This window comes from Leptosomus discolor, chromosome 7 (genome assembly GCF_034619465.1).
Source record: "Leptosomus discolor isolate bLepDis1 chromosome 7, bLepDis1.hap2, whole genome shotgun sequence".
Taxonomy (NCBI): Eukaryota; Metazoa; Chordata; class Aves; order Leptosomiformes; family Leptosomidae; genus Leptosomus; species Leptosomus discolor.
In genome coordinates, this window is record NC_141397.1 from 52,797,236 (window position 1) to 52,941,414 (window position 144,179).

Here is a 144,179-nt window from a genome sequence, read left to right on the forward strand (position 1 = left end):
CTTGCTTTTTTTTAAATGTCCTTCTAGCTGGTGTGTTGTTGTATTGCTAGCAAACAGTATTCCTGTGGCTGCTGCCCAGTTTGAAGTGATGGCAATAAGCAGCACTAGTCGCACAGCTCATCACCCAGTGAGCTTGCCCTGGGGCTGAGGTACGAGTCCAGGGAAAAATACTGACCCTGATAGTATCTGGCTTACACTGTGTACTGGCAAAGGGGCTAAATTAGTATTATCTCTACTGTTTAAATTTTGATATTTCCTAAATTTTAAGTGTTGGGCTTTGCCACAGAATTGACATTTAAATCTATGGTTTTGGCATGCAATTTCTCAATGAAATGAATACAAGATGGGTAATATTGCCAATAACAAAATTGCCCAAACATTACCCTGCAAGCAATTAATAGTTTAGATGCTGATGGTTATTAACAACTGATTACCAAATGATAAAAAAAAAAAAAAAAAAAAAATAAGAGGCCTCCAAACACCACTGGCCAACCTAAAGGAGGAATCCTCTCTGCTGTCAGTTCCCAGCTGCAATGTGCTGAAAGGAGTCAGGCAAGGGCACAGCTCTCAAACTGTGAGATTTATCTGTAACCAATACGATAGAGCTGCATTGTAAATAACTGACCCCATCTAGTTGTGTAAAGTGATGCTCAACCCATCAGGTGTTTTGGCTTCTGGAGGGCTTCAAAGGGCTTCATCCAATACAGCCCACTTGCACTTTTTTTCACCCTGAGGGCTTGACAGGACTGAAACACCATCACTACAGCCATCTCAGATCGGATTCCTCCATTGGCACACCTCGCGGGTAGGATTGTAGACTGCATTTGCCTGTTGCTCCTGTGGTCCATACAGGAGGCACATCTGCCAGAGGGGAGTCCACAGCCTTGCTGCTGTCTGCTGGGGGGGGTCAGCACCCGAAACCCAGCTCCCTTGGTGCAGTGACACGTGTCTGTCCCGACATACAGCTGTAGCTCTGCCGCTGAGCCGCTGCGCTGCGTTTTTCTTTTCTGTGGTCTGGCCACTAGAGAGAGCCATGGTATAAAATGTGCTGCTCTAGAGCGTCCCTGGGCCCAGAACACAACACTCAAATTATCATTGGGGCAAAAAACCCCTCACTTAAAAGGAAAACAGAGCATTTTTCCACCTTTTTTTTTTTTTTTAAGAACACCCCATCCCCACCCCCCCAGATTATTATAATTTATCTTTATTATTCCAAGTTTATTTTCAAGCCTTTGTTCCTCTGTTTTTAATTTGCTTTTCATTTCTCAAGGGACAGCTGGGTTGGAAGGGGAAGATGTAGGTAAACTGACAAGCATTTCTCCCATTCATTGTTAAGGACAGTTGGGGGAAAAGATTTCTCACCAGAAGTGACTGGATTGCCCACCACAGCTGGCACCAAAACAGAGTTAAGTTCACTCATGTCAGGAATGTGAAGAAAGGTGGTAATACACCCAGTCAGCATGGGGTAGGGGTATCAAAACACTTCCATGGGAGTTGGGGCCCATTTTCACAGTGCAAAGGTATCCTTGTGAGCTGCAATGGAGTTTTATCCAAAAGCAAAAGCAGTTTAGCACAACAAGATATTTGAACATATTTGCCTTGCTGACAGGCCGGGCTGTGTTGCTTCAGCCCTGAGCCATGCTCAATGCAGCTGAGCCGCTTTGGGGACCAATTCAAAATCTGCACAGAGCAATGCTTTGCACACATTAAGGTCACAGGACGATCAACACTAATCTCAGTCTTTGTGCTGTGTGGTACTCAAGGAATCAGATTTAAGGAATAAGCCCCCTCTGACATTCCCCTTCTTGCTCAGGCTTGTACTGCTTTCATAAATATCCATATATCACACTAAAAAAGGTGATAATTTGTATTTAAATTATGTGTTGTTTTATTTCTGCAAGAACTTCCAGTCCTCTGATTTTCAGGTTTCATAGCTAATTTTGAGTAGTTTCTGTTCAAAATTCAGGTGGGTTGCACTGGGTCACAGTGTTTGGTAATCCAAATGGTGAAATCTTCTGTCATTCCTAGGGATTTTACCTTATTCTCTCCCAGGGAATACATGCTCTATTTGCACACCTGCAATTCAGCAAATTGGAATAATATTTAGAGAAAACAAACTTTTCAGCTGAGCAGAAACTGACTTCCAAATTACAGTGACTGGTCCTGGGGTCCTGTCAAGCAGTATGTCCTGATTTCAAGCAGACATCTTTCTAAGACCAGTTACCAGTGTCTCCCAAAGAGAAGGAAAGCCATCTCTTCTTGTCCTACCTGCTTCTGACGGGAGCCGTTGCCATCAGCCAGGACCCACGAGGGCACTAGCCTCTTCCCAGCTAAAACTGCAGAAGACCAAGAACAGCAGGGCTAGGAGGGATCAGCTTCGATCAGCAGTTTCAGCATCCTTGGGGATGAGGCAATCCAGCACTAACTTGCAATTTTGCACAGCTAAATTAACTCCTAGCATCAGCAGAGCTGCCTTAGGTTCCCAGAGAAGCAAGCACCAGGAGGACCTAGGCTTCTGCTGCTGGTGGGACACTACAGTTCTCCCTGGCAAACAGAGATCTGCCCATCCCAGCTTGTACTGCTGCTCTTGGTCCTTCTTATCCTGTGGGGATGTCAACAGGACACAGCTGCTGTCAGGTCTGCAGTCATGGCCATACTTGGAGCAGCTGTGGGTCTTCTCTGCCTCAGGTGCTGCAACGATGCATCCCCTTCTCCTGTGGGATGCCCTGCATCAACTCTCCCAGGCTCCTTCTGGCAACAGGGGCAGTCCTGTCTGTGCACAGGACTTGTTTCCTACAGTTGAGGACTTTTCCAGTAGGATGAGCTGGCTGGGTTTGCTAGCAGACTAGAAAATTCACTTAGAAACCCTTGTTCCTGATGCCTCTGTTAGCCTTTGGAGAGGAGACTGCAAGCAACCTCTTCCTCCAGATATGCCTGTACACTTTATGGTAGGGAAGTTCCTGGACATTAACATGCACCCTCAGGCTGGCTTTCAGCAGTTCATCAGTTGTGAGTAATTAACAAGTAAATAAAAATACACAAGTGAAGTGCTGGAGCGGGGTTTGTGTGTCCCTTGACAAGCTGAGCCTTCTTGGGACAGTGTGCAGTGTGGCAGCTAGCAACCAGTGGTGGGAATAAACCTAGTGCAGCTGGACATCTCCTCCTCTTCCCAAACACCACCTTCCCCTGGTAAACCTCCAACTGCTGTATCAGTAACTGTTAAAACCACAAATCAGTTCTTTTCCAGTCTCACTGGGACAAGGCTCATGCTCCCCAAGCATCCTCTGGCAACATGCATATGCATGCCTGTGTCATCGCCCTCTGGACACTGCCTGTACCTGGGGAGGATGAAGAGGGGAGGAAGGCAGCAGCATGGAGCACACTTTGGGTAAGCAAGTGCCCACTCCAGCTCCACGCTCAGCCTAGGGAGGGGAATGGTAGTATGCTTTTGCACCGCTCACCTGGGCGTAAACCCTGTTAGTGAGACATGCACGTGTTCCTCTGACTCATAATTAGGCGCTGCATATGTCAATCATGTTTTAATAAAAATGAGACACCATCCAAATCTAAAATAGCCAAGAAAAAATTGTCCTGTGATGCGGCATTACACTGTTTATACATAAATAGAAATCATGTGGTGAAACCAGCTAGGGGCCAGTTGTGCCCGTGTTTGAAGGGTGGCCTTGAAAGGACATGAGGTGAGTCACCGAGGTGGAGTTAGGATGTCCGTTTTGGGGGAAAAGGGCAGGACAGGGAAGCTATTACTAAGGCAAAAGCAGTGCTAGGGGAAAGGAGACTGTGAAAACTGAGGTGTCAGTATTCATAGCTGCTGCTTACCATCAACAACATGAAATAGGAGCAGGTTTTGGCATAGCCGCTTGGGTGCTTGTCTGGAGCACTCTGGGTCAGAGAAGCACAGACATTCAACAACTACCCAGCTGCCAGAGTCAAGTGCTGCACTTGATTTAAACTTAGTTTGCAGTCTGATCCTAGGTCTCATTTACTAACTCTGTTTTATCATTAACTGCCAGGAACTCTGGCCAGTGTGAAGCAGGATAAAACAGATGGACTCCAGGTGCTGTTCAAGGATCACTGTCTCTGAAAGAACAAATCATGGTGATGGACACACGTACCTCTGACCTGAGATAGCTGGTTGGTGCCAGGAGCTCCACTTCCATGCATGCTGTAACGCACCACGTCTCTGGGAAATGAACTGGGAATGGTACCTTGCCCTGGTTTTGCCTGGAATAAAGTTAATTTTCTTCCTAGTACCTGGTACAGTGCTGTGTTTTGGACTTAGGACGAGAATAATGTTGAATTTTTAGTTGTTGCTAAGCAGTGTTTATATTAATCAAAGACTTCTCAGCTTCTCATACTGCCCTGCCAGTGGAGGCTGGGAGTGCACAAGAAGCTGGGAGGGGACAACACAGCAAGGACAGCTGACCCAAACAAGCCAAAGAGCTATTCCATACCATATCACATCATGCCCAGTATATAAACTAGGTGGAGTCGGCCAGGGGACACCATGGTTCAGGGATTGGCTGGGCATCAGTCAGCAATTGTGCTGTACATTCTATTGTTATTATTATTGTTACTATTATTTTCCCCTTGCTTTTATGTCCTATTAAACCGTCTTTATCTCAACCCACGAGTTTTACTTTTTTTTTTTCCAATTCTCTCCCACATCCCATGGCAGGGGTGGGAGGGGGAGCAAGCAAGCAGCTGCGTGGTGCTTAATTGCCAGCTGGCGTTAAACCACAACAAACGTACATACCACATGTACTACACCAAGTCATTTGGATTTCAGATCCCCCCGCCTGTTTCAGCTTTGGGTTGCTCTGCAGCCATGGTTTGCCTTGTGAACAAGAGGAGCATCAGCTCCAGATAAAGAGATTCGCTCGCCAGCATCTGCTCCTAACGTAAAGCGTGAACTAGCACACAACACCTCAATTTAGCTCTGGCTGTCCACCTGGCCATGAAAAGCCATTTATCTGTTGTGTGTGAACACCTCCTGCCCTGCGGTTCCTACCACAGGCAGCCTGTAAGCAGGGCTCAGCCCTCCCAAGCCATAAGCAGCACACCCTGAAGTCCTTGTGGGCAAGAGCCCTCACTTACACAGCATGAACCAGGGTGGAAGATGAGCATCTGTACATGTGCACAGGTGGGAGATGGCAGCTGCCACCTGCAACTCCTACCTTGCAGTACAGGATGAGGCAGCTAGGCTGCTGGTAATCAGTGACCGTGACTTTAAGCAGTCTTCTCTGGTTTACCTTCTCTCACACGTGGAAGATAACTGAGGAACCTCGATCCCTCGCCAACGGCACAATAGATAGCCAAACACATCCATACAGTTTGAGCTCTGCATGTGACTTGGAAACCCAAAGATCAGCAATTCCTCCGATACAGTAAAAAAAGAAGAAAAAAAAATGCCCAGGGGATCTTCAGCGTCCCTTTTGTGGTTCCCACATACAGTCCTCTATGTGCACATCCCTGCAGCAGGTGAAAACTGCTGCTCAGGGCTCCAGCTGGCCCCCCTCCCACCACAGCCTAATGCTTCAACAAGTGCCAAGGCTGGCATGAAAGAAGCCTTTCAAAGAAAACAGACCAAGCCAGTCACTTCAGACAAGAGGCTGCAATAGGTTGTAAGTTGGCAGAGCTCTTGGCACTTCTGAGTGCACTGTTTTTACAACCAGGCTCTTTTACTGCTAGCCCTGTCCTAGTATTTTTAATTCTCTAACTGTTTTGCCGCTCCCTACCTCCACTCCCTGCTAATACCTAAGGGACCCCGAGACAGAGGTGGTAGGAGTCAAAAACAACATAAAGGCATTTGAAAGCACTGGGGTAGTGCTAATCAAGTGCCCAAACTGAGCTCAGTTGAGTCAGAGCACTCACTCCTGCACAGACCCAAGCTCCCAGGGAAGGAAAGCCCCTGGCCCACAGAAGGGCAGCCTGGTGCACCCTGCAGTGGGGTGTGAAGGGGCTCTCTGCTCCCCTATGCAATAGTTATACTTGGCAAGAAGAGGGAAATGAGTAAATAAACATTTAAGAAAGGTTTGGACTAAAGATCCAGAGTTTATAGTTAGTAACCTCCCTTTTATTTTAGCATGTTCAGTCACAAACTGAATTCGTGACATGGAAATGGCTTCGTGTCTGCTCATGTTTGAGCTGTATGTGGCTGCACCTTCAGCTGATGCCTTTGAAGACATCAGTCACAGGGCATTTGCCATGTTTCCTTCTTGCCTTCCATCCCACCACTGTAAGTGGGAGTTGTTCTTGGGAAGCTTCAAGCAGGCTTTCTGCAAACTGAAAAGCTCCGTTAACAAGAAAGAAAAAAAGGTATCTTACCCTCGCAATTAATTATACTGCTTTATTTTTCAGTATCACAGTCTCAGGAAATGAAACAGCCCAGATCCTTTCCAAGATATTACACAGCTTTTTTTTTTTTTCCATCTCTCTGACCACAAAATAATCAAATTAAATACAAATTTGTTGTTTTGCTACATCTATTATATTGGAAGAACATAATTATTGGTAGAAGCAGCTGAGCTTCAGGAGCCAAGGGTGAAACAGTGTTGTTTTCTCTTGCTCTTGTGTAACCCACTTCCGTGTTTCCAGAAAAGTACAGAGAGGGACAAAAGGATGTGGTGGATAACAAAACACAGCTGTTTATTGAACGAAATGAGGCAAGGCAATGTTCCCTTTACATTCAATGAGAATTCAGGAGTATGAAGCAAAACATGCTATACACACACGTGGACATGATACTTTGGTTAAATGTCATTCAGAAGTTCTATGCCAAACCTGGTAAAATTATAGAGTGAACAGTCAAAAATAAAAAAAATAGGCTTGCATAGACGGATTATTGTCAGTGCACAATTTATATTTAAGGATTAGCTGTTGCAACGCAGGGTACACTTGCAGCTCTCCAGAATTTAAGCCTTCTGACTAATCCATCTCATCGCATGGCTAATATTTAGATTCAACAGGCTGAAAGTTAATCCTGAAGAGCTAAATGAGACAACTGCAGTTATTTCTCTGAGGCAATCAACTGTATTGCAGTGCACAGATGCAGCTGCAGACACACTGTGGAGTCTACTTAGAGTGAACACTGATACAGTGGAACTCATTTACTGTGAAGTAGAAAATACTCATTTGTGTGCCACTGTCCTCTCTGGGATTCTCCTGGAAGAGCCCAAACTGCACCGCTAAGCCTTGCCCTGTGCTACTCATGGGGAGGAGGTAGCTGTTGATACCTCCAGCCCAGAAGCTGAGGGCAGTGCAGCTTCTCAACACAAAACCTGTGTCTGGCAGCCTGTCCTGGGCATAGCAGTCCAAGTGGGGCTTGTGTGCAGCCAGAGCCCCCACGGCAGTGCTGCACAGCCAGAAATGTGCTACAGCACACATTTTAAAGAGTACACTAAACTGGGATCTCTGTAGGTTTACTCCTGTCCTTCGCAACAAAAAAAAGATAAGGTGCCTGTGGTATACATCATGCAAGGGGCACGGCTGTGCCTCAGCGCTGTATCCCACATCCACCTCCAAAAGCAACTGCAAAACTAAGTGCTGAGCATCTTGACAAAGTGGGGCAAAATCGACTGTCCATCGGCTGGGGACGGATATAGGGAAGAGTAAACCTCAAAGCCACCCCCAGATGGGGATTCCTGCTGCAGCACCCTCCTGGCATCCCTGCCAGGAGCAGGACAGCAGAGAGCTCAGCCACCCATCAGTCCATAATATGAGCTGTGCTTCGTTTCCTACTGCATCTCACACAGCCTGGCAGTGTCAGTGCTGTCTGGAGGAACGGCAGGAGCAATCTGCTCGGGTTGACAGACACCCAGGAGATCATTCTATGCAAGAAGCCATGAGCTTCATGGACTGTCTGCGCTAGATTACAAGAGTGTAAACTAATTAGGGGAATCCTCACACTATCTCCAAGTGCTCCCCTTTATATATAAATTAGCAATCCACAGTTAGTTTGCATACAGATTAACATGAATTAAAATAAAAACCTTGATAATAAAAATATATAATATACACATTGATCAATAGCAATAAACTGAATGAAAAAACCAGACCGTAACAGTGGCTGTAATTTGGCACAAAATAAAAATGCACAAAGGTCTAGCACTGTAAAAATAAAAATCCTTTTTTTTTTCCCCCTAAGTAAGAGGAAGTTATTAATCCTGATTCAAATCCTGACAGGAGGGAATGCAGAGATATAAAAATACTGTACATACAAGATCCCTTACACTGAGTGGAACAGACTGCAGCAATTTGTAACTTCTGTCCTTCTTCCCCAAGAGGAGAAATTCAATGATGAGACTTCACCTATCCCCTAACAGCTGATATTTTCCCACCCACTAAGTTCAAAACCATGAAGTTCTTTAAAAAAGACGAGATTAACCTGTTGGATCTATCCATGTGACGACAACCACTTCTCACTGCAGGAAGCTGTACAGTCGACATTAAGACAGTGTTTCATAGCAAGGTGACTCAGATCAGCCTGCTGAAGACATCGAGTATCCCTGCATGTAAGGCACAATCACTGGGGTTCGCCCAACCTCTCTTCTGCAGTCCATTGTGCTTCGGACGGAGGCAAGGAGGTGGCTAGAGCTCTTGCTGGTGAGATGTGCCTACTATGGAGATTAGGAAGTGCCAGGATTTCATGGTGAGAAATCTTCCACATGCTGCCTGTTGCCTTGTTCATGTACAGAGTCAGAAAGGGATGTAAGACCTCAATGACCTGGGCAGGGGTCCCAGCAAGGGCTCCGACATGCTATTAAATCCAGAGCAAAACTACAGGCAAAGCTACTAAACCTTGGCAAGAGAAGACAAGGAAAAAAAAGTTACTTAAACGTTCTTCTGTCACAGAAAGGAAATATCACTCTGTTTCTTTTTTAAAAGTCAACTTCACTGTGCCTCTTTCCAGGAACACGCATGCAAGGTGCTGGTTTTGCATCTTGCCTAGACAAGCTGCATCTTCTTGATTCTCAGCAGAACCATGGCTGCTGAGCCTCAAGATGAACGGGCTCCTTGTTCATCCATTATCTTAACTCAACTCCTGTTGACTTCAGTGGGACCATGGAATCTCCTTCCAGAAGTGGTCACTAAACACGCAAGTCCAGCTGCAACCTTTGCCTCAGGAAATCTCTAACCTGCTAACTGCATGAGGCCCGCAAGGTATATTAGATGAACTATTGCTCTGTTTATGCCCCATTTACTAGATGCTTTCCTCAGCTACCATTCCTAGCTTTCCTCTTTCTAGTTCCTCTTTCTCTCGATAGGTGTCAGTCCCTTCTAACAAAACCTCAAGGTCCTCCTTTTCACAAGGGCTATGGAAAAATGAAACAGGAGAAACACTTAAAAGGGACAGCAGATGAATAAAGGTAGGAATTAAGAATAAAAAAGTAAGGACTAAGGGAGGACATAGAGCAAAGCAACCCATAAAGCATTCAGCACTCCCTGAAGGCATCCAAGGAAGCAGGAGATGCTCCTGGGATACTTCCCTTGGGCTCTCACCTCTTGGTGCCGTGGCTGGAGAGCTTGGCTGGCCTGAGGAGACCATTAAGGAGATCCTGCAGCTCCACAGAGCAGGCACTGAGGTGTTCACTTCACCCAGCTTCCAAACAAAATCACCCAGAGTTTTCTCTCATACCATTTCCACTCACTCCCACTGAAGTCAACAACTTGGATACTCCCAAGCATCCCTCCTGATAGGTTCTTCAAATGTCAGCAGGCTCAGGGCCTTCCTGACTTTTCTGACTAGAATAAGGCAGAAGTTACATCAGCACAAGAAAGTCCATCACAACCAGCCACAGAGGCTCAGGGAGCGCTGAATTCCTAGTTGGTGGTTTCTCCTTGCCTTGTGCAGAGGGTCACCATTTTTCCCCATGCACAGTGAGTACAAAGCACAACCACTTTCTGATTTAGCAGGATTTTTCGCCATCCAGTTTTCACAGGTGCACCAGATGATACAAGCAGCAGGGACTGGGCTGGGGTATTTGTAGAAGTATATGAAAATCCCACCAGGCATCCATTTCACCACAATAAATACACTCTGATGGCAATGGCAGGGGAAAAATCCACAAGAAAAAAATTCAGCAGTAGAAATTTTGACTGTTACATGAAATACAAAAATAATTTTTTATAAAATAAAATCATTGCAGATGAGGTTGCCACATGGGCCCAAGTTATCAAATAAAAAAAGAAAAAAAATACAGTCTATGTTGTTCTTTTTCCAGATCCTTTAAAACAACATTAACACTTCTGAATGGACAGAGATGGAACGACAACAGGGCACAAGGCAAGGACAGTAAAATCTAGCCACTGGCTGGGATATTTCCTGAGAAGCAGCAAGCAAGGAAGAGCTTGCGAGTCACATAAGGGCTCATGCAGGTGAGCAAGCTCGCAGTCTGGAAATAAAGCATATGCAGCTAACAGGATGCTGCCAATGCACAAGGTCCTATCTTACAAGATTTTTGGCTAGTGTATGCCTGGAGCAGAGGTCTATCAGGGGTTATCTGGTTCTCCACAGGTAGTGAACTGCTGCCAACATCCCAGTGGGGGTAGGAGATGGAAGTTTCTTGGCTTGTTAGTCAAGGCAAGACAAGGGCTTGTGCTGTGGTATTAAACGTGCCCTTGTAACTTTACAACAAAAGAAGTTGCCTTGTCTTCCTAGAGATATGTCTCAGTAACTATCCTGACCAAGGACAACAGCCAAGCTTAAAGCCTTACAGCTGTCTTGTGGCTTGAATGGTGGATGCAAGAGCAGAGAGCCATGATCTCTTCCAATTTCCTATCAGTGCCACCATGGGCTCTCCACAAAGCTCTACAGAGCTGTCAAGGCCCCCCTCCCAAACGGATCAGTGGTGAGGACAAGTACAGACATGGCTCTGCCTCCTCAGCAAAGCAAGCAGCAGAATTGCAGCTGCTAGCAGAAGACAAAGAGCATGGTAGGACAGATTCAGTGCTGGGCATTAAGGAAACTGGGCTGCAGGGGCAATGCGGCCAGGCCTGCTGCCATGAACTGGACTGGCAAATGAATAACTAGCCTGTACTGGCCGAATGGACTCCAAGCCAGCATCCAGATGCTCAGCTTTGTAGTTTAGAAATGCACCTGAAAAAAATGGAAAAAAAAAAAAGAAGATTAAAAAGACAAAAGAATTGAAATGAAAGCAGGCCAAGGGAAAAGGCTACTTGTTTGTGCAAGAGAAGAATGGTTTTCAGAGTGGAGGGAAAACAAGCCATCAAAAACAAACAAAAAAAAAGTATCAGTCACTGCATGGGCAATCTATACAGACAACTTACACTTGCAGACTCTGCTATGCCCTAGAGAGCAATAGTTGTATCCCAACTGAAGTCTGCCTGGGGTGCTGGATGGAGCAGTGTGGAAGGGAGGCAGTCAGCACAGACAGTATGTGGACTGTTCAACACTCAGTGTCTACCTCGAAGTTGCCTGTAACTGTAGATTTTGGATTCAATGCTCAATGCCCACAAGGCCCTCTAAGCCCCATGTCTCCAAGAGATATGCAGGTTCAGACACAAGTTACTGTACTCAAGTGCATCAGCAACGGAGCTAGGAGTTACAGTAGTTCCTACTTGGCTTCAGTGAAATTCCTTGGCTTCTACCACACCAAAGCTCAAAGCAGGTGACCACAGAGGTCCCTTCAGGCATTTAAATCTGTTTGTATGATTCTTCCCAATCCACAACTCACAGCTTCATCAGCTCCCTGGCACGTCTTAAAAGTCATGCACACAAGGTCTAATTTCAGCTGAAACTGTATTTCCTCTTAACTGTTCTAGCCTATATCCTGGAGCTAAATTCCTGGTTACACACTACCCAGATAGCTGGAAACCCTAGAAAGAAATACAGCAGTTCAGAAATTTTGTTCTATTGGCAATTTCTCCCTCACCAGTCCCAGGTTTTGGCTTTTGCTGGTGTATGTTATGAAGATCCTCTCTCCTTCCCGCAAGCTATCTTGACTGTCAGGTTGGCTCAGCTGTCCTATCCAGCACAGGAAGAAACACATTTCCTCTTATAACTCTCTCTGCTAAGTCATCCTAATATGGAAAGTACTTGTACTTCTGACATTCTGCTGCATTGACACAACCCAGCTCATATCTTGGATTTTCCTCTGTTGTACATGCATTTCTATTCGTCCTATTTGTCAAAGCTCCAGCCAAAGCTTAAAATAAAAATAAAAGGAAAGCTTCGAAAGAATACAAGAGGGAGCTGTTAAGACAGCTAGTTGGTTCACACAGCTCAGTGGCGGCTAGATTATACTGCACAGCTTAAGTCATCACATATGAGTAAGAAATTGAAACGAACAATGCTCCTTAATATGATGACACTTAAAGAGGAGATCCTGGGAGCGAAGGGTGGACCTCCCATTGGGTAAGGAATCGAGAAAGTTGCCTGGCAATTCCAGTAATGTTTGCTACAGAAGAGTCAGTACCAAAGCAAAGCCTAGCACAGCTTACTGCTTCCTACGGGAACCTGGAAAGCAAAACAGAAAGGAAAAAACTGTAAGAATAAATGCTGGTGAAGAAAATACTACCTGCAGCCATCTTTTACTTGTCCTGCCCTCCTGGATCTGTGTGACTTCCAGGGTACCAGTAAAATCAAATGTCAAAATGGGAACCGAATGTTACATTACTCAAACAAAAGGAAGGATAGATCCGCAAGATAGACAGAAATTCACATTTCTTCTAGGCTGTGGCTGCAGTGCCGTTCACATTACACAGTCTCACTACAGAAAATGGAACAAACACTGGGCTTACAGACTCTATAAAGTGCCATCAACTTTCCAGCTTGTTTGATGAAGACAGAATGCAAAAGTTAAAAGTGTCCACATTTAAGTCACAATCAGTGGAGCTGGAAGAAATCTGAGTGATTCCGTATAACTCTGGCTGCCGCCTTCCTCCCCAGAGACTCTACAGATAACACAGACAACTGGCATTCAGATTTAAAAACTGGGGGGATGACCCTAACCACACTGCTCTTGTGCCAAGTGATGTCAGGAAACAAGCCAACAAAGCAGTGCTGAGATGCTACAGGAATAAGCCTGTTCTCAGGACAAGCTTCTGTCTGATCATCCCATCTGCCTGCCAGACAGGTGATACTGTGAGGTTTTGTCTTGTATTGGATTGTTTGATACTAGTGAGTCACCTAAAACCCATCATGTCATTGTCTTCATGTTACTTCTCCTTCATTTGCTGCCTAGATTTAGTCATTCATCATTAAGAGATCACAGAGGACAAGCAGGGAGCAGTTTGACAAACCCAAGGCAAACCAATTCAGCTTTTTAGCCTCTCAGCCTGCAACGTGCTCAGCAAGTACAACTCAGACACTGACTGCTGGGGCAGTAATATCCATTCCTCTCTATTAGGACCTTTTTCAAACATCCTGCCCTGTAGGCTGCTTATTTGAGGAAAACAGCCCACAATAACCCAAGCGCTGGGGCAACCACAGGCTTGATCCTACCTTTCGGAGAGTGCTCAGGTTTGGGGATCTGGCGCAAGGGGCTGGGCTGGCTTGCGTAATACCGAGCGTGTTCAAAGTCATTGGGGAGAGGTTGTGACCTACCAAACACAGTGAAAAAGAATTGTTGGGAAAAAAAAAAACCTCAAAGGCATAATGGCATGGCAAAAGCAACATCTCAGCTGCCTGGTCTGTCCCTGTCAGTTTGATGGAAACTGTGTCTGGCCCAGACTTTCCACCTGCAGACCAGCTCTTCTGAGCACAGTCCATTACTGCTTCTGTGACAAGAAATGCACAGTATTTACTACTTCTCACGGACCGCTTTCGTTTAATAATTTTTTTCACGTTGTCAGGAAACTAAAAGATTTCCATTATGAAGTTTGATGCAAATCTCACTCAAAAGAGCAACATTTTAAAGTGTTTAATGCTTGTCCAGTTTTAACCTCAGAGTATTTTAATAAGATCTCTCTCCATATATGAATAAGTTCCTCCGCAGTCTCCACCTGCACACCTCATTTGTTGTTTCTTTTGCAAACTCAACAAGAATTTCTAGGCTCACATCTGGATTGGAAATCAAAGCCACCAGGGTCACTGCCATGGTTCAGTCCCTCAGAAAGAGAACCAGGCCAGGGTACTAAGTGATTCAGAAGCAGCACTGGGCTACAGCACGTTCCCATCAGCTCTGGGATGAGGTACCCCAAAGCATAACACACTTGCTTGCAGTGAGTGTCCACACGCAGCAGTGGAACAGTGTACAGGGCTTAACTGGGGAGCAGAGACCCAAGGGAGCAGCTGTGCAAATGCATCGTGATTACTTCTTCCTGCCCAGAGATGACATTTAGTTTCACATCCCCAGAAGCTATTTAACCCTCTCAATGTTTCCCTGCCATTTAACAAATGTCACTGCACAAGCTCATCAATCTCTGCCAGCACCAGGCAGGGAGACCGATACGGGCAAATGCCATGAGCACAGTGAGTGACGCATGTCACCGAACACCTCATGAGCTCTCTGCTCTCCATCTCTTTTCAGTGCTAAAACCTCTGCTCCCTACGAAGACCCCTGTGGGTGCATCAGGCTGGTTGCCCCACAACTCCTCACTAGGACTCAGCTGCTGAGCAGCTTCCTGACTGCATTTCCCCGTTTTTACCAGCCGGTTCAAGCTCACCTTGAAGGCCTGTCGCCTTTGTGTCGCTGAGTTTCAGGCCCTTCTTTTGACCTTGAGCGCGTGGACTCACTTGTATCATACTGCTGGGAAGAAGGGAAAGCAGCTCATTTATGTGCTTTGCAAGACACCAGTCAGCGCACTGAGGCTGCCACAGCTCCATGCAGTCATTTTGTGCTCAGTTTATACACACAGCTGACTACAGCCAGACATAAGTAAACAGCAGTATCAGGACTAGTCTCCAGTAAATGAAACTCAGCCTGGCTGAGCCAAACTATTTTTGCTCTGAATATGATACAGCACTGGCAGACCCAAAGCTGGGGTCGAATGCAGACAGTGTGTGATGACTGTGCACATGGCTGGGCTGAGCATGAGGGACCAGCTGCACACAGCTGCGCTCCTGCAACCACTCAAACACAGTAAGGAGGCTGAAAATAGAGCTACCTACAACTGGCTCCAATATTAACACAACACCCCTTTTAGCACCTTACCAGTGCGGACCATGAAATCAGTTTCCTATCACCTTCCACATCAGCTAGCCAAGCCTCTGTAGTATTACTCATACAAAACCCGAGGCTTGATACACTCAATACTTTCACTATAGAGACAATTTTATTACGAAGCACAGTGACAACTGGAGCAGCTGCATTGTCCTTATACCTGCAGTGCACAGACAGAACCAACTACTGCTTTTATACAGTCAGGATTTCAGCAGAGGGAAGACCCTGCACCAGGAGGACTGACAGACTGACAGTGCTCGAGGGAGGCCACAAGGTGCTGTGACATCCAGTGCCAACCTCTGAGGCCAGAGCCCAAGGCTTACCTTGCTCAAGGCTGAAGCCAAAAAACACCTCACCAAGGAGGTGGCTCCAAAAGCACCTGAAGCAGCTGAATAACAGGCAGGAAGACCCTTTGGATGCAAGAGTCTGCATCATTCCTTTGGCTCTCACCACACCCCCACAACTCCCTCTGGAAATGGGAATAACATTACAGCACTTCATTTGTGGCATCACTTGAAGCTTGACATACCTTCCAGTCTTGATCATGCCTCCTCTTTTCAAAGGAAGACTTTTCTCTTTCCTTCCCTTTCTTGAAAGCCTTTTTCTCCTCAGCCATCAAGAGTCGGGCAATTTCCTAGAAGGGAAAACACAGAGAACGTGTCAGATGGTTTTACTGCTCTCGTGGGTCTGAGTTATTTAAACCCTTTCCTACAGACAGCTGCTGAATGGGAAGGGTGCAAAGCCAGCACTCCACTCATTGTGTTCAGAATCAAGTGACAGAGCAGAATTAAGACTGACTACATGCACCATGCCCAGTGGATCCCTGATTCGCCAGCGCTGCATTTGTAGAGCCTTTCTGCCCTTTATTCCTTTTCCTTCAGTGTGACAGGGTTCATCTCACAGCATCTCTGACAGACTCCCTTGGGACTCAGTTACAAGACATGCTCTTACACAGCCATGGATTTCCTTCCTCTGCCATGGCTGCAGCAGGCAGCACAACACCTTGCTTGGCCAGCATTAGTGTATACACGAAAACCAGCTAGGAGCAAACCTGAGCTTCCCCTACAAGGACGGAAACGAACAACTAGGGGGTCAGAAGGGACAAGTGGGGTTTAGCAATTTCCACGAGTAAAGGAATACTGCAAACATTTGACTTATTGCTCACCTCATCTTGGGCTACTTGAGCTGCCTTCTGATCTGCCTCGTTAGCCTAAAAATACAAAAGAAAAAAAAAAGGAGGGGGGAGCAGGAGAAAAAGCAGAGACGCAAGAGTAACACCTCTGAATTATTCATACCTATTAACCTACTGGGTGGGGCAAGTAAGTGCCCGTACAAATACGCTGCCACGATCTCCAAAGATACTCAGCTAGCTCAATACTTACTTACCTCACAACCCAACACCAAACTGTCACTGAAGCTTTTCAGCTGAGTTTTGTCCTCGTCCATCTGCCAAGTCACACCACAACATATTGCCCACCCTGCTGCCCTCTCTTTCAAAGATGGGCAGTGGCCTGTCTCACTTCTGGGCTGATCACACTGACTACAGGCCATCTTCACCTCCCTGGAAACATTCATTTAATACCAGTCTGCTTCAATCGTTTAGTTTTTGGGTGTTTATTTCAGAAAATAGGGCTCTACTGGTTGGATGCCAGCTGTCACTCTGTCTCACAAACACACACAATACAAAGGTAATTATCAGAATGCACAGTAGCAAGACCTTAGGTCTTAAAGTCACTATCATATATAAGAGGTTTACAAATTAAATTTGTCATTGCTGGCTACCTTAGCTCCTTCGAGTTGACTAATGCATCCTCTCTACTTACCAGGAGCTCTTCCTCCTGCAGCTTCCGAGCAATCTCTGCATCAGACAACTCCTGTTCCCTTCGGGGTGTATCATACATGGCTTGCTGTGTGCCCCTCAACCTAATGCCTACAGAATTGTGAGAGAAAACCATCAATTCACCCGTTTCCCAAATGCTTTGGTAAGAAAATCCCCACCACCTTCTCAAAAGCCACCTGAAAAAGCCCCTACTCAAGGGAAGCAGAGACCACAACAGCATATCTGCCAGACACCTGCTTTGAGAGTACCTTTAGCTGAGCACACACCTTAGGGAGGTTTCTCTAAGCATATAGAAATATCTGATACACCACAACAAACAACTACATGGCAGAAGAGGCCATGGCCCTTGAATCAGTCTTTGCTGACACAGCAATGCTAGCAAAGGAATCATAATTTTTTCCGCACTCTGCATTGATACAGATACACTGGCAAAACTGGGCAGCAGAAAGCAGCCCAACATTTGTTACGGGCATGGCAGAGTCTGTAAACACACCTCTGGAGCAGCATGGGCTGCAAAAGCTGCCTGGGACAGACTCACATGAGCTTTCTGACAATTTCTTCCACAAGCTGACCCATGAATTTTAGAATTGCATAGCAAGAAAACAGCCAAGTAAACATTTTTGAAGTTCATACAAGGTTCAGTTCTTGTTTTGAGTATAAAGTTTTGTTTATCTGTGTTTATTTTAAAAGTTAAAACATGTCCAAGTGATTTACAATGTTACACTTTGAGAGACTCTCCATAGTCTATTTGTATCAGGCCATCAAAGAAGTCTCATCGTATTCCTGTTACAAAATGCATGACTTCACTCAATCTATGCCTTCTCCTTCTGTCTGCAGTCTGAACTGTATTGTTCAGGCTTCTCTAACATCTAAATGAGCTTTCTGCTTTCCAGATATGCATCTCTTTTCCACCCCAAACTCAGAAAATACATTTCACTCAAAACTTTCATGCCTCCAGCTAACAGCATTTGCACATTATAAATACCTGTTACACCTTACTGGGCTACCTATCAGTTTCCTTCCCATCAGGTAAGACAAAAGGGGAAAAAAAAAAAACAAGTAACCAACTGACCTTGAAAAAGTTTTCTGTGCATCTATTGACAAACTACTGTCACAGCACACCAAGCACCCTGAAGACTTCAAACTGCAGAGGGCCAGAGATCTCACGTGTCAACGCAGAACAAAACTGGAATAGGAAACTACCTCCTCTTCAGATATTAAAGGAGGTGTGTGTGGTTCTTTGCTTTTTGTTTTGTTTGAGTCAACTGAACAATGACCTTAAGCAATTAACATCCTTCTTACAAACTATCTTAGCATAAAAAGAGAAAACTTCAGCACTGGCATGTAATGGTTAAATGTATGACCTGGCCCTTCCCCGCACAGTGTGATCAACCCAAGCTGTGAAGAGCTGCAATCTCTGGCCAGCACAGAAACTCTGGCAAAAATCACCAGCTTGGTCACAGTTACATTATTCAGAGGGCTTCCAAGGTCAAGGTAAACACAGTTTTACCATGTTGGAATGAACAACAGAGTGGCTGACAAGCTCCCATAGACCATTGCCTCTATGAAGAATAAAAGTAAATTTCCAGCAATTGTTTGCTGCCCAGACGGGGGCTGATCTTTCTTCACACACTGATTGGTGCCAGGCTTCATTTGCTCAGAAGACAATAAACGTTACTTCCAAGTCACTTCTGCCTGCACTCAGGGGAGCACAAAGCCCACCATGACCACAGCCCACAGGAAGAGGATGTGAGCTTCTGGTATTTTGACTCAATGTGATGGGATACTGAGTCACTCAGACCCACACTGTATCAGGGCAAATCACAACCTACTGATTATATAAAGTCCTAGTTAACACCTTCCGCTTCCTCAAAGAAAACTTCTGCATGATGAAGACAATCATACAAATGAAGACAGGCACTATCATCCCCACCTTATCCAAGTGAAGACCAGTTATAGACAGCTTAAAGCACAAGCTTCCCATGCTGTGACAGACATAGATCCAAGTCTCTAACCTCCTACTTTTACTATGAGACAGGTCCCCCCCACTCCCAGTGTGGTTCTAAAAGCAGGAAGATGGATCTCTATCTTTAAAGCCCACTAGCCACAAGTACTACTGAACAACTACTACCGAACAACAAGAACTACACAGGTACACATTTCTTAGAAAAACTCACTTATACAGAATTTGACAAGAATCCCATCTTACAAATAGAGCCCAGCCAGACACCTAGTGCTACTACTGAACTTTGCCTGAAGTGAATCGATTATGTTGTCAGCAGGGTTTTCAACAGGGACTGGATGGAAATTGCTGGCTCGTTAGTGCTTAAGCAAACTGTCCTCGCTTACAGCCCTGCATCCCAAATCAACAAAACGTAAGTGTAACTGTAACCCCTGCTTTTTGGTGGTTTTGCTTTGTTTTTCTTTTCTTGTGCAAGTGGACCACAGCATGAAATTTATCATGAAAACAAAAGCTGGGGGGTGTGGTGTGGTGTGGGTTTTTTTTGTTTTGTTTTGTTTTTTTTTTTTAAACACATGGGATACCGAGAACACCATTTCCAACAATATCATCTTACTCATCCTCTCTGATAACATGGGACATGTCAGGAAATAAACAGAGCAAGAACACTAATTGATAAGAAGAATCTCCCTAAACAAGGGAGAAACCTAGGCACGATTCACTGTGTTTGCAGAGATACTGGAGATAAGCATCTTCAAAGAAACAACAGAGATTTCAGACACCAGGATGGGGCACGCAAAGGTCCATCCCCACATTTATGTACACCTTCCCCATCACTTGGTTACCTGAGTCTCGCTGGCAGCCTCCAACCTTTCCCTGGGTCACAGCATGTAGTGAGGGGGAAGGTCTCCTGTGTCCTGCCCTTTTGCAGTTTCTCTCTTCACCCCTCATATGATCATCTCTAAATTCAGCATCATGGAGCTTCTCATCATGCACTGTCCTGTGTGATGAGTGGCTCCAATGACGAGATTTGTGTTTTTCAGGGTGCACCAGCTGGCTGCCACCCCGATGCCAGGTCTCCTGCCCAGCCTCCAGTTCCACCTCAAGAAGAGGACAGTGTTTTTCTCTGTCTTGCCTTGTTGGCTTTCTGCCATGTCGTGCCTGGTCTGTGATTCCACGCTCTGATTCCAGGTCAAGACTGAGAGGTCTCCAAGCCTTCTCCCCGCTGGCTGCTCTCCTCTCCCGCAGCTCCCAGCTATTGCTGCGGTCACAGGCATCGCACTCAGCCTCTCTTTCCAGGTCAAGGCTGGGAGGTCTCCTGGACCTCCCCTCGCTGGCTGGTTTCCACTCCTGCTGATGGCCATTGCTGGCCTTGCTTGGTTGAGGAGACCTCTGATGATGCTCTGAGGGGGAACGCCTGCATTCGGAGGCACCATCGGACAAAGGCAAGGGCGCTTCTCGGTGCTCTCTCCGCCGGCGCGTGCGCCTGTCACCACTGCGTGCCCTCTGAGGCTCTGAAACCTGCTCTCTGGGATCACCCCAGGGGTGCTCTGAGCAACGGGGGGACAAATAAGGAGCAGGTTAGTGGTGCGGGGGTTAATGGTGGTTCAGCGAGGCCAGACTCACAGCATGCAGATGAGGGAGCCTGATGCAAGGAGAAGCTGGAAATGAGGGCAAAGCAGGACAGGACCAGAAAGAAGAACAACAGGGATATAATGTTTGCAGGATATAACAAGGAACAGAGCAAAACGGCAGCCTGGCTAGCAGCAGGGAAGCACGGGAGGCAACGGGGTTGGAACAGGAAGAACAGGTCCAGCCTGAAATCATGTCCCAGCACCCTGAAAGACAAGGACAAGCCAACATAGAGATGAAGGACTTCCAATCATGCCACTGGACTGAAAACCAGCCAGCAGAGCAGCTCATCTCCTGGTGACGTACCACTGCCACAGCATACTGAAACCACCAGGGAAACGCAAAGGAGGGTGCAAGGTACAGGTAAGGTCGGGAGGCAATGGTGACAGGGGAGTAAGGCCAGGAGAGGCCAAGCAGAGGGTCAGGTTGGATCCTGGTTTATGAGCACTGGTATCTTGCCCTGGCTTCAGGCACAAGGTTTTTCATCAGAAAAAACAGCCTCACCTAATGGGATAGGAAGACCCACATAAAGCAGAAGAGAAAGAGACAAGTGGGATGGGATTTTTTTTAAAAAAAGCAAGAACAAGATGGACAGCTGCGGCATCCAAGTGTCTTCCACCACAGACTGTCACAGATCTCTTGCAGACCCAGAAGTTTCAGGGCCTGCACATACTCATTGCCCAAATAGAAGTTTAGGCTCTGAGTACAGAGAGGGCTATGGAAATTTAAGGACAGGATAAGACTTCACAAAACCCAGGCTCCTGACCTCAGCAATGTAGCTGGGAAAGCCGCTTACTCAGCAGCTTGGCGGGGTTGTTTCCTCCGTACTTTCCAGAAAGCAGGTGGAAATTTTCTTTGCTTTTAGTTTCAGTAATAAAACTGACACAGCTCTGAGGATGCAGCAGTCTGCCTGTATACAAACTGCTGCTCAATTTATTTTCCAATCAACCTATTTGCTAAGAAAAATCATTTTACGAACTGAACTATTTTTTCTCTTCAGCAGTTTTTCAGAATGAAGGCATATTTCTGAAAAAAAAAAAAGAATTCCTTGAAGCAGAGGCTGATTTGAAGCAGAACTATGTATTAAAAAAACCCAGCAGCATAAGACTTCCCTCCTCCACTGCTGAGAGGTTTTTCTATAGTATTTTTTAAAAAATGTAAAATAGGTTTCACTGCACATGAACTGCATTCTGTTTTAATAAATAGTTCTGCCTTCCTTACAACCATCTAGATTTCAAAGGCGGGGGGAGGAGGGGGAAGACAACAAAACTGAATGTTCCCTTCAAGTCATTCTATTCAGAAAAAACTTTTCCAGAGCCAGCAAAAACACAGTCTACAGAAAATCCACCTTGAAAACAAATCTGTGTGACTTTTATCCAGAACAGGTATATTTTCAAAAGTGTAAGAACTGTAAGAGTAGCCACAGCAGTTCCTGTTAACTGGTTGGTTCTTCTGTTCAGCTCTAGATCATTCACAATTTACAGAAAACAAATATCCAATAAAACAACCTAAGTGACTTACTGAACAACAGAGACCAGAGCCTGAAAGCAAGAGTCAGTTTTTGAACAACACTAACAAGGGTCTAAGAATGAATTCAATTTTGTCATTAAGAAAAGATCAATAAACACAGAAGCAGAGAGCAGGAGAACACAAAAAAGCAGAGCACTGCCATGATGGGAAAGGATTGCTGCAGGTAACACAACAATGCCAGACAGCCTGAGCAGAGGATTTGCTTTTGGGGTATCTCAGGACTATTAACTCCTCAGCAGGCGCCAGTTCCTGCGGCACCTTCTGCAGGGGCAGTGTAAACACTCTAAGTCCTGGTGTTATTTTCTCAAGCAGCAAGTGACTGAGCAAATACAGAAATGTTTTTCATGGCACAGATACTCCTGGGAGGAACTCTGCCTTTTTTCCTATTTATTTTTCCACTTTTTAAGAGCTCAGATAGCTTTGCAGCAATAGCCCTAATCCACATTCTGCCTGGACGTGGATAAATTTTTATTCAGTCTCAAGACAGACTGAAACCCAAACAAAACAAGGGCCTTTTTTCATTTAAGTTCACAAGTAATGAGGATGATACAAACCAAGGATGCTGAAGCCTAATCAAATGGTGCCCAAGTATTTGAGAGGTTCCAGATCAATGGACTAGATGATCAAGGCATCAAAATCCACTCTAGTCTTTTCTAGCTTTTAAGAAGTGTGGATCAAGAGCAGCACTAATATGAATGGTCAGGCAAAACACCTTCCACGTGACTTCCGAGACTACACATTATTGCAGGAAGAAAAATTAGACGCACAAGATATCCTACTCTCCAAATCCACACCACAGTCTCACTTCAGAGAGTCACAAGCTTTTGTCAGCTGATTTCTGTTATGAAAATCCATCCTGTCCTACCATCTCTGCATGGCAACACTATTATCTATACGGTATTTTTTCAGGGACCTGTCGCATTTAGTTCTGAAAAACTGAAGTGTGGATTTGCCATAAGACTCCAAGATCAAAGACTTTCCCAGCTCCATACACATAGCAGGACTTGTGGTCATGAAGTTTCCACTTGGTTACTGTTTTGCACTTTGTGCTTTGTGTTTTGTTGGCCACCCTTGAACTTCTTCACAATTGAAACTAAAATACTTTGTGTAAGCTCAAATAAAAGACATTTAAAGTCACCAGTGGTATTGATGTTAAAATGAGAAATAAGAGGTTTGATCTTCATCTTCACAATCTGTTAATCAAAAGCAGTTTGTCTCTTCCCCACCATGTGGTTTGTTTGTTTGGTTGTTTTTTTTTGAAGAAAGAACAAGAACCACCACCAGTGCACAGCAAAGCCATCCCCAGATTGTTCCGTAATTAAACACACCCTGATTCTCTCCTCCCAATTTAAAGAAGATCTGCATTCAATCATAAAAGCCAACCAAGAGAAAGCAATACAGCACTGTGGGTCGTATCTTTTCCATAACGTGCAGTCCCAGATGATGATCACAGCAGAGACATTCTGTGGAGATGACCTTGTTATTCAGTAAGTCATTCAAAGCGGCTGTGCTAATTTTAATGCTTGGACACATACCTGCAAGAAGTTATTTTTGAAAGGCTATTCCATGAACCAGCATTTATTCCTTTATGCACGTAGCTGTGCCAGCATCACAGACAAGCACACAAAACTGTTTCTCTTCAAACGCAAGTGTGGAACCGTGTCTTCATTTCTCCCCCACATGCTTGTGGTGTTACACAGAAGTAACTGTGGCTTATCAGTACCATCAGCTGCTACTGTCGTTTTCCACAAGCCCTTTTCAAACATGCATGCATGAGTGTGCTTACACACACACACACACCACACACCTTATCCCTACCCTTTAGGGCATCTTCTAGGACACCAAAAATTCTAAAATTGTCTTCTCCGACGTTTTTTTTGTGTGTTTTTTTTTGTTTTGTTTTGTTTTTGTTTGTTTGTTTTTTGTTTGTTTGGGGGTTTTTTTGTTTTGTTTTGTTTTTGTTTTTTTCCTTTAAGTATTTCCTGATTTTAGAATAAAGTCTGATCCTGACCCTGGAAACTGATGCAATGCTACAGTGCTGAATGCAGGACTGTAGTATAAGGGAACTCTCCTAAACACAGCTGCGAGATCACCAAATTCACCAATACTGCCATGATCTTGATCCTTTAGCAGAAATATACCTCCATTTTCTGCATAATAGCTATCTTCATAGACTGTGTGTCCCTGGGATTCTGGGTAGTGCTTCTTGCGCTTTTTTTCTTCCTGCAGCTCTTTCTGTTGTAGGAGACGGGCAATGTCCTGCAGAGATGGAAGAAAACAGACATTACATTTTCCTCCTAAAAATATCTCCAGATTCCTTTATTCAAATTCTCTATTCAATTACAAAAACAGTTTTTCAGACATGGCAACAACATCTCAAATTCAACCCCTGGGCTGGATGGGGCTTCCAACTTAGTGGTTGCCAAAAAGGACCATCTCAGCAACCAGTATCCAACCTCACCCACCCTCACCACTGAGCTTCCAACCCTGTGGCAGACTTGCAGGTGGAACAGGAACAAGCCTGCAAATCCCTAATAGCCAAAGCACGGCAGAAGGGACTGCATGTGCAACCTCAGCCTTTCAGCAGGGATTTGGAAGTCACACAAGTGCACACCCGCTCACAGTGTGCTGAACCTGCCCCCTGGACTCCACCAGGAAAAGAAAAACACAGAGGCAAAGACTATCTCCAGCTGGATGCACTTCTGACTGGAAGGAGTTCTCAGAGCAAAGTCATGAACTCACTTCAAACTAGATGTAATTTACAGGGACTGTAGGACGCCAGGCAGGGAAATGCATCAATTTGACAGACAGAGGATGAAGGAAAAGAAAATCGAAAGGGACATTAGGAAGAGAGGACTAGACACAAGGCAGGAGCACTGCAGGGACCACAGCCGTTTATCTTCTGTTGCAATTTTGGTAGATACGCCATCAAAGAGAATAGCACTCCATTTTCCTAATTGGTTTTCCTTCGAGATAACTAATGGATCAACAAGGTCGAGCCACAGCAAACAGCTCCCTGGGGCTTACTCACTTGCGGCCCAGAAGCTTGTGAGTCAGTGGAGCTAGTCTGAAGCTACGAAGAGAAGCTGGAAGATACCAGTAGGGCATGCTAGCTCTTTGGATGCTATTCATTTAAGCCTCCCTAATCCTCAGGAACTTTTATAGAGCCATGCATATAAAGTCTACATTGCAGGCAAGAAAGGCATCTCTGAAATGCAAACCAAGAGCCAACACCCTCCAGAGCAAAGCTAGCACTGGACGACATTGGATAGGTGTTTAAGCACAAACTATTATTTCAGGATTCAGATCAGATCTGCTCAGTAACCAGCTTTATGGAGGACATGGAGACGCCACAGGCTCCTCAGCAAAAAAAAAAAAAAATTAAAAAAAAATTATATTCCTTCCCCTGACAAGGTTAACCTCTTCTAGCAAGTACAGTAAGTCTATAAATATATGGGCTTAAGAACGTTATCTCCAGGACTGAGACAGCTTAGGACTTGCAAATCCACACAAAGCATTTATTACAAACTGGACTTGTAAGCAGGTAGGCTTAGCACTTCATTTCAAATCCCTGTGCAGCAGATGGGACCTGCCTCAAGCAGGGCACTGGCTTAACACAGCTGGCCACTGCTGATAACAGAGAGCGATCACATACGCTGGGCTGCTACTATACCCTCTCACATATGTCAAACACAAGACTAGCCCAGCATGTGGCCAGCACCAGTGTAATACAGAACGCATGTCCTGCAGGGTACATGTACAGATGCTGTGCCAAGGGCTACAGAAAGGGCTTAGATGTTTGTCACTCTGCCAGTCGACAAACTGCTGGGGTACTGCGCAGCTGGACTTGCATTGCTCAGGCTCTGCATCAGCACAGGAGTCCGCCCAAAAGAAATAGCACTGGGGGGAACCCTGGAAGGGAAGCAGGACCAATTCAAGCTCTCCAGAACTCCTCTTGAAAGGATGGGTGGTAGTGCCACACCCTGGTACCCAGTGGCAGCCTAATTCAGTCCACAGTTAACACTTCAGCCACACTTGGGAATCTCCCATGTACCAGCAGGAAAAGAAAGAGTATTTATGACTTCTCCTTATTGCTCTGAGCCACTTTCATTTGAAGATTGCTCCCAACAGCACAAGATGGTCAGCACGCTTGTTTGACAGGTTGCAGAGAGCTGTTGACAGACTGCTGACATCCCAGCAGCTCTCTACATAAAGCAGGAAGGAAAGGAGCAATTCCCACAGCAAACACAAGTAGTATTGCATCCCCTTCACCTTCCTGATAAAATTGAGACAGATGGCCACATTTATAGCACAAATCCTTTAGCCAGAGTGTTCCTCCCACCCTCACTGCCACAAGCTACTGTTGGAAGCCCTTCCACATCTGCCTGGGCAGCCTTTCAGTACTTGCTTGGACTTAATGGTATAAGAAGAAAATGAAGTCTTGCACAAGCAAATTGATGCATCTGTCAGATAAGGACATATCCTCATTTCAGGCTCTTCCAGGAAAAACAGCCTTGTGTTCAAGCTCTTCTCAGAGATAATGCCACCAGGTGCCTCTTGACTATCTTAAGATTACTCAGACTTCTCAGGAAACAAAAATGGGGCCACCTCCAGGATGAAGGGAGGTAAAGGAGAAGCCAAAGATGGATGGCTAGGCTGTGGCTCCTGCTGAAGTCCTTCCATCAATGACCAAGAAATCATGACCCAGGATTCTCCCCAAACTAGTACCAGTCTTCTTGCACTTGAGAAAGAAAGATCTCAAACCACATAAACCATTATACTTTCCTACACCAGGGCAATGAACACCTCAACAAGACCCACCTACTACTTGCCCTCTTCATTAGCAAGGGCACCGGCATCAACAACCCTTGTGACCCTTGAGCATGAGGACTGTGAATGTATCTTATTCCCGTAAAAGGACTCCCCAAAATCTCTGTGCATACCAAGATCTGTGAGGACCTGGACTGGCACCATGCAAGCCAACTCCTGTGGCTAATGACCAAGAAATGTCTGTACTGAAAGGGCTGCTACAAATAGCCTTGCTATCCCTGCAGCTTTAAAGGTTACCTCGTCTTTTTCCTCTTGCCTGCGGCGCTGCTCCGCTTCAAATACCAGCTTCACTTGGATTTCCTGAGCGATTTCACAGTCCTGTCGTTCTCTAGAAGGTAAGGAGACAAGGATTATAGGAAGCTAAAGTCACAGGCATCAGTCAGCCTGGAGAAAGGGATAAAGTACCATCTGATTTACACAGAAGAATTATTATTCAGTATTAGTGCAGAGCCTATGAATCCTCACTAGGGACCAGGACTCCCTGTACTTACTGCCAGCCAGCTTTAGAAAATAGGTCCCAAAACATTCACAATTAAGAGTATAAAGCAAGAGAAAACAGATTTATAGGCAGTTTGCTAAGAAAGAAGATAGGTAGCACAGGATAGGGCAGGCCAAGGTAGCACATAGGAGTCTCTGTACAGTCTAATTCTGCTGAGGTGTTTTTGTACATGTGGCGTCCAATCCAGGGTTTAGGTTAATGCAGGCATTTCTGGGAAGTGGTTTTCACGTGAAAGACAAGGAGAAAGTACAGAAATGCTGATAGCAAAATGCGGCAGGTAGGCCAAGTGGAAGCTGGAGGTGGCAGTTCAGTAATGAATGAGAAATGCCACTGAGGTGGGATGAGACACAGAAAAAGCAGAACCGGTGCCAGGAGATAAGAAAGTGACATGCATCGAAACGAGGGGTGAGGGAGCAATAGTCCATTGCGGATGCAGAAGCAACACAATATTGCATTAACTGGGGACAGAAAAAGAGATAGCAGAGTAACTGAGACATGAAATGAGAGTTTTGTCTGTGCGGACAGACCAGGAAGGCCATATTTCAGGGACGTCATACAGAAAGCATCTGCAAGAATTGTGCCACACTCAGCCACAGGCTCTGATGCCTGGCAAACAGGCTGGAACAATGGCCATGGGTTCCTTAGGGCAACCAAGAAATGGACTGGAGGATTTGAGAACAAAGATTAAGAGCTCTCTCTTTCAGCACTGTTGAAATTGAGCCAAAGACTAGCTCTAAACAGGTCAGGGAAAATAAATAAATAAATCAATCAATCAAAATCAATCTAAGCTATCTCTGAGACTGCTGAAAGGTAAGGCATAGAAGGAGATGAGAATAGGAACAGCAATAGGCAGAGCTTGCTATTAGACTACAGTCTTTTGAAGAATACACTGATAACGATCAGATAGGTAATGGGAGTATTACCAAGAGCATATTATGGAAGCCAAGCAAACAGTTCAAGAGAAGCAGGTTCGGCTATGTCAAAGTTGTGCTGTGCGGGCTGGAACAACCAGTTCTAGGCTTGAGCACAAAGGACCCCGCAAACTTGGAGGCAAGCGACAGGAAGGAAGTCTAGGACATGAGCAGAGAAAATCAAAATAGGAAATGCAGACAAGCACTTCTGGTAGCAAACCAGAAAAGTGGCATGTCTGGAGCAGTCAGTGGCACCACAGTGCCTTTTTTTTATAGAAAGTAGAGAAGAATAAGAGAAGCAGAAAGAGTGGATATGTGGCTTAGGGTGGGGAGGAAGGACACTGCAACAAGAGGGTTTAGAGGACAAATGCCACTAAGAAACAACTAATCTGCCACAAGGAAGGAAAAGGAATATGCAGCAGGTTGGAAAAGAAGCTTCTTTATTTCTGTCAACTGCTCCTTGGAAGCATACCTGCAATTGCATACTGCATGTTATTTGTATCCCCTTCCCCAAACACACATGAACCCCAAGTCTGTATCACAACATGACATTTCCTTCCCTTTCCCAGACCACCACACTCGCAAACACTTGTACATATCCATAAACTGACCCACGTCTAGAGACATCCAAGAAGGCACTCATGAATTTCAGTGTTTGTAGGGCTGGAGTTATCAATAGGTCAAACATCTTCAGACACCAGGTAATAAAACCTGGCATTTTGTGTGTTTGCCCCTGTGCATTTCACTTAACTCCAGGGAGAGACCTGTTGAAAGGCACAAGAGCTCACACAGCAGCAAATCTAGTTCTTGAACTGCCATATAAAAAGGGACCTTGGCAAACCTGGCATCAGCAGGGAACCACAGTCCCCAGCAAAACAATAGCTGAATACGCAAATCCTGGGGAGCAGGCTGTCAGTGGGCCTAAGACAGCCGATCCCTTATGACTCCAGTCTCAGAGGACATGAATCCAGGTAGAAAATAAGTTGAAAGGTCAGACATATCAAGGCATTGCATGTCTCCAGTTCCCCCAGCACCTGTGAATAGAGCTAAGGTGCCAAGTTCATCCACACCAACTGACTTGCTAAATGCTTAAAATACATGTTATTGCAGACCAAGAGAAGACAAACAGCTAATCGTCTTTCAGAGCCAAGGCAACAAGGTCACTGCCTCTCCATTCGCAGCAAAGAACTAGAAGTAATGCAAAAGCAGAAGCATTTTCTTGTTCCTGATGACATGCATCTTGAATACACCATTATCAATCTCTAAGAACCGCTGAACAGCAACAGAAGATTAGATTTTGCATTTTATTGCTCAGTAGTAATTAAATACTGAGACACGATTAGTTAATCAATACAAACTAGTGTTTCAATTTGACTGAGCATAAGAAAACAGGTTAAAGAACTTTGACAGCTCTTCTTGTCTGTCAGTTTCTTTAGTGTGAGTTCAAGTGCTCATCAGTCCCCAGAAATCAGCCAAAGCAACATAAACGTCCCCATCCCTGAACATCACACCTAAGTGTCCTTCGTGCCTGGGCAGCCAGGAGTGTTAAGACAGTTTAGGAAAAAAGAGGGGAAAGAAAAAAAAAAAAAAAAAGAGTTAGTGTGATCTGAAAGCTCCCATTCACATTGGCTCTAGCAACTAATTGTTGCCAGATGAGGAGAAAAAAAAAATAATAATGAAAGGGTATAAGAGAACCATTCAAAGGAACTGTTCACATTAGTGTAACAGAACCATCACAGCACTGGGAGCAAAATGAGGAAAGAGCATATTTTCACAGTGTTTCCAACAGTTATTTTAGCAACCTTGCTACTATGCTTGGCAGCGTGCAGGCTGCTCAGCTAGATGTGAGAGATGCTTTTAAAGCAGCATGAAAACAAGGTTTGATGCTCCCTTGAATTCTTAAAAGGAGAAGAAAAGTTATTTCTATTCTCTCATTTATCTTCACAAAGTCTTTCAGAGACAATCTGGGATTTGAAAGACAGAAAAAAGCCCACAAATGTGAAGAGCTTTATGTTGCCTGTTCCTAAAGACTACCCAGCTCTGCCCATTTACTCCTCCCATCACCCTGCAGTGTCAAACTGTCCTAGACAATAAAGAAAGCAACAACAGCGAGGATCACTGTTGCCAGAACATGTTGATCTTGCACACAGAGACAGCAGGAACACACAAAGAATTAAGGAAGAAAAAGATCCAATTACAACAGGATGCCCCCAACTTTTTTTACTATTCTTGCAGAAGAGCTCATGCTTTCAGAAGCAGAACTGCTGCTGACACAACATTTTGCATCATCAGTTCTGCCTGTAACTTGGCTCACAAAGTTTGTAAACCCCATTTTACAGAGTCCTACAACAAGAAAATTGTTTGCAGTTCCCAGCAAGTAACAAAAAGGAATTATCTCTGCCATACAAAATTAATTTTTTATGTTGTCATTTACACACTCACATCTCTAATTGGTAACAAAGACAAAACTATTGAAAGAAAGCACAGACTTCAGAGATACACATGTAACCACGCAGTGCTGCCTGAGTATTCTGGGAACATTGAAAACAGTGGCTGATTTGTCATGCCCCAGCTTCAAAGCTTTTATGAGCAGCTCCTTTGAAGCTGGTCCCGTATCTGACACATCTGCAACACAGAGCTCTTCTGCTCCATCTCTGTCTCTGCCAGATGAGCCACCCAGGGTCTGTGATCCACCACCAACTGTACCTGGTGAGTGGCACCACAGAGCATGACACAAGCCAGGAGGCAGCACAGCTGCTGGGAGACGCATCCTGCCTTGCAGACCCTGCATTGGCAGGGAGACCCATCCTGCCATCTCTCATCATTGTGATCTGACTGAGCCCTGTCACATCTCATGCATTGCAAGAGACTAAGCAGAGGAACAAAACACAAAAAACACCAGCAAAAAAGAAAAGTACCTATGTCAACTCTGGATTGGAAAGCACAGTTTGTTTTGCTCTGCACTGCCACGTTGCATTTCTACACCAGTTCCACAGCCTAAGAGCCACGGCACACAGAAAGCCAAATCACAGGCCACAGGATTTGATCTGGTGTGTGTAGCCTCAGCAAACCTGCAGAGCAAACTGGATCACTCATTAAACATCCTCCCACAGCTGCTGCAGAAGTGAGTGACTGCAAGAGAAGGCCTGTCCTCCAACACTCATCTCTACCAATTGATTCTGGGGCAGCAGCTCCTCTTCCCAGGTCACTTCACACTGGAATATCTGCAAGCGCAAGCAGGGGCTTTCAGGTATTCAGTGCAGCAGGACACCAAAAAGCATTGTGCCCAGCTCCTCAAAAGCACTCACTCATCAACACACAACAAACATGCTAATATCTGCAATTTCCACAAGAGAGAATTCACTGTAACACTCTGTATTTCTGCGTATTCCTCAGACTTTAGCCAGGGACAAGGCCAACGCAAGTGGCCAAGTTATCCTACTTTGGCAACAGGCAGCAGAACACGAAGGCTCCTTCCTATGGCCAGACAACAGAATCTGAGCCAGGATGGGCCCCAGGACCACCTGCTCCTGCCCTGTTCTCATTACTCTGTGCCAGAGCCTAATATCAATACTTTTACAGCAATGGATAGCCAAAGAAAAAAGGAAACAAAAGCAAAAGGCTGATCAATCTGAACCCAACATACTGTCAATCAACTCAAACCAAAGCAGCTGACTTCAGTGCTCTGACCAAACAGACCAAGCATTTCAACAGCTCCATCCCAAACTCACAAGTCTTTCCGGTGCTTTTGGATTTGAGCACGTGCTTTCAGATCCTCCTCTTCTTGCAGTTGCTTGGCCACCTGCAAGTCATGTTGCACCAGACGATTACGCTGAACATTTGTTGCCAAGTGATGCTCAACTGGAAATAAACACAGACAAGAACCCCCAAATTAGCCTGAGGAACTTCACGGTGTGAACAAGACAAAGCAAGTGGGAGGGAGATTCCAGGCCAGAAAGGAAGACAGCTCTTGACAGAGAAATATCATGTAATATCTCTAAAGGTGGGGAAGTCCTGAATTGAAATTACACTAGCAGCTTGAGATTGCCTTGTTTCAGCACTGAGGGGGCTGTATATTGTCTGCTACCAAAACAAGATCTGCATATCTTAATTGCATGCAGGTTTATAGGAAATGTTTCTTTGGCTTTGAATTCCATTTTTCTGGCCATAGGAAATTACCCTAGATTAATAAAGTGGGCCTGGAAGGGACCACCAGAAGCCAGTGAGGATGAGCTGAACCTAAACCACTTCTGATGGATGCTTCCCTAATTTGTTCTCAAGAACCTCTAGAGGAGAAAACTTCTCTTGCTCTCAACATAATCAGTTCCAGAATCTCACTTTCTTTATATTTAGCAACAGAGCAACTGAATATCAGAATACCACAGCAAGCCCTTCACCATACATGGATACTGTCTGCAAGAAAAGATGGCTACATGAGCTGCAGCTGAGATCCATCTTTAATTCAGTGGTCTCAGGTTCCAGCAGCAAGGGCACAACTTCAGTGCAAGCTGCACACTTGGCAGAGTAGCTGGAATGGTATTAGCACCTAGTACTGGTAGATACCGATGGTCTTGGCACCCAGCAAAGCAGATTAGAAGGGCCACCACACCTGAAACTGCAATGCAAACATACTCAAAGTAACAGATAAGCATGTAAAAGAAGAAAAAAAAAAAAATCACCAGTCACTTTGAAGTTCCTGGCTGTGCCTTTTTCCCCCCCTCCTTTTCAAACCCTTGTACAGCTGCTTTACCTCAAAATGCCTTAAAAGGAAACCTCCTTTTATAAGGTAGGCACTAGCAATTCTGAAATAAGCAAACAAACAGAACTCTTCTGGTTGCACCTCAGGTCAGCCTACAAAACGTGAAGTTCCCAAAATTGCTAGTCATTTCTAAAAACCTTGCAGAGCAACAAAATCTCAAGTGCACTCCTACATGCTATTTTGTCATAAACAGCATAAGCAAACTCAACTCTAAAGGAGAGCACAAAATTGAAACATGAAATGAAACTATCTCTAGGGTACAATGTGAGCTGGGGCAGAATGCAGAGCAGTGTTACAGGACAGTGAAGACAGTAATAATAATCCATATTCCATTAAAAAGAATAAAAATTAAATAACAACTTGGCAAAAGATTAGACAGATTTGGGACACTTGTTGATACAAGTTTGCTTCAGTTTGTTCCAAAGATCATGGCTACTTACTCTCTTGCTCCTGTAAGTTATGGGCCAAGGTATGATCTTCCAGAACAGCAAAGTCTCGACACACTGGACAAGGAAACAAAGCCAAGAGAATTAGCATCAGGAGCAAAAAACCAAAAGAATCAAGAGAGCTATGGGCATTGGGGGAGCACACATACACAGAGACTTCCGACACACTTTCTACTAGCCAAGGTCTGGACTTGTGGGTTTTTTCCCCCTCCTGCACTTGCGGCTACTTTTGCACGCACTTACTTCTTCATCCCTGTTTGCATAAGAAGCCTTCTCCACTCTCCACCTCCAGTTCTTTAGTTTAAGACTAGAATTGCCCACACCACCATGGGATCAGACCTTGTGTACAGACCTCTGTATTCCACCCAGATTCATACCAATTCCCACACTAACTGTGTTTAGCTAAACCCAAGGGCAGGCATTTGTGCTTACTATGACTTTCTTTGCCAGATTAAAGAGTCTGAAAATAGTATTTTCTCTGCACAAAGGCACATGCACCCTGTCACCTCTGTGGAGCTGAGCAGACTGAGCTCCATGGCTTTCGCTGCAAGGCATTCCTATCAGCTCAGACATCATTTTAAAGCTGTCTCTTGTAAGCTTCATTGACTTTTTCAAGTGCAGATGCTGGATTTGTACCTAGAACCCAAATATGGGATCAACCACAGTGTTACTGGCAGGGTAAGTACAGCTGCTTAAAAAGATGCTGAAAACAACATGGACACAAGCTAAACAGGAAGGGCACAAGCTCCCTTTGGCACCAGTCTGAAAGCAGTAGATTTTTGCCAATGCCTATCACTTTCACACTTGAACTTTCAAAGGAATGCTCTAGCCACACTGTAGAAAAACACCAGTGTTTATTTTTAACTTGCTATGATAGGCAGCAGGGCAACAAAACACAAATCATACGTATTGGGACAGGGACACGCACACAGCATCTGGTTCAGCCTTTTGGTGGTAGGTACACATCAGCTTCTCAGAGAACCAAGGACAAACTGTGACCTGTGCCCCCAAGCTGCCTGATGGGGACCTGCTCTGCATACCTGCCATACACAGGGTTCCCATCTCCTTCAAGGGGAGTTTAAGGCAGGGGCACTGAAAAATTTACACCGGAGCAGTCTGTCACTTGTTTTTCCCCTCAATGTCACAAGCTAAGCAGCTTAACAGGACCCAAGGGGGGAGTACCTCCCATTTGAAACGCATGGCACAAAGCAGAGAACTACAGGGTGCTTCTGAAGCTGCAGAGGGAGGTATGAACCATTGTCACTGTGTTCCACAGGCAAAACCTCTGGGGAATACCAAGGTTTCTCTTTAGCAAAGCACAGCAACAGCCTAGAAGAGAAAGTGAAAATAGCCCCAAAACCCCCAGAACGTACAAAAACTACAAGGGGAATTTATGAGGAACCCATTAATGAAAGCATTCAGAGTCAGAGAAAGCAAAACATTTCTATCACCGCAAAGGGTGGAAAATACAAGGCAATAAGAAGGTAGCCGCATCTTCCCAAGCCACAGTCCCACAAGCCTCCCCTATTCTCGCACTGACATACACAGTCTGCTAGAGAAGCATCAAGATACTCCTCTGCACCCAGGTATCTTCACAAAATACCTAGAAGAGTTTATAGTTGTGTGTACTAAGAGGTCAGATAAATGCTTTATCCTTTATCATATTCAACAGAATTTTTGTTCTGAGTCTTTCTGCACTGGAGGGTGTTTTACAGATGACAAAAAGCTCCTAACAGCTACACATAAGGAAGCGACAAGCAGCAGGGTGGAGATGAGGACAAAGATTAAGGTTATATGATCCCATAGTGACTCACTTTAAGCATGTACAATTCCGGATGGTGCAATTAAGGGTTTTTTTGGGGTTTCTTTTATTGCAACTTCTTTTAAAAAAGGAAAACACATACAAAACACTAAGTAGCACTGAAACACTTCCAGTGGGCATTTGTGTATAAATGAAGAAACACTGCCTTCAGCCACAGGTCTGAAAAAGCCACAGCTGAGTTTCAGGCAGCAATGCTATTCACAGGTGACATGCTCAGGGTGATCGGTGGTCATGAACACATGTTTTTATGGGACAGGGCAAGGGGATCTTGCCCATAGAGACTCGATTTCTGTGGTCCCTAATACTACTGCAGCTTCATAGCACGATTGTGGAATGACCACTTTCTGCTTACAGCATCATGGGGCCTGCTGGAAGGGCACATCCAACTCAGGGGGTTGAGACCTACTATTAGTTCAGTGCTAAGTAAAGACACCCCAATACAGAGTCACTGACAGTCTCCCCAAATCTAGGGCTGTGTTTTTACCACCGCATAGCAGCACTTGCTCCTGAGTTCAAAAAAAAAAAAGTCACCACACAAAAAAGGAGGGAGTGGTGGGGGAAGTGTTATTTTTAACTGCAATAGGTCTCTGACCAAGTCCACTGCACAGCTGCCTGAACAGCTGTACTAGCAAGACAAAACAGGCAGCACAGAAACAAGGATGAACATTTCAGAGCTGCATATTTTTTGCATAAAGATCGCTGCTCTAAGAAATGCTTGTGAAACTGCATCCCAACCCTTCTCAACTCATTCTGCACAGGCTTATACACTGCTCTCATCCCTGCGGTATTCAAGAGCTCTGCCTTGTCAAGTCATGATGCTGTCGGTGCTGGCAGACCTTTGCTCCACCCTCCCCAGGGAGGCACACATGCAGAGGAGGGCTTTAGGTGTTGGGTTTTTTTACTCCATTTCTACCCACACCCAGACATAATTCTCTATTTGTTTGGGAAAAAACATGTTGACAGAAACATGCTTGGCATACAGGCAAGAAAGTGGGAGGACCATGGTAGAACACTGCTGCCCTTGACAGTCTTGCACCAACACCATAAAAAGTCTCATCTCCTCCAGTGAGTTTCATTCCTACAATATAGCAATGATTGCTTAACCCTTCTGGATTGATGGGCCACTAAAAACTTTCTAAAGGAAGCATAGACTCAAAATAAAAAGGCCAAGTGCATATACTCTTGTGTTGTATAGACGGGCCTGCTTCTTCAAGCTGCTCCTCCAGACATCTGTTGGAAGTAGTCCACAGGTCTCCAAAGTTAAATAAACAGCAAAACCAAAGAAAACAAAACCTGCTCCTCTGGTCCTCACTTCCTATGGGCCACAGCTGAAAGCAGAGACGTAAAGCAGGGACCAAGGCTCCTGTCTGGGTTGTTCTGGCTCTTCAGGACAGGTCTGTGCCACTTGGAGCTCAGTGCCTGGGCCAGGAAGTACACACGGCCCACGGTACCACCACATGCACTTCTCAGCTCGTGACCTGAAGCAGTCTAGCTCAGATCCAGTGCCATCCCTAACATGGCCATGCAGCACCTATACCTGAGGCTGTGCCCTGCCACTGCCTGCCCTGTCTCTGCACACAGGGACAAAGCCCTGGGATGAGCCACAGGGTTGCAGGGCCTAGATGTGAATACAGGGTCTGGGTCTTAAAACAGTGATGATTATCCCATCAAGATCCAGTACACAAAGAGGGAAGCTGGATGGTTATCAAAGATATGCACACTGGAAGGTCGCAAGCATCTGAGATCCATGGTGCCTCCATCTCACAGAGGACACAGCACAGAGCAGGCTGGTGGGGCAGCATCAAGCCTTGGGCTTGCTCACACATTTGGATGCATTTGTGCACTGCTCGAGCACACAGCCTTTGCTTTGTGCTGCTGAAGCTGCTGGCAGGGCAGACAGTTCAAGACGACCTTGCGTCACTGTCAGAAATTTGGCCGGGCTGGCTGCCTCCATCTCATCTGAGCACATTATTCCCAAGACCCAGCAGCCTGAGAACAACGTGCAAAGGATGAGGAAAACATCCCATTACAAACACAGCGAAGCACTGGCAGCCAGCCAGGTGGCAAGAGATAGGGACACCTGCAACTTCCTAGCAAGTTTGAGGGCGATGGCAAGTGCAGAGCTTTCTCTGAAGACCAGAGCCAGCACCCATGGCACTGAGTTGAATATGACCGCAGCTGCAAATGAGACCAAGGAAGACAATCCTTTGTCCTTGAAGACATGCATCCAACAATGAGGCAACTATAAAATAACTGGAGATGTGGACTAGCCAGGCATGGTCTGAAATGAAGCTTCATTGGTGCTAGTCCTCATCCCTTACCCAGTCTCAGCGCAGTCCCAGCACACTCATTACTAGGTCCAGAGGGACATGGACAAGCTTGAGAGGTAGGCCTGTGTGAACTCATGAGGTTCAACAAGGCCAAGCGCAAGGTCCTGCACCTGCGTTGGGACAATCCCTGATATCAATACAGGCTGAGGGAGGATGAAGGGATTGAGAACAGCCCTGAGGAGAAGGATTTGGGGATACTGGTGTATGAAAAATCTGACATGACCCAGCAATGTGCGCTTGCAGCCCTGAACACCAACCGTATCCTGGGCTGCATCAAAAGAAATGTGGCCGGCACGTTGAGGGAGGCGATTCTGCCCCTCTACTCTCCTCTCCTGAGACCCCATCTGCAGCATTGAATTCAGCTCTAGAGCCCTCAGCACAAGGAAGACATGAGCCTGTTGAAGCAAGTCCAGAGGAGGGCCACAAAAATGATGAGGGGGCTGGAGCCCCTCCCCATGAGGACAGGCTGGGAGAGCTGGGATTGTTCAGCCTGGAGAAGAGAAAGCTCTGGGGGAGACCTTATTGTGGCCTTTCAGCACTTAAAGGGAGCCTATAAGAAAGATGGGGACAGACTTTTTAGCAGAGCCTGTTGCAATAGGACAAGGAACAATTGTTTTAAACTAAAAGAGGGCAGATTTAGACTAGACACAAGGAAGAAAATTTATTACAATGAAGGTGGTGAAACACTGGAACAGGTTGCCCAGAGAGGTGGTAGAAGCCCCATCCCTGGAAACATTGAAGGCCAGGTTGGACTGGGCTCTGAGCAACCTGATCTAGCTAAAGATGTCCCAGCCTATGGCAGGGGTCTGGACTAGGTGACCTTTAAAGGTCCATTCCAACCCAAACTATTCTATAATTCTATTACGTGCACTCAGTTTGTGCTAAGAAATAGGATGGCCCCAATGACAATGCATAGACTCACAGTTCCTGCTGTCCAAGAGGCTTCATATTTAAGGGGAAAGAAATCTATTTCCTTATTCTCTAACTGTATGCCTGAAAAATGAAAGGTAAGATTAATGTTACATTCATTGTTGTGAATTAACTTGACTTCCCATCCCCAGGCCCTGGCTGTGAGCCATCAGACAGTCAAACAAGCAGCAGGGGTACAATCAGAGCAGCTACAATTGGCAAGTCCAGTGAAGCATGAAATATTAACAACAACTTTACCATACCCTGATTAAGCCAATCTGCCTTGGCCAGCGGGGCGGAGGCCTGGGATATATGCTTCTGGCACAGCTGTCAATGCAAGAAATGCCAACCCAGAATCCCAGCCGATGCCACAGCCAGCAAAGGTACCAGCAGGGGAGGATGAGGGCAGAAGCATGGCTAGAAGCATCGTCCCTTGCAGCAGTGGTGGGCTGCAAAATTCATGAAGTGGCATGAAAGAGGGAGCTCACTTGCTCGAGGGATTCTGAAGAGTCTCTCTGCAAGCTCTAAGAACAGGTCTCCTCCGTGGGTAAGAGTTCACCCTGAAAATATGCCTTACTAAGCATCACTCAATCCAAGGCTCTTGCAAGCGTGGCTGTAAGCCCTGCCTTTATCATAGAGATAAGAACATTCCTCGGTACAACAACTTGGCAAAATTTCACAAAACCACCTTTTCCTTTTTATATTCTGCCACTTGCCTCACTAGCTTTCTCCAGCATTATCTCTGCTCCATAGCTCAGCATTTCCAACACCAAACTGTTTCAGAGTGGGGCAACCACAACAGAGGAGCGAGGCAGCCTTAGATGTTGCTAGCGACACTCAGATGCGCAACATAAAGGTAGGTAACATCCAGGATTATGCTGCATGAACATGCACTGTCTCTACAAGAGGTCAAACAGCACTGGCTTCTCAAGCAAGGCTTAGAGCAAAACACCCCTGACACGCTTCTGCTTGAAGTCTGGGACTGTGTTTTGACATCCACTGAAGGGCCCAAGGGCCCCCTTGGTTTACATGGCCCATATGCTGTGCTCTGGGACACCAGCCAGTTCAATGACCCAGGGACTACACAAGCATGCTCCAAGCATTTCCTTTTGGGTCTTAAAAAAAAAAAATTTAAAAAAAATCTTGCTCCCCACCCCCTCCACTCCCAACATTTTCCCATCAGCATCATGTGCTGGATAATTCACAAAATAAACTAGAAGGTGTGAGTCATGCTTAGTTTCAAGCATCTGCAGGTTTTGAATCCCAAACTGAAGGACAGGAGGTAGAGGAAAGACAAGTGACACAGGAAAAAACCAGTTTCATCAGCTAAAAATCACTTTTTAGGGCCTACAGAGCTGACAAATTAAGTGGCAAGCAGCAAGTACAGCCTGTTACAAGCCAGCAGTCTCAGGAAGATGCTGAGTTACGAAGATCCCTGCACAATAAAAAGTAGGCTGGGACCTCACAGAGATTCTTACCAGCAGGGACTGGCCAGGCCACTCCAAGCCAGGCAAGCCCTCCAAAATCTGCAGATTGTTTCCTTGAAACAAAGCCAACGTGACCAAGCAGCCACCGAACTGGAGGTGAGAGGCTACCCAGAGGGCAGTTTGCAGAGGAAACATGCAACTGGGACATTTCCTTCTCACCCCCAGCAAAGCTGCTCTGCTCGATACATGGCCCAACCTCCGCGTTTCTCGTTTCTGCTCTGCCTCTCCCATCACACCAGGAGATTCCTGAGCTCCTGCTCCCACGCACGAGTGCCAACGGAGGCTGGCCAGGACACGCCTCGGCTGCTGCAGCTACACGGAAAGCATTCCTAGGGCCTTGTTCACCAGGCGCTGGCAGTGCCAAAGACATCAGAAAACTCACGCAAGGAGAAGGTGGCTCTCAGGCAGAGAGTGGGGCTAGGCAGCCTTGGGAAGTGAAGGATTTCTGCCTTTCAGCCACAGCATCAGAGCATCTCAGGCAGCCAGGAGCTACAGGGCAGCACAAGGAGACTGCGCAGCCCCATGGGGAACCAAACTGAGGGATCCCAGTCTAACTCTTAAAACTGTAAAGATGCAAAGTAAAAAAATATTGCCACAGAACTATGGGGTTTTTTTTAATCGGCAGTCTTGGCCTGGAAGCTAAGAACAGCTTGGGATTTGGGAAGGAGGTTACCCTCTCTGCTCTAAGCTAACACCTTGAAGTCGAGGCCATGAGAGGTTTGTGCTCTGTCTGCACTATCCTCCAACAATAAGCTCTCACCTACCCAACAAAGCTTTAAAAAGGAAGATTATATATATATTTTGGAACTAAATCCTCAGCGTGTAAGGCTATTTTTTAACCTGCCTTGAAACAAAAATCAGCAGCATTCACAAAATGCCTTCTCTGAGGCTACTAATTTGGCATTCTCACCTCTGTAGACCCCTTCAAACTGTACTGAAGCTGAGAGAGCATCTGCTGAACACCCCAAAGCAGAAGGTTATGTGCTTGTACAGTATAAACAGGAAGCTGGAGATACCCAAGATTGAAAATAAAAAAAAACAAACCAAAAAAACCAGCATCACAAGTAACCTCAGAAAAATATCATCCTACAGCATGCCCCGACCACAAAATTTGATAAAATTTATCATTCTACCGTTATTACAGAAAGCTTCCATCTTTTTCATCATTGGATAATTGCATCCTACAACACTCCATCTGTAATCTTCCTAAATAAGAGCAGCTCTTATTTCCCCAAGCTTAAAACACAACCCACAGCTCAAGAATGTTAAAGACCCATGTCTTTGACTTCCAGAAGAAAAATGTTCAGTTGAAGCACTTCAAGCTTGGACATACAGACGTACGTGAAAATGGCACTGAACCTTAAGGAGTACTAGCATCCATGCTTTCCAAATTCAGCCTTTTCTGCCAGGTCCAACTGGGTCCCCAAATATGAAGTATTCTGAGGCACAAAAACTTTCCAAAACCCCTCAGTCCTATACCAAACATTGCTGCTACAGCTGCTGCCTCCTATTCCAGAAATGTCTGTGCATTGAGGGGCTGAATACATACATCATTTTGCCACTTTAAAGCAGAGAGCAGATATATAAGCCACGATACATTTATGTCTGCAAGCCATTATCTGCCAGGCTCAGAACACCTCAACTACTGTGTGCAGTTTTGGGCCCCTCAGTATAAGGAGGACACTGAGGTGTTGGAGTGTGTCCAGAGAAGGGCAGCAAAGCTGCTGAGGGGTCTAGAGAACGGGTCTTATGAGGAACGGCTGAGGGAACTGGGGTTGTTTAGTCTGGATAAGAGGAGGCTGAGGGGAGACCTTACTGCTCTCTACAGCTACCTGAGAGGAGGTTGTAGGGTCAGTCTCTTCTCCAAAGTAAGAAGTGATAGGACAAGAGGAAATGGCTTCAAGTTGCACCAGAGGAGGTTTAGACTGGACACTATGAAAAATTTCTTTACTGAAAGAGTAGTCAAACATTGGAACAGGCTGCCCAGGGAAGTGGTGGAGTCACCATCCCTGGAGGTGTTCAAAAAGCATGTACATGTGACACTTCAGGACATGGTTTAGTGGCCATGGTGGTATTAGGTCAACAGTTGGACTTTATGATCTCAAAGGTCTATTCCAACCTAATGATTCTATGATCTCCGTAGTTCTTTCTTGGGCACCCCAGTGTCCATCAGCCTGTAGAGGAGCGCCTAGACACAAAAGATCACCAGTGAGCTCAGCCATCGCTCTGTAGACCCATCAGTAACATCCAAGTAGATGGGTATAAAAACCTCAAGGTAAGATATATTGGTCAGGGGTGGTTTGGCTAGTTTGACACCACAGCCAAGCAGTAGACCCCAGGCAGCCAAACACACACTCACTGACAATATCTGAGGCATAACTGGGTCTGTGCGTGGAGGAAGTTAGTCTTAATCACCAATGAGAACAAAAGTTGCTTCTGCAGTCATCCTCCCCAGCATCTGACACAGCTTCAGTTGACCCACCTAACACCACGTGCAAAATGAACAATCAACAATAAAGACAGGGAGAAGTTTTCCTCGGAGTCAACTTTCACCACTGGCTCCCAACCACGGATCACAGCAAAACAAACAATACTGCCTCCAACAGCTGTGTTTCACCCTTGCTTTGCCCAAGGGCAAACCACCACACATGTCAGTGGAGAGCAGGGCAAGAATTACCTTCTGCTAGGAGAGGTTAAAATCCCTGACTCACACAGATGTCCCCATGAGCACTACTGCTGAAGACAGGTTTTACAGTTACAGTGTCCCATGGATCATATGACACTACCCTTTCCTGGAGGCTTTTTTGCTTCTTTTACAGACAGGATGTCATGGCAGATTTAGTTTTAAGCCAAACACCACTCATTTGAACTGGTGTAAGGGAGGGAGAAAAGAAAAACAATCTCCTTTCATGCACAACTCACAGCCACCCACTCAGAAAACTTCTCAGGCATGGAGCCTGCATCTCAAGAGATTTGCACTATATATGCTCCCTTTCCCCAGACCCATCTCAATGGTGATCACCGTATTTTGCTTTGATCTGTTTATTTCAACATTTTAGGCAATTTTATACTACACAAAACTCTTGGAAGGACATGCTGAATTTCCCAGATAGGCAGAACTTCTGTTCGCTGCTAAATGCAAGTCTAAATCCCTTGCTCAGCTCAGTAGTTCCTCTGCAGAGAGCTGGCAGGTCCACTTTGTGGTTCAGGGTGCCTTTCAGGAACCATGGCATCCTGCATCTCAGATGCTTCACTAGCATTTCTAAGCCCTCAGTTTCAGGCTGTGGTGAATAAGCTCACGCAGCAACTCCAGAGAGGCAGGCAGGCAGGCAGCTGGGAGCAGAGATAATTCAACATGTCATCTCTCCCAGGCTTCTCCTCCAGCTTAATCCTAAAACATAATGCAGCAAAATACAAGGGACAGAGGATTCAGAAAGAGAGCTCTGAATGCCCCTCTGGTCCAAGTTCATGCACTAACTCAGTTTGGTGACTGTTTACGCAAGGCTGACTTCTGAAAGCCTGACGCCCACACAGAAGGTGCCAAGTACCAAAAAAAGGTTCCAGTTCTTCTTAAAACACCACGTGTGGTTTTACACCACAGGGACGTGCAGTCATTTGGAGGAACAAGCATCTCTGGAGATAACAAGCAGAAGACTCCCTCAGAGATGCCACTTTCTTTTCAGCATTTGGGTGACTAGAGCCAAGTCTTAGACTGTCCTGAGGCTTGTCGCTAAACCAGAGCTCCAGCTGGAAGGACAGACCACAGCATCAGCACACATGCAAACAAGCCGGGTTTTATTCATCCAGCTCATACACCAAAAGGAGGAAAACTCCAGCAGAATGGGCCTCAGGGCAGCCTCCCAGGCTTGCTGGAAACCTGGCCAGCTGCTGTATTCAAAGCTGGAGGTGTCTGAACTGATCCTGCAATTGGCTCAGATTCTTGCACAGATTCTTATCAGCTTCCTTTTTCCTAGAAAGGTGGTTGGTAGGCTGCAAGGACTCCTGTCTGCCACCGGTTCAGCTGCTGCCAGCCCTGCAAATATGCTTCAAGAACTAACTCTACCTAACCAACCAAGGATGCTCTGCTTTGCTTCAAAACCCCTTTGCTCCAGCAGCTCCTTACGGGTGCTCTCTCCTCTCCCGTCTCACTTCCCACGTTTAAGTTCTCCAGGTTTATTAGTCAGCTCTGAAGAACACACAGTACCAAAGCTGGCCCCAGATCAGTCAAACCTTCACATCCATCTACAAAAGAGTCACAAATCACGTTGCAGCACTAACAACACACATTCCCCTTCCTGTCACAGCCCTGTTGGCATGCTGCCCTTAGAGCGAGTACACATTTAAAACAGTGGTATAAGGGGGCAAGAAGCATCAAGCACCATAAGTGAAGCTGGAGGCAAACCTGCCTTTTCCACCTCATATCAGGGATGTGAGGAATGCAGAAAGGGCTGGGCAGCCGCAGCCAAGGACCCATTCTCTCCAGTGCTGCAAGTAAGCAGCAGAGCCCATCCTCTTCCCAACACCAACTTCCTTCGGAAACCTGGCGCCGACCAAATCGCCTGCAGGAGAGCACAGCCCTATGAACAGCAGAGCTCTCTGTGTGCCACAGAAACAGCCAACACCCTGGCAGCTTATAAAGTTCCCAGGTCTTTTTCCCTGCTGTGCTCCACTGCTTCACCTCGGCCCCCCAGCAGCACCAACAAAGGCTCCAGGAGGTGCTGGTGAATTTAGGACATAAATCCTCTTCCCATCCCATTAGCTGGCACCCCAATAATAAAACTAACTTCAGAACAGAAGAAGAAAAAATTTCTTCCCAGCAGGATCCCACAAGTAATGTTTGCCATATCCATAACAGACATATATGATAAGTTCAGGTGCTTTTATAGTGCAAAGATGTTCTGCCATGCAGAGGGGGAAAAGCTTTCCATCCATTCAAGGGAAGGCTGTGCTAAGCCAGGACGGTGCTTCCCCAACCCACAGGCCAGGTCGGTGGGGACAGTCCCTCTGCGAGGAACTTTCCCTGTTGGTGCATGCTGCAGCTTCTTGTCCCATCTGGCTATAAAGGGCCAAAGCTGTATGCACCATGTCTTTTGGAGAGGCTTCTGCAGAAAGAAAAAAAAAACAAACAGCAAACCACAAAAAACCCACCACCTCTCGCTGCCAGGAAATATTCCTGTTTGCATAAACTTCCTTCCTCCTTTTTGTGCCATTACTTCTGGGGTCAACCCTGTCAGCATCCTTAAGGTATGCCTGTCTCTCAGTGCTCTTCAAGTATTTGCTCATTTATGTCCCCTTCCCCTTTGTCATCACTTACTGAATACCACATATTGAGCCAACATAATGTTTCCTCTTAAGCAGATTCCTCCAGCCGCCAAGTCCTGGTTAAGCAGAAGGGCTGGGAAAAGAACAAACCATACCCATAGGCACACAGGAATTCAAAGTCTTACTGCACGCACCTTTTTACACCTCCTTTGAAAAGAGAAGTGAAGAAGAGTGACTCACTTTGCAAACCCTCTTCAACTTTCTGTCCTGAACAGCACTCACCGCAGACAGGGCTGTCGAGAGTGCAGACCAAATCCCTACCAACCCAGGCCTGAGTCAGAGATCTCACTATTTTTATTCGTCTGACAGAGCATCATGGTGGCACTGTGGGTTGGTGTGCAATTAAAATAATCATCAGTTGAGCTTCCAGAGCCTGACACAAAATCCTCAGGCAGGGGCAGAAGGGCTGTGCCAGGCTTCTGAGCAGGCTTTCATCCACACCTTTCTCCCCAAGGAAAGTAACACTTCTGGCAAGCTTAATTCACAAGGTGCCCAGGGTTAGAGGGTAGATTTTATGAGGTGCTTTCAACTAGTCTCCTTTGCTTAATGCGAGGTTCACAACAGCTCTGTCTTGCATCTCTTACACATACACTGTGATGCTGCACTCTCCTGCTTCTTTCCAGCCCTCCTAAAAGTCTCTCCTTGCTGCCATATAGTGCCAAGGCCATATAGCACTCACTCAAGCTGTGTAGTATCTTTTCATGTACTGAGGAAAAAAAACAGTGGGAAGGCTCCAATTTCTATTTTTAAAACAGAAGTATAAATGAAGTATCAAGGGACTTCCCCAAGGTCCTACTATGTGTCCCATAGAAAAGCCAGCACTGTAAGGTGACCACAGAGCATCCCTGACACACAGCAGTCTCCAGGGAGATGGCAGCCCTGCTTTCCCAATGGAAAAGCCCAGCAAATGCCCTTTGTTCCAGCAAAGAGTGACAAATATCTTTATCGCCTTTTTGGAGAAAGACAAAAGGACAAGACAGCAGCAAGTGCCACACCAGAAACCACATCTAAGCTTCTTGAGTCTTAAGGCAGTTTTACCAACAGATCGGCCTCCTTCCTCAGTCCTTCAGCCTTCAAACCAGGCTATGCAGAGAGCACCAGCGAGCGAGGGGGAAGCCGGCCAGCTGGGGACACTCTGGGAAAGGGACGAGGAAGCAAGGAGAGAACGTGTTGCTTCATCCTATAAATCACCACATTCATGTGAACTGGATGTCTCTGAGCAAGGAGAAGAAAGCTTATTCCAGCAAAACAGAGAAGTTCCACACAGCCCCATGGCACGTCACACTGCTTCTCCAAGCAGGTTTTCCTTGTGCCCAGAGGGAGCACAACTGGCCTCTCCTGCTCCTTGCAGCAGCCATCTCCAACTCCGGCCTGGCACGCACACACCCTCTGACGTTGCTCACGGCCACAGGAAATTAAAGATTAAACAAAGGCCCGTGGTCACAGCAAACACAATGCTGTCTGCAACACACCACTCAGATGGGATCATTACTTGGACAGCAACGATGGGTGATGGCCAATGTCCTAGTACTGCAAATAGAAGAAGGCTCCCCCCGCTCCACCTCCCTGCATCCCCAGGAATCAGGGCAAAACAGACTCTGCCCCCTCTTATCCCAGTCCAAAAACTCGTCAGTAACTACAGCAACATCTCTGCAGAAGGCATCAACGTGAGTCTGGAAGCTCCTCTCTGCCAAACATAGGTTTTTGAGCAATTTTTTTTGCCTTGGTACAACCTCCATGGCAGCTCGCAGAGGACAAGTGCTAGGGATTTAAGGGATGGGAGGAGGCAGACCTGCTTGCTCAGTTGCATTTTGGAGCCAAGAGCATGAAATATGCTAATCCTGCCCATCTCCTCTGCCAAACACTGCAGACCCAGAACAACTGAATGCATAATAAAACTTTCACCCAGCTATAACCAGAAGTTAAATGAGTACCACAGCCTCAGCTACTGAATTCATGCACGCTGGAAAAACAGACCTCCTATTACTCAGGAGTGCTGGACACGAACCAGTGACCTAGAAATAAAAGCCTGCGTCGATGTCCCATCACTCTCCACCTCCTCATTGTCCTCGAGCCATCCAGCTTGCCTGAATTTTTCAGAGCCCTCTGAGGAAGTCACAAAGCAGAAAACCATGACACTGCACATCATGCTGCAAGGAAAAATCTCAGCTGGAGCCAAAGGGCATGGGACAGGTGGCTTCACAGTGACCTGGCTGACCGTCAGCTGCTCTCAAAATTGTCGCCCTCATTATACTAATCCATTTAAAGACCAGCTCTTCCTTCACTTGAGTACAGCTAACACCTCATCCCTCAACGCCAGACCCCTGAAAAATCCCAAAGCAGAATCCCTCACCAGACACCATGCCAGTCATCAACAGTTTGTGAACCCACTTCCACCTTTGACAGACATCAAGTTTCTCTTGTCTACTGTCCTGTTGCTGAGCACATACAGGCACCAAAAGCCCTGACAGAAGTCAATAACATCAGTCTGCTCCATGGGAACCTGAGATACTTCACCTCAGAGCTGACCCCCCCACTCCAGTCACTTGGAAAGTCAGCAGTCAGGAGGTTTTTAGTGCAGGAGTCTCAGTGAAGGTCACGTTAAGCTGCAAAGGTCAGAGGGAAGGTGCTGTGGTTGGGAGGAAGACTGATGTCTACAGCAAACTTTTACTGAATTTAAGTTAAGGCAAAAGAGAGCCAGCCAGGCTGCCTGCCCCAGAGAACACCTTGCCAAGAGGGAAAATAAAGGTTCAAGCCCTTCCTGTTTCCGCAAGGCCGCAGCGTTGCGTCTTTTACTACCATGTTTGGGAAATTGGCCTCTCTGGCAGCAAACTACAACTAGCAGCATTTGAATGAATAGCTCAGGAGCTTCAGAAAGTCAAATCAGATGCTTAATGAAGACTAGAAGCCATAGTGCGAGCATTGTTGCTGCGTCTCTCCAAGCATGGGTGGCACAATCAGCCTTTGTCAACACTGAAGCTCAAGAGACAGCAGTGTGGCAGGGTTGGTTCTAAAGGTTGGCACAGATGTACTGCACTTATAGTACTACTAAAAATAAAATTAAACAAAAACATTTAAGCTACTGTAGTTTTCCACAGTTCCAAAGAGCCACGCACTCCTGGGGCCGAGTTCAGGGTCCCTCTCTTCCCCACCACCTCTCCTTTCCTCTCCTCACAGAGGATTCAAACTGGCAGGAAGATCTGGAGCCCCTGGCAAGGAAGCCTGTACCTGGGTTTTACCTGCCACAGCTAACACCTGATGGCTCTCAGAGACTGCACTGGGTGAGGGACGGAGCCTCAGTCTTAGCAGACAAGGCATCCCCTTAGCAAAGCCATTGCCACAGACTTCAGCCATCTGGCAAAGGTAGCAACAGCGGACAGGACCACAGGTACATACTCCAGAGAGGGGCAAGGTCTGCACAGCTCCAAAATATCTCCCCAGGAACACCCTCTGTGTAGCTCTGCCTGCCTGCAGGCAGGTATGTCTCCCAGATCCAAGAGACAACGCACGGCACTTTGAGATGGCATGGGGAGATGCACCAAAGAGCTCCTCTAAAACAGGCAGCCAAAGAGAAGGTGTGACCCTTCCCAATTTTAGCTGCTAGTAACACATCAGATCACAAGAGATGAGAGACAAACAGCTGGAGATCAAGCAGAGCCCAAGTCAGTTTCTTATATTTGCTTTATAAGTAACTGATTACAATAATATTTCCAGGATGCTTTTGTCTCCAGGCGGCTCACAAATGAGACCTCTGGTAAAGATCTACACAGAGAGCTGAGCAATCCCCTGGGGTGGGTCAAAAGAGCACAAAGCAAAAGCTGCTTTGTGAAAAGATAAAATGTCACAGACACTTGAGAGGCAAACAGAAAATACAGGCAGAGAAACTTAGCCCACAGATTGCAACTAACACCAAAACCTTCAGCAAATGACTTACAAGAGCTTTACTGACCACAGTGGTCAGAACATCCACTTTACTGCCCATGGAAAAATGGCTCTGTAACATTAGGCTGCAGCACCAAGGTCTAGTTTATACCAGAAAAAGAATGTTTTAAGGGTGTATTTTACACCAGTAAACCCCTGCCCACAAAATAAACTGGACCGGCTGAAGCAGTTTTCACTAGCAAAATGCCATTTCTATCAGGCCTTCAGCTAATATAAATGCTTTTAAAGATAAAAAAGAAATTAAACGCAAGAAGCAAGGCTTCCTGCAGTACCTAGCCACAGTTATCAGATTGTCACCTGCACAGATATCATTGCACAGAAGTGACCTTCGCTTGTAGAACAGTTTTTGACACCACACAAGGAGGATGACACTGTCTTACAGCATTCCCAGCTACCTGCAGCCTGGGAGAACCTGGACACAGCCTGAAGGAGGGCTGGTAAAGAACAAAGTACTCAAACCAAAACAATGTTCTTCATTGTTAATGAATTACTAAACTGACCTTTACCCGAAACAAAGAAAGGGAATATTTTTCCAGGAGGATCAACAGTGATTTCAGTATCAGGAATAATAAATATTTCCCTCAGTGTGGAAGGCAATGCATTTCTTTCCTTGGTTGGCATTAACACTGAGCACAAAAAGATCTAATCCAAAGCATAGCTCAGTTTCAACACTTTCCACAATAAAAACAAATGATGTCACTAAACGAAAAGCGTGAAACTTGCCTGAGGCTTTGCAGAACATGGCTCAGGCCTCATCTACTTTGCACACCGGAGCTGCTCTGGGATGCTACTTTAATCCAATTGCTATCAGGTAACAACAGATCCTTGTACCAGTCTTGAAACTTAATCCACGCTAACCATAGGCGCAAATTTACCAAGGACTGGTTGAGCTGCACTGTAACCTGTAAACATACTTTCATTCAGCACGCGAGCAACCTTAACTCAGTCCAGTTAGTTCACTTCAAAAATGGATCAAGCTAAATCAAACCAAGGCTACTTAAACTCTGAATAAGAGCATCTACACAGGGATTTAATTCACTTTAATCAACCCACTGGAAAGGTTAATTGGATTCATTTTCTTGAGTAACCATGTGTGGACAGACTCTAAGGATGAGATCTTGACCACACTAAAGTGATCAACAATTTTGCTAATGACTTAATAGGGCCAACGTTAACGCCTAAAACTTCAGCACATAGATACTACTTTTCTTCCAGTAGCAATACAATAAGAAGTGAAGCATTAAAGGATGAAAAGAGGTCAAAAGGAACCTGCAGCTCCTTGCACAGACATACACCTTCTACCCTTGACTAGCTGAATTATCAAACTCGCACTTGCAAAATATTTTGTAAGAACTGAAATTTAAAAAAAAAAAAAAAAAAAAAAGAAAGAAACGGCCAGTGGCAAGGAAAACAAGCCTAAGGAATTTTGGTTATACTTAGGCATACAGTGCTCTTCATTACTACAGTGTAAATCTAAAACAATTTGATTTTGGCAGGACTTCTAGAGATTTATAACACTGTCAGAACATACTCAACCTCTTACAAAGCTCTTTAAACCCAAAGCAGCTCCAGGGCACCTTTATTTAAGCTTAAAGGCACACATGTGAAGCAGATACTCTGCTAGCAAACAGGGAAGCTGAGGCCAACCCGACCCAACTGAAGGCGAATTCGCGTACTGAGCCCAGGCTGAACCGGCAGCCACACGCTGCAGCGGGACCCCCAGAAAGCGAGCGGGGCCGCTGACAGCCCACCCTACCCCTGCACTCTTGGGGTGCACAGGGATTTTGCAGGGCGGCGGAGGCTGCTCGGTGCTCCAAAGCTCAACGCAGAGCACAGCCTTCACAAAAAAAAGCCCGTAGGCTCAACTATTTTTTTTTAACTGGGACCTCAACATCATCAGTCCCCCTCAAATCACCAAATTTTTGGATATTCACACTGCTCCCCTTTTCCAACGCCCCGAGCGGAGCCTCCAAATCCAGCCGAGCCATAACTGCGAGGAACACATTTGCACGCCAACACGCCCAAGGGTCCGTCCCCCCCCGGCTGTTTCACAGCAGGGTTGCCTCCCGCGGGAGCGCGCCCCGGCCGCGCTCGCAGCCCTGCCCCGGCCCCCGGCCCCCAGCCCCACCGGCCGGGCGCGGCGGGGGGGGAGCGAGGCAGAAGCGCCGGCGGCGGCCTCAGCCCCGGCGGAGACAAAGGGCTGGCCCCCTCCCCCAGCGCCGCTCCTCGCCTTCTCCCCGGCAGAAGCGGCACTTCCCCGCCCCAGGGAGGGGAGCCGGGCTGCTCCGAGGGCGGCCGTGGCTCTCCGGCAAGCTAACGCCGCTTCTCCCCCGCCGGCCCTCCGCTTTCCCTTCCTTCCCTCCGACCCGCACAACCGCCCAAGACAACGCACGGCAGAGCGGGACGGGCCCCGCAAGCCGCGAAGGGCCCCACGCAGCCCGCCCGCCCCGCACCTCCGCGTCGCGGCCGGAGCACGGAGCCCCCTCCCGCCTCCCCGCTGACCCGGGAGCGCCGCGAACCGCCCCGCCGCGGCCAGAAAATATCAAATAATTCCTTTTTTTTTTTTTTAAAAAAAAAAAAAAGGAATTTCCCCCTTCCTTCCCCCAATTCCCCACAAACCGCCCCGTCCCGTCCAGCTCCCCCCGGCCGGTGCCGCGTTCCGCACCCCCCCGCCCAAGGCGGTCTGCCCCCCGCCCGGGTGACCCCTACCTTCTTTGACTCCGGGCAGCTTGGAGTGGTCGATGCCGATCCCAGCCATGGCGGGGTAGGCTCGCCGGCCCAGGGCCGGGAGGGGTCGGCCCTCGCCCCCCGGGTGAGGGCAGAGCCGCGGCGGCGCCGCCCGCGCCCCGCACTCCAAAGTTGCCAGCGGATGGAGTCGGTGCGCCCGGCCGTACGGCGCGGGAGAGGGGACAGAAAGCGCCGGGGCGGGGCGGGGCTGCCGCTCGCCGCCCCTCTCCCCCGGGAGGTGGGCGGGGGGTCCCGGGCTTCCCCCCCCCCACCCCCTTCCGCGGCTGTACTCGAGCAGGAGCTCGGCGGGACGGGCAGCCTCCGAGGGCGTTTATTTATAGTTAATTTAACTTTTTCCTCTTTTTTTTTTTTTTTTTTTTTTTTTTGAGGGGTGTGTGTGGAGAGCACTACTAACGCCGGAGCGGCTCTTCAAACCGCTCGGACAGCTCGGCTTTCCCATGCCGGGTCCGGGTGCTTCTGTCCCCGCTCTCCCTTTCCGAGCCATCCGACCCCTGTGCCTCCATGTGTCCCGCCGGCCTGGGGAGTGAAAACGTCTCCAGGTCGAGCCTCAAACGAGCCAACTGCTCACGGCTCCCACAGCCACTGCGCGGAGCACCTTGTCCTTCAGGGAGGGGGAAGTACGGGGGCTGTGATGGGTTTGTCTGTTGGGAGGGGCACATCTCGAGCAGGGCAGTGCAGGCGAGGGTTTTCTGGCCAAGGAGCACCTTGAGAGGCCTTTGAACCCCAGCAGCACTCTGCCAGGCACGGGTTAGCACCAGCCTTGAGCAGGGTCAGGGAGGACTTAGAGCTGCAGCCCGCCTTTTTTTTCCTGGAGCAACGAAACAGCATGAGACGATGTCCTCTGGGCAAAGGGGAGGAGAAAAGGGGAAGAGGATTTGGGGTTTAGGGATGTCTGAGCTTCTCTAGGCTGTGCTCAGCAAAACCACTCACTCGTATCAACTGTTTAGTGTTTTGATCATAAATAAGTGCATATCTCAGGAGCAAGCAAGCAGCAGATGAAATCAATATCGCCATATTTGAAATGAGCGACCTCCAGCTTCTATTCCAATGTCCCGTGGCCCCTGCACCACTGGCGAGTACAGGGATGCTGGAGTGAAAGGAGGGGCTAAGCCCATCTCCTGCTCCCCCTCTCCAACAGGCTCTGGGGAGCTCCAGGACCTGGGCAACTGTCATGGGAGCTGAGAGGGAGACATAGTGGGATGTCAGATCTCGGGAAAAATGGCAAAGGGAATAATACCCCAATTTTATTAAAAAGTAAAAACATTCTATAAACTGACTGAGAACAAAAAAAAAAATGAATCAATTTCCAGGTTAGCCCTGCTCTACTCGAGAATATTCCAGTCCTGTTCTCTGAAACTCAGAAACTGTCTGTCCTTAATTCTGCCCCTTTTGAATGATGCTTCATCATCCTCAAAGCAGGTATGCATAGACTTTGTCTTTAATCTGCCTTTACTTTTACTTCAACCGCTCAGCTTTCTCCACAGAAAAAAATCACTGAATTGTCTATATTTATGATCCCTTTTCACTTACCTGCATCTAGCACACCTCTCCTGTGTGCTGACATACACTGAGAGCTGGTAAGCCTTCTGCCTAGAACACCACTGTACCCATTTACTGAGATGCAGGTACTCTATATGATCATACAGATGGGGATTAGTCACAGGGTCTTGTCCCTCCGAGGGGCAGCTCATGCAGATTATCTTCTGTCACAGTCCCAGCTCTGCCCAGCTCCTCCCTGTAATCTCCCTGCCATTCACACAAGCGGTACAAGTAGACTGCTCACAAATAACCCCTGGTGGTTACAGCCAGCTCCATGCTGAGGAAGGACCTGAACATCTGTTTTCAGCTTCTCCTATGAGTTTTCCTGAAGTTGGTATATTCCTCTGGACATCCATCACCGTTTATTAATCAAGCTTTTTGATCACTGAATAAGCATTTATCATCGGACAGAAGTGAGGACAAAAGAAGAAGCCAAGCAATCAGGAAGATACAGGAGAAGTGGCACAGTACATACCGATCAGACTTTCTAAACCCAGAATATGGTTTTCTCCTGCCCTTCTCTCAGTATAAGCTATTCAATACAAAGCTGCAGAAGTTGAGAGCCTGAAGCACGCACATTTACACAGCAGCTTTAATGCAACAGAGCCACCTTTATAACACAACTTTTAATCTGTCCATCGCAGTGATCCTGCAGTCTACTCCATGCACACAGCTTTTTGCTCCAGTCTTCAGTAATGACTTTGTGTCATACTACATTGTCTCGCTAGGGCCCAATCCAGCCACATAAATTAGTCACAGTCTGCACAGCACTCAAGAGATACAATGTTGGACTGACATGACTTTGGCTGCTGTTAAGAGAGCGCTGTGCTCCTGGCTACGTGTAGCTTCACTAAAGCAAGATCTGGTACCTCATGCTCAGGGTTATAGCAAAGCAGTTCGTGAGGTTCCTGGGTTCAGGTTTCTGCTACACAAATTACGTGGCTCCTCATGCTTTCCTGTGGCTCCCTTAATCATGCAAATTTATTTGTTCTTGCAAGATCTGCAGAAGCTCAGTGATAGCAGTTGGGTGGTGAACTCTGCTAGGACTCAAGGAAACTACAGGGAGACAACATAAGTGACATTGTTTTCTTGGTGCTGGAAATGTCAGAGCACAGAAAGGCTGGAAGAAGCTCCTGGGAAGGGTAACACAAGCAAAATCAGTAACAGCATTTGTCAAAAGCAGGATCCTACACTCCAAAGCACTTCCTTTGCATTCTTGACATTGGTCTTCCCTCTCATCTTAGCTTGATTTTTGAGATGTATTCAAATGAAATCTCTGCAATTGGAAGATGGCATGAATCACTTGAAGAGTACAGAAGGTTTCAAAGACAGCTACAGAAAAAAAATGACCACAGGGGGACTGAGGATGAGAGGGAATTAAACAGGATCCAGGGAACGAGTTACTGATTTAGTGCTAGAACGGCAGCAGCATTGCATCTTATGCTGCTAAAGGGCTCCTCATTGTGATGGATATCAAATCACCCTCCCAACTCTCACCTATGTCTAAAGCTGCTGCTTCTAGGCAAAAAGCTGGGAAGGCATTTGTCTGTTCTGCTGGACTGACATCAGCTTTTCCTGTGCAAATTGTACAGCATTTAGCTTGACAAATGGTATATGTTGCAGTGGGTAGACAAATCCCAATAAAGCTGGGAAGACTAACCACTATCTTTTATTTAAGATAAGACAACGACACTTCAATTTTTATAAAAGCAAGTACTTAATCTCACAGGAGCTTCTGTTGGAACACAAGTCCATCTCATTTTCCAGTACAAAAGCAACTGGGAAGCTGATGCAGAATTTGAGCTGAAGTGCATGGCACACACCTTTAACTCCTCTCATGGAGTAACTTCACTCAGGAAGGAATTTGCAGGGCTCTAGTCCAACCCCCTGCTTAAAGCAGGACTGGCTTCAAAATCTGATGAGGTTGCTCTGTGCCTTGCCCAGAGGAGTTTTAAAAAACTCCAAAGCTAGAGATCACACCATTTCTCTGAGCTCCTGTTCCATTCTTTGCTCATTGTGATTTTTCTCCTTTTATCCAGGTCGACTTTTCCTTGCTGCAACTTGTGACTCTGGACCCTTGTCCTTGCATTGTACACCTTGTTTGGCTCTGCTTTCCAGCAGCATCCCATGGCAGACTCCATGATTAGTGAGGAGTGTGCTCCAGTAGACAGCTGTAGGTAGAGGCTCAGAGATGCCACCGCACAAGTCTTAAACCTCAGGGAGCCCCAGAACTGAGCGCTTTCTCTATCTGCACCCAAACGTCTGATCCTGCCCCCAAACACATATCATTCCTGTGGTGTACTCAGATTGTTATGGTGGTGCACCACACAACGCTTTGCCAGCTCTCACAGCACTGAAAATGCTCCTGAGGGGATGTGCAAAGCAGAGACTGGAACAAAAAACAGATAAAAGCAACACGATCTGGATTGGCCCTCAGAAAAACTACAGTGAGCTTTTAGGGGCAGGAGAAGCCAGGCAGAGCATTGGAACCAGGAGCTAGGAGTGCCTTATGCTGCTAAGCTCTTTCTGCAGGCAGGGAGAGATAATTTTGTGCTTGCTTCTTAAATAAACTGGGCACCTCTCCAAGTGTCCTGCTGTCATTTTAGGTCGACAGGATAACAACAACTGTGAAATAAATTAGGTCTCATCAAGATGTTCACTTTCAACAGAACAGTCTTTGTTAAAACTTCCTTAACGATGGCAAGGCTAACTTCCAACTGATGATGCTGCTGTGGGAATAGACACAGAGGATAATGATCCTGCAGACAGGAATACGTGCATCAGTTAATGGTCAGTGCAAAGGGATGGGACAAAATGGTTCTAGGTGTCTCATGATATCAGGTACCACACAAACCCATGTCCAAAACCTGTGGTCAGTGGTGACTGATGCCAGGGGACTGACCTTCCTTCTCACCTGAGCTGGGGACACACACTTTTGTTTTTCTTGTCTTTAGCCCACTTCAGTCATTAACCTCCTTGCATTTCTAAGCTAAGACACTTTGAGAGAGGTTCGAAGCCCTGTGCCAGAAACAGGCCGATGAGAGGAAGCAAATATTACAGCATTGGCAAGGAACACCAAGAAGCAGGTGTGCAATTTCCGTAGGTAGCTGAACAGTGCCTATGGGAATCCAGGCTCCCTGAAGAACAAGGAGAGCAGGAGCCTGCAAGGATTAAGGTATTCTAAAGCACACTGGGGTAATGAATGGGGTGATTGCAAAGAACGAACACTGAGGAAACTAAACTTGTGCTTAAATGTAACATATTGAGGGGCACTACAGACATTGTGAGCTGTACATTTACAGAACAAGGTCTTTTTTTGACTTTCAAGTTGGAGAGAGAACCCGTGCAATCTGAAGTCAGGTATGATGCCGCTCACAGGTCAGTTATGTGCACAGATCAGATGTTTGTATAGGCTACCCTGGAAACTGCAAGGTGCAAATTAACTCTGCATCTCTGCCCGCAATTTTACATGTACATTTGCAAGGGTGGTAGTTTTGGTGATTCTTTTTTTCCAAGTGAAACAGTGTTAAGTTTCACATCAGCAAAAGAGACCAAATGCCTTCCAAAATATCTCCTTTACCAATGAAAGTGAGAATACTGAAAGTGGTACATTTGGTACTTTCTTCTTCCCTCATCCACTGTGCAGCTTTCCTTAGTCTAATAAGTCAGAAGAACAGAACCCACCACAACAGTGTGTTATTGACTTAATGCGCCGCAAGGAGCTGCCTGCAAGCCTGCACAATAGAGGCATAAGAAGCCTAATAAATGTGACAGGTAGTGGTGAAGCACCTTGGCCAGTTCTTGACTATTCATAGTCACTACTGCCTGGATGAAACTTCAACACACTGATGTTGTCAGAGGGAGTTAGGTGGGGGCTGAAGTCAGTGCAGTTCTTGCCTAGCAGCAAGTTTGCTATATTCCACTCAGAAACATTTCTAGATCTACATAAAAATCACCTCTTTTTATTTCCACCTGCCTATTCTTTTCTGGATTAAAAAAAAAAAAAATCCTGTGTTATCACCTCTGCTAGCCTTGTTTCCCAAGCTGCAGGGTGGCAAGCAGGCCAAAAGATGAGGGATGAGTAGGTCCTACAGTCTCAGTTGTACCCCTCATTTCAAGTCATGATTTTGTATATGCAAGTTTACATCCACACAGTATTGATGTTCACTTAACAAAACACTATTTTGCATGTGCAGAAGCTATCAGCATCTCAGCAGCCCTGGATGCAAATGAAAAGCTAAGTAAGAAGACAAGCTCTCCAAAATGCAAGAACTATGGTTGTCTGTGCAAGTTTTCTCAAAGCAAAACAGATCTGCGTACCCTCTAAGACCTCTCTTGGGTGACCTGTGAGTGTTTTCCAAAAAACGGGTAACGTTTCTCAATAAACTAGATGGCAAGAAATGAGAGGAAGAGTGACAAAAGGGAACGACAGTGTGAAAGTTGGCACTGTTAGCAGACAGGGTTGACCTCCACAACCTTAAAAGTGCTCCAACTAGCATTTTTAGCAGGAAATCACCCAGCTGTGTCTATATGGCCACGTTACCCAAAGTAGTACATGTACAAGCTACATTCAATTTATACTTACTGAGAGTGGCCAACTGAAGTACAAGGAAGCGTGCAAAATTCAGGGGAAACATTCAGAGACAGATGGCTACACACATTCATTCCCATTTGATGGTTGCTGACCACACCAAAGGATACTTGCAGAGGTCCTTGATGCAGGTAACGTTAAGCATCTTCAGCCCAACATCTGCAAAAAGAAAAATCAAGAGGCAGCGCATTCCTCTGTGGTCACACTGGGAGCCACCAAGTCCATGTCAGCCTGTACAGTGGCCATTGAATTTTAGCAGCTGGTGACTGCAGCATGGTCTGGAGGATGCAGTGCCTCACCAATGGCAGTCTTGAAACTGTCAAAGGACTAGAGCTTTCTGAACATTTAACTCCAGGGAAGCAGGCAGTACCCTGTGTGCTGGCTCTGCAGAAGCTGTCCCAGAACCAGCCCAGCTACCCTGGCAATTCACCCAGAAGCCAGGCCAATTAGCTCGTCCTAAGTGCCACACTAATATGCATATACGTTTTTTTGGTGGCCAAGCTAGGGCCTCCAAATCAGTGGGGAGATACATCAGTTCCCTGGGGACAAGCTCAGGCAGCCTAGCACAGCCTGCACCTACTCAGTAGAGATAAGACACCTCATGCGTGGTTCCCCTTACTTTCTCCCTCCATCCAGGTAGTGGCAAGCTCCACCAGAAGCCACATGCCAGACCATCACTGGCTTTGCACGTTCACAGGGTAAGTGATAATGACCACCGATATTCATCTTCTAGAAAGAATAAATGAGCTGAGGTCTGCAACTATTGGCAGGATGATGGGCTTTAACTGCGTTTCCGGAGGGCAAGCCCCAGCTGTAGAAGTCACCTCTTGTAGGCCATGTACTGCTTTATTACCTCACTTGCCATTTCCACAAGTGGCTGTTCGCTAATATCCTATAAATGATAGAAAGGGAAGTGGTTCTTCAGAAAACCAGGCAGGATCCTGCTCCAAATCACTCTCAGCCTTCCTACTTCCACTGCTTTTACTGGGGGGACTAGCTTCTGTGTGTGACACTACTCCTGCAAAGACACCTCACAGCATCACTTACTCAGTGCTCTGTGTCCCTGTCAAGTTCAGGGGCATTACTCACACTCATCATCCAGGATGGTCTCTGGGCTTGCAGAAGGTGAGTCAGAACAGACTGGGATCAAGCTCAGGGTAAATCTGGTGGTATAACCAGGTCATTCCAGATCATGCCTCTTCAGGACACTGTCCTGGCACAGAGGTCAGATTAGTCCCAGCACAGACACACCAATGTTTACCATTCAGGAGCATCACTGGAAATTACTTTGAGACCAGCAGGTCACAGCACATTTCAAAGCAGAAAATGTTTCTATATTGCCTTCACCAAGAACCTCGGCCAAGTAACCCCAGTCAGTAGGGATGGGAGACTGAGTCCGGAGGAGGTGTTCCAGCTCAGGATTAAGAGGCAGAGGTGAGAAGGGTACCATGACCACCTCTGCTCCCTGCTTTCTCTCCATGGGCTGCCTCCTCCCATATCCAATGCTTTCACATTCCTGCATTACTCTTTCAACCCCTCAGTCCAGGAGGATACTTTGGAGCTGACTTGTTCTCTGAGAAGTGTAATGGTTTCCCAACAGCCCCCAGAGTGGATGTGAAAGCCAGGCAGGCAGCCCAGCTGCACTTCTTGCCTTCTGCTGCCTTAACCACAAGGAACTGCTTCTTTTTAGTACAATGCCCATCTGATGGGAACTGTTGATGCTTACCTCTGCGTACTCCCTTAGTTGCTTGCAGTGAGGTGGCCACTTGAACTGCTTTACGCTCTGCCTTTGACCTTTCCCTTTTCTTTCTCTAAGTAAGGATGCAGTTAAACCATAGGATCTAATTTTACAGCAGGCCAAGCAATAGCTGAGTCCCAAAGACAAGCATGTAGAAGGAGCAACAAATTGCATGAGTCAGACTAAAAGCTTCATAAATATTGACTGGTTTTAACAGTCCCCCAAGGAACAGAGAATCTCATGTTATAACTACATCTCTCTCCACATCATGCACTCCCTCTTCTCAGGGAGCTGCAAGGGGGGGCTGCTCTCCTGGCTTATGTGCACAATATTTTAGTTCCTTTCTGCAGTCAAACTGTTCTGTCGGGGACTTGGCACCACACATCAGCAGAGTATCTGAGCGCCTTCCAGTGGTGCTTTAAATAATGGGACTGGAGAGGGTCTTGTTCTCTCAAGTTTGCCCCAGAGTAGGAGTGACAAAAGCAGAGGAGAAATCAGATATTAAATGTGCAAACAGTGAAGGCTGAAGAGGACAGGGTGGTTTTCAGTACCTTCTACTCTGATTCCTAGCAGGTGAAGCACAGTTGGAGACACAGAGGAGCAGACAGATGCAATAGGAACGTAGACAGGAGAGACAAGTGGTGTCAGGTCTACAATGAGGATACAGGCAAGAAAGGCAGACACTGTGGAAGGACTTGGCTACAGCAAATGGAAATAGTCTTTTGGGCATGCGAGTAGACAGAGGTGATAGAGGCACATGGTGGGACAGGGCAGGTATACTGTAAGTCACTGCCCAGGATGGGAAGCAAGATGACTTCTGCCTTTCTGACATTAGGTATGAAGCTCACTTCACCCCTTCTGTGAGGGTAGCACCCCTTTCTTGCCTGCTAAAAAGCTCACCAACTTCTCCCTGCTTTGTTGGGGCTGTCAAGCCCCAACCCTGCCTTTCCCTTTGCAAGGCATGTCCCCTCCTCATTTCCAAATTTGTCATTCCCCACCCTCATCTTATTCTTAAAAACACTCTAGGCAAGAAAACAGTGTTACAAGAGTCTCTCCAGATGCATTGCACAGCATAAAATCCTGTCTCTACCAGCTGAGACTACCTGGTTGCAGCCAAGTTTGCAGGGGTGCAGAAGCTGCAGGACAGTTCATGTTCGCTTTCTCTCAAACTTAAGCAAAGGCTCTTCACTAACAGGTCCTCCTACAGCAGGTTTTTTGCTTTGAGACCAAGCAAACCATAATTAAATGGAGACCATAAGACCACGGAAAAGCCCATGGGTGCTATTGAGGCTCACCTGAAATACGTGATGTGATATTTTCATGTGTTCTCAGGAAGCTCTGAAAAAGAAAAGAACATCCTCGCTCTCTCCAAACCCCAAATGTACAGCATACAAAGTGGTCTGGAAACCTGCCACTCCAAGCTGGATCTGGAAAGGATCCCTTTCATGTTCTCCAGCTTTCAGCAGCTCAACACTGCCTCCTGCATCTTACAAGTCACTCAAAACCCACACTGAATTCCCCTTGTCTGAGGCTTACTCTGAAACAGTAAGGGTTACTACTTTGGGGTTAAACTAAGGTTAGGTTATTTGGGGACTGTATCTCTTCTAGAGGCAGTCCCATCTTCATTAGCCCTAGCTAACAGCAAAGCCCAAAGTGGCTTCAGAGAAACTAGGACTTTGTATAACGTACCTGAAAGCCTTCACCACTCCAAGATCTACTAGTCTACCTGGCAGAGGAGTCCATGCACAGAAAGGAGCTGAACATTTTGAGGAAGATGATGTCCAAGAGCAACAAGAGCCAGTCACTCCCTAGGGAACAGTGAGCCAAGTGCAGTGAAGCTGCCAGCAGGACAGAGACCCATCACAACGTGTGCAAGCAGGACAGTCCCAGAGACAGCAGCCAGATTCAGTCAAGACTCCCAACGATCAGGGAAGCCCGTGACAATGAGGCAGACCCAGGTTCAAGCTGGAAATCAATCCACTAGTCTGAATCAGGCCTGATGATAGCAGCCAGGGTCAAACATAGCCCAGTGAACACCAGATAGGTCCACACTGATGGAACACGTCTGAGGTCAAGCAGGGAAGTCAACCTGTCTGGGTCCAGAACAGTAGGTCCCATGGGCAGGCAAAATTCTGGTCTGCTGAACTGCAGACCAGAATTCCCCCAATATAGATCAGGCAAAAACAGAAGCAGCCCAGGGCTGAGCTTTAATAGGGCTTCTCAGCCTGTGGGCAGAGAGGGTGGTGGAGGCCCCAGCTGAGGCTGCTTAGGACTGTTATGACACATGTATTCCTCTCACACTCAGAAATGGCGCCTGGCCCAGCTGCTTGGCCCAAGCCTTCTCCATTACTGCCCTCTGGACTGGTTGGCTTTGTCCACCCTTGTCAATTTTTCAGTTTGATTGTGTCTGATTACTTGAAGTCTGCACAGCTTTATGAAAAGAGGAACTTCTACATGAAGAGGCTTAGACAGACTAGGACCATGGGAGGTAGAGATGGAGCACGCATCTTCGTGTTGTCACTATCTTTAAGCTCTAGACGCAAGTGCTCAGTGGATGATGTTTACCACTCAATGAAGTAATAGGGACTATGTTGTTTACCTATTGAGAATAAAATATGTAAGAACAATAAAATGTAATAGTGTTTCCAGCACCTGGACAAATGGGCTAAAAGCAAAGGAATTTTTCAGGGGGGAGTCTTACAAAAGCCAAACACTGCAAATCAACCATCTCATAACTGCAACAAATGCAAAAAGTCCACTAGTGTCTGGCAGTGGCTGTCAGGCATCTATCCACTGGCTGAGAGTATCCGCCTCTCACAGCATCTGCTAATCTCCCTTGTAGTACATAAATGTAGAATGGCAGTCTCTCACCTTCACCAGGACACTCACTTGAAAGGACTGGCACACTCTATATGTGAGTTGCTTTGGGGACTGAGCAGTTGCAGTGACCCAAGTCCATCTGCAGTGAACGAGGAAATCCCATGGAATAGCTTATCTCCCTGAAAAAGCCTGCTAATAGCCCGTGATATCTTATAGCCAAGAGTAGGAAAAACCAGTTAGAGTTCTGCAATTTCTGCATAAACTTAGATGAGGTGGGGAAAACCCACCTTGTATATCAAGGCGAAGTCAATTTCACAGCAAATCTCAAGACAGACTGGTAGCAAGCTGAAAAGCCATTTAATATCAAGTAAAAATGGACCTGACCTTCCCTTAAGAATATAGTTTTGAGTCAGAGCTACTATTGTTCACCATGAACTCTGCAAAGTGGTGCTCATCAAATTATGGCCTCTGCTTCATGGGGGCTGGTCACCTCAACCAATTTGATAGAGGCAGCTTAGGGAGACAGAGGTGGCTGAAAAAGTGCTCCCAGTAGGACATAGGTGTCCTTCAGTCCAAACAGAACTTTATGAAGAAGGAGAGTACTTCAGCTGGTTGATCACTGTTTCACAAGACAGAGGGAAAAGTTTGGTTTATTTGTACATATTGTATCTGCAGGAAAAATTTGGGGATATTTCCTCAGTAGAGAAGTGCTCCTTAATGGAAGTATTACATTCATTTTCATAGGCATTTCTTGCAAAAAATCTGAGCCTTTCCCCCTCCATTTTTTAGTAAAAAGTAAATATTAAAAGGGAAACTATTGAAAGGCTAGTCATTTTATAACTATCCAAGGTGCACACCAAGTTGTAGGGAGAGCTGGGGACCAGAAGACAAAAGCCCAAACATGGAAATGGTATTGTCTGTTAGCTAAGATGAAGTGCACGTACCATCAGGCGAAGATATATTAGGTAATCTGGCATGATGTGGTGTCAAAAAAGTACACAAAGTGAGTCACTAGGAGTATATGTACAAGTCAGAGCTTGGCCAAAGAGTAGTACAGATGATTCAGTTCTGCAGAGGAAGCAGAAGAACAAAGTTTAGCACTGTTACTATTACAACATTTTTCTTGGTGAGGTTGTAATATGAAACTAGTAGCAGGTCCCTGATCAATAGTGATGGACAGGCAACAAGCAGAAGCCAAACAAAGATGTAGTCATGACCTGAGAAGACAAGGAATATGTGCAATGTGCCTCAATACTTTGCTCTAAACTAATAAAATATGGCTGTGCATCCAGAACCAGCATCTGACCTTCCACTTTTTTTTTTTTTCCAAGAAAAAGCTGAAGACAGTTGCCCATCTTTGATGTATTCCATATCTGCTGCCAAATCTGCACTCCCCCACTCAAACATAATCCCAAAATAGGGTGTGATGCCTTTCGCATTGAAAAAGCCATAAGTCACAGTGAGTGAGACACACTCAACATCCTCCAACGAATTAGATGAAAAGAGCTCTCCCCCTCTGTGTCCCACCACTTCAGCACTCATTATATCTCACATTAATTAATATAGGCACTAGGAAGTGAGATGATAAATTACAAAACCCCATTAACCTGATTCTGTCCAAACTGGTGACATACGGCAACTTGTACGTTAGACGAATCTTCCTTGCTAATGTGGGAGTCTTCATGCCTGAACTCCATTAAAGCAGCAGCCCTGAAAAAATATTTTTAATGTATGTACGTATGGAATATATATCAATGTGCGTGGACAGTGCATGCCTGTGGGAACATCAGAATTCATTAGATCAGTCTGATATGAGATATATTGAACAGGTTCCATCTGACGTCTGTTACTGGGTTGTTCTGTCCACTCCCAAAGGAGTGAATCATATTGACAGGTTGAATTATATCTCAAGAGATATTTTTCTCCCCTCCTCCAAAGGCCATTTGCAATCACGGCACATCCACTGCCTCTTAAAAGTGAGCTCATCTGGCACTGGGTTGCATTGGAGTCCTCCACCGTGCCTGAAGGAAGAATGCTTTTGGGTGGTGGGAATGTGGAGAAGATGTGGTCTGTCCAGCTGTTCCTTGGAGTGCTAACTATCTTGACCATGACTGTATATGTCCCATCTACACATGGAGAGCCTTTTTTACTACAAGGTAAGCTGGAATACAGACTAGATGACACAGGTAGGTGGTTATCTTTTTGCTTTGCTTTGCTGCTTGTCATGGCCAATGCAACACTCGCTTATCTGTGAAAGAAAATGAAATGATCCTTGAGCTATTCTAAACAATCAATTAACATGGGTGCTACCCAGAGACTTGTTCATATTAGCATGAGCTAAAGCTGTCCTTCTGGTCTGCAACTGGTCGTATGACACATTCTGCTAATCAGTAAAAATATCAGATCTGGTGAAATCTGGTAAGGGTAGTTCTTTCTTTCCACAAAGAAAATTTCCAAAGAAAAACATTAAAATAACAGAGAGTAGCAATTCCAATATGTAGCATATGAGATCTGACAGCTCATAAATGTCAGTAGTAGGGTGCTGCTGAACTTTTTTTATTCACAAACCTTCTTTTTTTATGTTCTTCTCCCATAATTTAAATTAATCTTAGCTTGAACTTATTCCGCAGGGAAATGTCAATCATTAATCTTCTTTCTTGAAGAGACTTGGCAGTGGGGAAAAAAAGAGCAGCTAAATATAGGCTTGAAAATAACATTGCTTTTCAAATGATTTTTCCTCTTATATCACCTATTTATTTTTGTAATGACAACCAAAACATTCCTGAGGCCACTCTATCTAAATACTGCTTCTGTTTGGTTTTTACTAGAGTGTTTATAGGTTTTTTTTTTTCTGTAGCAAATCCCCCAAATGACTAAAAGTAGCTATTTTAAAATCATAACTGTCTTTCAGACTTAGGAATGAGGTTTATAGCAATCCACTCTAACTACAAGCTTTACACAGTGTGTAGCTCCGCTAAGTCCCTGGGGTTTATTTCCAGAGATCACGATCAGGAGCAGCGGCTTCAGCCGCAGCGTGAGGCAGGGTTGAGTCTGGCCGAATACTGGGAGTATCACTATGGCCAGGGCTCCTCTGCAGATTTATGTGACTTTAGCTAATGGAGCTGATTCCCACATACTCTTGAGCATCCTTAAGGCTCACCTGGTACAATGATTTGTCTCACGTGTATCAAAAATAATTCCATTCATCCCATCACAGCTATATAGGGCTGATAGCTATACAAGACCATTTCCTCCTTCTCACCTCCTTGAAGGAAGTGAGCAGAAGTCTTAAAGATCCTGAAGAAGAGAAAATAAGGCTTTCTGTATAATTTCTTAGTATTTTCCATGAATTCTGTAGGCATCTTCTAGGACTTTGTAGGGTGTAGATGTGGGGCAGGGATGTTCAGACCAAAGAGTTTGGAGAAGGGTGATTCTCCCTGTTAAGTCTGGCTCCTGTTCTGTCATTCTCAAAAATGAATGCAACATTCAAGTTTCAGATGATTCTGGAAGTCTGTTCAGCAGAGCTGGGAGGGTGTCAGAGCCTTTCAGGGCTCTGATCTGTCCCATCCCATGTGTCCATTGGTTTCTTCTGAACCCTTGACCTTCACAACCATTCATTTGAGGGCATAGCCACAACCACTAAAGCAAAACCACTGAGAAAGGTCTCTAAAGGGACCTCATAGAGAGGTCCAAATTGCTTTAGGACAGCAGCTTGGGGTGGTTTTTCTTGGAAAACAGAAAAATTCTACGTGGCTTACAGCTACTGTAAGAGGCTTCCTCAGGGATAAAGAGAGGCTTTCTTTAAACTCTTCCACACTTTGGCTCTGTTCAGGAGGAATCCTTTAATACCACTGTCAATCAGATAGAGCAGCCCCAAGGCTGATTGAGTGCAAGAATAGACTGCGGGGCTGCAGGGCTTTTCAGCTGTGGTACTCACACATCAGCCCTCATGAGGAGTGAGCTCCCACCTCCATCAGCCCTGGGAAGGTGGATGGTGTGAGTGGGGGGAACACCTGCAGATTTGAGAAGAAAGGATCTGATGAGTTGCTATCTGGCTTTGCAGAGGCACCCGCTACATCCACCTTGCAGAAGAGGTCGGGACTTCCTAAATCAAGGTGATGTCTCTGGCTCTCTGCAGCCAGCCATGCTGATGAGGCTGCAGTGAGACTGGCCAGCAGCCCAGAGCTGGCAGGGATGGCTCCTCCATCCCACACCCTTTCACTGCATAGCCCTCACTGCCTGAACATTTTGTTCTGTGCTCACACACCTTCCTCTTCCCCCAAGCTCTTTCCACCCTGACAAAATGCTGACAGGAGATATTTTCCCTCCGCTTCTTAGCCATCTTAATTTTTCTGTTAATGTTGGGGACTGGAGGGTCCATTATTTTTGTCATTAGAGATCGAGAAAGGTGTGTTTTATGTGCTGCAGAGAACCGAGTGCTTCCCGAGAGAGAAGACACAAATCACGAGGACACACTGCTGACTCTGCTTCTTAATAAGAAACTCGCATGGCGGAGACCGGAAAATATTGGTAAGTGAAGGAGATGGGAGATCTCAGCTCCTTGAATCTGCGTTTTCATGAACACAAAGAACCTGGTCCTCAGGTTCCTCAGAAATACTAGCTGCTCAGAAAGTGGAAGCACCCAGTATGGTGCCTACACATGATTAATGTCAAGTGTTCTCCATCACGGGACTACTAGACTTGCTTTTGCAATGTGATGTAAAGCTGCCCAAAAAACACGCACCCTAGATCCTCGGACACTCAACACTGAGCTGGCAAAGGAGCATGTGTGTGTATATAAGTGATAACAACAAAAGATGCTGCTGAGTCCCTGTGCCTCTGCTAATCTGAGACGTTGTGTACTATGCCTGGGGCATGGGCCAGCCTTGGGAGTCACCTCTCCGTCCACATCCCATAGAGCCCCATGTGGTTTTGAGAGACAGCTCAGTGTCTTGCTGGCACGCTAAAACCAGTAGCATGTTGTAAGCACATGGGGCAGAGGAGCGGCATCAAGATTTTGCAGAGAGCATATGGCTGTGATCCCTTGGAGTCAGGTGTAGGTTGGGACAAGGACAGTGGGAGCTCATATCTAGGCCTAAGCCCCTGCTACAGCAGGAAGAGTTTGAGACAACAGGCTTTTCCCACATCCCAAAGATGGGCCACGTGGAGGCTTTTCCTGTCTGTGCTCTGTGATCAGACACCAAATTTAAAGCCACCAGCATGCAGCTAAACTCAGACTGACTGAAAAGAAACTTGGGCTTTCCATGATACTATGCACAGTGATCACAAGCACCATATGGATTACAGGGGTCAGCTGTTCCCACGGCCACTGCAGCCAGGGGAGGGTTTGGACTGTATGTGGTGGTCTCAGAGTAGGAAGATGCCTTACTCTGTGAAAACAGCCGAGAACGTGGTCCAGCAAAAATTCTGTTATGAAAATCTATTCATCAAAATCACTCAGTGCTCTTCCTCAGACCCTTGTTAATGCAGTGAGGCAGTGGTTAAACAATCTTGGGACAAATAAATAAACACAAATAAATCAAGTCCTTATACTAACAAAGGCATTCTTCTTGCAAAGGGGATGCATTCAAGAAATAACATTTTTATGATTGGTTTATGGATTATTGCACTTATTATTCCTAGAGGAAAGGCTGCATTTTATGCCAGACAATTGAATATAATGAATCTCTGAGCAGAGCACAGACAGAGGATTTACAGCAGGCAGTTTCTCAAGGCTTCATCCATAAATTAACTTCCTTCTTCCTGCCTGAGATAATCTGTTCCAAATTTCGACCGCTGTTCATTTTCTATTCATAGCAGTCATTGGCCAAGCTTATGGTTTGCAGAAAGTGGAGCTGAAATAGGCACTCAAAACTCTGAAAGAGGTAAAACCGTGTAGTAGAATAATAATAAAAAATTATTATTGTTGATAATAATAATAATAATAATAATAATAATAATAAAATCTCTTAAGTGGCACTTTTGACTTGCAGATACAAAGGCCTGGCTGTCTCTACCTTATGGATATGTAAAGACATGCTTAAAGGAATCTGCCTGAGGTCATTGCTGGCAGTGCCAGCAACAGAGCCCCCACTTCCTGACTCCCAGCCCATACCCATTCCCATTCTGTCTCTCAAACTGAGCCCTAATGTACTGGATTTGCTTAGGAACTGCTACTTTTTCTGTTGGTGAATATCTGTCAGAAAATATTCAGAATTTTTCAAGTGAATTGTTTCCTTCTCGAAGGAGAAACTGAGAAAGCAGTCAGCTCTTTCTTGGCACCCTCCTGCTCAGTTTCAAACGTTTAAAAAAAAAAGCCCAAGTCTGGCAATGTGTCTATGTGCTGAAGTCTTATCTGAAATCAGGGGGAATTATGTCTTAAATCCCCTTGGAGATGCAGACCAATGCCTGCTGCCATGTTAGGAGCACAAAAAGGAGGCAGCTCCAGGGCTGGTTTTTGGCTTTCTTGTGGGGCCCAGCAGAGACATTCTTTATCTCTTTCCTGGCTCTTCTGCTTATTTTAGTGCATTTTTTCCCAAACTGGCACTTAAAAGCACCTGATCACTTTGCATTCCCCTCCCAGGAGAACTGCTGCAGTCCAGTCATTCAGCTCTGACCGAGCTCATTTTGTTGTGGTGCTTTCCATTGTTTCATCTATCTTACTAAAAATATTAACTGTTTTGGCGTCTCCTCAAGATGAGTGAGACTGAAATCCCCCATCCCTTCCTGCAGCTTTCTCTACTGCTAGTCCAGGCCCTTCCCTGTTCAGCTGGAGGTTTTAGATCCCATTCATAGCCACCTAACTCACCCCTTGTCCTGGATGGGTTATCTTAGGGCAGTTCATTCATCCATCTGCACAAGTTTTTGGTAGTCTAGTGCAGTACTGCTCAGCTTTGAGATCTCTAAGTCTGATCTATGAAGCTGGTCCCCAGGTCTCTGTGCTGCCCTAACATTCAGAAGTGAGGAATCCGTGCACTCACTGCTATGTTACTTTTCCTGTTGCTCCACTCTGCAGATACTGATGTTTGCTGACTTACAAAGCAATAAGTTTTGCTAGGCTAAATCTGTGTGTTCTGAATTCTGCCTGCATGGGTGATGTGAAGATAAACAAGTCTTAAAGGAAGCAATGGGAGTTCATATAAAAGACCTGTGACAGAAAAGCCAGCATTAGAGATTTGCTGCTACCAGGATGAAAATAAAAAAGCAGTAAAGATGTTCACCTGAGTTGGTATCACACAGTACGTGACCTTGCTGGGCCAATTCACATAAGCCTGGTGAATGATAAAGAAGCCTCCTTCGTAATGGAGAACTGGGGTAAAGTCCCATAGAATTCAGCAGAGAAAGCCTACTTTTATGTCACTATTTCTGCTACTATAGATTTGGAGATTACTAACAGGAATTAAATGACAACTACGTCTTTTCTTGTCAACACTTGAAGAAGTTAAATGAAGAAATTGTTTTTGATTTGAGCTTTAGGAAGCAATGCAGATACTGATGTTATTCTCTCCTTTCTGGCAGACTGGGAGCTGGCAAAGAAATTTGAAGAGCTTGAACAGGTAAGAGGAGCAAATGCACAGACACATATATGCATACTGTTGTATGAATAGCTAAACAACTGTGCATACTGTCTATGCCCTATTCTTCTGCCTTTGAATCCTGCTACTCTTCATTCTGCTGCTATAACGTAAGCATACATTGCATAGAGAGAAAAGCAGAACCCAGGCTAAACAGCTGCACAAGCTGGAAGAGATAAAGAGAGAGCAAGACTATACATTAGTGCAACAAAAGCTGAGGCAGCTCTTGCCTCTGCTACCAGTGAAAGGCCAGTGGAAACCAAGCCAGGAAAAAACTAAACACCAAAGGAAATCTCCATTGAAGAAAAGGGAGGGAGAAGAGGAGGTCATGCTGCCTTCCTCAGCATTGTATCAGCCGGCTGCATTAGATAACAGTTGAAGTTAGAGGGATAGCCACTCCCCAACTAATCCAGGATGATTTATGTTTGGGCACTTCACTAGCAAGGGAGGCCTTATCCAGGGCCAGAGCCCTGCTGTGCTGAGCAGAGTGCGCGCACACACACACACACACAGAGACAGCAAGAGGAAGCCCCATCCCACACCCAATGCCCACTAACAAGGAAAGTCGTGCAGCAACCTTGACATGGCTCCCACTCTGCCCCAAACCCTGCAAGCAGTAGAAGCCCTTTTTCCTCTTTCTCAGGCCAGATCCAGCTGTTTGTGTGGATCCTGGAGGTCCTGCTGGTTTCCACTTGGCAATTTTCACTTCAGACTGAAAATCACAGTGCGGCATGCCAGACGGGACCTGACAGCTCCTACCTTAGCCCCTCACTCCAGTGCTGAGGGACATTAACCTCTGGCTTCCTGGGAGCAACACTGCCAGAGCAGAAGTCTAGATGATAGCCATAGTTGTTCCCAGTCTACTAGAGAAGAGTAGCTACAGATGGAGAAGAAATACTGTGGATGTCCCACATTATAACCAAGTGAAGTTAGCAAGAACTAGGGGGAAGGAAGGGGAGGGACAATGCAGAGCAATGGAGAAGCAATGTTCTCTGCTTCAGTGGGTAGATGCCTGGAGACCTCCTGCCCCAGCACTGACTCACGTCTTACTGGAGCAATGTCCTTCTACACAGCCTCTTCTCCACAGGTGTTTGCACCCTGGAGTAGGGGGAAGAGCAGAGAGTGCCTACATTGCTGCCACGAAACAAGCAGCTTAATGGAGGAGGACATGAGGAGGAGTTAGTGCTCCAAAGGCAGATCCTCCTGGAACGGTCCTGCCCCCAGGGGAGAGCCTGCCCTCCCCAGTAATGCTGTCAGCCAGGCTGCCTGTCCCTCCTGCCTCTGAGCTGCCCTGCACTTGCCAGCATGCTGTGGAGCTCCTCATGACGGGCCATTTGTTTACTGCTGTGTTTGTTTTTAAACAGCTGGAGAAGTTGAAGGATCAGCTCTCAACTGAGGAAGGGTCAGAGGTGGCCTATGCCTTGGAAAGTCTCTCAGCATCCCAGCCCAAAAAACGCGGTAGGTTTTAGGTTAGAGCCCTGTCCAGCTTTATTCACCAGGTCTTCCTTTTTGCAACAGACAGTGACAGTAAACATGCCCCAAATATGCTGAAAAACAGGTTGACAGGTTTTCTAGCAGTCCTGGCCCTCTCTTGTTAATAGCTGGCTGGTTTAGCAGCTGGTGAGAAGGACTGTGCGCCCAACCCTGTCTGCTGTCGGGGCAGATACACTGGGTCTGCACATCCAGGACCTCGCTGGAGGCAGTTAGTGTTGCAGCCTTTTTACAGAGGAACATGGGGTTATATGAGCAACGAGTGCCTGCCTGGGAGTGGGTGAGTTCTGTGTGAACATGTGCCCTCAGTGCACCCGTCGCTTTGCTCTGGGCACAAAGCTGATGCTGAAGGCATAATGAGGCATGTGGACTGCACGCATTCCCCTCTACCAAGGTCACTGCCTCCCTACAGAGTAAAAACGGGTACTTGTTTGTGCTGCTGAAAAGCAGTTAAAAAGGATATGGAAATCAACCGAGAGTGGAGGGAACTAAGATCTGGCAGGTCCCCCAGCTGGTGTCCAAGCTTTATCCAGTCTGTATCCAGTGACTCAGGAGCGTACTGCACCAGTGCTTCTGCAAGGCTGCCCCTGACAAGCACATGGACAATGCCGTTCGCACTGGCTTTCAGTGGATTCCTCCACAAAGTAGTGACAGGTGTGAACCAGAAGTCAGTGATGACAGATCTGGCTAAAAACAAAAGAGGTAGTTCTGCCCTTACCCACGTGTTCTGTCGAAGCACAAGCTGACAACCTGCCAAACAGCCAAGAGAAAATCCCTTTGTGCAAGGCTTGCTTAAGTGCTTAGGTGATCCTTAGACAATCTGCAATTTATAAGCAACCCTGGAGGCTGTCATTAATTTGGCTAATCTAATTCATGCCCCCCCCAGTCTGGAAGGTTCAAATGTAGATAAAACTACTTCCCCCTGCCAGGTTTAAATCAGATTCTGCCAGAAATTAAAGCAAAGAATCTTTGCCTTCATCTAAAGTCCTTTCAGTCTGGCAGGAGCTCGTGCCTCAGCATGAACACTGCTGATTAAGTAGAAGCTTTCTCCTAAGATCCTGCTTTCAAAAACCAGGTAGAAATCTCCTCTCATACTTGACAATAGAAGACGCACAATAGGATTCAAAGAACAGGGCATGCTGGTGATACAGCTATTTTTTATAACACCAAAATGTGCATCCTTCCCTAACCTAGTCTTAGAAGATCCCACAGAGATCGATGTTGTTTGGAGGACAGTTAAGAGAAGGGTGGTAGGGTGACTGGCTCTTAAGAAAGGATTGTAAGGGCCAGATCTGGTCTCTCCAAGTCAGTATCCTGCTCTTCCCATCAGCCAGAGGCAAAAAACCCTGAACACACCTCTGAGACAGCAAAACTGCTGGCCAGTAGACAGGAAAGAAAAAGCTGATTCCTGATGTTGCTGAAGTAGAGCAAAAGGAAAAGAAAACCTTCATAAATCAAACAACACGGAAACAACTTTTAGATCCCTTATTTACGTTATAAGCAGCTAAAAGAAACACTTTCCAAAAGTGTTATATGAAGTCAAAGCTGGTTATTGAGATGTGCCCAGAAACCACAACGTTGGCTTCACACCCCGACTCTCTTAAGACAGTTGAGCATTTGAAATCCACTCCAGGGCTAGAGCAGGAAGCTGGAAAAAGTCCCTTGGATGCTAACATCCTTCTCTTGTATCCCTTTCCAGCCTGCTTTTGGAAATACTGCATCTGAAGGCTTGCCAGGACGGGAGGATGAAGATGAGCCCTTCCCCAAACTGCCCTGCTGGGTATTAATGTGTTAAGAGTTTGTTCTGTTCTCTCATCATGCTGCTAACTCGGATGCCATGACCACACCACAGCCAAGTCTAACAGGGACTGTGACAGGGGCTGGTAGCCCACTGCCACTCTTCACTGTTCCTTCCTTCCAGGTTTAACCTACCACGATCCGCTGTGTGCCGTTCGGTCTGCTGCCACTGCACGCTCTTCCCCTTCTCACCAGGTCCCCTGAGGCACCAAACACTAACACAGTTCCCCTGAGCTTGGGCCTCTGCCCACATCTGCAGACGTTGCTCACGGTGGTGTCTGGGTTTCCCGTCACCTCCTATGAGCAGGTCTGTGATGACCTCACACCCGCTGTTGGGACAGGAAGGCAAGCTGGGTGTGACGTGAAGGGCTCAGGGCTGCGTGCCTCAGCTTGCGGAGCCAGAGCTGTTCCTCATCGTGTCCCGTCAGCATACACCGTAGGTTTGGGGGAGGACAGGCACAGAAGTCTCAATCCTTTGGATATCATTCCAATAAAGATTTTCTGTTCCACAGAAGCACGTGCAGTTTTCTTTCTTGCCTCCTGGAGAAGACCACAGGGCAGCACATTTCCCTTGATGTAGGCTCTTGTTGCCTTAATGGTACATATGAAGTTTACAATGGAAAAATTGTTCCCATAAAACACCTAGGTATAGCACCTTGTTTTAATATGCCTGAGGAGGAGGTCCTCCCTTTTAACCAGAATTAGGAATGAGAGTTGGGTCTTCCTCACTGATATGTATGGGCTGCTATCCTCATAGGACTGGGCCAAGCCCACTGATTTCTACCTACTCAACCCAAAGAGATGTTTTGAGCAGAGATTTTTGGCTTATCTGGCTGGTCAGTGCAGATGTTAGCTGGCTTTTTCTACTGCAGAATTATGTTTACCCCTGTCCAAAAGGAGAGACCACAATCCATCAGTGGTTCTTACATATATCCATCTTAAGTCATCTTAAGTTTTTATTTGCAAAAACAAAGTACCATGTTCCCAAAGGTGTAAATTCAGAATAAATCCTGATGTTAACTTTGAGCTTTCCAACAGTGTAAATGAGAGCAGAATCTGGTAGCCACTGTAAATGTGTGGACTGATTTTGTCTAGAATTGAACTCTCTCCAGCCCTGTCGAGCCATGCTAATTAACTGCAGCTTGTATACTGCATATTCTTCAAAACTTTACCTCTCCCAAAACTGTAATTACCATGCTACATTAATTGCCTTGGGCTCTGGCAAGAAGCACATGCTTGCCACACCAGTACCTTGTATGTACTTCATTAACAGGAGATCTGTTCATCCTGTTACAGGCCAAAGCTGGCATCTATGGAATAAAACCAGCTTAATTATATCAGTGAGATCTAATGACATGCAAAACACAGTTTGCTGTTAACATAATTCTTTGTTATTTCCTTGGGAGTGATTCAGAACACATTTCCCATTTTCTGTTGCTTTTGTGCAAGTGAAATATATATGGGAGCACACCCTCACAACAGCATCAAAACCAGGAAAAAATTATAGCCTATTGCCAAGAGAAGGGCCTCTCTTAAAGAGTTTGGTGCTCCAGTTGTAAGGCAGGTGTATCACAAGAGCTGCACTGAGCGCCCCAAGCTGGTATTTAGCTCAGATGCTTTCAGCTTGCAAGAAATCCTGGTACAACGAAAGACCAGAGCAGCAGGCTCCATCTGGTACCTGCTAGCTGTAGCCATGCCTTCCTGACCCTGTGTGACAACTCATCAGCAAGTCAGGAAAAGGAATACAGTGTCTGTGACTATTTAGCAGCTTGCTCTGATTCTAGACATAGGAATTCCCTGGAGTGCCATGCACCATGCTGCTTAGTAGTGATTTTTAGCCCATGTGGTGTGCTGCAGCCTATCAGCATAGTTATTTAAGAGCTCATGGTACTCCAACTACCCCACTATTTCCTCAGGCACTATATGCTGCTGTGTTCTGCTGGAGTGATGAGTAAGTGTTGAATGCAATTCATTTACTAATTCGAAGCAAAGGCAGTGATGCTCTCCCTAGACTCACCCTCAACATGTCACTGTGAGGGTCGTGTCCTTTCTCCTAAACACGCAGAACAGAAACTCTTCTCTTCCTCAGATGTCACCTCCACATCGTGGCTGCTCACACCTTACCCGTGGGCAGTCACTCTTGCTAAAATTAATGACCCACAGGCAATAATTAAAAGGATTTCCCTTAGACATTCTAGTAGGCCATGTTGATTTATTAGCAGAAAATCCTCTCAGGCATCTGAATGGATTGGCAAACAGGCAGCACAGGGCAAATCTAATGTGCAACGGATGCTGCAGTATATCCTCACTTCACATTTGTTGACCTCCATGCTATGCACAATGACTGAAGCTATCCAATATCGTCTACAAAAACAAATCGTGGTGTTCAGCCTTTCAGATATCATCATATTTTAAACAGCACCTGACAATTTACAGATTTTAAAGAGCGCTTTTTGAGCCACAGGAGGTCACAGCATGCTCTGTGGAGGATGGAGCAGAGGAATAGAATGGCTGTTGCTTTCTCACAAGTAATCCATGCAGTGAAGTGGGAGCCAAGAGCAGGACTGAAGCTTCCAGCTCCCAGTTCCAAGCAACACCACCACAGACACCTCTTTCACATCAGCCTTCAGATGGAGGGCATTTCTGCACAGAACTTACAGGCTTTAAAACCTCTCTTTATTAGGAAGCCCAGGCTAATACCTGTGAACTGTTAAATACTTTTATGATCCAGCAGTGTCTTTGCAAAGCCATTGTGTTAGCATTGGATTCCTCTGATCTGAGTGTCCCAAAATATGTCATGCAATGACTCTGTCCACGCTGCTTTTGACAGACAGCTGTATGAGTGGGCAGGCCATCAATTCCATAACCTGCCCATGCCCCATACATATGGCTACTTTACAAGTAGATTATCTGCAGACTGTCTGGATGAGCTCAGTGCAAGAAGATAACTTTACTAAACCGCAGGGCAGGCTCAGGACAGGCGATGGCAGTGCACTGCAGAGGGCGGGGTCTAGGCTTCTCTGTGAATGCATTTACATGCTTGCTTCTAGCAGGGACAGAAAATCTTGTCTCAAGTCAGCCCATCTACAGGCTGACTCAATCCAGATATCAGAGCCTTCACCTGCAAGCTTAAAGGCAGAAAATGAGCAGTGGACCAGGGGAAAAGCAGGGAGCAAAACCCTAAGATGACCACGTATGGACTTACAGCCCTTCTTTCTTTCTATGACTTTCAAGAGCTTGGTCTGGAAAGCATCTGTGGTGGTTCACCTCACACACAAGTACCAACAACTTACCCATTGAAGGAGGAATGATAACTTAACTCAGCTAGAGCGTGATCTTCTTGATGGGAAAGAGGGGGCACCTCCTGATGTGATTCACTGGTTCGTGCAGGTGCTTTCAGCGGCATTAGCCTACATTGGAGATGTCAAGAAAAGCAGTTTCTCGCAAATTTTGTGTGGCTGGCCCAGTCCTGGTCTTAGGGCAGGGCTGTAAGCAAAAAGGAAAATGGGAAAGGCCCTGCTCTTGCTGAGCACTGCCCCCTCTCAGACACCAGTTGGATGAGGGGGAGCTTTTTTCCCCACCATGGCCTAAACCAGGACAGTTGCCCCAAAGTCCCAATCCTCACAATAGCTTTAACTTCAAAGACCTCTGACTTCCCAACTCCTTTTCTGTAGCTGACTGAGAAGCTGACTATATTTCTCCCCATTTCGCTAGCTGATGGCCAGATGCTTTGTACCTCGTATAAGATTAGGAAATTAACAATTCCTATCTCCAGCCTTACTCTCTGCTTAACACAGGGTGTTTGGCATGAGTATTTTGGCATGAGTATTTTTTTTTCTTAGTCCTGCATAACCCCTTCCTCAATGGATCTCCCTTTGCAATGCTAAGGACGATTTATACCCAAGAATAGCAATACAAGGAATTTATCTGACATGGACAAAAGTCCAAAAAGAAGCGTGTGAGATTTAGAAAACATCAGCTAGGAATCTGAGCACTGAGATGTCAGCAAACTGCTCTTTTCAGCTATGTTTTATAATCTGGAAAGAAGTGAAAAGCATGAAACAGGATTTAAGATAACCTGCTTTACTCTGAAATGAAGTGGAGAGGACATGTTTACATTTTACCAGAGTGAGAAATACTTGAACTTTTGGAGTTGGGTGTCTGATTATGCTCTGTGCACACATCAAGAGGCTAAAATAAGGCATATGATGCAGATGGCCTAGGAAGCAGATGACTTCATATTTGGACGCTATCCTATTTTATGCATAGGGAGGAGTGAAATGTATTCATCAGCTTAGAGAAGGAAACTAGAAGTCTAATCACATTTCAGGATCTGCCATAGAATGAAAACATGTCTAAATATGGTGCAGAGATAAGAGAAAGACTGCTAAAAACATCAGGACAAGTACTAAGGTATTGTTACAGTTCTTAGTCAGGCTAACTCCTAGTGAAGTCAGTAGACATCTTCTGAACAGCAGTTCAAATAAATTCTAGGTTTGTCCCATAACTGTTAAATCCCCCCCTCATCTACAAACAAACACCCTCTTGAAAGAAATGTGCAAAGCCAACTGTCTGCTTTTCAAGGACTGCTGTTGGCATCTCTGGCAGTTTTATTTTCAATCCAAAAAATCTAACAGCCCTTGCTAGGATAATGAACTTCTGCGTTTAAGAAATAAATGCCATGCAATTAAACTATATACATATTTTCTGTTTCCTCCTATCAGTGGTGCCATGCACATCTGTGAGAGCATTCTGACCTGATGAATTGAATTTTTTATTATTTGCAAATGCAACATTTGTAAAATGCAATGTGAAACAAATTTTGCAGGTCAGTCCCTTGGATGTTGTATCATTAGTCAATGACAAGACATCCTGTGGATGCATCTTCCATATTTCTGTAATGTTTCCAATACAGTATCAGTCCTTCAGAACAGGAGCACCTGCAGGCAGAAAGGCAGTAAACATTACCTTTTCCTATGTCAGAAATGCAAGGCTTGGACAAACACATTGTAAGGTGGTCTACAGGAGATGAAAATGTTGGGAATACTTGTTTTCTTGTGGGGAGGTACTAAGTTGTAATTTAGGGCATTCAAGCTAAATTGGCAGTCACATGTTATAAGAAGCCATGATTCCCTGAGCCACTCTTTCCCAGCCTGTTGGCATGATTTCAGTACCTCCATGTAACTGAGAACAGGTGGGGTTCTCCGAGCCTGCCCACACCCAGAGTACTTTGGCTTACTTGCAGGAACTGCTAACCCTTGGTGTTGCCGAGACGGCTCACTCCAATTCGGTCAAGAGGAACGCCAAACCTTCTCTTAGGCAGCTCAACCACTTTCCTGCATAGAGAAGGAGAAAAAGCAAAGAAGTAGAGAAAGAATTGGGGAAAGACATCATAGGAATAATCAAAATGTAACTGCATCTTTGATTCCTCCATTCATCCCATGAACAGCTCCTTGTTCAGACAGAACAGCTGTGCAGGAGCAGCCAAAGATGTGAGTGTTTAAAAATAAGATGCTTCACTTGTCTTACAAAAGAATAGGCAGGAGTTGCACATGTTTTAGACTGGCTGACATCACTATCCCTGTTTTTATTTGGCAGCAAACAAGTAACCTCACAGGTTAACTGCTATTCGTAAAAGTAAGGAGATACACATCCGTGTATAAAGGGGAACTGTTTCATGCATAGTATCATACACTTCAGGTGACCATTAGCCTGGGTCTTTGAAACCTCCAGAGCCAACTGGGGCTAAGACATGCGAGGAAGTACAAAGTATCGCACAGTAACAGAGAGGACATGTCAGAAGAGCCCCAGGAGGATTTTCCTGTAGTGTCTCCTTAAATGCACTGTTCTCAAAATTGTATAGTAGATGAGAAGGAAAATGGGAGGGTTTTGTTATGCTTTTTACCTCCATGTGGTGCATTTCTTGATGATTAGGTGAATGAGGGCATGAGGAAAGCATGAAAGAAGTTCTATCCAGGAATACTTTTCATGATTTTTTAATATGAAAAAGAAGTTTACCCATCTTAATTCAGCATATTTAAGCATTTTTTTTCCACGAGCAGATGTTTTATTTTAATCAATTGTGGAAATGGTGAGATTTTCTCCAGCTGAGAATAACTTCAACTTTTGCCCTTGGAAATGCTTGCCAGTGAAATGCAGGTCCAAGAGAATCCCTGGAAGATGAACTCTTTTCTCTATCTGTCCTTGTCAAGGAACATAAATAAAAAGAAATTTTGTTCTGTGAGGTGGCAAATGCAAAGTGACTAGCAGGAGAGTATGCTATGGTGCACTTGAGTCTAACTCTCCGTGCTAGCACTGCCATGCTCACTCAGCCTGTGGCTTTGGGGGCTCTGCAACACCCCACACAGGACTATGTGTCTAATCCATGGTCTCATCTGAGCACTCTCCTTTCCCCACACCTCTCAGGCATGGGCTGAAGTCCAGAGGCATCGTTCCAGCACCAGTAGCCCATTTCACACTGCTTCTTTCCTAGCTACTTTTCAGATCAGGTCAGGAAATGGGAATTGACAGTGCCACATATGTAGGGAGCACCACTTCGGTCACACTGGAGCAGCTACAGAACTTCACAAATGACAAGGAGCCGTTTGAATAGCCCTCACCACCCCTTCCTCAAACACCTACGTATCCAGCATTGTTGCACTAAGCCACAGGGAAAGCAGAGGGAAAGCCAGCCAAGGGCTGACCCTCAGCCTGTTGCCTCAAGGGCAGCACTCTTTTGCCCCCAGGAGCAGGCACAAGCTGGTGGGGGCCCGTGAGAGACTTGTCTGCTGGATTCAGGCTGAGCCTGACTTGATAAAGAGGAGAATTAATTTCCCACATTGGATTACGGGTGTTCTGCATCACTAGTTATAACACCATCATGCTCTGTAATTAAACAGAGAAGGAAATTGTAAGGTCATGCCCACGGGAAGGCAGGGCAGGCAGGCAGGCGGGCAGGCAGGCAGGCGGGCAGGCAGGCAGGCGGGCAGGCAGGCTGGCTGTGTAGGCAGGCTGGCTGTGTAGGCAGGCTGGAGTGCAAGCACGGCAGCTTCCCCTCTTGTGGCCATCCCAAGCCACAACAGGCCAGCCACCGCTCCCTCCCCAGCCTCCTACACCGTTTCCATCTCCCAAACCAGACTGTTCCTCTTTCAGCACTTACTAGGGACAAAGTGATGTCTTCTGTTTAAAGCAGTCTTTTTTTTAAGATTCCCGGAGTCTCTTTCTCTCCATCTGTCTATGGATCTTTCTATCTCTTCTAAAGACTCATATCTTCTTTCATGCTTTTCTCATGCTTTCAAAGCCTTGTAAATTAATGTCAATGAGCAAGATTAGGATCTGGGGCTTCCTGTAACTGGTGGGTGCCACAACAATCTGTTAAGTGGACTTATATATTTGATTTGCTCTTTTCCAAAAGTTTCTGTTGTGTTGCTTTCACACTTCAAAAGTCATTATCTGGTCTCTAAAGGTAACCATCTCAGCTGGTATAGGAACGGTCCATTTTTCTACTGTGTGCATGACGGTGACTGGGTGCTCAGTCCTCCTTACTCCTAAATGTACAGCCTTACTACTGTTTCCGTAGCACTCATCTGATCTGCAGTCCATGCTGATGGTAGTATCTAACTATCAATGCAGCGATCAAGGCAGCTCAGATGGTTCTAATGAATGAGTCAACCCCAAACTTAAAAGCTAATCAGCTCCTCCAAAGTAATAATCTCAATGCAAAACTGCAAACTGTGCTGATGATGCTGGGAAAGGAGGAATTTTGTGCAGTGTGCCACTCATTTGCATGAGCTCATTATTCAGAGACAAGCTGTTAGAAAACTTGGACAATATTCACTGCAATTTCCCTCTTTTATGTTTTTTTTTTTCTTTCTCCTGCACGTAGAATGAAACAAGATTTCCACCCAAAAAGTATGAGGCATTGGGAATACCATGTACTTTTGAAAAAAAGGCACTGCAGCTTCAAAAATCGTCTTGTATTTCTTCCCCTGGAAAGGGAAAACATGTTAAAAAGCAAACAAAGAATGAGCTGATTTTGATCTCTTGAAGAGATATACAGAACAGAATAGTTCTACTCAAGGTTTTAAGAATTTTATATTTTATCACTTTTGGCTGCAGTCAAAAAGTCCTAGTAGCAGACTGGGTGGATAAATGGAAAAACAACACGAAAATATTGCAAAACTCTGTTTGAAAAAAATACTTGTAATGTTGACTGGCTCTTGTGAATACTTTCCACTTCCAGATTAAGCTTTAAGCATGTTATTAAATACTTTGTGGCATTGGGGATTCCATCCAAAAGAAGACAGTTACCAGAAAGGAACAAGACAGTTAAGCTCTTTCAGATACAGCGAACAGCCCCTTGAGCTTTGCCCCAAACTCACTGGCTCTTCCCAGTCACATCAAGCATCATTGCTTAACCCTGTTATAAACATGCATATCGTCAAACATGTACTGTGAAGGTATTGCTGTACTGCTGTATTGATTAAACCCTGGCTTATAAGTTGATTGAGGTCTCAAAGCTTATTCTACTAACTGTCTGCCCATTTTCACGATGTGTTCTTCATCTTGCTATTCAAGATGTGCACACCACCCTACCTTCTTTTCACCTCAGCTTTGGGAACACCTAGCCCTGCCCCTCTGCTTTTGAACCTCAGTCATATTTTTGCTTTAAATAATCTCATGATCAAAAAGACAGTTTTAAACTGAATATTATTTCACATTAGTGGAAAGAAGTGTGCTAAAAAAATGCATATGCTTGAACATTCTATGTTAGCTGTATGGCACTGCAGGGGTAAATCAGCTAGTGCATGTATTTATCATCACAGGTGAACAATTACACACCATGCAAGCATAATAGTTTCTGAAGAGATTCTGGTACCCTGATCAGAGGCACCTCACAACCGACCAGTAAACCTGCTGGTGGCTAAAGCTAACTCATCTGAATTCAGGACACCTACCAACAACCTTCTTCCAATTTGATCACTGGTAGGACCATCTGAGAATTTACCTCTGTTTGCTTTTAGTGGCCACAGATGTCGAAGAAATTCTGTCAATTGGGGAGCCAAATCCTGGGAAACTTCTTTTCTTCTTGGTCTCAGACACCTCATTCTCCAGAGACACCAGCTCATCAAGAAGGAACTGTTTGGCTGCCAGGTTGGTGGCTGACTTCTCTTCACTAGCAATGGGATGTGCTCCCATGCCCAGAGCAGCAGAAGGCTCCAAAGGCTGCAAAAGAAAGCGGGGATGTTTGCCTGCTGCTCAGGTTCCAGAAAAACTACTTCAACCAGTGTCACAGCAGCAGTTCTATAAATACATAATCACTAGGATGCTGAATCTTGGACAATGTTTTAAAACAAAGTTTCTTCAGTGAAAGGTGGCTGTTTTCCACCTATGGGAGTTTGCCATAAAAGGTTGGGATTATTTTTTTTTAGTAGAATTGAACTTGCCTTCATTATTATTGCAAGAATTATGAAAATTTATTACTTCACAAAGCCTGTTTTTGTAGGCCAGCCCACTATTCCTATCTCAGCAGTGTGATTAGTATCACTTAGAGCCTGAGCTGAGTAATTTAATCCTTTCAAAAAATGCAATAACCATTACCAGACTCCAATATCCATCCTCATCTTTTTCAGGAAACCGATTTTCATTTTTGTAAATGAATGTTAATAAATAGTAATGAAAACTTATACAGAATTTACTACCCAAAGTTAGTTAATTAATTGCTATGCAAAAAATATCCCAAGATAAACTTGCTCAGCACTGACATTGAAAGAATTTATGCAGTAACACTACATAGGGAGGAGGAAAGGAAAGAACAGTATGCTGAATCAGCACAGCATTTTGAACCTTAGTTATGACATTAGGCTTAACACCTTTTCAAAACCGAACTCTATTTTGCTACCCAGAATAGCTGAGAATATTGGGGTCTATCAAGAAAGAAGTGAAACAAACTGAAGTGAAATAGTGCTTTGCAAATAAAAGAAAAATATAGGGCAGCAGCTAGTCGATGAAAGCAGGTGTTGAGCTCAAATCATTCTCTCTACAGATGAAATGTTTGCCTTCTTGCTCCACTTGATCTTCATGGAATTAGATAAAAATTTCTAACCAAAAACTTTTATTATATGCCTTGAAGCAGGTTTTCCTCTATCTTCAGAAGCACACCACTATCTTTCTTATTCTTACACAGTGGGTTTAGTACATGTAAAGGAAGCCATCACATGGATGATGCAATATGCTTGTCTGCTGTGGTCCACACCATAGCTGTGGTGGTGATGTTTTCCACTACTGATGGGTGGCATAACGGGTGATGGAGTGTATAAAGCTCTGATTTTTATATAAGGAGTAGCACACAACCACAATGATCACACAAATGACGTAGCATCATTAATACTTTTGTAAAGGATCTCATGCTGTCCTCTGACTAGTTCTTTGAGCCTCAAGTGAACTGAGCAATCCTTTCTGTTGCCTTTCAGGGTTCTAAAACTTTCATAGAGGTTTGCAACAAAATTATGCATTTAAAAAAAGACTGAACTCTCCCCTCTGGTTACTGAGGATAAATATCTACAATAATGCTTGAAACTAGAACGTCAAAAGTAGCCTCTGCTCTTGAGTAGTTTGGGCAGTTCCACTTACTTTAAAGATAAGTATATATAAAAAGATATAACAGAATTGTAAGAAGTAAAAAGACAGCTAAAATGATAAACAGGAGTAAACAGAATTTTTCCTATGTGAACCACTGAACAAAGTACAACTTCACAGACAAGTGGAGATAAGCGTGGGGTACAGGGGGTACAGTGGAGAGTTTCTAAACTTATGAACAGCAAAGAGGTGGATGAAGACTAGTAATCTTTTTCCCTTAAGAAAAATAGCTCCTCAGTCCACCTAATGAAGTCACCAGATGGTGGATTCAAAATATACCTAAGGATCTACATTTTAAACACAGCACATAGACGAATTGAACTGCATTGCCAAAGGGTGTCATGGATACCAAGATATTAAACTCTTTCAAAACCAAATTCAGGTCCATCAGCAGCCTAAAACATGCCCTGGTCCAGTGCATGTCTCTGGATCAGGAAGTCCCTGAAGATGTTCTGTTCTCATATTTTTTTCACAAAAATCTGTCACTGATAGAGACAGGATACCCGGTCTCTGTGGCATCAGAACAGCAGCTGCTGCAGCACTAATGTGGGGAGTGGTTCCCCAAAGCCCTATATATATATATAAAATATATATATTTTATATAACAAATAGTATTTTGTATAGTCAGGTCATGCTTATTTGAAGACAGAGTGCACAATAAAAGGATCCATCAGTATTCTTCAGTATGCATCTAACTTCTAAGCTGATCTTTAAAACCAATGTAAAGACCCTACAGCCAAACAGTGCTACTTTGATTAAACTTTTAGATCCTTGATTTTTTTGTGGCATGAATCCATTATATAAATGCCTTTCTGGCTAAATCTGTTTTATGTTCAGATGGCATAAAAGAAGAGAATACAGTAGAAGTATTTTCAGGTGCAACCCCTGCATATCATCCTGGATGAAACACGAGACAATTCCACTATTCCACCCACTGCTTTCCTTCACAAGCTTAATCAAGTTACTTTGCTCCTTCCCTCTGCTGGTCTATTTTGTCTCCTTTAATTTGTAACTTTTGTGCAGATGCTCTTCTCTCAGGGATTTCCTTATGGCTTCTGAAAGCTGCACACTTTGCATGCTATTATTTGTCTTTAAGAAGAAGCATTAAACCTTCCCTTCAATGATAGAGGAATTTGTTCCCCCCCCCATCACCTCCTTCCCCTCTTCAGGAAGTTCTCTATCCAAAGTCACTGGACAATGTTTTAACACACAGAAAATTCCACCGTGTTTCAGGAGAGGTTGCATGAATCTGGGTGAGACTTCATTCTGTCTGTCTTCCCAGAACCACGCAATTTGCATCACTCTTCTTCATTTTCCTTTGCCCTTGCAGAGTCAATACTGATCATTCACCTTCCAACATCGTTTGGATACCGTGGTGTCTTCCATACTCTGTGGCCAAGAATAGCCTGAGGAAGAGCAGGGTTACGCGAGAACCACCAGAAACATTCACCTACCTCCGGAGCTGCCTCCGCAAGAAGCACTGAGCTACAGTGCCACTGGAGCAGGGTAATCACAAGGGCCAAATGCACCACAACAAGGTGGAACTGGAGCATCTGCAAAGGAGAACAATCTGTTAATGACTTCATAGCTGCGTTCCCAGAGCAACCTTGCTCCAAAGGTCTTAATGAAGTGAAAGCATATTCCTATGGCTGTTAATATGTTATCTTACAGATAAAACCCAGTGACCAAACAGTACCAGCTGAATGCTCTTCACCTTGGGGTGCAGAATCTGCTCCCTCCTCTTTGGTCCTTTACAGCCCTGCAAATCTGTTAATTCCTTTCTGCACAATAGCCCAATCCTTGCAGTGGCAGCAGTAATGAATGCAAACTTATGTTAAAACCAGATGAAATAGACACTCACTTGTAAGCAGAGAGACTTTGGCTCATAGCCACCCAGGTTGACTCTGACATCTCCACATGCTGGATAGGGGCTTAAAGCTGGTAAAGAAATCACACACTTCTCCAGCAGCATTTTGAAAGCAAGGTTGCATTCCACCAGCCCTCAACGTGAGTTAATGTAAGCCACAACTTCCAGGATCTTCTTGGGATCCTGAAATAAAGTTGTCTAGCTCCCACACCTGGGAAAAGCTTACATGGAAATACACTGCTCAGACTGGTGGTGTTCTGACCATGTGCCACAGCTGCAGAACTGCAGATGCCTACAGAGCCTTTAAATAATATCAAGAGGGTCAAGTTCTAGGAGGTTCAGGATCAGGAAGCGGCTCGCTGCAGGGGTTATCTCTGGCCATGGGTTTAGGCTACATTGTTTAAGCCCTTGTTTGGATCTAGCTCTTAAAACCTATGTGCCCCTAACTCACCCAGGTGGCAATATTTCAGCTGATGTTAATAAGAACTAAGCTAGGGCCTCTGGTGCCAAAGGTAGCTGCTAATTTGCTGAATATTCTGTCTCCAGGTCATGTCCCAGAGTATAATTCAAGCCTGATTCTGCCATTCATTGCTGAATCTCTGCTTAGCAAAAGCGGAAATAGAAAGGACGTATAAATATATTTCTGTGATGTAGGAGAGTTGTTTTACCTGCTGCGTAGAAAATTTCCCATTAAAGCAGGTAGAAAACATAGTAAAAAACTTTTGGTTTTGTACTTTTTCCTCACACTGTAAAGGAGAAAAGCCACAAAAGTCTTTGGAGTACCGTTTTAAAAAGCAAAGATGTAACTTCTGTAGTGTTGTTTCTTGAAACTCTGTTTCTTGCTTGGCTTTTTCAATATATTTTACATGTGCTTGTGTTATCTGCTATTTGGTTACCCCATTTTTTATTTTTTTTTAATATTGTCCGTGACAGATCAGTAGTGAGGAAGACAGAAGGAGTGAAGCAGACTTAGTTCACTGGAATGAAAAGGCAAAGTCAAAGCAGTAAGCCAGGTGGGTACCACTATCTCTCAGTCTGATGGCAAGAGCCATTAAAGTCAGACAAGGGTCTGCTTGGGTGTTTTTAAAGCTGTAACCCTCTACAATGTATATTTTTGTATGTGGGTGTGCATTGAAATTTGAAGTAGTAGACTACTACCTTCACAGTTAACCACATCCTGATTATTTGGATACAGAGACATAAAAATAAATGGCAAGGTTAAAAACACACGTTTATTATGGTTTAAGGTCTGTGCTGGTATTCATTCAACCCAAAGAGCTAAAAATAGCAACTGGTACACTAATCAAAATAAACATTAAGGCACCTGCAACACAAAAGACATTTGATTAACTGGTCAGAACTCAACAGCAGTGAAATTAGAAGCAGAGGAAATTGTAAGGACTTAAAGCTTGGCTCTACTTCCCATGGAAATGAGCAGCTAAGAAGAATGTCACTGGTTTACAGGGGAGGAAAACTCAAGTCCAGCAAGATCTGTTGTACTGATTTTCACGTGGTGATGGGATCAAGGTAGGAGGAAGAAGCAGAGTTGTCCTACTGGAGCAGTTTAGCTCTAGAAAACCATTTACAAAACTAAGGGTGGAATGATGACTATGTAAACATAGTTAAAATCACACTGTCTTCTGCCAGTCTGGGACTTAGCTCTCCACCTTCAGCCATATTTTAGTTGTTAAAAGCAGTTGTTGCTTCTTCTTCTTGAGCTCGTCTGTTGTAACTGGCTAAGAAGATCCCTCCCACCAAAAGAGGCTTTCCCAGCCACACACTGATTATTGCTTCATCCATATTTTGCCTTGACCCATTCCAAGACAGGCCTAAAGTGAAGCTTGACAGTATTTGTTGCTGAAGGCGAATAAACAAAGCTCTGACAACCACATGGGCTTTTGCAAGATGCAGCCTTACCACTTGTATCGAATTTCCATCCTTTTTCTGGAAAACTCTTCACCATCAGTTTCAGAAAGACAAGTCAAGGGATTGAGGTATAATTCCATGTCTTTAGTATCTCAGGGTCTGGTCTGGTGTTATCTGACATAAAATATGGTTTACCCTTCACTAAACATAATTGCAAGTCTGAAATTCAGACATATTTATGTGTTTTAGTGATATTTTAGCCTGAAACGTGTCAAAACTAAAATTCCTTATACAACTAGGTATCTTTGTTGCAGGTCCAATTAAAATAAAATTAAAGATAAAAGAGAGAACATTATTCTACCTTATCAAAGCAGGATAAACATTCAAAACTTTTTCTTAGGAATCTGTGCGGAGCCATTTTCCAAGAAAAGATCACAAGCAAGCAAAATTCTAACAGAAACTGTTAAGTCTCCAACATCAAACCAAAGGACTTAAAAGATGTTTTTCTTTTAAAGAAAAAAAAAATGACATCCTGAAGATAAGTGGGCTGAGCAAACCCCAGACAGCATGCAATTCATCACCAGGCTCCAAACCCATTGCCTGTCAAAAACAGTAACAGCTGTCATTGTTCTTACCCATTTGAACTATCATATTTCACATTACTGTGGAGATTACTCTGCAAGTATATATCACAAGAGCTTTATTTTTCTTGCTGGCCTGTTAGCAAGAGAACTGAGGCAAGACACCATGCCTTGCACTGTAATCTTTCACTGCAGCTGCTACTATATATTGATGACTATGCTCTACTTGTTGTTGCAACACCAACACAGGACATGCCCAAGCTCACTAGCAAATGAGGACCTTGCTCTTGCAATGAGCACTGTGCTGTATGCTCCCAAGGTGACCTGATGCAGAGCCAGGGCATGACTGTCCCATAGGCACTGGGAAGCTACTGGCAGTGCCCATTAGTACTTCAGTCCTTCTGCTATGTGAGCATTGGGATGGTACCAATGAGCCTCCATCATCTGTCAGCCATGAGGATCTCTTATACCAGGCAGATTCCAAACGGCTGGGGGAAATCACAGCTGTGTCTGTGGTTGCTGAGGTATTTTGTTGCTGCTCCAGTGCCACAAAATAGAATATTAACTGCTGTTACCTATCTTAATTAAATGTACCATTGAGTCCTAACATTAGCTTCACTAGCCTTGGATTGGACACCTGATGGGAATCTACCTTGGCCAAAAAAATTACAATGGATGAGTATCTTACCAAAAGAAGAACTTATAAACTGCTTGTGTGAAGCTCTGAGAATACATCTGCTCCCACTGAAACAAGTTTGCCCTACTTTTAAAACTTGTAAGATGGATCCTCTGAGCATAATCATCACCAAAAGCCAAAAATATGCCCATACCAGCAGTCCTAGTGATTTCAGAAACTCCTGAGGGACTGTGTACATCTCAAGTGCAATTTTCTAGTCGTGTAAATATCAAAGAAAAAGGAGAAAAATCAAAACAAATCCCACCCTCAGAAAAAAAAAAAAAGCAGAGTCCAAACCCTGGTTAGAGTGGTGGTTTTGTTCTCATCCCACAGATGAGATATGGAGCACTTCTTATATACTTTCTAAAACCGTACTGAAGTAAGACGCTGAAGCATGGGATTTTGTGGCAAACTGAAATGTAAGCAGTGTCAGGCACTTCATGTTATTAATAATGTGCTTCCTGGAGTAGGTGTAGATTTTTAAACAATGTCATATATTTTATTAGATATATAGTGCAGACATTGTCAGCTTCTGCAACGTACGTTTCTCTCTATTTTCAGTTTTCCAACTACGTAGATAAATAAATGCAGGCAGGTTTCAACTGATATAACCAGAGAGAACTTAAAATTCACGAACTTATGCAAGAGGAGTACGACTAGTGATTTTGAGATAATGCCTAGGTATTTCTGTGTCCCAAACAAAACATTTTGTCAGACAGTATTTCAAGGCCAAGGATGTTCCTTCTGAATGTGAAAATGAAGTTCCTTAAAGGTTTCTCAAGAAGCCTCTTCAGATTAGTCATTGATTTTCAAAATCTTCATTTCAATAATTGCATCACTGCGACAATCTGATTTTTGGTGTCTGGTCCTGATGTGTTTTCTGTCACCATGATAGTCATCTTTGCCTGTATTTTACTGATGTATCTATTGTAAATGCTGACTCAGCCATTGATAGCTGCACTTTTGGGAGACAGAGATGTGGTCAGAGGATGCTCAAGTACACAACCATTCCTACCATCTGTACTCAGATAAAACAAATTCAGCAACGGCTTAGCTTAGTCCCTGCAGGGCTTGACTAGACTCTGCACTGACCCTGCCCACAGAAGACACAATGTCTGTGGGAGCAGCACACGATTTGCATGGCTCATATGAAGAAAGGCTGAAACTGTGGCCCTCTAGTTCCCATGTGGAGTTTGGCAAGTGTACAAATGAACACAACCTTGCTGGGGTACATTTGCTCAACAGACACAAGCGCAAATGAGGAAAAATTAACTCACAAAGGTGGACAAACAGGTGTGGAAGACCAGTTCAGCCATGGTCCTCATCTCTTCATCTGAATAAAGAGCATGAAACCAAATGGCCATGTAGAAAAAATAAGGACACTTTTCCTTAGAATGGGCAGGAAGGAGACAAGTTGGATATCTTGCAAAACTGACTACACCGTGTAATAAATCCACTTTTAGCAAAAGATTTCAGGAATTACATACCCCAGACTCACATCAATACCATAAAAGTAGGAGACTATGAAGCAGGAGACACAAACAAGTGGTAAAACACAACTAGAAGCCTAGGGACTTAAATAAGAAGGATACTGTGAAGTATAAGAAAATATCTCTTCACGGGAAGAACCTATTTGCACCTTTCCTAAATAGGATAATTGAGTGAGCTGCAGTATTCCTGGTATGCTGTCCTGGTTTGTCTGGGATAGAATCATAGCCCAGTCATGCTAGGCTGGCTGTTAACAGCTTCAAGTCAGTCAGGGCAGCTGACCTGAGTGAGCTACAGGTTTAGCCCATCCTGTAATGTTGTGGTCATTATAAAGGAGGAGGGTTTGCTGAGGAAAGGGAGGTTCTGTGAGGTTCCTGCTGGAGTTGTGATAGTTTTGGGTGATAGTTATAGTTTAGCCTCAGATATGGGCTAAATGTAGACATATGCACAATGAAAAACAAAACATTATTAGACTATTCTTCATTGTCAACAAAATCTCAACCCTACGCTATTTATATATGTACTGACTGAACACACCTTTTCTTAATGTTTCTAACAACTTTTCATTTAGCATTCTTCCTTCATCTTTATCCTGTGAACTAAAAACTATTCATTGTTAGAGTGCCATCTTCAGCATTTAAAGTAAAAATAAGAAACCTTTCTATCAATAAAAATCAAGAAATATATTGTGTTTTTCTATACTAGAAAAATCATCTCCTTTCCTAACAGTGTTGGAGTGATAAGTGGAAGTTCTTCATACTGGTATGAAGAGTATATTAGCAGAATGTTATCAATATAAAAACATACACCATTTAAAGTCTAGTAAAAAAATCCTTCAAGATAAGCTCTTAAGAGAAAAGAATGGCATTGGAATTTCTTAACAAGAGTCAAACACTGATGCTGATTTACTGGATAAGCAAATGTTCTGATCAAGGATATTACTTGAAGAAGAAAGTCTTGGTGAAGGTGCATTGCAAATAGAAATTAGAGACTAATCTGTTTCTCTGGGTTGACTAAAAAGAAAAGGAAAGCTGCAGCCACTTGCAATCTTTGCCAGGGTCAACCAAGAGAGCTCTTACAACTGTTGCATGGTTCAAATTTTTTAATTTATTGTTTAAGAAGCCTGGAGAGGTACACTTGTGATTCATTCAAAGAGCGAAGCCCTAATCTGCCGAAATCAGTGTGGCAGGTATTTCTAAATACTGAAGAACACCTAGTCCACCCAGATATATTTTGCTGTTTTCCCACCATTTAGACCATAAATTTTCTTAGTTTGTTGGTTGGGGTTTTTTGCCTGTTATTCCTCTATATTCAAAGCATTTTACAAGAAAAGTAGGCTGAGCTGTATTTTTAATAAAGGTGAGCAAAGACAGATAAATGTAATAATTTGCCCCAGGCTTCCTGAGTGAATCGGTGGGCAGGGGCACAAAATGTCCCTGCAGCTCCTCAGCTTTCAGCTGTGCACCCACTACGAGAGGACAGTCATTCCAAATTGAAAAGCCAAGTAAGGAATACTAAAGGCACTGTGTGCTTGTGCTTCAAAAATTAGTGGATTCTGTAGCCTCTGGACATCTAAACCAAAGGTTATTCACATGTATTTACTTGTACAACTCCAGTCTGGGAGGCAAAAAGAAACAGTGAAATAGTTTTGAACTCAGAATGGGGAAATTATAATGACTATCACTGAATCAGAGTCTGCCTTCATTTACAGTGGTACAAAGCTCAAGTATTCAGATCACTGGATAATGATAATTACTCTGTTAGTGTAGGAATGTTTTTGCAGGGTCATTCTATTATTGCAGGAATGTGACAGAATCTGGATCAACATTTATCTAATATGGGATATAATAAAACCCTTTTGCAGATCCATGAATTAAAGTCTTTCCCTAAATCATTTATGTTGTGTTTTACAATACATTGCATGCAGCAAACTTGTCTACCACATATGGTGTTTAGTAATGCAAAAGAACTATTCTGTCATAGCTCTTCAGCTTGTTATAAGCAGTAATATGCATTTGACAATAACATATACAGAGGAAAATCTGTAACAATATAAACAGACAGCAGTTTACTGCAAAGCACTGCAAAAGCATGAAAGTAACTAGTCATTGCTGTAAAATGCACTGACACATCTTGTTTAAATATTGGCTGATTAACTGAAGGAAATAAGTTTCCACTGAATATTATTAGTTCAGTTTTAGTACCAAAAATACTAGGTGATAGGCATCTTATTATCTTAATCCCAAGCTGGAAAAAGAAGCTGTGCTTTTCCCATCAGACATGGGCATGTGTATACCTTGCGCATGCCTGTTAATACCAAAAACTTGAAAAAAAAATAAAAGGAAGAAAGCACAGAAGGGAAGAAAGCTTCTGTAAACAGAGCAGAAGACATAAAACATCCCCAACCCATCTCTGTCCTCTCTCCTCTTACCTTGCATTGGATACAAGCAATTCCAACCTTAATGGTCCTGCTATGTTCTTCCCCCTAACTTATTCCTAATGTTCAGCCTGCTTTCAGAGTTTTTATAGTCTCTGCTGTAGGCTACAAACTCCAATCCCTGCCTTTGCTTTCTCTTACATCATTTCTAAAGATTTTCCACTGATCCTTGCCCTAAACCTTTTTCTGTCCTGCATTCTCACACACATACTTGCTTCACATTTGTTATATTTATTGCTCTGATCAAGATGATTAGGTTATAATTAAAGGTCTAGGTTTTTGTCGTTGGTTTTTTCCTTTTTTTCTTTCAAGATTCAGACAGCCATGGGAGTGGAAAGATTTTTAGCAGCATCACCATTCCTCTAACCTCTCACTTTTGCAAACTGCAGTGCAGAAACCTCATGCCCTGAATTTATTTTTTTTTTAACTTTATTTCTCAGGGACAACATGAATAACTCTAGGACTGCATCAACTTCAGGAAGAAATTAACTAGTGCATTTTTAGTAGACCGACACTATTGTAAGATAAGCATCAGAAAAGGAGTGTGTTTTGTAAAGCAAGTCACAAGAACTTAAGTCTTTCAGACACTTCATTAGAGTTATCGAAATGATTGTAAAGGGTAAACATCCCTAAGCAGTACCAGAGGACCTATTTCTTTCCCTGTTTGCCTCACTAGAATAAATCTATCTTCTCTTTGCCCTTTTTTTTTTAACCCCAGTTTTTAATTGATTCACACAGCAATTGTAGACCCATTTTTGTGTCTAAAATTCCAACCTGTGCAGACTCCTTAACAGTTAATTCCTAGTGACTTTATTCTCTAAACAGATAGGCACAGTACTTTGAAAATAGTTTTTATTTTGACTTGCCAAAAGCTCTTCCTACAAGCTACAGATAGTAAAAGGGAATTTCAAATGCAGCTTTGCAATAGGTGGTAAAAACTTGCCAAACAAGAAGCAAAAGCTTTGATTTCATCATCTGTCTTGATCAGAGTGATTAGAGGCAGACAAGAGTTTAATCATACTCTTGATTACGAGTAACACAGCTCATTTCCCAGATGAAGATGGCTGCAGAATTTGGCAGAGGTGACATGAAGTGCCAAATCAGCATAGGTCATTGCAAAGTAAGTTTTTGCCACATTCACTGACTCTGGCAAAAAAAAAAAGACAATGGAGCATAACAGGCTGCAGAAATACGCATCAGCCACATGGGTACCCACACCAATGTCTGGAGCAGGCAGGTTGGGACTCTTTTCCATTGCAAGGCATGACAGAACAGTGATGGCAGCTGCAGAGGTCCCCATGGGCTCTGTGGATACTGGAGCAGCAGCAGCATCAAAAATGTCAGACTGCTGAGACACAGCTAAAAATGCTGCCACTGGAAGAGAACCGGACTATGCTCTGTTTTACAGTGCTACCTGCATTTAAACGGTGGCTTGTTGCTGTAAGTCCAAGGACACAGCAGTACTTGACTGGTGTGTATAAAACATGTGAGAAGGAGCTCAGGAAAAAAAGATAACCATGATCTAACTGCAAAATATTACTAGATTTATGGGGTACCTTTGCTACATATGACCATGAGGTGCTGCTGACCAGCTACTGCAGTTCTTGACACCCGATTTCTTCCTCTCTTTCTGTTGGAAAGACACAAGGTGTCACTTACAGGCATTTAGTCCTCTCAGGCGTTTTTACAGGTCCTATCTCAAGCTCTTTAGGCAGGACCTCTGTAGGGCTCCATCCTGTCACCACGTTTGGTGTTGATGAGGCTGGTAAGGGGCATGGGCTGTGCCACTGTGAGTAAGCTGACAACAGACAACTGAATGCTAGTAACGTAGGCATTTCGGTATTTCATAACACGGGGTGAAGCCTGGAGAATGGCCGAGATTCAGATGCTAAAGTTTAGCACCTCACAAGGGTGAGTGAGACAGTGGGCTGTGGAAAAAGCAGGAGGAGAAATGCAGCTGTATTATCATCTCCTTTGACTCCAAGAGGATGTCCAAGACCTGGTACTAAAATTTGCTTTTAGGCTCTCCACTGATCAGCGATCCCATAACAAAGCTCCATCCACTTTTGTACCACCTGGACCTACTATGAAATTGCAGCTCTTCCTTTTAGATAAGTAAAATGCACTTCTTCTATTCCAAAATAAATTTGCCTTACTACAAAAAGCACACAGCCTAAAGATTTCAGAAATGGATGCTGATACACACAACTATCATCATCTCTGACTAGGAGGCATAAAAGACTCAGATCTGAGTAATTAGCCAACAGTGTGCACTTGCAGCCCAAAAAAGCCAACAGTATCCCGGGCTGCATCAAAAGATGTGTGGCCAGCAGGTCGAGGGAGGTGATTCTGCCCTTCTACTCTGCCCTCCTGAGACCCCACCTGAAATATTGCGTCCAGCTCTGGAGTCCCCAACACAAGAAAGACGTGGAACTGTTGGAGAGAGTCCAGAGGAGGGCTACCAAGATGGTCAGAGGGGTGGAACACCTTTCCTATGAGGACAGGCTGAGAGAGTTGGGGTTGTTCAGCCTGGAAAAGAGAAGGCTCCGGGGAGACCTTATAGCGGCCTTCCAGTACATGAAGGTGGCCTTCAGGAAAGGTTGGGAGGGACTTTTTACAAGGGCCTGCAGTGACAGGACGAAGGGTAATGGTTGGAAGCTGGGAGAGGGCAGGTTTAAACTAGATACAAGGAAAAAGTTCTTCATCCTGAGGGTGGTGAGACACTGGAACAGGTTGCCTAAGGAAGCTATGGATGCTCCATCACTGGAAGTGTTCAAGGCCAGGCTGGATGGAGCCTTGAGCAACCTGGTCTAGTGGAAGGTGTCCCTGCCACGGCAGGGGGGTTGGAACTAGATGATCTTTGAGGTCACTTCCAACTTAAACCATTCTGTGATTCACAGGCTGCTAGTGACCTTAGAACAGGACATATGTTACCAGCACATGCTGTTTTTTTTCTGGAAACAAACAAACAAACAAACAAACAAAAGAAGAAGGAAAAAAAAATAAAAAAAGAATAGAGTGTTAAGAGTGTTAACATTTAATTTCCTGCTCTAAAGTGTCTTAGATTTAGCAACAATTTACAGATACCTTTTTGAGATCTTCTAGAGAAGGTTGATAAGGAAACTTCGCAGATAATGAAAAAGGTATATGGTGGTTATACACACTGGCAGAATGCCCAAGGAATAGACAGCCTCAACACTACTGTGGCTTAATTATACTTACAGTATAATTAAGTTAGGGCAATCAAGAGTTTGGAAGGAATCTATATTGTCTTAACCATAAATGAATAAACAAACTTAAGTGACTTTCTCAACTATGAAGATAAAAAAAAAAAAGGAAATTGAAGGAGGTAAGGACACAAGACATGAAGCTCTTTCTGTTACCATCTAAGAGAAAGACAAACTTGCCTCCCTGCTGCCCTCATACTCTCACAAATAATTTCTGTAATTCTTTCAACACTAATTTGCAAATCAATTGAGCTGGCTCAATGTTTTCCTTAATTCGTTTAGTAGACAAGTTCTTATTCAGACAGCAGGAGTTAGCAAGGGTTCACTTGTGTAAGTGTTGAGCAATCTTGCTCTTCGTCAGCCTTGCCTGTGGAAACTATATTTGGGTTCGTCAGACCTCGTCTTTAAAATTTTAGGAATGACATGTGAATGCACATGCTTGCTCATTTTGCTGCACTTTACTTCTAATGTTTTTCTTCTCCCACCAAAACACGTAGCAGTACTGTTACATCACTGTGGTCTAAGTCACAGAAGTCTTCCCCTTCTGTCATTAAGTTGTCCCATTGGAACTCTACCTTCCAGCCTCTTCAAATTATGTCACTCTTTCCACCGACCACTGGCTCCTCACACAAGGTTGCACGTTTGTCACTTACAAATTAACATGAATAGTGCAGGCTCCAGAAGGCGTTATGGCCAAAGCAGTAGACCCATCCTTAGGAATTTTTGATTGAGCTGGCGTGGAGTAAAGGCATGTGACTTGATACAATCTGATTGCTAGGATTAATCACAGTTTCACTAAACAGTGAGTGTGTCATTAGAAATAGTCTAGTTCTGGGTTTAGTATGGCAAATAAAGACAACATAGAAGGTGGAAATTTTTTTCCACTTTTGAAAGGTTTGCCCCAAAATTCTAGGAAATAATCCAAGGACTTCTTTCTTTTCAAATGAAAACTACTTTTTTTTTTTTTTTTAATAAAAAGCTGATCTCCACAAGGCAGGTGCTCAGCTGATGCTGATTCATATGGCTCTGAGATAAACAACTGAGATATTACAAATTATGGTTCCTTCAATCTGTTTTTATTTCTTCAGACAAACTCTTCTGATAAAATTGGCCTAATTCCGACACAATCTGAAAGCAGATTAGCATTCCGCCAGATGAACCAACACCCAGCATTTTATAGCTACATCACTGGTTCAGGGAGAACATCCAACATTACTTTCATTGCACTTACGTTTGTATCTTGTCTAGAGAACGGGAAACATTTAAAAATACCCACCACAGATTTTCAGTCAATGTATAAGAGGAAATTCCAGAAACAAAGCTGATTCCCACCTATTTTCATGGAGATATATAGAGCCAGAGAGCAGATGGCTCACTGGTGGAGAGACATCCATTCCATAGACAGAACTATGGAAAAGAGACCCTGCATTAACAAAGTGCGTACATGTTTTCCAATTGAAGGTACATTCTACCTTGGAAGGAAAAAACTATGTTAAGACAGCTATTTTTAAATTTGGAAGCTATCAAAGTAGCTTTTTCTGTGTCACTGCCATTTAAGATGACTCCTTGCAGCTAGATAGATTTTGAGAAGCAAAACCCGGAAAGTGAAGGTAGCATATAAAACTGAAGACAGTAATATTCTTCAGGAAAGCTACCCTTCCTACTAGCAGTTTCTTTATATGTACTTCTAAAAAGTCCTTTGTGCTAGAATTAAGTGCTTGTGATGGGTGCTGGGTCATGACATAAGAGAATCCATAAAAAGTACTCGCTAAACAAAGTGAAAATCCCAAACAGGGACAGTTCATTGAAATGCAAGCTTTTTCTCTAACAGTCATGCTATGATGCAGAAGGATGTGCTCGGAAATAAAAAAGACAGTTTATCTTTTGTGCCCATGCCATTGGCTCTCAGCCCAAGATGGCTATGAGGAGTGAAGATAGCCAAGAAGAATGACAGGGCCTTTTGTGCTATGGACACAGTGGTCCACAAGCTAATGGACGAGAAGCAGCAAAACCATACAAAGAGGTCTCAAAGTACTAAGCAAACAGTAATAATTCTGGGCCAATATCAGCCCAGTCCTAATTCAAATTGGCAACACAGAAATGAAAATGAGTAGATTGTGTTTCCATCCCCTCTAGCTATACTACTTGGAGTCAATGCTAAATATAAAGATAACAAACTGAGAACCAGTCCCATCTTTCTGTGCTGGGAAGGAGTGGTGCTGAAGTTTTCACACTGCCTCCCTTGTCAAAGACGTGTGCTGATGTCACCTGTCACTGAGATAAACTCTTTTTGACCCTTGAACCCTTGCGGCATGGTACACAAAGCACAGAGCAGCAAAGTGTGCATCCTGGCTACAGAGCACATATTTCAGCTCCAGAGCTAGTTACAAATGTGTCAATGTAGCACAGCACTGAATGGAGAGCAGCAGCTTAAATTCAAAGATGTGCTCACGAGAAAAAAAAACTGTCTGTCCTGAAACTCTGTCCTGACCTCACACTTTTTTTTCACAAAAATGATCCCATTTTCTGTGCAGAGTTGAGAAGTAAAGTGGAGTTTGGTTCATTGGCAGCAGGAGAAGGATATGGAAGAACTAAAGAAAGCAGCTAAGCAGCAAAATGATGACAACGGACTAGGGGAAAAGGGGAAGGTGAGTGATGTTCTCCAGACAGAAACCATTAGTGTAGGGCCACACATGGACCACTCACAGCATCACAGGCTGCTTTAGGAAGTGGTACCATTAGTTTCTTACCTGACATGCAGGTAGAAGATGATGAAGTCATGTGAAAGGTGGGGCTGGGCAGTTGTTTCTTCCCGGAAGCAATTCCTTCACCTAATGTTGTTAATAAGGAAGGTACGGTGTCACCCATTACTGGTAAGCCCATCCCTGGATGGTGGCTTGCACAGTAGGACCGTTTTATGCTGGAAGCCAACCACAGCAAGAGGTTAGTGTAAACCTGGCAGTTTAAAGCAATTGGTGATGACTGATTCAATTTCCTTCCCTGGTTTGCTCTGGTTTTAATGTGCTTATGGATTGGTTCCTGCAAGGGACAGCACAAACAAATGCTGTTCTACAAATGAAGATCTCTGATATTTCTAGGAACTAGAGATCTTATGACAGCCTGTAAGTTCATCCTAACGCTTGGGCCAAATTCTGCTACATTACTTGGCCACGTTTCCTCTGTCACTTCAACCGGACAGAGACCGTTCCTTGTCAGACTCTGCACCTTTCTGCAGTGAAGCTGTAATTTGTTAAACAGCCACAGCATGGCAACTGGATTAATCCAGGATAATCCAGTAATCATCTTCAATTACAGCACAAACATTAATCGGCCAATCACTGCCCTCTAGAGGCGGCCACGTTGTGGGTAGAGTCGATCTGGGTTTGCTGCAAACGAGCTCTCTGACAGACCGAGCACTTCTGTATGCAGCGGGAGGAAGGTATTTGCTGATTAGAGTCGTGCAGTTACAGGAACAAATTACTGAGCGCTGATTGTCAGCTCCTCTATTATTCCTTCCCTCTCTTGCCTGGGAGGTCACCCAACTTGCAGCATTTTGCATTCATGTATTTTGCATTCATGGTACTGCGGAGAGGAATGAAACGCATAGGTAGATAGATAACTATATGACACAGCTATAACAAAAAGCAGTAAAAATAACTCTCAGATTAAACTCTCTTTTGTTACAGCTTATTTTTCTCAAGCAACGTGCATAAACTAAACCAGTGGCACAACTGCACGAATTGATTGTGCCCACACAAGCTGGATTTGGTGTGACAAAAGCAGCAAACCTTTATGTATAAACACAGCTACACACTCTCATTTCTTTCCATTGACTGGAATAGCTAAGAAGTCTTAAAGGGAAGAACATAAAGAGTGATGAATAGCAAGTAACTCACCATATAATCAAGTGATGAATATACTGTTTCTGGTGTGTAAAGACCTTGTTTGAATAGGTATTTATTTAAGGAGAAACTGTTCTCTGCAGAGACTTAGCACAAGATCCTGGAGGCAGGATTAGCTCATGGCCAGGTTTCCCCAGACACGTCCTCTTTTTTCCAGCTGGAAATTCTGTCTAGGTGGAATTCAGCAATTTTTCTCATTTTCTTCTGGCAGGCTGGCTGGATGCACTGGCTTGCCTGCATATATATGCAGGGATTCTCCAGGTATCCACACATATGCACAGACCCTCTGTGCATGTGCAGCCCCATACCTGAACATACATTTCTGTTGGCAACATTTAATCAAAAAGGAGCAGATGTTCAGGATCCCAGTAACAATTGCATTGTGAACATTACCCTGGGACTCAGGAGAGGTGTGTTCTGTTACAGAATCCCAGCACGGTGGAGGTTGGAAGGAACCTCTGGAGATTGACTGGTCTAACCCCCCTGCTCAAAGCAGGGTCAACTGAAACAACTTGGTCAGAGCTGCGTCCAGCTGAGTTTTGAATACCTTTAAGGATGCAGACTCCACAGCCTCTATAGGCAACCTGTTCATTGTTCAGCCACTGCCACAGAAAAAAAAAAAAAAAAAAAAAAAAAAAAAAGTAAGATTTTTCTGATGTTTACATGGAATTTCCTGTATTCAGTTTCTGCCCATTGCCTCTTGTACTTTTAACGGGCACCACTGAAAAGAGTCTGGCTCTGTCTTCTTTACTCACCCATCAGGTACTTATTTATATGCATGGATAAGATCACCCCACTCTACAACCCCAGCTTTCTCACCCCCTGTTTATATGTGCCAGATACTCCAAGATGTGACGCTTTCACTATGTCCATGCCTCTCTTGTACTGGGAAGCCCAGCACTCCAGATGCATGCACACACCAACACAGCCCGGGATGCAGTTGGCCGCCTTTGCTGCAAGGGCACGACTGGTTCATGGTCAACTCATCCACCAGGACCCTCAGGTCTTTTCTAAAAGCTGCTTTCTAGACACCTAGCCTTCAGTCTGTGTAGGTGCATGGGGATAGTCTCAGCTTCATTTCTGCCTTGACTAGATGACCTTAGATTCAGCTCTGTGGGCTGTATTGTCCACAGTCTTGATGCTACTGGCCTCCTTTGTAAAGAGATTTCAAACTTTGCTAGTCTGAGGTAGGTGTCATTTTCATTTGTCCTTCATAGGTAACTATCTTACCATCCTTTGTCAACGTGTGGCTGCTTATATTGACAACATTTGCTTCCAAGTGGGCTTTTATAGCAATCACTGTCCTGCTGCCCAGATGCCTCAGATTTTCTTTAATTTACCTTCACTGCTGCAGTGTCCGTTCTTTAGGAGCTTACAAACACATACACACTGTGCTGGTTTTGGCTGTGATGGAGTTAATTTTCTTCACAGTAGCTAGTATGGGGCCACGCTTTGGATTTATGCTGGAAACAAGTGTTGATAACACAGGGATGTTTCAGTTACTGCTGAGCAGTGCTTACACAGAGTCAAGGCCTCTTCTGCTCCTCACACCACCCCACCAGCGAGGAGCCTGGGGGTGCACAAGGGGTTGGCAGGGGACACAGCTGGGACAGCTGACCCCAGCTGACCAAAGGGACATCCCACACCATATGATGTCAAGCTCAGTGTATAAAGCTGGGGGAAGAGGAAGGAAGGGGGGGATGTTTGGAGTGATGGCGTTTGTCTTCCCAAGTAACCGTTACGCGTGATGGAGCCCTGCTCTCCTGGAGATGGCTGAACAGCTGCCTGCCGATGGGAAGTGGTGAATGAATTCCTTGTTTTTCTTTGCATGTGTGAGCAGCTTTTGCTTCACCTATTAAACTGTCATTTTCTCAGCCCTCGAGTTTTGTCACTTTTACCCTTCCAATTGTCTCCCCCATCCCACCAGGGGGGAGCCAACGAGGGGCTGGGTGGTGCTCAGTTGCTGGCTGGGGTTAAACCACGACGCATATACACACACAGTATTCTACTACACTACAGGTCTAGAAACTGAGACAGAATGCTGAGCACTGTATAGCATCTTATGGCCAGCAGCTATAAAGGCCTGTTCAGAAACTTATGACATGGGAAATGCCCTTTCATCTTACCAGCTATTTTCCCCTCCGTGGCTGCTGTATCCTAGCCTAGCCAAGAAGCCGTGAAGAACCCCTGATTTTGTTTGCATGGCAAGCACAGGACAGTGAACATTATCCAGTCCATTCTGCATGGAACTGAACAATTTGTGCTTGATTAAAGCTGAGAGACTGCCAGCTTCAGAAATCTCTAGGTCCTAACGTTGCCTGCTTATTCTTGCTGTGTGTTTCCTTGTCCTTCTCTGCATCATGCCAGCCACAAGGCCAGATCCTTCCCCTCTGCAGGCCAAAGTTTGTCTTTCATGATGATCTCTGCTCTGAAGCAAACTGGATTCCTTCGTGGGGTTTTCTCTCCTATTTGAAGTTAAAGTGTCCAAGCACTTTGGAAATAAACAATGATTTATATATTTTCACCACACCTTTAGAGGCAAAGAAGTACAATTATCCCCTGTCAAATTTCAAAGCCTAGCTCTAAAAATGCAGGTTTGTCACAGCTTTGCAACATAACTCTTTCCCTGGTCGTATGCAGCAGAAAGCAGGCCTGTACCATGTGCAGCATTAAGTCACTATAACCATAGGCATTGCTGCTGGCATACTAATAAAGCTGTATAAATCATTATTGATTCATGTGAGCAATGTAATCCTCTGGGCTTCAGTTACAAGCTGGACTACGTCCAAAACCCACATACTGCCCTCCCTGAGATGTGGCTGCTCTCCAGAGCCTGTTCAGTGCCCCTCCCTGCCTGTCCCCTTGCCTTCACCTCTGCAGAGGGCCTCCGCATCTTACACAAGGACCTTAGAAGAAGGGACAAAACCACCTTCCTTCCACTTGGTTGGCCCATTTATCCCAGGTGCGAAATCAACTGGATCACATGTGGGAGGAGGTTGGCCCTCTACCTCCATGAGGGCAGACATACTGGATTTGTGCTTACTTTACAATTAGACTTGGAACTCAGGAGCAAGAATGTAATATAGTTTCTTATGTAACCATATATTTATTTTGGTTACGTGCGGCTTCAAGACAAATCTAAAATGGTGCTGGACCGTGCTGCTGCCCTCAAAAGAAGTTTGTCAGCAGAGTAACAATAATGTTCTGCTTCTGAAAATGATGTGCTGGTCTTTATGGTCAGCTTTTAGGTTTGAATGCTTTTTTTCCACTTTGATATTTGAGCCCTCCCCTCAAAGCAAATCCTTCGAGTGTATACATGGCTCTCCAAGCAATGGTCACGGGAGGACATAGAAAGCGCAAAAAAAAAAGATGCTGACGGCATCTGAAAATGATTTGCAATCTCTTAGCCGCATGAGCTCAGTTGCATTAACATAGTGATTTAAATACTGTGGATGGCTTTTCTGATGTTCTTTTAGAACTTTCTTATTGGAATTATTAGGCATCCAAAATATTTTAAAACCAACCAACCAACTGGTGGAATGAAACAGAGCAGATAATACTGACTAAGCACTCCAAGCCCTATCTTGCAGCTCCAAATCAAGCACACTGCCACCAAGCACACAACTCCAGTGGCCAGATGGGAGAGGATCTGGAACTGGGCTACTGAACTGCATCATGTCACAGGAGTTGGGATGTTGCATCACAAGAGGATCCTTCATGTGCTTGAAGCATCTACACTCCCCACAGCTGAGACTTGCCATGGCAAAGCCTAGTGGTCTTTGGGAAAAAATGACATTGTGAGGTTTTCAGTGCCTTGCACATCAGATGTGCTTAAGGTAAACACAGAAGGAGTGGCTGACTTTTTTTGTAAATACCGCAATAAAGTTACAAATAAGAACAGCACATGATGAATAACACAAGGAGCATTTTGAACTCAAAAAAAGAAGCGGGCTACTAACCCTGCTCCTAAAAAACAAATGGACCCTGCTCACTGCCACAGATACCTCAGCTCTGCTTAACCAGCGGGGCAGAAACCCTGCCCTTGGTGGTGTCATGCCATGGCTCCATAGGGCTGGGGGATGCCAGGCTGCTGAGCAGTATGGGAGTGGTTGCATACAGACATTACTGGGCACACAGCAATACCACTAGTCTAAGTCCTGCTCCTACGAAATGCTCAGAGACTTCTAGTGCTATCAGGAGCAGGAAGTGCCTATTTCATCAAGAGATTAACAACTGGAAAACACAGGCAACTACCAGCCAGTCCTGGTCTTCCCATCCCAGATACAGGACTGGCTTCTATTCAGCCAGGTAATAAGGGGAATAACTGCTCTTAAGTCAATAGTGCTGATAGCAGAGAGCGCCTGCATTGCACAGAAGTCAGCGGAGATATCTGTGATTTACACCAGTACAATTGAAACCAAAGCCTGGCTGCATAGACTGAACACAGAGAAAAATTAGACCCTTCTTCTTCAAGGCATTTATCACACACAACCACTACCTGAAGCACTTCAATCCTGCCCTTCTTCCATCTCTTTTCTTCACCTGGTCCTGTAAGTTCCTCAGACCAAAGGCTCTCTTATTACTCAGTGATTTTTTTCCCCTTCCCTCCATCTCAAGCAGGTCCCTTGCTCTACTGCCACACAAATAATGCAACGTCACCGGCTTCGCCCCGGGGAGAAATCAGGGTTAATGAACAGCGTTTAACACTGAACTGCAAACCTCTTCCTTCGCCTGTTGTCTGCACAGGCTCTTGAGGCTTCAGGCAGCTGGGCACACCCACCAGAAACTCTCCAGATTCTTTTCTGGGGGTTATGGGAAATACCCAGTGTCAGAAAAAGGAGGTTAAGCTAAGCGTACAGCCACAGGGTTAGAAAGCAGAGAAACCTCAGCCTGGAGCTGACAGTGACTGATGACTGTAGGTGCTCAGAGTATTCATGGCTCCTCCTGTTACCTAAATGTCAGGGTTTTAAAGTGATGTTATTAAAGCACCGCAGGAGTGCAAAGATCTGTGTAAACTGAGAGGATAATCACCATGCAAGTGGAGCACGAGCTGTTTGACTGTGTTGAAATTATGTTATTTGGTATCCCCCTAATTTGTCACATGACTTGACACACTAAAAAACCCCATATCATGTTTTTATGCTTGGGGTCCATGACAATTGCTTTTCCTGCAGCAGACAATGATTTGTAAAGTGACTTTTCTTATTCCCAAACCACTCAAAATTTTGCAAATTGGTTTCCACGAATTAGAAGTGGTTTAGAAATAACCTTGGCTTGGGGACTGACTGGCTCTGTTATGGTGCTTTTGCTGCCATGACAGCTAGCTGGGGGAAGATAATTATTTCTAAATTACTCTTCTTTTACATGAAAATTTCTTTTAGGGCAAAACAGCAGTAGAAGCAGTATTATTTCCATTGCTTGCTCTGAAACAGGACTGGTTCCTAGGAACCACAACTTTTTATCATCCAGCCATAGGCACCCCTGGTCATTTCACATGGAATGCCTCCCCAGTCCCAAGCCCTGGGCTTGCTGTGGGGGTGCAGGGAGTAACCACTTTTCTCTTCCGTGCTACGAACTGCCAGCAGAAATGTATCACACTTTACGACAGACAGCCTTGCATGGTGTCGTGGGTTAACCCCAGCCAGCAACTAAGCACCACCCAGCCCCTTGCTCACTGCACCCCCAAGTGGGATGGGGGAGACAATTGGAAGGGTAAAAGTGACAAAACTCGAGGGCTGAGAAAATGACAGTTTAATAGGTGAAGCAAAAGCTGCTCACACATGCAAAGAAAAACAAGGAATTCATTCACCACTTCCCATCGGCAGGCAGCTGTTCAGCCATCTCCAGGAGAGCAGGGCTCCATCACGCGTAACGGTTACTTGGGAAGACAAACGCCATCACTCCAAACATCCCCCCCTTCCTTCCTCTTCCCCCAGCTTTATACACTGAGCTTGACATCATATGGTGTGGGATGTCCCTTTGGTCAGCTGGGGTCAGCTGTCCCAGCTGTGTCCCCTGCCAACCCCTTGTGCACCCCCAGGCTCCTCGCTGGTGGGGTGGTGTGAGGAGCAGAAGAGGCCTTGACTCTGTGTAAGCACTGCTCAGCAGTAACTGAAACATCCCTGTGTTATCAACACCGTTTCCAGCAGAAATCCAAGTTATAGTCCCATACTAGCTACTGTGAAGAAAATTAACTATCCCAGCTGAAAACAGCACACATGGCCAAAACCCTACAGCCCAATATCATAGAATGGTTTGGACTGGAAGGGACCTTAAAGATTATTTAGTTCCAACCCCCTTGCCACAGGCAGAGGCAAGGTGAGAACCCGTCCCTGGGTGGGCTTGAACCACCAACCTTTCGGTTAACAGCCGAACGCGCTAACCAATTGCGCCACAGAGACTCTGTAGTTAGAATTACCTTTAATAAAAAATAATTTTCCTTCCTAAATAAAATTTCATTCCTAAAAACATTGATTCCAAGTAGCAGAGATATCACATAGACCAAGGTGGCCTTTTCCACAACATTAACAATGCTTCAAAAAGACAAGGCTGGGAGTTCTTATTTCCCAGGAACCCATCAGCTGGCTATGAAATGGTAATCACTGCTGTCCGCTGTAGCTTGGGGCTAGATTTGAATCCACAATGCAGTATTTCAAATTGCAGTATTTGACTCACATAGTTAAGTCAGGAGCACCAATACTCAAAACCACAGGTGTTCAATCCCAGAGGGGTTGAAGACCATCTTTGTGTGAAGCTCTACAATACAGATCGATCCAGAGCTGTCCTGTCCCTGTCCAGTTCTATTTTGAAGGATACAGAAACACTGAACAGAAATGACTGAAGGAAGGTCCTCTCAGCCACTGTCGTGGTCCCTCTACTCTTCCTTTTAACTTTTGACTGCTCGTTGCCTCCTACAATCAGGGCTTGATTTTGCAGCACACTAGAGAAGGCAGCAACAGAGAAAGCAGGAGGTGCTACCTGTCCTTTACTGATACAGGGTGTGACATCGCACTACATGCTGAGCACTTCCCCCTCTGCAAACAGACCAGCTTAGACTGACACCTCTGAATTAAGGATTAGATCTGACATTTTCAAAGCTCTTCTTCCAGTAGCAAGGACTCAAATTTGGTGTCTTCTGAGTGCTGTGAGAACCCAAGCACTAACACGTCTTCACTGTGCTCTTCACACTTCAGGAGATCAGATGTGCAATTTTAAGGTTTTCAGGGAAATTGCTAAAGTGATTTAATGGCTCACATAAAAATTTTAAAATATTTATGGTGAAAAGAGGAATCCAACAGCTTACTGGGGGGAGCAGGAAGAGGGGAAGGGAAAAGGTAAACAAATCAGGAGAGGCAGAAGACCAAACTGTATTCCAAGCATACACAGTGGAAAATGCAGGCCACTGCCAGCAGCCTGATAATCCAAGTTTTTCTATGCACCGACCTCTTCTGAGAAAAGGAAAGAATTTAAAGGAGCATAAATGATAACTGTACACATTCTGGAACCAAACCTAAAAGCGCTGCCAGGAAAAATTACCCTTCTTGTTACAGAGCCTTTAACACATTCCCTTCCCCTTCCACCTGGGCAGCGGAGCTTACACCTAGAGAGGCAGGGGAGAGAGGGAATGCTTCTTGTCTGCAACGTAAGTCAGTCCTCACACAGCAGAAGGATGGACATTAAATCTGAGTGGCAAGTGTAAATTACAGGATTGGCAGTATAGATGTGCATTACCAGGAAAAGCCACTGTAACACACTGAACACTGGCACCCCAGTAGGCACAGCAGCTTTCTGGAGAGCACATGAACAGAGCAAGCGTTACAGCCATGGGAGTTCCCAGGAGACAAGGTGCAGATCACTTGCTCCTTCCCTTCCCACAATGAACTACAAGCACTGTTTCAGGTACTGCCCTCCAAAGAGCTGGGAACTAAGGAAATTGTCCTAATTTTTTTTTTTAAAATCACAAGCTTCACCCCTTTTGCATGCTCCAGGTGGCTGTAGTAGTTACAACAGATTCACAAAAACACCGGCATCTAGATCCACAGATAACGTAAACCTATGCAGGGTTTATTTTTCCTTGTTCTTCATACAGCTATGTCCCCACACACATACTCTGCATTATACTTCTCTTTTCATGCTGTTCAGTACCTCCCCTTGGCTCCAGTAAAATGGAAGTTCCTTTTATGGACTTTATACCAGTTTTGTTTAGACACTTTCTGGCCAGCTTACACACTGATTAGGTCTGATTTGCACAGATAAAGAGGATTGCAAAATCTGTCCCCAAAATTTCCAGTGGAGGATATTCTTGCCTACCCCAACTTTGTATTTGACCCATTTACCATAGCTGTTGCAGGGCTGAGGTAGTGTCAGTATTATGAGCAATGAACTAAATGTTCTTCAGTGGTGATGAAAATCACGAGAAATTCACTAAAATCAATGGAGATAATCCAGCTGAGGGAGGTATACAGCTCAACAAACATAATGGAATAAAACCACTCACACATGCAGGAGAAAATGTTGTCCAGATGGTTAAGCTAGCCTGGTGTCTGTCAAGAACACATGCCTTAATACCCATGCAAAAACTTTTTGCACTGCAGTTTTAGCCCATGACACTTATCTCCCTGTCACTGGCCCAAAACTGCTGACTTTGTTGGCTCACACTGACTTTCACTGGGTGAAAGCTTAACCACTGATACTACCTAGAAAACATGTCTGGGGGGATGTTCAGCAGAGGAACCCCAAGTACCACCGCCAGTGAGCTCCAAAGGGAAGCCCACTGGCAGGGTCAGAGGGCTGACTGCAGAGGGGAGGCTCACGGCAGGAAAACTGGGGCTGATCCCACTGCACCGGGACAGGGTGAAGGACACACAAGGACACATAAGCACAGGGTGAAGGATAAACTATAAAAATAAGTAAAAGGTTTCTTTTATCACACAATATTATTTTGGTGTTATAGCTTCTCTGTCCTCAGTAGCATTTACTTTTGTCTAACTGAAATAAAGATGTGATCCAGGAGACTTAGAGGACTCTGAGACCAGCTAAAATCAGAGGAAACACTGCTCTACTCCACCAGCTTAAGCAAGTTTCCAGTGGGGCAAGTCAGCACAAATACCCTGAAAGTGGAAACAAATCACTGTACAGAGTGGTGCAGATTTTCACAGTGACTTTAAATTATCTAAACTTTCCAGCAGCTGAGAATTTGGCCAATAACCTTGGTTGGAGTTGAGCCAACCTATGTCAGGCTGGGATCTTGCCTTACACCAAGTCCTCTACGAGATTTGAACAGAGTGCTAGACCCATCTGCACTGAGTGTGACCGGTAAACTGCTGATGGGATGGAGTCTGAAGTCAAGCCAGAAGCTTCATAGTTCCAAATGCAAAACAGAGATTTGACTGCAGCTGCAGAAGAAAGGATACACCAAGATGGGCATTTAACCATCAGCCCTCTTTGGACAAGTGCACCTGGACTAGAGAGGTTAGCTGGTGGGCTCTCACATTTCCTTGGGGAACAAAACTTCTGCAGACGTTGCTCAGATTTCTCTATCAGAACATCAATCGAGCACAACAACAAAAAAAAAAATGAAAAGCCCAAGTCACCAGCCATGGGGCAGCTGAAACCAGGCCCTTTGGGTACTTCAGGGAGTTTACTAGGTGCATATAAATAAACACAGAAGACTCCAATTCTGCAGCAGTTTAACAAGCTCTAGGATCCCTTCTGAAATGTTTATGAGGTGAAAATATGTAAGCAACCTCTGCAAAACCAACTGACATTTTTCATTTTATGAGGCTTCCCATCTCACAATGTCTATTATTTTACATGAAGATTTTAATTTAAAAACTGCCTTTCTGAGCTATGCTAAGATGGGAAGGCTGCTAGGATTCTGGGCTGACATGCCAGGAGCCGCAGTAGATTGTCTGGTATTCATAGTTGAGTTTTCTAATAAGGCGGTACACATTTCCAAAATGTCACTGCACAAGCGGCCATTGGTGGAGTTATTTTAAGGCAGTAGTTCAGGAAGGCGCTGAGACTTGTTGTGCCTGTTCCTGAATTGATAGGCATGTGTTCCTTGAACTTTCTTAAGACCCTGCTGTGAAGAGAGACTTTAAAGGCAAAGACAGCTCCAGGATTGCTTACTGGAAGAGATTTTTATCACTTGATTTTATCCTCTTTGTACTAGTGTAAATTAGAAAAAAATTATTGAAATTCAAGGAGCTGGTCCTGGATAAAAGCAGACTGAAGCCTGAATTGCACCATATAAAGCAGCTTCTGCCTTACAGCAGTGGTATTTTCCACTGATAATCTGCACTAGAATAGAGGGAAACTAGAGGGACACAACCAGGTGTACCACTCCCATCTGTGAAAGTTCCTTCATCTCTCTTTCAAACATCACGTACTCAGGGACAGCTTTGGGGCAGATGCATTACAAGGGCAGCCAGTCAGGTTGGTGGGCGTCATGAACAGTGTTTATACTGTCAGGCAGTGATCTGAAAGGCATTTCCAGATAATCTCTTCTGCTTCTTACTTTGGGGCTCTGAAAGGTACATACCTTCATTCTACCATCCCTCAGCTTCCCTCTCTGGGAATCTGACTCGTTTCCTTGTTTTTTGCCTTCATTTATCTTCCTTGAGCACTTTTAAAATGAGACTTAATGCTCATGGAAGTTGCTACTGGGGACACACACACACACAGATTTTATCATTCCTTGCTGACTACTCAACTCCTATAAGAAGATTTTGTGACTGAATTTTTCACAGGACTAAGGGTGCTGTAAAAAATTCAGATCAGCTAGGTCTCCTTTAATTATTGTTTTCCAAAGAAGAAAAGGCAATTAATTGCAATTACGGAAGAAAATGCTTTAAAATTTGTTCTAGTGCCTCTCTCATCTGTGTAAGTGTAAACCTTGACTGTCCTCTACTATGGCAAACAAAAAGTCAGAAACAGTGAAATTGTAGCTCGTTACATAGTCTTCATACTCATGGAGATGCGTACAGGAGTTGTTGCACCTACATTCAAATACTACATGTCAGTCGCAAATGGTATTGAAAGGATGCAGAAGAAGAGCAGAACTCTTTCAGGATGTCCCTCACAGCCCCTGCTTATGCCTTGCCACCCTACACATTTCTTCTTGGATAATTTATATTCTAATTCTTTTATCCCTCATAAAACAAGTTTCCTGTCTCCCTTTATGCCTATTTCTACTGCACTTCAGTGAAATTTGTCTGTCTTCTATTCTCCCAAGAAATTTAACAGAAAGAGACGGGAGAGTCGACACTGAAAGGTGAAACAATAGTAAAGGGAGACACGAGGACTATTTTCGTTCTTTTGCTACTAACTGGAATCTCCTACTTCTGTTATTATTTTTTTAATTTTATGTTGGGGAAAAATTATCATCTGAAGGAAGAATGCCTCCTGGCACACTTCAAAATTCCCTCTTACTGGCAGGCTAGGATTGAAAAGTCCCAGTGAAATTTGCTGAGAGCTGACAGCTGCCTCTTAGGAACTTCTGACAATCCCATCTCTAACAAAGATATCCACCACCTTTACAGATGGAAAGGTTAAACTGACTCAGCAAAGGAGCTGTTATCTGGGACAGATTTGACAAAGGATGGGAGAAGAGGAGACTCAGTTATCATTGCTGGGGCAGAGGGTGCTTTACCTCGTAGCAAGGTGCTGCAGGGTATACTGTCATACAGTCCCTCCTCCTTCACCCAGGTGTTGCTGTCTCTGCTGACAATCCTATGCAGGCAAGCCAAGTGCCACAGTTCCACATGAAAGTGACCCAGTGGCTTCTATCTGGAAAAAGGAATTTCTGATCTGTGAGAAATTCCAACATTTTGAAATCAGTTTTTCTTCCAAATATAAATGAGAAGCCAAAATTCCATGGGCTGTGCAGAACGGATCTCCTGGAGAGGAACGGGGAAGGAACAGAGAAGACTAAGAAACTTTATTCTGACAGAAAAAAAAATCCTGCTCATACTTTTTTGATGAACTTTGACACTTATTCAGTTCAGTGGGGGCCAAACCAGAGCCCAGAGAAGACCCACAAAGTCTGCAGCTCACTGGGAATCTGGGAGAAGTGTATAAAACAAGAAGCAAACAATTAACGATCAGCCAAGGTTGATAGTCAGAAACACACTGATAAATAGATTATTTTCGAATTGGTCATACATTTCAAACAATTCACATACATTCAATATTTACAGGCAGCTATACAACTCCTCAAGGGGACCAGAGAACCATTTCAGTTTAGTTTTCAGTTTCAGAATACGTATCCCCACTAAAAATAATTACTCAAGCATGTACAGTTAGACATTCACTTAATTGCTTTCCTGGACTAGTTCCTATTCATCCTTAACCCAGCAACATTATTTTTATATCTGATACAAAACCCTGCTGATTTCTAAGCCAGTCTCGCTCTCAATTTCAGTCAGCTTCGGCTCTGTTGTTTAATTATTTAGCCAAAATCTGCTGCCCTCTGGTATCTAAAGTCAGCCCTTTAAAGCTACATAAATAAAAGGTACTTAACTTTCAGTGAAACTGAATGTCCCCAGTTTCCTTAATCATCGCTTTTGCGTATCTGCTGCATTCCCTTTTACATGACCCATGAAATTTTGGGATGCTCATAGGCATAGCAATATGCATGTTCCTGAAAATCCTGACTCCCACTTCTTTTTTATTGTATGAATAAAGCTGCTGAAATAAAACTGATAAAATTTTTAACTTCAGAAGAATAGGCTTTATGCAATGATCTATAAAAGAAAGACAATAGTGAGAAGACAGTTTGCTACTGATAATCAGGTATTCAAGGTATCAAGGAATGATTATGGAAGTCCGGCCAGAAAAAGGGCAGATGAAACTGGGCGTCAACAAACGTGAAGTAATGCACACAGGAAGAAACAATCTTAAATACCTCTACTTTGCCTACACAGCAAAGGGCTCTAAGCTGACTGTTTCTATTCTAAACTGAGGACCAAGAGGGAGTTTGGCAGAAGCTGGCCCTCAATATGATTGCTTCCAATGTAACAGCTTTGGATCTTCAATTGAAAATGACAGGAAATAGGCTCAAAAAACAGAAAGGGCCTCTCTTCAATCAGGGTGTATTTAAACAGTGGAACTCCTCACCAAATTATATTCTAGATGCCAAAAGCTTACACAGATTTAAAAACAAAGTCACCAAAGGAAAATCCCTCAAGGATCATTAAGTACAAAATATTGTGTCTGGTTCTAAAATCCCTCAGCCACAAATTGCTGGAGGCTGGAAGAATATTTGAAGGAAGTGTCAAATATGCTTGCAGTACTGACCACTATCACAGTGAGTATCCTGAGCTAGACAGACGGCTGGTCTGACCTGGTATGACTGTTCTTGCACTTTTATATCACATTTTCCTGTTTCCTTGTTCTCAGAAAAGCCTAAAAAATTCACTGAAATGATCATAACATTTACATACACATACTATATCGTGTCAGACAGACAGAGTTGGCATAGAAAATTTCAATCCAAAGACTTAAAGCTTAGTAAGTTTATAAGCAACCAAAGATAGATACTTGCTGAACGTTTACAATTTCAATTAGAGATAGAGCTATCATCCCTACCTTTAATTCAAAAAGCATATGTGCAGCTCAAGTAGACAGTACATGTCAGCAATTCAGGGTAATATACAATACAATGATTATATAACTATCCCTGAAGTGAGCTTTGTACACTCAAGAAATTCAGAGCTAATCTTAAAGTTCAAAGAAACCCAAATATGCTGAGATACAAAAACACATACATATTATGCATCCAGACATAGTGTGGTAACATTTGCAATGTTTCCCACAGTCTAAAAGACTCTCGTGGTTTTAGAGATATTCTTCACAGTTAAAATACAGAATCCTAGTAAACCTGGTAATATTCATCAGTTTGGTTGGAATTTCTCATGTGCACACATACATCCAATATCTTTGTTTGAGAGGTTGGCATTGACTAAATTTAACTGCTTCCTCTATGGATTTAAATCAAGGCCGGAGACTGAGCTAATGTATTACTATATATAGTCTGTGTATAAGTCATTCCTGCTTAGCAGTTGCACCTTTTCCACATATTTTAGAATAGAAGCTGCTGTTGTGCCCTAGTACAACCTCTACCATGAAAGCATCAGAAGAAAGTAATTACATTTAACAGGCACCACCCTTGTTTAATGGTGTATAAATATCCTGGTGCCAGTCCTATGCTTGGCATACAAGGAAAGGTTAAATACATTAAACATCTGAAGCTCCACTAAACACCAGAGAAATGCTGGAGGGTATATGATAACCATGGACAAGAACAGAAAAAAATACAAACACTAATGATGGAAGAGCATTGTTTAGGATACTATCTAGTCACAGAACGATGCTTTAAAAGTAAACGCAGGGAAAATTATGTTCGAAATATTTCCTAAAAGGGAGACCTATTAGGCTGTGGAATAATCACTCAAGGGAGATGGAGGAAGTCCTTTTGACTGAGTCATTCGTTTCTGGACTGGGCAAAGCATTAAGCACACTGCAGGGAAAAAATGTACTGGCAGACTGAAAAACTACCAGGTCTACTGCTCAAAAGCCCAAGACATTTCTGTTCTCAACAGCAGCAGTTTTGTGCAAAACAAAGCCAAGCTCATCAAAAGCCTTTTTAATTGTGCATGAAGAGATAAGTGACTTCCGTAGCCTCTCCCATCTCTTTCTCAAATTTAGTATGTTTGCATGTATTTATGACTCTTTCTTAAACTTAATTTTCAGAAGAGTTTTCCCCTTGCATGTTCCCAGCTCTGCAGTCATATGTTGCCTTTGTCCATCTGATGCTGTGCGGCACAAACAGATGCAGCTTTATCGGAAACTTGTCCTGACCAGGCTCTTGCCAAGCATGACTAGTTTAATGTGACAGATTATAAAATGAAAGGAGAGTGAAAAGGGAGCAACAACAAGTGCCAGGGAAAGATTAGATTCTTCACACATTTCTGCATTTATTGACCTTTTCTTCTTCAATATACCATTAGTTACCCAGATTTACAGCTCGAGATGGCAGACAAGCTGTCAGGTGCACTGTTTAGGCCATTGAGATGTTATGAACTCTACTGGAAACTGATTTCATTAAACAAGAGTATGTGACTTGACATTTGATATAGCAAATATCTAACTGGCATTTTTAATTATTCCTTGTACAATTCCTTTGTAATTATTGAGATCTTTTTAATAACTTTTTAGGGACTTAAAAATTAAAACACCTCTGAGAATATTGCATATGGGGTACCAACAGCCAGTATATAGCATCCATGCTGAAAAGTCATTACGTGTGAGTGCAGTTTTGCATCAGCGTACATAAATCTACAGATCAATCTGCAGAGCAGCAATGTTTTATTCTGAAGTTTCTTGAAGGTTCACTTAAATAATTTTCCTTCAGCAATGCCTACACTAAGTTTTTAGTCATAAATTGGACTTAAGTTGCAATTTATTCATTAATAAAATACCACCTCTTGGACTTGATCCAGAGAGAAAGTAAAGTAACTACTGCTGGCCAGCAGTAACAGTTCAACACGTGGGACATTGGTCTGAGCAAAGCTCTGCTTTGGGTTCTGATCAATTCAAAAACAATATGAACTGATGCAATTGTCTACGACAGTGCAAGCAAGATATGATAACCTTCAGACCTACATTTCTGAAGGCAAAAGCTGTACTGTACTTAAAGTAATGGGGAAATGGAGGTCTGTATCTTCATCCTAAGGTCTGAACCCAGGGTCTCACTGCATTCACTTTACTCACTACTATCATGGTTTAACCTCAGCCAGCAACTAAGCACCACACAGCTGCTCGCTCACTCCCCACCCTGCAGCAGGATGGAGGGAAGAGAATTGGGTAATCGAAATGGAAGGGTAAAAGTGAGAAAACTCACAGGTTGAGATGAGAACAGTTTAATAATTGAAGTAAAACAATAATATGTAGTAGTAACAAAAAGGAAAAATAACAACGAGAGAGAAATAAAACCCAAGAAAAACACGTGATATGAATTAAAACAATTGCTCACCACCAACCAACGATACCCAGCCAGTTCCCAAGCAGCGGCTCCCCAGCCAGCCTTCCCCCTAATTTTCTTGCTGACCATGACATCACATAGTGTGGGATATCCCAGTTGGGGTCAGCTGTCCTGGCTGTGTCCCCTGTCAGCTCCTTGCGCATCCCCATGCCTTTTCATGACATAAATCCAGCATGCAGTGTCCTGATGTCACTGCAAACAGGTCATAACTTCATGAGAATCAATACAGCGAGTTTGACTGAGGTAAAGGTGATCTGAATGACATCAGGCTGGCCTGGTTTATCTGCCTTCTATCAGCTAGATGCAAAGACTTTGGCAGGCATAAAATCCAGCCTAGTTCCAGATCCCACAGGAAGAGGGACTCATCCCAAGAGAAAGTGGGTTATGGAAGGCTGCCCCTCTGCACTGAATGAACAGCTCAGTAGAAGAACCTCATCTGTCAGGGCTGCAGAAGGTATTCTCTGCACCAGCAACACCTGCCCCTGGATGAGAGTCCTTGGTGGTGTCTTCTAGACTCTAGCAAGAAGGATGCAAGTGTCATTTACTATCTTCAAAGGGTTAAACGCAGCGACCAGCCACTACATCTGCACTCAAGTCTGTTGAACTTTAATCTCTGTGGCTGTGTAATGGGGCCTGTCGTCTGTTTTAGTGCAGCAAGAAGAGGCGACTCTAAACTCTAGGACTCTTCCTGCTGATGACAGTTCCATGTAGCTCTTGTTTTCCCCATGCTGCAAGACCTGGCTGGCTTTGGCATATCCTGCCTAACTGCTGCTGAGTGATGAGGAAATATTTGCCTTGAGCCGGAGCAGTAAACACCTCCTCTGTGGTTAGGAGAGATGTAGCTTTCTCCATGGCAGGGTGGTGATTAGATTGAACCGTTACCTCCATTTTCCACCTTTGCCTCAGTAATTGCTTTCCCTTGTGCCCCTCACTGGACAAATGAGCTAAGGAAATATTCTAGGAACAGCAAGGTCTTTTGAACACCGTGTAACGTGAGCACACTGGCTTTTGGAAAAGAGGTTGGCTCTGCGTACGTGTGAGTGGAGGAAGTTTGCTATTCCACCCTGAGGGGAGAAATTAACTGCTATGACTGTGCGCCCTCTTTGCCATGTATTCAGTTAGCAAGCCCTAGCCTATGGCCACTGCGTAGGGGTGAACATCCAATTCCAGGCTTGTTTATGTCCTATACTTCACACTAGTGCTCCTGTACTTCCTAGGAATATTATTTGCAGGGCAGAATAAGTCCCTCTGCCTGCACCAAAAGACAAGGGTTTTAATGGGCAGCATAGATTTTACTTCTCTGTACAGAAAGCTGAAGGTGATGAGCCAATCTTGCTTGCATGACAGATGCAGAAGAGGAGCAAGGTCCTCAACAGAAGCTAAGCTCTGTTCCACCCCCATGGCAGGGGAACGAAGACGGCTTCTTGCACCTGTTTGTTGGTCTGTGTTGGTCCATGGCCATGTGCACCTTGGGAAAGCCTTAATACCTGAGGTGATATACCAGCAAGCTAGGAAGCCCCATGTAATCAGGCTTGCAGAGACTCATGAAATCCAAGGAAGCTGAGCCATGAGATATTTTACTATCCCTGTCTCCTGGTTTGGTCTGTTTTAGTGATTTTACATTTCAGTTAAGTCTCTTCTTAACCCTTGACACCTTTGTTTCTGAGCCTCAGAGAACTACTGCACCTGAGCTGAGATGGGCTGCAGTTAAATGAAACACAGAATTAAATTGTCACTCACTGTGGTCCCAAACACAGGTCACAGCCCTGCCGTGTCAGAAGCCGTGTAAACAAAACAAAAGGACCCTCTCCTGTCCCACAGCCTTACGGTCAAAGGATTTGGGCACAGTCAAGTTAACTTAACCATACATTAAGCTGACTGATATTTCTTGTTTGTGCACTCAGTCTACAACAGGATAACCTGATTCAACTTAACCTTCCTCCACTGCAGACTAAGCTGAGCTGTGTTACGTCCCCACAGCCCCTGGCTTACAGCACACTGGGCAGACAGCGTGTGAGAACGTGTTAAATCTTGGAAGGCAAATGTACGTCTGGGTACCAATGCATACAGATAGACAATAATACATATAGGATGGGAATGTTACATTAGAGACATCGCCCATGTGGCAGAAAGCAAGCAGAAAGCCAGGGAAGTGTCTGAATGTGGCATGCTGGCTGCCACCTTATCCAGCAGCAGTGAAGGCATGACTTACGCTTCCTGGTTTACCAGAGCCTGAGCCCCACCATTTCCAGGACTGGTTCCAGGCTGAAAAGCTGATGTGACCGGCCTCTTATGCCTGACAAAGGGACAGTATTTCCTTGGGGATGATGAAGACAAGGCCTCTGGAGAAAGGAAGGAAGGAAACGCTGCATTCCGTTTCTTTAGGGACAGAAGCAGCCAGTCTGTGTGACTCATCTGGATCCAGAAGACATGGCATGTCATTCGAGTTAGGAGTTCTGCTACCCACAAGTCAGAGGAACTGAGCTGCACTTTTCTTATGATATCACATGTGCCTTTCGATGGATAACCCTCTTGCCATACCACATGTTACAGATTGAAAAGACCTCTGATTTAAGGTTTCTGCTCTGAATGCCACATGACTTTGAATTTGCTCACATCTTCAGCCAATGTGAATCAGCATAGGTCTACTGAAGCCTGACTCATCAACAGTGGGTCTGTTACCTTCATAGAAGAAAGTTGATACTTAGTCCATAATGACACCAGTGCAGAAAAAGACATACTTTTTAATGTTTTGAACAAAGTTAAATAAATTATTTTAAAGAGAGTTACTACATATCTTAGTTGGCACAAATTCTTCAAGTATGGAAATCCCTCAGTGATGCACTCCAAAATGTTTAGCTGAAGTGATATACAAATAAATTCTACAATCCCAGGATAAACTGGGGTTGATATAAAAGTGAAGTCTGAGAGAATGAGTCCAAGAATGAAGGAATGATTAAAGCAACTAAAGGGAAACATTAAATTGGAAAAGTTAAAGTTGGAATCTGGCAGGCAAATATCCCTATCATTGAAAAGGCTCACAGGATTTTTGGTGGCCTAATAATTTTGATAACTTCCTCAAAATGTGATGTTTTTTGATGTAAAAGAAATCCAAGTTCCAAATTTTGGAACTAGTGCAAAGTTCTCTGCAATGATTAAAATACTCTTTCACTTCCTTTGTGAAAACAATTGCACTTATTTTCACATTAATCAGCTTTCAGATTAGAAATATTTAACCCAGCTTTTACTGTATTTTATTTTCATACACCACCCAAAGAAAGAACCACAGTAAACCAAACAAGTTATGTCTACGGAAACATCACAACAGCTTCTGCTTGGATGTCAATAAGAAACTGCTTGTACTTGACTTAAGGCGCAAAGAAGCTTCTGAAGACTTCATGGACTCCTAGAGAATCAGACCATCAGATCTCAAGTTGATTTGCACAGATACTCTTTATATTTTGCTAAGCCACAATCTGTTTACTTGTGGTAGGCTAAGGCAGAGGTATCCATTTTGAATATGTAAACATAAATAGAGAGAATCCAATGTTGCTCTTGCTAGGAAACCAAGGAAACGATAAGATATGTACTTCATGCAGCTAAAATACCAATCACACATAAGTGCAAATTATTCAGTGATTTACATAACTTGCACATTTGCCTTTTCATAACCAAATAGCAAGAAAGAGATCATTTTCCAGCAACTTGCAGTGGAAGACAGAAGTTTTAGTTTCTGTTTTTCAGTGTTCCTTCCCTCTGAGGTGTCTGACCAAGGACCTAATCATGAGAGGACTTGTACTGGACTCTGTGATCTCAGATGGCCCATGGATGGAAAAAACGTCTCAATTAAAGTTAGTTCTCTAGTCTAAGCTTGTCCAAGCTCTGAAGGCAGCTTATTCCAGGTGGACACTGGAGTGCATAATGTGCATCACTGATGATGATAAGCAACGTTTTCAGGAGGGGGAATGGTAGAGAGGCAGGCAACAAATCCACACTGGAAAATTCTCACCCTTTTTTGAAGGGGATGGGGAAAAGAGAGCAGGAGACAGCACGTAACATTTACAGAGGGAGATAACACAGTCAAGTGGGACTGTAAACTGCCCTAGACTTGGCCAACATCCTCAGACAGCTTCCTGCTTATTTGGAGAAAGACAGCTGCTGCCAGCTGAGAAAGAAGGTGTAGATGGCAGAAACTGCAGAGATATTAGTAAGCAGAGAAAGAGAGGACTTTTCAGTCACAAGGTTGGGCGAGGTAGTGGTTAATAGCCGTGGTGCCACACTCCATAATTTTGTTAGCCTCTGTATTAACGCAGTCAGTGTCTCTGTCACAGGCTGAAGAGTCCCAGCCCTTATAAAGGAACTATTCTGTTTATCTGGTCATCTTCAGTACTCTTCTCTAAAGCTTAGAGTGGCTGTTAGCAGGGCCCACACACACACCAGACTCTGGAATCACAGGAGTGCCTGCAGCAGGTCACTGAAGAGCAACACAGCGTTTTACTGCTTCAGTTTTGCTGTCAGGCACATGGGAAGGGTCTGTAGGAGAGAAAGTATCCACAAAAAATGCACTGTGAATGCAATAGAGGCACCATAAACACTTCCAGCAGGGAGATAGATGGAGTGCACTACCTCATATGCATACAGTGCCTTGAGTGCCTTTGAAAAACTTCAGAGTAGGAATATCTCCTTCTAAAAGGCCACAGCATACTTCTTGAACAGAGATGGAGGACAGGAATGTGACACCTCCTGCCGTAGACACAACAAAAAAAAAAATGCGAAAAAACCCAAAACCTTCAATAACCAAAACATTCTGTTAGAATTAGTGGTAGGAAGCTCCAAACATAGGTAACAACAAGATTCCTTTCTAGGCAGAGTTCAGGTTTGCTTAGGATTATTTTTGTCTGGATATCACTAAACTTTCAAGAAATCTGCCAGAGCTGTAAAGGGGAAATATAACTTACAATACCAGAGAAGTATCATTCTCCGTGTTGTCTTCCAGAAGCTGAAGGGCTGTGATTTTATTATAGAACACTGCTGTTGCAAGACCACAGAGTAATATGCTGACATTTTGAGCTGCATTAAACCCAATATGTATTTTTTAAATTATATTTATATTCCATCATAAACTGACACTGGACAGAACCAGTCACTATTGCCACTGTGACTGCATTTCAACTTAAAATGGAAAAGGCTCTTACTATGCGGAACATTGCAAAAAGCCCTTTTTCTACGTCAGGGTCTATCTACGATTTTGCAACAGTGCCAGTCTCTCTAATTTCTGACCACCTCCCTCTTAATTAGACTACAAAGCAAGTTGCTGGTAGGGCTTCTGGAAGCTTCAGCTTCTTTCCTTTCTTCAATTACAGGGACTAGTGAATTCTCTAGTTACAGAGAGAGGACGTACAACATTATGGACTGTAGTGCGGGGAGAAACTCAGCCCTTGTTCAAATAAGGAAGACCATGCTGCATTTCATAAGGATAACAGATACTCTATTGGCCTTGTATAGTAGTTCTCCTGCTCTGGGAGTACTCTAACTCAGTTTTCTTTGATCTATGTCATCTGCCCCATCTACAGCTGCCAGGGCAGTCTAGTGGTGTGGTACCCAATGGGAGCTCACATGGTCAGAACAGGAAGAAAGAGCAGAAAAAAGTTTGTTAGAAACGAGATCATGAGAAAGAAAGTACGTTTCTGGTACTGAATCACCACCATCTTTTTTCTTTGCTACGTATTTCAGGGTGCCCTCTACATGCTTTCTCACACATGGATTTCAAGGTGTATATTCTTAAGAGATGTTACTTATTTATCCAGCATTAAAAACATGATAACTAAGCCAGGAATGATATTCATTCTCCAAAGTTCTCTACAGATACATGCCAAAAAATTGGCTGATACCCAAAGCAGCCTTCACTGTTGCACACACTCACTTTATGAAACTACACAGTTCAGGATAGTATGAGTCTTCCCTCCCTTTATGTAAAGTCACCAGGTACACGATCTCCAGGATCAGAAACTGTCTTCTGGTTGTGCAACTATACAATGAGATCTTGAATGACAAGTGGGGTGCTGGGACAATACAGCAATTTGAAGTACAACAACAAATATATACTAGATGCTCAAGCCACTATAACAATTATGTATACAATAAAAAAAAAAGCTAATCATCTTGTAAGGCTTCCTATGCCTTATTGCTCAGTTATTCATCCTGAAATGATAAAGCAGATGTTCCTAATTGAGACATAAACGTAACACAAAATGCAATATCGTGGCCACTTTTATCATATGCAGAAAGGAACACCACTACGAACTTAGAAGAGGGCTGAAAACCATACACAAGTACTAATTCTAAAGAAATCAGAGATATTCTCAGGATTGCTGTCATTCCTATTAATATTTTCTTACATTCATATTTCAGTACTCCCAACAATTTCAGAAAGGGAACAAGATTGCACTGAACAATGTGTACACACACCTATCAAAGCGAGATAGTCCTCGGACATCACTCTTATCCTCTTGACAGAGTATTTATTGCTGCTAATTGCTTCCTCACTTTATCTACCAAATGAGACAAATAATCATACTGTCCATCACAAAGTCAAAAAGATGACAAGAAAAATGGTTTAAAAAAAAAAATACATATCTTATAGCATAAGCCTGGACAATGGAGAAACGTCACAGGGGACAAAAGAGCCATACAGCAGATATATGACCTAACAGAAGAACAGATTTGTCACATGAATAAATGTGGCGTGTTCCAGAAAAACCCCAATCAAATACTTCAGAAAAGAGCAATGTCCTCTTCATGGCTCACTGGTATTCCCTGAGGAATTTTGGAAAACATTCTAGTAAGACATGCTTTGGCTGATAGCATCATTGGTTTGCTAGGATTGGATTTGATGTTTTCATTCTTTTTTCTTTTTGGTTTCTTGTTGTTTTGATTTGTGAGAATGAACACTGGTCTCAAAAACAGGATCTTGGTTACGGAGGAATTTGTTTATTTCGGGCCCTTTTTCCTAACTTGGTATCAGTTGGAACTATTCACTGCTCTTGGTATTTCAGGGGCCTAATTTTAGGTCCCAGTTTTTCAGATGTTGGCTAGAGGCCCCACTCAGTGTCTCTACACAGAAAAAGTATATTGAAAGATTTGTTTTTATCTCTGGAGAGAATCCAAAACTTCCGAAGACCTAAGGATTTTTTTCCATGGAGTTCAAAAGCTCTAGGTCTGGCCTCCTGCTTGTGACACCAGTTAGTCCGACCATCCGTGAAGGACAAGAGATGGACATTTTATCCTGGATTCACTTCACTTGGGGCACTTGTTAAGTGAAAAGCCGCAATAAATCTAGTGTCCATGGCTGCAAAGCTGAGACAGAGCAATTCCATTGCCATCAGGACCCAGCATCTCAGCACCTACACAATGCAATGAAGAGCCAACACAACACAAAGACAAGACAAGAGACTGAATCCAATCCTCTCCTGACAACCTTGGTGAGAAGTCCATGTGAGCCCTCTGCATCCTGATTTATCACCATATCACCACCAGTACAAGCGTAGGGAGAAATTTCCTAGGGATTAGCTTTACATAAAAGGGTCTGCTTTTTAACAAGGACCACCAAACTTTCCCATAATAAGCAGACGCCATGTTAAATATCACTGGCAAGTCTTACTCTCAGGAAAAAGATATCAGGACTGGCTTCTCATCCAAAAGTCAGATCTTTAAATAACTATATCTCCCCAAGGCACTGATATTCTGCTGAGATTTCTCTACTGCTTCATTCTCCACACTGTCTCTCAAGCTACATGGCAGCATGGGTCAGCCTCCTCAGGACATGGCTATGCCTTCCCCTCTCACCAGAACAACCCAGCATACCACAAGATTGAAGATCTCAGGGGGCAAGTCATGAGTCTCTCAGAGCTTTCCCCATGTACTAGCAGCACTCGCTGGGGAGGGTTGGGCTTGGTTTATGTTTGCCACACAAAAGCTGAGAGCTGTTGACAAGCATAATAGCCTCTCACTCAGGGGCATGCATATGCTAGACATGGGATTCACTAAAGCAGGAAGAAAAAAAAAACACCTTTGGAGTGCAACTGTGTTTTAACTAATTTACCCGCTGCTATTTTCCTTCGTTATTGCAACCATCATGTCTGAGACCTCATCTGTTAGGTTGCTTATATGCCACAACTACTGTGTTTCCTCCTCCTCAAGATGCATATGGACCACTGATAATCAACAAGTGCTGGGAAGCAAAATGCTGAAGGTCCCTCTTATAACCAGAGGAGAAGGGTGGTAGAGAGGATTACTTGCACAGAATTCAGCTTAGGTTTTCAAACCAGTATTTATAGGTTTGGAAAGAGCCAAGAACAAAAACTTTAAAATAGTTATTAGGGGTTTTATGGAAACTGGATGAATGGATGGTTTCAACGGGAAGCCAAATAAATATATAAAAAAAGATAATTTAAGTCTGGCAGAAGACCTTAGGGTCTTGAAATAATAACGCTAAAAAAATAAGAAAATAAAGCTTTTGAAAAGTGACACAAAGCCTCTGGAGCACAGAACAAACCCTTATATCTTAACAGTAGAGATGCTGTGTTGGAATCTTGGGACAACAATTGCTACTGTATTGCGCTCTCATTAATTATTAACACAAACTATGCTGTCCTATGCATTGCACTCTAACCACAGCAACACAGTCAGATAAACCATCCACTAAGCACAAAGATGAAAAGCTGAAATCATCCAAAAATAACACCAAGTTAACCCACCAAGTAGCTTCTCTCACTTCGCTTTATCTAGTAAGCCATGCGTATGCATTTAAATCCTTAGATAGTCACCATAGTGCCTGTACTGGCCACAGTAATATCCCTGCAGTGGTGACCTAGTCTTATTTGGAGCTGTGTCTGCAGAGATTCTGCAGCTGGACACCTCTCAAAACCAACCTCCAATCTATACGGGAAATGGAAAGCTCCTTGCTCTCATCTCTTTTCTAGAAAATTGCTTATTCAAAGTAGTGACTGTGGCTTTTTTGTACCTGAACACCTACAGTATAAATGAGGCTGTGGTCTTTTTGTAAACACAACTGTCAGGAATGAGCAGAGAAAGACAGAGTCACAGATAGAGCTGATAATCTTTATGATACAAACAGGTTTTATGCCAGTAAATGTGCGCATCTAGTGGAGTTTCAAAAGCCTCTTACAAAAACAGTAGTAGATGTGAGTTTTAATTTAATTAACTTAGTAATTAGGTGAGATATCTCCAGTCTATTATGCACTGATAAATAGAGGAAACTGAGGCAGACAGAAGTGAAGAAATCAGCCAAACAGTGGGAACAGCAGGAATCAACCCAGAACTTCTGACTCATGTGTTTGTGCTCATTTGGCTAATGCTCCCTTCACATAAGCCAAATCCTGGTTCTAGTCTCATCAAAGCCAATGGTAAAACTTCCATATATGTGAACAGCACAAAGATTTGGGACTTCAGTCTGTCATCTGCACTTTATAGGTTTCTGCCTTTATAGATGAGGCAGATATTTCATTCTGCTCTGTGGTTCAGCCAGCTGGACAGTGCTATGTATATTTAGGGCACAATGAGAAAAATAAATAGCAATTAAAAAAAAAAAAATCCCCGTTTCTTCCATATGGAAGATTTTAGTATTTTTAATAGTAAAAGTACTCCTCTTCATTTATGGCACTTCCACAGAGAGAACAGTTGCTTGTAACCGTTAGCAGCAAAGGCTGACCTCGTTCTCCCAAAGGTCTGTTACAGCAGCCTGGCAGCTCCCCACGGCCATGCGAGACAACGGCCACCCACACCACCCATGAGAGACACTGCTGTGCTCAGTTACTTCTTCTGTTACCTTCCAGCTGACAGACCTGCTGCCAGATCCTGTCACTTCGCAGCAGCCAAGCTGGACTCAGGACAGGAGGCAGAGCGAGTTTTTCAGTAGCAAGATGGCTGCCACAGGAAGCAGATTAAGGACCTGGTCATCTTGCCTTCATGTGATGCTGAAGTGAGGATCACAAGGGAAATACTCTTTGTGAGAGACACAAAACTCTAATCCTGACCATTTGGCAGGATGCTGACTGACTTCTGGTCTGTATGCCAAGGTCCCCAGTATGCATCTTTGCTGCCTGTTCCACAGCCTGCTCCAAGGTCAATCTAGGTGTCATGTGCCAGTGCTGTGTAACATCTAAAGCAATGGTCTGTGACCTACACCTCACTGGAGCAGGGAGCACAGCCTCTCTGCAGGAAGGGTTATGGCTACTCACTCTCCTCCCTGCCTTTTGACAGCTGAGGATTGCTCCCAGAGAACAAGACTGCAACTTTGGCCATCTCCCCTTCAGGGAGCAGAGAAACAAGGAACTTAGACTCAGGCTGTATTCCTTGAGACCTAGCCTTACTTAGGCTTGTGTCAGCAACTACATGCTATATGGCTTGCTTAAACTATCAGCAGGTGACTACCATTGCTATTATCCTTCAAAAGAAAGCAGCAAGAAAGTTTTAAAGCTTATACAAGCAAAAGGTGTAAGAATTGAAAATCCAGTCCCATCTATACATCGCCTGCAATGGGGAAAGAAAGAGGAACTGCATATTTCATAAAACTTGCTTCTTCTCCAGTCCCCTCACTCTGTCAGTGCAGAAACACTGATAGTTCAGTCAGGGGTTAGCTGCAAAAGGCTCTACCTTCCCAATGAATACTCAACTATTTTTTTCCAGCATATACATCAGTGACCACCAGCACCACTTGGCCACAGAATATAGAGAATAAAGAGTTTATTGTGAGCAAACCCTGATAAGAGATAAAAGCAATGTCTGTTGTAATAACCCTGCTTTGTGATGCTCATTTCTGAAACTTTCCTTTTTTAGGCTAGAAATTTTCTATACCTTGTCCCTCCTCAAAGATGTTTCTGTCTCCTTTCTTTGAAAAGGGTCCTTTGAAAATTCTCCTTAGTCAGTTGTGGGAGGACAAGCAAGGTGTGAGACTTCATCCAGTGGTAAGAAAGCAATTGTTACAAAATCAGGAGAAAACTATAATAAATTATACATTTTAAGAAAACTGAACTCTTAGCTGATACTTCTTAATTAGCTAATTATAAACTCAGATACAGCTAATTCTTTTGAACTAATTCAACTGATGTAGATGCTGATTGATGTGGATTCAGTGTATCTGCTCTGCTCTCAAGTACCTTTCCGAAGAGCCAAAGAGATAACCGCTGAACTAGACCTATTCTTCCTGAACAGGGTATCCAGAGGAGGGCTGGTAGGCTGCTGCCAGGGAAGACCAGGTTTTGAATAATTTGTCTGAAATCAACATTAGAGAAGTCTGTAGCCACACAAAAGAGCAGTATTATCTCCCTGACACAGGACAGAGGGGAAGTATGGTTTTGCCCTGTATCATCATTTTAATTTCTGTGTACTTAACTTGCACCATCCTGAACTCTAATCAGCTAAGGTTATAATGAGCAGCCTTCAACTTAACCACTTTGGAGTCAACCCTGCTTGAAAAAATACAACAATCACAACAGCACACAGAGCCAAAAGCATCATGTTTTACTGTGTTGGGCAGTCCTGCACCCCCCAGACAACGAGAAGGGATGCATCCCCTTCTTGCTTGACAGTGCATTCTAGACACCTTCTGAAAACCCAGAAGTGAGGGAAAATCCAGTGTAACTGCTTGTCCCAACCAATCTGGAAAGAAAAAGGTGGCAGGGGCAAGACTGCTTTGTCTGCAATAGATGCCAATAGAACTGAGATGGGAACAAATTCCTACTGCAGCTGAGACTCAGTCATCAATAGACCAGATGAATGATCCTGTTGAACATGCTCTCTCCTGTTTTCACAGATGAGGCTCCAGTAAGCATATTGCCTAGGTTTAGTCCAAAAATTAAGATACACACAAACACAACTCTCCCCATTACCTCTCTGGTCCTGTACATAGAACATCTGAGGCAAACACAAGCAACTTCACTTGGGTCAAACTGACTGTGTCACCACATGAAGCTGAATATAGTACATGTTTTATTCATCCCTCCAAAGGAATTATGACCCTGCAGGTCAGCAGGGTAGAGCTGGCACAAAGCAAGGGGAGGGACTTGCCAGCTTAAAGGTTCTCTCACAAAAGGCACCATTTCATCTCACCAATTGCCAGATTGTCAGAGCGAGGAGATGTAGGTGGGAGTACCCTTCCTCTGCCCCAGGGCAGATGGTTTCAGTCATTGAACAGTTCAGACTTCAACAAAACAGGGTGCATATGTGCAAACACGCTAGCACGACACTAACCTCCACATACTACCAAACCCAACTGACATCAAGATTTTCTTTAATTATTGTATTTTTAAACCCTTGATTTTCTTGTGGTGGGGGCCTCAGAACCATTGGAGACCTTGGGGGGTGGAGGCGTGCCAGAGACAACTGTGGCCTGGGAATATTTGCCAGCTGGACTATGAGATCTATTTTTGGTTCTCAATTTTTTTTTCTGTTCTCCTTGCAGATCCTGCTTTCTGGCTCACTGGGATCTGCAGATGCCTAGCCTTGTGAACTGCAAACCCAGACTGTGCTGGGGTGTCAGTCCCTGAAACTGAGAGGGCTAATGCAACAGCGAGTGACAATTTGACACATCAGATAGCCCGCCTTTTCACAAACTGCGCTCACTAGCCACAAATCCTATAGAACTTTGAAGGCCGAGTTTTGCTCCTGTTTACACCCATTCAGCTTTAATAGCTACTGCTGATTTATAGGAGGAATATGATTTGGAATCTGGGATTCATTTCCTATTCTAAAGAAAGAAAAAAAGAAAAACCAACAACACACCCCACACTTTGAATCCAGCTATCTTGCAGGCTGAAATTCTGTTCTGCATTTTTCCTTTCAGTGCCGCAGCCTTCTCTGCTCTTTCTGCCTGCTTCCAATTCTCAGATGAACTGCTGAGATGCTGAAATTAAAACTATGTGAATACACAACACATAAAACAATCACAAAGACTGTGTTGGTTCAGTATCTTCCTACCTACCCTTCCTACATCAAAGCAAAATCTTCTGGTTGCCTGAAATGGCAAAGTCTATCTTGCAAGTACAATTGGAATTCTGTCCAGAAGTGGGTAACTGCTGCAGGAGATGGTCCTCAAGGCTGCTGCCCACCATGAAGAGGTGCAATAATGTCTTGAACTCAATCCCCAGCCGACATGCCAGCAGAAAGCACAAAAAAACTTCCTTTGAAAACAGCTGAGAATACAAGGTGTGATATGAAAGGTATTGATCTGCTCCAGCCGGAAAAGAGGCAGCACTATCTACCAGCTGCATACAGAAAAGGGAGCTGGGAGAGTATTTTTGGTCACACAGGGCTTCACTATGGGGAAGGGTGGAGAACAAGATTCTTTTATGTAATAATCATGAGGCACTATCAGCAGCAGAGGTCTGAGAAGAATGGCTAAAGCAGGAGGAGGACATTACTGGTGTTAATAGACAGTAACCACACAAAGGTTCAGGAGAAACTGTAGCTGAAGGAGATTAGCTCCTACGTAGAAACCCATTAACATGAGCTACCTGACAAGGAACTGAAAGGAAAGACACAGCCCTCATGTTCTCAGAACAAGACACGAGATAGGTGGACAGTCTGAAAGTTTCCATATTCTGCAACTCTTGCAAAAGACTCTCTGTGGCCACTTTGTAATCAGTTACCTGCCATGTCCTTTCTTAACTCTTTCATCTCTTCCTCATGAGTCAGCTCCTTCAGTACCTGAAGCAAAATAGATCCACCATTCAGATAAAACAAATCTTGTCCTATACACTGGTTTTATCTTCAGTAACCAGAGCCAGCAAGATAGCTAAAAACCAGATGGGTTTTCACAATCCTGTTAAAGAGCAGGAAGGTAAAGACTTACTGGAAGGCAAAGTCTAGATGAGCATTGCATAGCGCAGTATGTGCATCCTTCCCCCACCCCACCCCTAGTTGTCCCCAATGACTTTTCAGGGCTTGATCTATTAACAGGACACTGTACGTAAAACACCTGAAACCTGTGGTCTTCTTTGGAGACCTTGTCTTATTCTTCATTCAAATTAATGTGTTATTCTGTAAGCCTTACCAACAGTGCCCCAGTTTCACAACACTTCAGTCATTCCTTTCAGAAAGAAGGAAAATACTCTATCATCTGGATATGCCACAAACATCAAACAAGGAACAGCTTGCACAAACAAAAGCAGAAGCACGCTACATATGTGCTTGTCCAAACTATTTGGCAAACAACAAGTATACTAGGAAAGAACAGACAGATGAGGAAAAAAACACAGAGAAGTTATTTCCTCATGAACATTTTTCCCAATAAATAACTTGACTCATTTTGCTAAGAGTAATTTGACTGGAACATGGTACTTAAACTGTTTAAAACTTTTATTTTTGAGTTGCTTGTCATGCACAGCTTCTGTCAGAATTTAATTTGTTTTACTGGATTGGGTGACCAGAATTACACCCTAACATTGCACTATTAAGGAGTAAACTTTCCATTTGCTCACTGTTCCTCTTGTGTGCCTCCTCTTTGTTTTAGACTTCTTCAACGGTATGCAAGATATTTCTGTCCACACTGAAATCCTAAACTGCAACTCTAGGGTAAGATACAAAATGCCCTACAATCAGGACATAAACAATCATAGCAGAAGTTCGTTGCTAACTTCCTACCACTCAACATGAGAACTAAATCCAAAAGAAGGGACTTGCCTTTCTCCTATCCCCTCATTTTTCCTTTTGCTCCACTCTATACAGCTTCAATGCACACAGTTTGATTTGCAGGAGTTTTTAGCTCATCCATCTGGGTCACATATCGGTGGATGATACCAGTACAGGATTACATGCCCTAGTAAGAAGCAGGGTGTTTGCACTGCATGCCTTTTCAGAGCACAGCCCCTAATTATAAGCCCAGGCTTAAGCATATGAGCAGGATTTGGGCATGCAGGCTCTGTCAGCAGCCAGTACACCCTAGAAAGCAGACTTCCCTACCATCTTCTCGGTCTTTTTCTTTTCCTTCCCTGATATCTGTTGTCAGAGGAAGGTTGTTCAGAGCTTCTTTCTGTCTACCAGCAGACCAGTTTCACTCTGTTACATTAATGGGAATTGCAGGTGCACTTCAGCCCAAATGTTAATTTCTTCAAACAGCAGAGAAAAGGCTACATGCACTTGGGGAGGAAGAATATACATCCGTTTGTGCAATCTTAGCTTTCAAGGGGAAATGTGCAGTGGAAAAAGAAGGAATGATAGGGGAAATTAAATTAAAATGCAGGAAAAAGAATATTGGTAACAGAAGGGAACTTTTACCTGTGGTGCTGGCCAAAACGCTTTCAAGATGCTCAGTGAGAATACACGAGTGTACAGGAAGCCCAGCAGACTATCCAAATATGATGCTGAGCTGGAAGATTCTGGGGAAATTGTCTTGTTTCTCCAGCCTAAGAAAACTTAGCAGCTCAGTCCAGCTCTGAACTTTGTGACTCTCATCCCTTGTTTCTCTGGATTAGCAGGAGCTCCTCACAGAGTCTGACAGGTCAGCCCGTCAGGCATTCCTGCAGTATCTCTCAGCCCTCCTGCCAAATGGTCTGGGCACGTTCAAAGGCACCGCAAGTGAAGAGGGGAAGCAGGGCAGCATTTTGAATGACATGGCATGACCTTGCTCAGACCTACAAAACTGACCTCCCTGAGCTCAAACAGACTTCCACTAGCTTCACAGAGGGCAGTCACTCTGTACAGGCTCTCATCTCCAGAGCAGGCTGGCTGAGAACTGCACACCTCCTATTTTGTTCTTATCTTCTCATGCTTCTTGCCTCATCCAGGCTGTCTTCTCACTTTGCTCAAGACAATGGTATTTATCATAGCACCATAGAGAACATAGGACAGAGAGACCCAACCTGGTCAATGCCTTTTGGCAATAACAGAGTTATTAATCATCAATTATTTACACCACAGGGATCTCAAACATGCTTCTACTCCTCCTGACCCTGTAATGATGTTCTTCTACACCCTCTCAGAGTGTTACCCTTACCTTGCTCTGGTCCAATCCTTGTTCCTCAAGCTCTTCACCACAGGGTCAGTTTTCTCACCCAGCCTGCTCTGCCCAGCTCTGCACTCTGCCTATTCAGTCTCTCAAAAAGTTTGATTAGATCATGTGGAAGGAGCTAATCACAGTCATCCCAACTGGCTCTTCACCCCAGTATACCTGGCCAGCATCAGTTCTTGCTCTACTCCACATTCCTTGAGATCTGTCTTCCTTTGTTATCCTTGCCTGTCCCACCGATTCTCCATCCCAGACACTGCCAGCCTGCACTCAGATAATTTCCAGAGCCTTTCTACTGTGCACTACAGCTCCATTTCCAGATATCTTACCAGTACCTTGTACAGTGGCATTAAAACACCCCTATCTCCACAGGTCACCTGCCTAATACACCTGGATTGTACTTACATTGGCAAAGTACAGCCAACCCTATTAACACCAACGTTTGAACACCCAGAGTTGCACTGCTGCTGTTTCCCTTCATTTAAAAAAATGAGAATTTGCTAAAAGCCCACCACACATAAATGATTGTACAAAAATTCTTTTCTCCCTCCTTTTTCACTTCTTACCATAACTTCACTGGGGTTGCAAGCCTTCTGATATGGAGACCAGTCTTTTTCATAAAACTTGGCAGGTTTCACACCACTCACTTCTCTTAGGCCAGCACAGCGCTGCATGACATTAACAGGTTCCAGCCATACCACCGACAAGAGGAAAATAATTCCTTCTGTTAGCAATGACCTTCCAAGGTAGTGTGCCTGCAAAGCATACCAAGTGCTAACAGTCTTTCTTTACTTCACTGATTTTCCCAAATCATTGTCAGAATTTCTGGTAATAGGTTCATTAGTCTCACAACAAAGAAATTATGAACATATCCACCAAGACAGAACCATGATGAACTGCAAAGAACTCACAGGACATGCGAATAGTGTGTAAATGATAGATGAGCTTGGGGCACAGGTGGTGCTGCACAGCATTGCTCTCCCTTCTGTGCAGTTATAAACTGGGATGCAATCAGGCTCATTCTGATCTGACATAACTGACCAGACCCCAGTCTGATCACAGACACTGCCCATTTCTAGGCTCTGTGCACAGAATCCATTCTTGAAATACCACAGTTATATCACTTAGCTCTACATACTTCAGTTCACCACATGATGTTGTATTTCACTCAGACAAGCCCTGTTACTTTTATTGCCCACACTCATCTCTGCTGATCAGTACGATCTTTACCTTCACTCATGCATATCAGAGAGAAAAATGCTCTAGCACATTGAGGGCAGATTCATGTAGGGCTAACAGTCCCACAGTAGTTGCCCCTGAATGTGGAATAACAACATTAGTGCTCTATTCCACTCAGCAAGTTAGTACTGCTGAAAGACATGGAGAAGCAGCTCACTGCAGGGCCAGGCTAAAGTGGCAGAGCTACAGGCTCCGTGTGACAATACGCTGTGCGATACAGGTGTAAGAGCTTGTTCAGAGCTAGCTCAGGTCTCTCTAACTTGGCACTACTCCGCATGGTGCACACTAGCCCACCCAGGTGCTTGGCAGTATCCTCCAATCCTGTATGTTTTAATAACGTTTGTGGGAATGATCCGTTTTGTCCCAAATTCCCTATGCGTCTAAGCACTCTTTCTTTCTGGGCAATCAGCATGAAATGGACATAAAGGCAACTGAAAAATTGCCAGCCTTCGCATTATCTGAAGTCACTATTTTACCATTTTTGTTAACTACTGTGTCATTCCCCCCATCCCTAAGTGGCTATACTAGCAGAAAAGAAATGTCTCTTGATCAAGATACTTGCTTATAGTGCAAAACAGTAAGAGCACACTCAAGTAAAGAAAGGAAACTTTGACTACAGTTTACTGTCAACAACAACAAAAAACCACAACAAAAAAGGTACCATAATAACAATTGCTTATATCACTTTATTTTAACCTCTTTAAGACCTAGATTGTCTAATACTTGGAATGTGTACAGCACCAACCTCATATAACTGTGCTTTACTTCTTGCAGATTTCTCATTCATTCTCCCATATCTACATCCTACTGGACTGTGAAGTTTCAAAAGTGTTATTTTTCCATTTCTCTTACACGATTGTAGAAAACACAAATCACAAACTCAGTTTATCTCAAAATCCAGAAGAGACAGAAGCCTAGAGTAAGAGGTCCCAGGTTCAGGGGATTCAGCAGCAGCTAGACCATCTGTGCTACTCTCTTCCTATGGTCATGTTTAATGCTTTTCTGAAATTACACCTGCATGCCAAACTGGAAGATTCACATCCTCATGACCGGAGAGAAGCACAGTTTTAACACTCTCGTGAAATCTCCTCTGGCTTACTTTTGCTATTTGTAATATCACTAAGGAAACCAAATGTGAGACTTGGTGATCTTTATTCAACATGTGCCTTCCCCAGACATGATGTCAGCTAACTTATGTATCACTTAACTCCAGCCCATTCTTCACTATACAAATACCCATGAAATTAGGCTGAACTGGAAGGTAAGCAATAATTGCTATGACTGAGTAGATTTTATGTCCAATACACGAAGAGCTACAGTGACCTCTAATGGCAGGCTGCCAAGCGTTTGGAACTACAATACCTGTGATGCTAAGCAGAGCGCATCGTACATTTGCTATAAAGCTAATGAACCACACCTAGCACTCGCTGGAAGGTCTCGCGGCACTTTATAACAGTGGGATGCAATTACCTACCAGACATGGAGGCAGAGGGATATGATGTGACTCACCTAAGATCGTGCACCTGGTCTGGAACAGCCACCATACACTTCAAGGCTTCTGTATCCCAACCCAACGCTTTCTCCAAGTGAACTTGACAATAAGACACACTGGACCAGGTACAAATACAGACAATTCTGTCTTAAATCCAGGTTCTTCTCTACCTTTCCATGGCAGCCAGCACTCTCTTTTCAAAGCATTCACCTTCATTTCTGAATAAGTTATCACTGTGTGCCAGTGCTTGGTGTTGGTTAGTGTCTGTGGATAGGCAAAGTTTTAGTTACAGAAAATCAAGGGGGAAAAAAAAAAAACAAAACAAAACCCAAAACTCTTTACTTTCGATCTGAATTACTCAGGAATGACTCTGGCTTGCTCCTTAGCCTATGAGCCAACACTGGTACAAGATGAATTTTTCACGGAATTATCAACAGGTCACAGTTAGCAGTTCTCTGATCTTGACTTTTTATGCACTTATCCTCACAATACAGCCGTTTGCTAGAGATATGCGACCTTCCCCAATTTAGTGAGGTAGGAAACTGAGGCAAGGAATCACACTCAAAGTGTAGTAAGTATGAACTTATGCTCAAAGTACATTTCACACAGAGACCAGAGGCACCAGTAAGCTACGATGCACCACCTGATTTGGGTGAGCCACCTCTGTGAAGGCTCTCACCTCTCAACAAATGCAAAGTAGTAAGATTTAGTTTATTTAGCATGCAATAAAGGAAGTAAACCAACATGGCATTACATGAAGAGAGAGATGAGCACCTGCATCCAGACAATGACCGTGACTCAGATGACATACAATGCAAGCATTCACCCAAATCCAAGCAGTTTTCCCATAGTCACAAAAGAAGCCTAAAGCACAACAGAGTGCAGAACTCAACAGTTTCCCAGAACTCAGATACAAAGCCTACATTCCCCTCTCTCACTTGATAATAAAAAATAACATTCAGATGTATCCTTTTATCAGAAAAACAGTTGTCCACATTTAGCCTGTACTCAGGGCTAAACTCTTAACAGTTGCACTCTCACCTGACAGCCCCTCACCAGCCAGGGAGGGGAATCAGGAAAAAGGAGAGCAGACCCGTGGGTAGAAGTGAAACAGTTTTAATGAAACACCACAAATACCAACAGAGTGGTATTATTATACTTAGACAAATGAATATCCAGTTGTCACAGTCAACAGGAGAGCAGTCCTTAGGAGAAGCCAGAGGACAGGTAGGAAGAACCTCAGTAGGAACCCCAGCAGGAGCTCCCCTTCCTCCTTAGCAAACCTTCCCCCTTTACAATGACCATGACACTATGGGATGGGCTACACCTGTAGCTCACTCAGGTGAGCTGCCCTGGCTGACTTGAAACTGCTAAAGCCCGCCTAGCATGGCTGGGCTCTGATTCTGTCCCAGCCAAACCAGGACACTCTTAATTGCTCCAACATGAGAGTGTTTAAAGTACCATTCATTTAAACAGCTCCTGAAAGCATTGAATTTGTGCTAACACAGATTAATAGAAGATTTGCAATAACAAAGCTTGGAAAGGATATTTTTTAGACATTAACAACTTAACAAAAATAAATTTTCAGCTGTGCATAGCTAATTCCACAGTTGTTCACTGCAGGGTTTCTTGGTCTTCAGAAGCATGTCAGGCCATGGTACACAGGACTAGATGGGACCTGTCTTGCGATTCCTATGCAAGGCAAAACCTCCCTGTCACAGGATTTTCCATTGTATCAAAGTATGTGTGCAATCTCTTGAAAGGGAAATACAGAAGAGCTTCACAGAACTGAGAATCATTATTCCACCTTGCAGCATAAAGCTGTTCTGCACAGGTAAGTAATCAATGGTAAGAAAGCAAGCCTGAGACTTCTGGTGACATTTGGGTTCATAACGCTCATTCTGTAGCATGTGCACATCCAAGCAGGAGATTGTGAGTCTAAGCTCTATGTCAAGTACTAAGAGAACTGTGATTTATATCAGTCAGAAGTCAGATGCTTTCATCTCAACACAAAGTTATGTGAGGTCATGAATTGTCTGATGCCATGAATCATCTGGTGCCAGCATTCAGAGCATACTCTAAATGGTATGCTACACCTCATTATTTACATATATTCCTTAGTGTTTGCAGGAGCTTAGCATATAAGAGCTCCCAGTGAAATCCAGCCCTAGTGCACAGAGTGTGTCTGCCCTTCCTATGAGTCAATTCCCTGGTCAAAGGTGAATTTTAGACAATGTTTTCTCAATCAAAATATAGCCATCAGTGTTGAATCTTTCAGAAATCTGAACCTGGAAGTTTCCACAGATCTTGCAGAAAGTAAAAAGACTGATGGTAGCAACCCCCGCAGTCACCAGTTCCAGCATCCATCCATACTGCTCTCCAGTCTGCTCCAGCCCAGCAAATGCACGTACAGTGCAGTCTGGTTTGAGTCAGACCTCGGCCTTTGCTAGGAAGGGGCAGCAATACTGACAAAGTAACATTCCACGGGCAACATCAGAACATGTTTTAGTTAAAGACTCAATCTTACTTTGACCATATGCAAAGCTGACAGGTCTTGTACCAAACTGTTACCCTGAGCAATAGGTAGTGAGTGGGTCACAGGACACGGTGGAATTAGTTAAGTTTCTATAGAATACATCTCTGTCAATATAGTCTTCTGTGTGCCTGGGTATGCTGTAATTTCATCCTCAGGAAGTTCTGCCACACAGCTTCAGGTAGTGAACCGTATATTGCTGAGAAAGGACCTGTGACAGTAAAAGCACAGGAACACAAGCTTTACTGAAAGGGAATAAGCAACTTTAGTTCAACAACACCACAAGTGATTTGGGTGACTTGGACAAATACCTATTCTACTTTACACTGCATGCCTAGAGCAGCTACAGCATGTGATCATGTGTCCACACAGTGAAAGACAAGACTCAGAGTGGCCTACCTCTGGTTTCAACTGTGCCTTAACTGTGGAGATCCTACATCAAAAAAAAAAAGCACCTGCCCAATTGACATTAACCCTTTCAGGTATTCTGCCCAAGAAATCCAGGTACCAATTACGGGGGACAGCCTGGAAAAACAAAGAACCTCTAGATAGTAAAGTGGAAGCTGATTTCCCTCTGTCTCTCTTGTTACAGAGGACAACTGCATCTGATTTCTCCCATGTCTTGTTCTTCTTCTGGCTGACACTTGCATTACTTGGCAGGTACCTGGAGCCAAAGGGGTGCATCAAATTTGCATTCTTCCATGGCTATCAATAGGCATACAACCATTTTCACAATGGTAAGGTTGACTAAATGCCCTCGGTAACTTCTGGTTTACACGTGAGTTGACGGCACTGACACTTCAGTGGTATTAAATACCTCATAGAACTGGGCCAACAGCCAGGGCACAGATCTGGCACGTGGAAAATAGTAAGTGGACTATCTCCTTGTTACCACAGCAACTTGAAAAACACAATGAAAACAGTGCATATCCCTGAAGAATTACTGAGGATGAACAGACATACACTTTTGAAATACTGAAACAAATATTATAATGATGCTCCTGAATTGCAGAATAAATCCTACTTCATGCAGACGTGAATGTCAGAAAGCCAGATGTTGTCTATTGATACTGAAACTTCCTATAATCCCCTGAAATATCTTGGATAACATACAGGGAACTAATTGTACCAAAGTTTAAAGGAACAAGAACAGCACTGACAGTTACATAACTAAACATGGGGAAATACTGATTGTATTTTGCAACTTATTCTTAATCAAGCTTTTTGGTTTTGTTTTTGTTTTTTTTAATAGGCATATCTATTTACTTCCATGGATTGTGCATAAAGACATCATCCTACCATCTTCCATCTTAGCAGGCTTGATTCAAAAATCATTAAAGTCAAGAGAAAGAACTCCATTAACTTTGGTGAGCTTTGGCTCTAGGCTTCAGGCAAGACCACGGTTGAGCCAAGGGAGTCAATGAATCACTTCTAGATGAAGTCAAAGGAGGATCAAAGACAGTAGTTTGATAACCTCTCTGACTGTACTCTTCATGATTCAGACTTAAGGGACACCACTCTTGGTGGAAGACCAGGGTCTTGCAGCCTCTGCATTCATGTGAGATATTACACAAACCTGTACAGGACCTAGTGGGTTTCCTGATGTTGATATGTGTTCTCTTTTACTATAAGTTATTCCAGAAATAACTTTTTTTATATAAAATTATTTTTCCCCCCAAATAAAAATGCATTTTATGCCTATTGAAACTTCATGATAAAACAAACATTCCTGGCTACTACTGTGGACCTCCCTCTGACACCTACCGTGGGAAACCAAGGATTCAGACTCTTAATTAAGAACGCTTTTTATTTTTCCCTTTGCTCTTGCACTACTAGCCCTAATCCCTGGAATTTAGCAACAATCAGAAAAGGCTATTTAACAAGGAATCACATTCCTCAGTTTAAAACTAAAATAAGGATAATTACTTACAGAGAATACCTCTTAAAACTAGAGATGCATTTCATTAATATTGACACAGTATCAGATTAGATTTTCCTGAATTACAGATGTACTAAAAGAAAATATCTGAAGACTATAAACATGAACAGGCTAAGATCACACAGCTCCATATTATTATGTATGAAATAAAAAACTCCTCATTTCTTGGTGCAAAGATGTATTATCGACCCTTCAAACATGTTATCCCTCCTTATTCATGTTACTAGAGTTTGCATCAAGATAGACATGGCGCTGTAATGTAATATCAAGACAGAAAAGTAGTTGAATGTCTTGAGATGGAAGCTGTGATGCAGAAAATCTGAAATTAATATGCACTCCAGCAAGTTCATCACAGTGACTGTAAAGTGGAAACTGTAAACCAACTCTTGGAGACAAAAAATGTGAGCATAGCAAAACATACAGTAAGAACAAGAGTGCCTGTTGTCAGAACCAAAGTGACAGTGTACAGTGAAAGACCCTCGTGAGTCTTGCTGAGTTACAGCCTTCTTGTGTTGTCCCCACCCAGTGATGAGGCCAACTTTAATTATTTTCTGAATCAATCAGATACTACAGCAATAATGAATTTATTATTAGTCTCTCCACTGAGACTATCTGATTTTTATGTCACAGCCAGGGTGGGGGCACATTCAATTAGAAAGAGGATAGAGCTGAATCATTAGCTAAAACTTGAACCATAGCTTTGGGAGTTCATGGACTATTCATTAATATTTTCTTCCCTAATGGCTAAAATTGTTGTTTGCATTTCAGTGATTTCAGGTATTGTTGTTACTAGAGGTAGGTATTACACAAAATCCAGGATATGAATATCAAGCTGTGAAGAAGTTTGTAGCAGTACAGAGTTCTTAAATTCATGGCTATCCCCAGTGATTGAAAGGAGGAGTCTCAAATAACCATAAAAAAATAATTATGGTAAATAACCTGTAATGGGTTCAGTTTACAAGAAGAAAACCCAGTATTTCAAGGCAATCCACCTATGAACTGTTTCATGGTAACGGTAAGAGAACCTGAGGGCATGGCATCATTGTGCTTATCACTATTCATCTCTTTCACAGAATCCAAGATTAAACAAGGGCCAGGAGGAATCCTAGGAGGTTAACCCCATCCAGACAAACACCTCCAGTGCTGCAGATCACAGACCCTTCTTGATTAATCCATACCTGGATATTGCTGTCTTTCTGCAAGAAATCTCTGCTGGGAATTGCAGTTAGACACAAGACAGCCATTTGCACATACTCTTGGCTGTTTCACACTAGTGAATCAACTCCAGCCACCTCAGATCCTTCCAGAGGCTAACAAAAGAGGACGGAGATCCCTGCTTTATGGGAAGTGGACCACTGAGAGATCAAGTGAGATGATCAAAAGCAAACACAGACTGCAGCAGAGACAGAAAAAGAGTCACTGAAACTGAGTGTTGTCAGGTGCATATTGAAAAACTGCAGTTATGTTTCCTGCTGGAGAGCTTCTGATCATAAACCAGTGATCTAAGAGGAACATAAATGCCACATGCTGTTAACAAGGTCTGTTCCCATCATAAACATACATTTATCTAATCACCCTCACTCTCAGATCTGGAGTTTTTCACTGTAAGTCACTAACATGTCACAACAATTACCTGAATTGATGCCAAAGAAAGTGCTGCTTATGATTGCTCTGAATAGCTCAAAGCACTGCCCTACACTTTTTTTTTTTTTTTTTTTTTTTTAAATATGCTTTACCTGGTAGCTTTTGGCTTAGACTTGGAAGTTCAGTAAGAAAATACACTCAGAAGAGTTTCTTCTAAGATATGAAATGAAAGTCCTTTTAAATTTAAATAGAGTGATTCTTTAAGCAAAACATCTGAGAAAAAAAAAAAAGAATTTTTCATTTGTTTTTGTGATAGATGAAAACTGTGGTGACAGTCACACATCTCAGCAGAGTAACTCTGGGACAGGTCTTGTTTTCCGCAGAAATGCCTATGCTGGGAATGGGGAGTACCTGGTACACACAGCCTTTTTCCACCTCCATGGGAAGAAAGCCAGGATGGGGTCTCACTCTGGACTTCCAGCAAGACTCCACTTCTTCCCGTAGGTATTGAAGAAAGTTCTGAGGCTCCGAGACACTGACCCTGCTGCATCCAAAGATCTCGGGAGCACAGCAAAACTCCCACCTCAGATCATCAGAGCTTCCTCACCAGCAGGGATCTGTCAGTAAAGCTCACTGTCAACGAGGTTAACTCAAACCTGAGAGCGTAACAGCACGGGAAATGCTCAACACATCAGTCTTTCTTACAGCAAAAGAAAATAAAGCAGAGTGAGAACAAGGAGGGGTTACTGTGACCAAGAGAGAGTTCAAGTTGGCACAACAGGCACAAGGAACAGCTTCATGCGATGCAGAATAACAAGAGTTTTTCCCAAACCGGTGATAAGTGAGCAACCCCTGGAGACAGACCTAGCCAAGCCACAGTCTTGAAGTCAAGTCCCTGAACCCCTTCCTCAGAAAGCAGATGTCTAACTTTGGGCTGCACATCACAGGAATAAGACTAGGTAACTGGTCATGGACCAGCTCAAGCCAGCACTAACTACAGCTCCTGAGCTCTGCCACACAGTGCAGAAACGTGCAAACTGAAGAAAGGGACTCAGTGAACCCAGTAAAGGGAATCAGAGCCAAGAACTGAATCCCATGGAGCTGTAGCCAGAGTCAGAGGAAACTGTATAGCGCTTTACATCTGTGGATCTCACAATGTTTTGCAAACCCTTGATGCTGCTGGACTATTCACTTGCAGGTACTCATTGCCTATGGAATTCAGGGGTAAGGAGCCTGCAGAAGGATGGTGCAGAACTAATCTCTGGCAGAGCCCAGGAGACAAAACAGCAGTTCAGCTCTCTGCTGACCAGACACACTGACACATTTTATCTTTCATCATAATATCACGAGGTAGAACTCAACCTACTGTCAGTCTGAAAAAGAAGTGAAAAAGGTTTTCAGTGCCTTTACTGTCTTGAGGCAGACTAATACAAAGGGCTGGTAGATGCAACTTGCATCAGGCAGTGGGTAGGTGTAGTTAATAGCAAAAACCATCCCTTTGTGTGGAGACAGGCCTGAGGGAGCTCCTTCCTGAGAAATGGACAAGAGCTGCCTTCAAACATTTCAGGACCAGTTAACAGAGGTTCTGTTTCTTATTCTTCTTATTTGCTTATTTTTCTCTGGCTTATCTTCTTTTAGACTGTAAACTTGTGAGGCAAGAACCAAATTAAGTCCAACTAAAGAATTCAGTTTGGGGGGTGGCAGGAACGACAATGAATAAGATAGTCCCACAAAACAGCTCATTTATAATCTAGACAAAATGATACTACCAACTAAGCAATGACTACCCAGTAATTTAGAATAAAATACATCAGAGAGACATGGTAATTGTCACCTAACCAGGTGCTAAAACAACAGAAGAAGAGTGCTATAGTGGTTCAATGAAAAAACCTCCTAAAGCGTGGAAAGCTGAAAATGTGCAGGTTCGCAGAAAATGCCCCCAAAAATACCTCTGGTCCCACATTAGATTAAATGGCAACAGAATTGTCATTTTTCCTTTTACTGATGCTGTCATTAAAAAGGCTTGTGGACTGAAGAGGAACTGACTAGTCAAATTTTGAAAACAAAATTAAGTTGAGGCAAACAGACCACAGAGATGGCAATGACTCAGTGAGGCTCAAAGAAAAACAGCAAAAAAGGGTTATTTCAGTAATACAGGTTACTAATGTTATATCTATATGATATATATCTCCAAACTAATATATATAATGATTTTTCATGTTGACAGCATCTGTTTAAAGATGGCTTCATGGCTGTTAGCCAAAGGTTTGGAGAAGTGTTATTTGGCCCTGTAAGTCACTATTATGGAAACTAACCACACTCTTTTAGGTTATTTGGTGTACAGGATAGCACAGATGTGATTTTTGCAAGGCTGGCTCTGCCTTTCTAATTAACTCTACTCTCTCCAGTGCAAAGTTGACATCTGCCAGTGAAGTGCTCCTTCATTTCGGTCATATTCCTCTCAGAGCTGACGTTGGCAAGCAGCAAATTCTCATCTTGCTCCCCCCTTAAAGCATTTCTTCCCCCTGCTTTTCATCTATGAGAAAAGAGGGAAACCTAAACCTTTCAGATGCCTTAATCTCGCTGATCTGGTGAAGTGTCCATCACTGTCAAGCACTAGCAGATCTAACAAGCAAAGCAATGCCAACCCTCCAGTGTGATAGTAACCCTCTCCACATAAACATTTTCCAAGACTGATTTTTCCATTAGGTTCTTGATCCCTTTGGCATGAATTATTCGGACTTTCATTAAATGAAATCTGAAGCACACTGCCTCTTAAGGAAGAAAAAGATTTCGCACGCAACACAAAGTATTGTTGCAAGGTGGTGGTGTTCGTACACGTGTGTACCTGTACGCATGCATGTGCACCATTTCCCTCTGCCAGATGGTAGCAGGAGCATCCAGCAAGTAGATGTATGTTGGAGATCCCAAAGCAGCAAAGAGAAATAGCCAAGCTATCTAGACACTTTCTGCAGCTGAAG

General features: G+C 44.2%; 3 protein-coding genes and 1 non-coding gene across 5 annotated transcripts; 1 reads left to right on the forward strand and 3 right to left on the reverse strand.

Annotated features, from left to right (window-relative positions):
• Positions 1-12,476: 12,476 nt before the first annotated feature.
• CCDC50 (coiled-coil domain containing 50) lies at positions 12,477-52,120 on the reverse strand. The gene is made up of 13 exons (XM_086468322.1): positions 51,982-52,120; positions 49,003-49,017; positions 33,545-33,607; positions 32,077-32,206; positions 27,173-27,263; positions 24,247-24,364; positions 19,789-20,493; positions 16,967-17,073; positions 16,309-16,353; positions 15,673-15,777; positions 14,647-14,726; positions 13,484-13,581; positions 12,477-12,496 (listed from the first exon to the last, which is right to left on the reverse strand). Exons 1-13 carry the CDS (start codon positions 52,118-52,120, stop codon positions 12,477-12,479), a joined length of 1,716 nt encoding a protein of 571 aa, XP_086324448.1.
• Positions 52,121-64,830: 12,710 nt separating this feature from the next.
• UTS2B (urotensin 2B) lies at positions 64,831-73,588 on the forward strand. Of its 2 annotated transcripts, none has more exons than XM_086468405.1 (5): positions 64,831-64,984; positions 67,227-67,328; positions 70,317-70,354; positions 71,737-71,830; positions 73,563-73,588. In XM_086468405.1, exons 1-5 carry the CDS (start codon positions 64,831-64,833, stop codon positions 73,586-73,588), a joined length of 414 nt encoding a protein of 137 aa, XP_086324531.1. The 2 variants fall into 2 exon arrangements, with proteins under 2 accessions (XP_086324531.1, XP_009953535.1); XM_009955233.2 differs by having other exon boundaries at positions 64,831-64,954.
• Positions 73,589-78,911: 5,323 nt separating this feature from the next.
• Positions 78,912-85,851, reverse strand: OSTN (osteocrin). Its single transcript, XM_086468451.1, has 3 exons — positions 85,753-85,851; positions 82,668-82,885; positions 78,912-78,996 (listed from the first exon to the last, which is right to left on the reverse strand). The coding sequence occupies exons 1-3, from the start codon at positions 85,849-85,851 to the stop codon at positions 78,912-78,914; spliced, it is 402 nt and encodes a 133-aa protein (XP_086324577.1).
• A 20,818-nt stretch (positions 85,852-106,669) lies between these two features.
• On the reverse strand, positions 106,670-106,743 carry TRNAN-GUU (transfer RNA asparagine (anticodon GUU)). Its single transcript has one exon. It is a non-coding gene; the product is annotated as a tRNA-Asn (tRNA).
• Between the last annotated feature and the right edge of the window lie 37,436 nt (positions 106,744-144,179).

What these genes read in the sequence shown, in the direction of transcription:
- CCDC50 (XM_086468322.1), bottom strand. Translation starts at nt 52,120, where the DNA reads ATGGCTGGGATCGGCATCGACCACTCCAAGCTGCCCGGAGTCAAAGAA. An exon ending in GGCAAGAGGAAAAAGACGAG is followed by an intron (nt 24,365 to 27,172) that starts GTAACCTTTAAA and finishes CCATCTCTGCAG; the next exon opens with GACATTGCCCGTCTCCTACA. An exon ending in CTATTATGCAGAAAATGGAG is followed by an intron (nt 20,494 to 24,246) that starts GTATATTTCTGC and finishes CCCGTTGCTCAG; the next exon opens with AGCACCCCTGGGGTGATCCC.
- OSTN (XM_086468451.1), bottom strand. Translation starts at nt 85,851, where the DNA reads ATGCTCCAGTTCCACCTTGTTGTGGTGCATTTGGCCCTTGTGATTACC. An exon ending in TTGCGGAGGCAGCTCCGGAG is followed by an intron (nt 82,886 to 85,752) that starts GTAGGTGAATGT and finishes TTTCTTTTGCAG; the next exon opens with CCTTTGGAGCCTTCTGCTGC. An exon ending in GCCACTAAAAGCAAACAGAG is followed by an intron (nt 78,997 to 82,667) that starts GTAAATTCTCAG and finishes TTCTCTATGCAG; the next exon opens with GAAAGTGGTTGAGCTGCCTA.
- UTS2B (XM_086468405.1), top strand. Translation starts at nt 64,831, where the DNA reads ATGCTTTTGGGTGGTGGGAATGTGGAGAAGATGTGGTCTGTCCAGCTG. An exon ending in GCGGAGACCGGAAAATATTG is followed by an intron (nt 67,329 to 70,316) that starts GTAAGTGAAGGA and finishes CCTTTCTGGCAG; the next exon opens with ACTGGGAGCTGGCAAAGAAA. An exon ending in AATTTGAAGAGCTTGAACAG is followed by an intron (nt 70,355 to 71,736) that starts GTAAGAGGAGCA and finishes GTTTTTAAACAG; the next exon opens with CTGGAGAAGTTGAAGGATCA.